This window comes from Silurus meridionalis, chromosome 14 (genome assembly GCF_014805685.1).
Source record: "Silurus meridionalis isolate SWU-2019-XX chromosome 14, ASM1480568v1, whole genome shotgun sequence".
NCBI classification, from domain to species: domain Eukaryota; kingdom Metazoa; phylum Chordata; class Actinopteri; order Siluriformes; family Siluridae; genus Silurus; species Silurus meridionalis.
In genome coordinates, this window is record NC_060897.1 from 18,595,697 (window position 1) to 18,710,873 (window position 115,177).

A 115,177-nucleotide genomic window follows, 5' to 3' on the forward strand; every position below is an offset into this window, starting at 1 on the left:
CAACAATTCATTTGCTCAATATGCATTATATCTAGTTATAGCTTGGTCAGTCAATACTTGGTTCTGATTGGCTGGAGTTCAGTTTGAGTTTAATCGGCGTTCGAATGAATGCGCTGCATTACAAACCACTGCAACCATAATAACACAGTTACATACACTATAAAAACTGAGAATGTCCTAATGACCTTCTTTAGCTACATAGATGATATTGCTTGTCTATTCATGTCACGTCAATGCTAACATTTTAATCCCAGCTGGAAACGCTCTCAGAGCTGTGCTGCTACAACTCATCAACATCTTATGACCAATCAGATTTGCATGTATGAGTCATGTCAGTGTTCATTTTCATATTAGTGCGGAAGATAAATTTGCATTTTAAAGATCAATTCAGGCAAAGAGTCATAATCTGGTCCAATTGGACCTTTTGGTTATTAGCCACTGGTTTGACTGGGCAGTGATGTATATTGATTGATCATTCATCTGTCATTTAATTGTTGGATATTGGGCAGTAATAGGCTAATAACATTATTAATAATAATAATCAGTTATCGCTTTTCTGTGTTATTTTGTTCAGCTAGTTAGTCATTACTCTGTGGTGATCTGTGGTATTGATAGTTGGTCACTAGATTGCGATTAGGTAGTGTTGCTTTGAGTTCATTAGGCGGTGCATATTAGTGATTGGCCATTAAGCAGTGATGAATGGTGACTAGTCATTGTGGGAATCAATAATTTGTTCATTAAGTGATGCTGTTTTGTGATTGGCCACTAACCTGTGCTGATCAGAAATTGGGCCACATTGATCTGTAGTTGTTCATTAGACTGGGGTGAGTTGTGATTAGTCATTAAACCATCTTGACTGGTCAATTGGGAGTGATGATTTGAGGGATTCAGTGTTTTGTTAGTCCTTAATATGTGGTTGATTAGTATTTAGGTATTTGTCTGCACTCAACCAGGATCGATCATACGTCATTAAATTGTGGCCAGTCAACATTCATTCATCGGTTGCCACCTGTGGTAAATAGACATCATACAATAAAAATGTTACTGCCGTAAAATTGAATTATGGATCTACCTTTTTAATGGACCGTTTGGCATCCCATATGGACTCTCCCACTCTTTCTCACAGAGTGCTACTTAAGCCTTCATATGCAAAAATACTGTGAACTCATGCATGAAGAATCAGGCTCTGGAGAAGAGCAAAGCATTTCAGAAAACTACCAAGATTTCCCTCATAAGCAGGGAACAAATAAACTGTGGGAAATGAACAGCATTGAATTAGCATATACATTACATTTACAGTAAGGAATTAACACTCATCACTTTAACACCAAAAACTGCAGTGTCAAATAGCTAATAAGACTGCAGACAAATGAAATACCACCTAGGTTTTTCATTTGTGGGAAGCTGTAAACATTATTTCAATAGTGGCAGCTCTTCATTGTTTTGGGGCTGTTTTCTGCCAGAGGACCTGGAGGTTTTCTTAGGATATGTGGTCTTTATCAAATACACCAGATATTAAATGAACACCAGACATTTGAAAAAAGAAAGTCCTCCACAGTCTCCTTACTTGAACCACATAGAAAATCTGTGGGGTTACGTGAAGAGAAGAATCCACCAGCATGGACATAAAAATTTAAAAGAATCTGGAAAGATTCTGTATGAAGGAATGGAATCAGATCCCTTGCCATGTTTTCTCCGACCTCATCAGGCGTTCACGGAGAATACTCAGAGTTGTTATCTTAGCAAAGGAAGGTAGCACAAAGTATTGACTAAAAATATGACATTAATTGTAACACCCATATATTTAACATATATATTATTCTGTATTTTGTTTGCAATTGATATGCATGAGAGCAAAGTGTGTATTTTTTATTTTATTTTATTTGTAAATTTTTTGGAACAAAAGAGCCAAAGGTTAAACAATAAAAACAATTTCTTACAACCTTCTTTGCTCATATTTACCAAGGGTGCCAATATTAAATGAAGGAACTGTATGTCTCTATATTTTGACTTACCTAAACAAAAACACGGTTATTGGTGCAAGCTTTTTCAAAACTAGACAGTCAGTATATTATATGATTTGTATTAACCTCCTACAGTGTTGAATTACCACCTACACTGTTTATACACCAAAACCGTAGGTGATAATTTTACGCTGTAGGTATCCAGTACCTCAACACATCTGCACTGTTATTCATTCTAATGTATGGTATTTATTGTGCAGAAATATAAACTTCAATACTTGCTATCATGTCGATATTAGAAAGCTAGGCCTACATTCATCATGCGACTGCTGATTTCCCATGCAGCGGAGTCAAATTCGACATGTAGAGAAATTCCTGAAGGATGGCGAACTCAGCATGTCAGCATCTAACACATCAATACATAGCGACACATGGTGAGTCAAAAAGCTGTTCTCTCTGATCCACTGATTACCATCACATTAAGGACTCGCACACTGTGCTTGATAGAAATGAACTGCGACTCCGTTTCCATCACTTGAACCTACGCCTGGTGCTCTTTCAAGAACATTGTCCATTGTAAGGTTGATCGCATTGCTAAAACACTAAAATAACCACATCTGCGTTGATGTGACTCTGATAGTGGTGTGTTTATATAACTTTAATTTTCAAGGTGCTGTAGTGTTTTCCTATTATCTATAATGCACTCTCAGGGCATGTCCACTGAGAGATGAGTCAGGTTATTACAAAAACAACATGTAAATGGGTCTGATTATCATATCTGATTAGCTAGAAGATTTTTAAATACAATTATTTGTGTAGCAATGTATACATTTTTTTTATGCATACATTTTGTGGGTAAGTTTTTTCTTTTTTTTATCGATAAATTATTATATTTTATATCAATATCTTTACTAATTGAAATATTGATTTTAGGTCATAATTGTTAAAAGTCCTATTTAATTATAGCATCACTGTTCATTTTATATATATATATATATATATATATATATATATATATATATATATATATATATATATATATATATATATATATATATATATATATATATATATATATATATATATATATATAGCTAGCTAGCACACACCGTTACATTTCATGTTTAAACTTATATTGTGAGCACATACTTATTTACATTTATGGCAGCAGGACAATGCGTAAAATCTTATATTTAACACGAAAAGGGAAAAAAATAAAGATTTTTTAGAACTGAAAAACTGGACACAGGATCACCAATGCAACTATGCCACAGTCACTGCGATCATATTTCTCACCATTAAGATGTCTGATATGAACATTATCTAAAGCTTTGAGAATCTGCATGATTTTATGCATTATTGGCAGGTTGGACAATTGCGTGCATGCACCAGTGTACATGTTTCTAATAAAGTGATCAGTAAACCTATGAGGACATTAGGTTATTAACTGTTTCCTGTTTGAAGACATTATTTTCCACAGTCATCAGGTGCTAATGAACAGATATTATTATGACAAAAGACAAGACAAACAACACTGTATAGTGTAGTATAGACACGCAAGATGAATAGGTATATGTTTAGCAATAAACTCACTTTACACCAGCTAAGCGACTGCTTTCCTAAAGAGAGTAGGGGAGAGGGAGAGAGAGAGAGAGAGAGAGAGAGATAAACAGAGTGAAGGGAAGAGAGCAAGACAGCATTCCTGCTTAGGAGTTTATGCCTTGAAGCTGTAATTAAAGTTTAATCGAACCCAAATTTGACCCCATTTGCTGCTTACCTTTTAGACCTCAAGCACAAAGACAAACCACTGTAATAGACGTTTCAAGAGGTGACTCGGTTTGTATAACAAATCCCTCCTTGTTTCATGGCACCAAGGGATTTACAAATTTATTGTGATAGCGGGGTAAAACACTACATGTTGACTTTTAAAAAATGTGATAGCTCTTGCACAACAATATGCCGACAGCCAGATTCTTTCCACTTTGGTTTTAGATTCAAGAACACTTTCTTCATGCTTGTCCAGACATCATTGGAAATAATCTGTCCAGTTAGAAGCTTTATGAGATTTTTGTTGAATAAATGTCACATAAGGTACACATGTTCCATCTCCAACTCGTATGTGGAGGAGACAGGTATTGATTTAATGCAAAGGGTCTTATGCTGTTGCAGCTCATTGGGTCCATGTTACGTAGCTTATTACATGGGGAGAGTAAAGTTGTGCGTAAGAGAAATGTTTAAAGAACAATTTTAAATCACATTTTGAATGTAAGCAAAAAAAAAAAAAAAAAAACCAACAAGCACAATTTCCACTCACGCTTGAAGCAGAGACTTGTCAGGCTCATGTCTTAGATACGTTTCCTACTCATATTAAAACATAAAAAGCCAGTAAGAGGAAATATTTTCAAAATCAAGCATGAAATTATGGAGAACAAAAAAAACCCCCTTAAAAATAGATAAATAAATCAAATAAATATATATTATACACAAATAAATATTAATTTTTGTATTGGTAAACAAATTCAGTGCATTTCATTTTGATCTATTAAAAAAATATTTCCAAATTGCGTTTTAGCCTAAAATTTCAGAATGATAAGGCTTTCTGCCAATGACCATAGGGCAGTACCAGTCCCCTGAAATTGTCAGTGATTGATCATTTTCTTCTCTCGGGTGGTGGCAGTAATGGGAGTGTTGTGAGAAGTTAACGTGGAGTAAATCCACCCATTTATCTCCAGTAAGCGCTTTATCATGGCCAGCAATGCGGCAGATTCAGAGACAGTGGTAACCTGGTAACCTATGGGTTTAAGAAAAAAGAGACGAAGGAAGATGGGGGAATGTTTCTTTTCTTTTTATTGGGTTCTCAAACATGAAAAATTATAGACCTTTATTAGACACTATCCAGATTATTTGCAAATGATGCAACAACACTTCAAAACTAATCTTAAAGTGTTTTGCTGTATTGGGTAGTTAACTAGCTGCACTCTTCTCTGGGACTTGCTAGCATGAATACTAGCACAGTCACTTCTATCAAACGTGTGTTAGTATATTTAATATTCAGTTGTAATTAATTTTGATGAACTTGACAGTGACATTATGTATGACAAAATTTTTCCCATAGCATTTTCTCCATACATTCTCAGTCTTTTAAAGCACGACCTACAATAAGCCACTTTGCAATTCCGACACGTTTATCTGAACTGGGAAATAAATGAGCACCTAAAAAAAAAAAAGTCACACCTCAGGCCTGGGCTGGGTGAAGAACAGATTGTTCTTCCTCACCATTTTTCTCTTAAACAATTACAGTCCTAGGTTACTATTCATCATGGAATGATCATTTCAGGAAGATTTTCAGTACATGTCTTAAACCTGTAAATTTATACCTTGGGTATCGTATAATTTATGTGGTGTGAAAGATCTTGAGTGGCCTGCTGTAGAGCTTTGAGCTCAACCCTATTAAATACCTTTAAAATGAATTGGAAGCCTGACTGTATCCCAGGCCTCCTCACCATACCTACATCAGTACCTGACTTTTCAACTTCACAGAAGAGTAGAGGTTATTATAACAGCAAATGAGAAGTAAATGTGGAATGGGATGTTCAAAAAGCACATACAATACTAGTGCTTTTAACAATAAACATTAGACACAAGATGGAATAAGATTGTTCTTTATAAGTGTAAGTTTGTCCCTAATACAGCTGAAATTAGAATGGGAAAGTTAATTTATTTCAGGAATTCAACTAAAATTGTGAAACTCGTGTATTAAATAAATTCAATGCACACAGACTGAAGTAGTTTAAGTCTATTACTGGTTCTATTATTTGTCATGATTTTGGCTCACATTTAACAAAAACCCACCAATTTACTATCTCAAAAAATTTGAATACTTCATAAGACCAATAAAAATTTGTTGGCCTTCTGGAAAGTATGTTCATTTACTGTATATGTATTCAATACTTGGTGAGGGCTTCTTTTGCTTTAATTAGTTCCTTAATTTGGCGTGGCATGGAGCTGATCAGTGGCACTGCTGAGGTGGTATGAAAGCCCAGGTTTCTTTGACAGTGACCTTCAGCTCATCCGCATTTCTGCATCTCATCTGCATGTTCGAGTTAACATGCTCCTGAGGTTCCAGTGACCACTGTTCCTGCCCCTCCTGATTCTGCGGATCTTTCCGCTTTGTCCAGGCCTGCCTCTGGATAGTGTCCTCTTCGATTGGAGGCCACTCTTTGCAGCACCGGAACAGTTTCATTCTCATGAGTCTCATCAATGCCTTGGGTGGTTCCATGAAATTCCGGAGTAAGAACAGGAGCTTTGAGGATGTTAATAGTTAATGTCAACAGTCTGCTACATTGACTCAGGGCTACAGTTTGCTTCTGATCACCATCACTGCACCCCCACAACATTGTTTATCTGTAATAAATGGACATTAGGTGCAACCCAGATAAGGATTGGTTCCCTCTTGAGTCTGGTTCCTCTCAAGGTTTCTTCCTTATGCCATCTCGGGGAGTTTTTCCTTGCCACAGTTGCCACCGGCTCGCTCATCAGGGACAAACGTACACTTATAAAGAACATCCTATTCATTCTTTCTGACGACATTGTGTGTAAAGCTGCTTTTTTCACTGCAATGTTCACTGTTAAAAGCGCTATACAAATAAAAATAAATTGAATTACATTTTTGGTCTCTTGTTTCTCATTTTCCTCTCGACAATACCCTATAGATTCACTATGGGGTTGAGGTCTGGTGAGATTGCTGGCCAGTCAAGCACACCAGCACCATGGTCATTTAATCAACTTTTGGTGCTTTTGGCATTGTGAGCAGGTGCCAAATCCTGCTGGAAAATTAAATCAGCATCTTGAGGTGAGCAGAAGGAAGCATGAAGTGCTCTAAAATTTCTTGGTAAACGGGTGCAGTAACTTTGGTTTTCAAAAACTTCAAGACTTCAAGCAACTTAGGCTATGTGTAGCCTAGTGAACCAAACTGAGAGACCATTTTGAAGGCTCAGGAAACCTTTGCAGGTGTTTTGAGTTGATTAGCTGTTTGGCATGTCACCATATTCAAATTTCTTTTTTGTTAAATGTGAGCCAAAATCATTTCAATTAAAAGAACCAAAGACTTAAACTACTTCAGTCTGTGTGCATTGAATTTATTTAGCGCACAAGTTTCACAATTTGAGTTGAATTACTGAAATAAATGAACTTTTCCACGACATTTTAATTTATTGAAATGCACACGACTTTTGTTCTTATACTGCATAAGACACATATTTACATTAAAACTTAAATGGAAAAATTTCACTGTACTGGGTTTGCTCTCTATGCAGGCAATAAAATGTTTCTTCCTCTACTTTTGATGGTTGATTTTTACATTTTGCTTCGCCAAAGAGAGGAATTTCAACTCACCACCCATGATTTCCAAACAAATGTCATGTGTGCGACTAGTGCTACCCTACACCCCCTTAAGACACACCCCTTCTACAAATGACTTAAGCTATAACAGCCTTCAAGAACAATTTTTTTAGACCTACACACAAAGCCCCTACTAAAATACAATTTTTTTTTTTTTTTTTAAAGGTCAATCTGAAAAGAGCAATGAGCCAGACCGGGTCCTAATCAGTACAATTATACCCATTAGAAAAGTGTCAGAATCTTCTTTCTTCGCTGCTACACAGAGAAGCTTAGAAGCTATAGTCTCATTAATGCGTTCCATGATAAAAATAATAGAGCAGTAGAGCGGAACAAAGAGCTGTGGCCTGAAAAGAATGCGTGTCATGAATGTATCACATTAGCTCAGGCCACTGCATGTACAGTATATAATAATAAGGAGCAGATCACTCTCACATAATATTAGTCACCGGTCAACTTCGTTATACTGAAGCACATTCAAGTCACTAGGGTTTTTCCCTATTAGCATTCCTTTAGGTGGAACTGTAAAGGAACCTCAGTGGTTAGATGCCTTGGCTCTTTGATAATGCCTTGTTCCATTCTGTATATTCTGTATCCTCTCTAGGAAATTGCTGTCTTGGGTACTGTTGTAAATAAAATGCAATATCTATAAATATACAGTGGTGTGAAAAAGTGTTCCAGATTTCTTATTTTTTTTGCATGTTTGTCACACTTTGTTTCAGATCTTAAATATTAGTAAAAGATAACACAAGTGAACACAACATGCAGTTTTTAAATGAAGGTTTTTATTATTGAAGGAAAACAAAATTCAAAACTACATGGCCCTGTGTGAAAAAGTGTTTGCTCCTAAACCTAATATCTGGTTGGGCCACCCTTAGCAGCACTTGCTGGTGTGTTTTGGATCATTGTCCTGCTGCAGAACCCAAGTTCGCTTTAGCTTGAGGTCACGAACAGATGGCCGGACATTCTCCTTCGGGATTTTTTGGTAAACAGCAGAATTCATGGTTTTATTTATCACAGCAAGTCTTTCCAAGTCCTGAAGCAGCAAAACAGCCCCAGACCATCACACTACCACCACCATATTTGACTTTTGGTATGATGTTCTTTTTCTATGTTACTTTTACGCCAGATGTAATAAACACACACCTTCCAAAAAGTGAAACTTTTGTCTTGTCAGTAAACAGAGTATTTTCCCAAAATTCTTTTGGATCATCAAGATGTTTCCTGGCAAAACTGAGACGAGCCTTTATGTTCTTTTTGCTCAGCAGTTTTCGTCTTGAAACTCTGCCATGCAGACCATTTTTGCCCAGTCTCTTTCTTATGGTGGAGTCATGAACACTGACCTTAACTGAGACAAGTGAGGCCTGCAGTTCTTTGGATGTTGTTGTGGGGTTTTTGTGACCTCTTGGAGGAGTCGTCCCTGTGCTCTTGGGGTAATTTTGGACGGCCGGCCACTCCTGGGAAGGGTCTCCACTGTTCCATGTTTTTGCCATTTGTGAATAATGGCTCTCACTGTGGTTTGCTGAAGTCCCAAAGCTTTAGAATGGCTTTATAACCTTTTCCAGACTGATAGATCTCAATTACTCTCTTTCTCAATGGTTTCTGAATTTCTTTGGATCTCAGCATGATGTCTAGCTTTTGAGAATCTTTTGTTCTACTTCGCTTTATCAGGCGGGTTTAATAGGCGTGTTTTATAGATCCTATCCTATCCTATTTAATAGATTTCTTGATTGTGAACAGGTGTGGCAGTAATCAGGCCTGGGTGTGGCCAGAGAAATGAAACTCAGGTGTGATAAACCACAGTTTTAACAGGGGGGCAAATACTTTTTTCGGACTGGGCCATGTAGTTTTGAATTGTGTTTTCCCTCAACAATAAAAACCTTCGTTTAAATACTGCGTGTTGTGTTATCTTTTACTAATATTTAATTTAGTTTGATTATTTAAAACATGAAAGTGAGACAATCATGCAAAAAAATACAAAATCAGGAAGGGGGCAAACACTTTCACACCACTGTATATATACATACACACACATACACACTGCCCTCTACTAATATTCGGCATGCTTTTAAAATTCAATATTAAAAATTAAAATTTGAGCAAAGAAGGTTATTGCTAAATCCTTTTCATCTTTTGTGCCAAAAAATTCACTTTGCTTTTATAGACATTAAACAATTGCAAACACCATATTTTTTTTTTAATCTTTGATAAATATACAGCATGTGTGGCTCAGTTACTGACAGCCTTATGATTTCAGAAGAGTAAAATATATTTCAAGTATATCCCCGTTGATATTTTACATTGTTTAGTACACCTAGGGGTTCATCCATGAATAACTCTATGCACTTCCTCCCAATTGATACAGTATGCCTTCAGTCCTACTTGTTATTTTTAACAGTGATGTGCTCAGCTAAGCAGAAAAGAAACAAAAACGGGAATCGTTCTGAGTGTGAGTAAAAGTACAGACAGCACAGACAATTGGTGAAATTTGATGTAAGTGATTTGCCCTTAATAAGGGAAAGGAAGCTATGACCAAATATGGAACAGGCAGTACCAATCGACAGAGACTGTGGGTGTTAGCAAGAACAGAAAACAATGACCATAAATGGAAGGTGGAAGTGTTGCAAGAGTGCAGGGGATGGTTAAGCATTCAAGACTGTGATTTAGAGATGAAGTATTATGGTATGACAGCCTGCGGATTAATAAAGAGAGAAAACGACAATACAAATTGTAGACTGACAAGCAAGAAGCAGAAGACTAATAAGATTATATTGAAAATATTGAGCTTATTTTGACTGAGAGATTTTTGTATTGTTTCAATTTTAGTCTCATTTATGCTTACAGAGCTTCCTGACAGCTTATAAACGAATACTTTTTTAACATTAGTAGCATATAATATTAGACACAGCAGACACCATATAAAATTAAACATCGTATGAGTTTATTAGAGGGACATCGCATGTTGGACGTTTTGGTGACAAGGTGAGGGAGGCGAGATTGAGATGGTTTGGACATGTGCAGAGGAGGGACATGAATTATATTGGGAGAAGAATGCTGAGGATGGAACCACCAGGTAGGAGGAAAAGAGGAAGACCAAGGAGGAGGTTTATGGATGTGGTGAGGGAAGACATGCAGGTACTTGGTGTGAAAGAAGCAGATGTAGAGGACAAAGTGGTATGGAGACGGATGATCCGCTGTGGCGACCCCTAATGGGAGCAGCCGAAAGAAGAAGAAGAAGACACATTTAAATTTCACCCCCTAATATCTGTAGTGCGACACAACCATTAAATAAACCAGATTAACAGAATTCACAGGGCTTTACTATATCCTGTATTCTTATACCTTTTATCAATGTCTGTATATTTAATATCGCCCTTCTAGGAGCATTAGACAAGAATATCAAGCCAATTCCACTACTTGAAAGCTAGGTTACCTATAGCACGATTAAACACTCAATTTTCAGCTTGTAATGATTTTGCGAAAGCACTCAAGTACCTTCACGGTCCTGTTTTTCTTTCTAATGAGCTCTCACGAGCTTTTCAGCTGCCACATCTGACAGCTTCATACAGATTGCATCTATAAAACGCTCCAGGAGCAAAGTCGCTACTTCTGCGCGCATCTTTACTAGTAATAAATTACTGCACTATCGAAAAAAGCTTAGAATCATGGTAAAGCATCGTCACTGTGTATTCTGCTATTACTGCTTTTTTTTCCCTCGCTGTAATCGTGTCTGGCGACGCCAAGAGATTAGCATTCGTCAATATGTGCCAATAATTCCGGAAGGGGATGTGTATAATGATTTAATGTTCTTAATATTGGTGCACGTATCCCATTTGTGTCTGTCAGGATGCTGTGTGTTCCTTCTATCCGGTTTTCATTCTGCATTACGCTAGTGTTCGGTAATATCCTCTTTTCGGCTCTTGCTTTTGGGATGGTCACCTATATGCATATTAATCCTCTTTCTGTATACCAAGAACTCAGCATGCACACACATACAGCTAATGGCGAACATTGATCTGATCTCAGCATGCACATACCCGGTGCTAAAGGACAACACTGTTCCGTGTTTATTATACATGCATTTCTGTCTGAAATGTAATGCCACATAAGCAATTACAGGGCAAACACTACCGCTCACTCAGCCTCATCAACCACCATAAAACAGACAGACAGACAGAGAGAGCGATAGAGAGATAGATAGATATTGAAGATATACAATAAATATGATATAAAATAAGATAAATATATAAGAGAATATATATAAGCCATTAAATCAAAGCAAAATAAAGAAGGGAAATAAAGAAGCAGTGAGATAAATAAATGCATAAGCAGGAGGAGGACATTGCACCGATGGGCTTATCTTCACCCACAGTCTTATTAGCATAGAAATTACTTTCCACACCAAGACAGGTAAAACTGCAGTATGCGAGAGAGAGGAAGAGAGAGAGAGAGAGAGAGAGAGAGAGAGAGGAAGAGAGAAGGGGGGAGGGGGTAGAGAGATGGACAGACAGACAGTTGGAGAGATGGATCAGTAAACAGGAAGAGATAAATCAACATACAAACTGAGATGCCTCTCCCAGTCTTCGCGTGTTTTCAGACCATCTAGTACGCATTGATATTCATAAGCAGACCGCTTTTTTTCATTGATATCCATTAATTGGCTCAGGTATGCTCAGAAAATATGGCTGCTGCTACTCAGTTGAATCAGTGTTCGTTCACCTGAGAGAAGTTTATATTTAAAGAAAATGCAGACTTCCCAGTCTTCAGCAATTCTGACAAACCGGTGTGAGGACACTGAGGTGGAGGTGACAAAAGACTATCTGGCATTTTTGCCACATTTTTGAATCACATTTTCCTACATACAAACTAGTGCATCTATCAGGAGTAACACTTTAGGCTACTGTAGATGTTTGCATTGGTGCATGCAACTGAACTAATACATTCCCGTCTAGACAATGTTTGTTTCTTCCCTGTAGCGAATTGCAAATCTAAAGCACAAGCACAATAACCTAAACACACAATAACTGGAAAGCCGAACAAGATAAAGCACGAGGGATAACTTGGGAAGGCAAGCAAAAGCAATGAAACGTGAGGCTTTTCACAACTGCTAATATAACCTTTAAATGTGAATCAGGAGGCAAAATCACAAACACGTGACATGGTGTGGGAAATGTAGTCCCGTACCATAAACCTGGCACCAGAGCAATGGGTGGGTTAATCTGGCAACGAGAAAACAAGACGATGTCCAAACTGTTCACAGCTTATTAATAGGAAAATGTTTTCACACAGAAGCTGAAATGTTTTTTTGCAACATAAGCAAAACTGACATTGGAAAATTTGTATATTTGTTGACATTCCAAACTAGCATGCTAGTACTGGTGTTGTAATTGTTGGTGAATAGGTTAATGTCGGGATTGATAATATGAGGTGTAGAGTATTTTCTAAAAAATTTTTGATGGAGCAGTTCTTTATCGAAAACTTACCCAACAGACATAACTATGACCAGTGACAAGTAAAGTAAATAACACGGATTATCTCTTCACCATGGCACCTGTTAGTGGGTGGGATATTTCAGGCAGCAGGTCAACATTTAGTCCCCAATGTTGATGTGTTAGAAGCAGGAAAAATGGGCAAGCATAAGGATTTGCACACGTTCGACAAGGGCCAAATTATGATGTCTAGCTGACTGGGTCAGAGCATCTCCAAAACTGTAGCTCTTGTTTGGTGTTCCCAGTCTGCAGTGGTCAGTTTCTATCAAAAGTTATCCATCAACCTTATGGTCAGGTTTCCACATACCTTTGTCCGTATAGTGTATCTTGATTACAAGGACTTTTTCACACCCGGAGGATCACCAAAAAAACCCTACAATTATTAAAGCAGCATTTTATGCTAGAATGCAGATGGTCAGATATTCAGAGGTGGATAGAAATGCTCAAATTAAGACCATTAAACACTAATAAAGGCATTTTTACAATCAGGCCTAAATGAAACAGAAGTGCAGAAATGATCAGGTTTCCGACTGCCGTCAGCCATAATAGGGTCATTAATACGAAAGAGGAAAACACTTCGTATTTACCTCAGTAATTATTGCTGAAGCCTGAGGAAAGGGATTGTGTTATTAACTAGCTTAATCATTACTGAGAGCTGAAGGTGAAGCGCAAACCTCCATTCTCTCGGACATGATATTTTTTAGTTCGTGTTCATAGATATTTACTTTGCAAGACAAAGACTTAACCACCACTTTTACATGCCTACTTCATTCCCAGTGGTTTTTTTTGTTGTTGTTGTTTTTTTTAAGTTGAACTATCAGTTTTTGCTGTTTTCCTGATACATGATGAACAGGAGAGGATGTACAGGAGAGTTGAATGGTGCAATGTGTTCCACACCCACAGCAGCTGTAATTAACTGTTCCAGCATTTCAAAGATAATAACCACCCCGGTGATGCTTAATTATCAGGCACAGAAGAACCGGGAATTATTTTTGTCCATCTTTACTTTCAACAGCTACATCATGTTCTAAAAAACATAAAAACACAGGCAAGTGGCAAGTTATTTTTTTTTCTTTTCCCCCATCAGTTGTTCAAGACTACTTTCATAAAACCTTCACACTCTCACTCGCTCTTTTAAGTAAGATTTTTGGCAGGTCAAACTCGAGAAAGGATATAGTTTCAAGATTTACATTTGCCAGGATTTTCATGATATGTGAGAAAAAGAACAAAGTGTGATAAGACAGACTCTTTGTGCTGAGTGAGGCATGATCTCAATCAAGAACAGATATTCACATCTGGATTTCTTTTATTGTGTGCTAATACTTACCACTTCACATTGAGCTGATGTAAGGGAACTGCATTTGCTTATTCATTTTTTTTTTTGTGATCCTCCAATTTGATTAACAGCCAGATGGGGTGTGTCAAAGAACAAAACACTGTCAGACAGTCTACAAGCCGTCAATGCTAGGCATAGGGAAGAGTAAAAAAACAAACCAAAAAAAACCCCCACATTGAACAAAAGGCTTTTTACTGTCAGGTGAGCAAAAGACAAGAACTGAACAAACACTTTATGGTTTATAACTAATCCAAAGCCTATTTATATAGTGGCATGTGCATGTATGTAATTGTACACAGGTGTTTTCAATCAGTATCTTAGAAACTGAGAGTGCTACAGTGTGTGGGAATTGCAGTTTGTGGCAGCCATGTGTAAAGGACATTATGTGGATGAAAAATGGAGTTGTTGCCTTGCTGTGACCTGACAGTGGTTAACCGAGACACAAAAACAAGACAGAGCGAACTTTTATATACATACTTACGCTATCACATTTAATGGGTTCTCTTATGCATTGAGATGTTCCACTACTCCGTCTCTCATTTTGTTTTCCCATCCTGCATTTTGCTTGCAATATGGCAAACCTCTCTCTAGTTAACCTGAAGCTCCTGGGAGCTGTTAAATGGCTCTGCTATTTCACACCAGGCTTTTCCCTGGGTGATGCTTTCCTCTGGAATCATCCTACGACTAGCATTTCTTTCCAAAAAAATCCCCTGCAGAAACATTTTTCGTAATTTCTATTCCCATAACCAAACTGTTTCTCATATGAATGTCTGTTACATTTTTTTTTCATTCAATAGATTCCAAATAAATGTCCTACTGAATAAATATATCTGTACTATATCCTCAACTAACTATTATATCTTCAACTACATTTTAGTATATGCTTATTATATATTTTTTATTATATTGTATTGTTCTATATATTGTGTTTGTTGTGCACTGTTGGTAACCAAGACCTTAAAAAAATACAAATTACACATATGTAATATATACACACCTGAGCATAATGTGCTTTTTGAAGATTGCATTCCACATTTAGTGTCCATTTGCTGTTCAAATAAGCTCCACTCTTCTGGGAAGATGTTCCACAAGACTTTTTCCACAAAGACACAAAGTGTGCTTGTGCTACTTTGGTCAGAAAGGTGCTGTCAGTAATGTCAGGTTAGGTGAGGTGAGGAGGCCTGGGGTGCAGTCAGTATTCCAATTCGTTCCAAAGCTGCTCAATAGGGCTAAGGTCAGTGCTCTATTGCAAGCCACTCATGATCACCCACTCTATCCATGTAAAGCATATCTTTATTGATCTAGCTTTAAGCACATGAGCATTGTCATGCTGGGAAAGGTTTAGTTCCCCTTATTTCATGTTGCCCATCAAATTGTGCATACACTTGAACATGAAAACCAAACCTGTTGGAAACCCAACCCTTGAAAACTTTTGGAATGAATGTGAACACTGACTGCACCTCAGGCCTCCTCAACTCACCTACATCAGTACCTGACTTGACTAACACCCTTGTAGCTGAATGAGCACAAATGTCCACAAGCACACTCCAAAATGTTGTGGAACATATATAAAAAGAGCAAATTAGGAATAAATGTGGAATGCACTGCTCAAAAAGTGGATACCATACTTATGACCAGGTGTTCACAAACCTTTGTCAATATACTGTATCTGTGGTTTATCCTGACCTGTTTATGGTTTTGGATTGTAAATACAATTTATTCTAAAACTCTTGGATGTTGTAGATCAGTAGCCAAGACCTGAAGGATTTGTGTTCATGTCCTAGAACTGCCAAGCAGCCACTGTTGGGCCCTTGAGCAAGATCCTTAACCCTCAACTGCTTAGTTGTGTAAATGGGATAATTGTCTTTCTCTAAAAAAAAGTCCAATAGGGCACCTACCAAATGTAATCTTGTACATTGTTAACCACTTGGGGTGGTGTGAAACACCTGGAAGTCTTTGTCATGCGGTTTCCTGGCTGTTATCTGGAGGTTCATGAAACCACATTTACTCAAGTAAACGACTTACATTCTAACTGACTTTTAGAGTTGTATATGTTTCACTTTAATTGTTTGACAAACAGCATGATTAAATGCAGGATCTGTCAAAAGAAAGATGCCTTTATGTAACATGAATCCAGCTGTTCAGCTGGATAAACACTCAATTTTAAATACAGCAGTCCCACTGATAGTATGCCATGGAATATTATATGATGCAGCATCAGCACGGATGCAAAACAAGCCATAATTAAAATGAACAAATGTCTGAGAAAATAGCTATTGACAAAGAAGGTGCAGTTACAAAGAAATGCTTAATAGCCATAGCCTCATTTTGTAGCAGGATATCTCAATGGTACAATCCAAAATACTGTACATTCTTGGCAACCTGCTGTGTAACTCTGGATGAGAAAGTTTGTAGTTGATAGTAACTGAGATACAATGCATCACTAAGGAGCATTCTGACCAAATCTGGGCCAACTTCTGCCAAAACTTTAGGTCCACCAATGGGTCAAATTTACTCAGAATTTGCAAGAATGTTAAGATATTTTTTTTTTACTTCTCTTCCTTAGAGGTTGTGTCCAATCAACACAAAATCTTCCAAGTAAACCTCACAAAAATTATGAAAAATCTTTTTGTGAATCCCTCGAAATCTTGTTTATTAGACTTGACTCATCATTGTTACCATGTATTCCATTTGTTTGTCCACATCTTTCCTCTTAGAGTCAATTCCAACAGTGTGCATAGTTAAAACATACACATGGCTCTGTCTTCCTGTGACACATCTGTGAATGTGTGCCTCATCGTGTCTGGTGAACAAATATCTACAGCTAAAACTGTTTCTGGTAACACGCACATCAGTTTAACTTAGATAAGCTGTTTATAAGATGTTTGAGGCAGATTAAAATGAAACATCCAACAACAGAACAGGTGTTCAAGAAAACCAATGAGATGACCACAATCAGTAAAAAAACGCTTAATTGGTAACAGTGTTGTGTTCATCGGTGTATTCATTGCATTTATTCATTTGTTCAATAACTCTGAGATTGTTACTATCTATGATACACCTCCATACACACCCATACACACATTCATCTTATGGGGAAACCCCCCAAGTCTTCAGAAGGTCTGCGTCTGAATGATAATTCTTAAATACAGAACGAATGCAAACAAATGTACATAATTCAATGCATATTCTCAAATGCAAAAGATCCAAAATGGAGACACAATTGGAAATTATGATAACAATATACAGAAATGTACATTATATATAGAAACTAATTGCTACAGGATGAGAATTCTTTTTAGCGTTGATACACATTTTATTCCAGACTCTAATTATAAGATTGCTAAAATGCTATATTTTTACCTACATTTGATCATTTTAAATATATATATATATATATATATATATATATATATATATATATATATATATATGTATTAATTTTTTTTACACAGGCAGTGTACTCAGCTGTCAGAGAATCAATGAAAACTACAGATATCATGCAAAAGTACAAATTTAAATAATCTTATTTAGGTATTCACTCTTTTGTATGTCGCTGAACACACCCTGTGCACTGCGTAGTGCACTACATTGGAAGCCTTGTAACTATCGTATACAGTGAAGCATAGTAATAAACCATAGAATATTTAGGGTATATGGGGGAAATCCCACAATGCACTGCAAGATGGGAGCCAGACTGATGTAAGCTACCCAATAGTCAGAAAGCATTTTGTTAGCTTTTTCCGCTTTTTTTTTTATAACTCTTTTAGATATCTTCTCTTTCTGGCAAAGATTCTTCTCTGGAAAAGTCCATCAGTCTTTTGGGGTCCTTGTTTTAATTCATTTTACTTTCTCAATCACGTGCTGCTTTTATCTTGACAGCTTTTACCTTTTCATCTCGTCGTTGTCTTTCTTGTTTAAATGATTTGAAATAAATTGACGATTCAAACTCAATACACATTGAATATATTGATTTCCGGATGTCTTCAGGTCCGTACTGTGTGAATAAATTGTGATCCAGGGGAGATAATGATATTTCTTGCATAATGAGTATCGAGATGGTGAATTAAACATCAACCCAACGTGCCACGATCAAACAGAGCAAAAATGCAGAGGGAGAAGAAATAATGAGCCATGGATGAATAATTGAGCACGGTGCTGTTGTTGTTTTTTGTTTTTTTTTAATTGCCCGTTTGGCAATTTGTCGGTTATGCTTTTTTCTTAATTTACTGCACTTCCTGTTTAACAGCAATATGACATTCAGTGTAAGGCATAGAGAAAACAGTGCCTTTTCAGATGGTTAAAAGATTCTTCCAGATTTACAGGAAGTAACGGTGCAGAAATGTAATGCCAGGTCATGGTTTCTAGAAAGCATGAAACCTTCTAGGTTATTTTGTAAATGATGACAAAAAAAAAAAAATAAATTCTGAGTATGCTCTGATTTTTACGTTACATCATCCAACATTGACTCATTTTATTTTGTAGGCTATTAATACAGGCATGTATAACCTGCCCATACATAGGTATAAACAGTTAGATTAGTTTTCATGGAGATTTATTTTCATTTGCATAATTTATTCAATACATATCAAGTGTAATGCAAATGAAATGAATGAATAGCAGTTGCTTTTTAAGTCAGTGTGTTAAATAACCAGACACATTGGCAGATTTTACATTTCCTAAACTAAATTCTATCTGAACCACAGATAGAATCCTGGCATTTTAAAGTCAGGTTGCCTCCAAATGAAATACATTTTAAATAAATGTACATTTTTTTATATATATATATATATATAGCATAATCTATTCAGCTAGCAATCACTGGAACTCATTTCCCATTGTGAATGTATAATTCACCACAATATATATACTATACTTAAATGTAGATAATTAACTAAACTTTATTTTCGCTTTTGGGGACAACCACACAATAAAATGCTTGAATTTTAACCATGGTCAAAAAAGGATTCAGATTTAATGCCAAGTTTGCCTCCATGCATAACTGTTATTAGAGAAAGAGCTTATTTCTGACATATACTTTACAGCCCATTGAAACTCTCTGTTCTTTGCATATCCCAGCTTGTTAAGAAGCTGGGGTCAGAGGGCAAGTTCAGCTATGACACAGTGCCCCTGGAGCAGAAAGGGTTAAGGGCATAAAGATGATAGCATGGCATTTTGAGCTCTTGACCTTCTGATCAGTAACCTGGAGCCTTAACTATTCAGTCAATACTGCCAGTATTATCTTGCCAAGGAGAGAAGCCTAACATTTTTGAATGTTTTTGGTAAAATATGTTCATCATAACTAAAAGTCTAAAAAGCATATTTATTTTTATTTTATATATATATTTTTTATTTCAGAATTCGGCTGTAGAGATTTCAGATTGTTTTTTTTTTCCAGGCTGCCCCATAGAGTTGCCACTTTTAAATATTTGATATTTTTTGATGAGTCAACTATAGTCATAATTGCACTTTTGAAATATTCAATGTGTTCAATGTGAGGTCAAGTTAAATATAAAATTTTACATAACAGTTTATCATTTAAAGATTGTGGGTGTGGTGATGGTGGGACTACATTAGAGTTGGTGCAAAAAAAGGGATTGATGGTGGGATGTATAGCAGATAATAAGGACTGAGAAATGGCACATTTTTGCATGTGAAAAATATAGACTGATAATATCTGGTTCAGGGAAAGAATTTGACCTTCGTTACAGCGGGTCTGGTTTTAAAATAAGAGCCAGTGTTGCCACTATTAGCTTTATCCATTAATTTGCATCACACTGCTTACAGTGTTGCTTTAAATGTAGATTAAATATTAGCAAGCTCTCAGAAACCTGAGTTTTTGTGAGTTGTGATACAAAAATGGAGAACTGTATTGCTAGAAAATCTTCCAGGGCAGCTTCTGGGATGCAAACATTGCTAAATAGTGAACACTACAGGTGGGATAAACCCTTTGTCTAAGGTCATTTCTAAAATAGTTTTCATCAGTACGACGGAGCGACATATTCTGGATTTGTGTAGGAAAATCCAAGAAACTCATCTTGATCCAGATTCATGATGAAGAGTTTATCAGTCGGTGTGAGCTCCGTTGGCATCTTCGTGAACTCGCGATCAAAGTTGCATGTATCTCGGCTGTTTTTCTGCAAAACAAAAATAAAAGTAAGGCCTGCTATTAATATGTACATTTGACATTTTCTGTAGTCCCATGATGCCTTTCACAAGAAACGTAGGAAACAAAGTCTGGCAAAGTACAAGTAAGCAACAAGCCAAACTCTATGTAACGTTATACAATTTCTAAGACAAGGTGATGTTGTCCTACAACTCTCATTTTCCATTTATGAAGGAGGCTAAAAGAATTGCTAAAGGTTAAATGGTTTTGTCTTGAGCAACTAATGAATAAACAGAAAAGCAATGAGGCACATCTGTACTTTTACAGCAGTAAAGCTGGGCATTGTCTGATAATGTATAATGTATGTCCAACCCATCAACTGTTAACGGATGCTACAGAGACTAGGGATCTAGTATATATAATGTATATATATATATACATTAACACATTAAAATATGCATTAAAATGTATTATAAATACATAAATCAAGTCCTTTGAATTTTACTTTTTTAACTTGGCTGATGATTTTGTGTTTCCCCTTTACAGCGAGGAAACCCCCCCCAAAACTTCTTAATTTCTTCACATTTTTAACTATGCCAGCATACCAGTACTTCTTAATAATTTTTGACTAAATAACCCAAATGAAAATGTCGACAAAATCAACAGTACAGATAAATTCCATTAATTACTACCAATATCTGTTTCCTCTGTTATCTTCATTGCATCGCCTTACATTTAAATTATTCATCAAATCATCTGGCCCATCATCTGGTTTCCTTTTTCCCCATACTAGATGTGTTTGTTTTTCAATTCAGTAAAATCTGACTGATCCTTTAAGAGTCCCTCTCCTGTTCTTCATTTACAAAAAGGAACCAAATTGGGTTTTTATTATTTTTTTAAGATAATTCTTCTCATAGTCTGCACCTGCCGTGAATCATTAGTCTTTAATCTTCTGCCAAAATCTTCCTGCTGTTTGGATGAAAGCATGGACTGTTTTTAAATTCCAGTGTATTTTATTTTATATAAAAAAAAAAAGACGTTTTAAGGCGTTCCCTTCTGTTACTCATAGAATACTATTTTAAAATTTAGCACTCTTCTCCGAACTGTCAAAGTCTAGCCCTTTAGATATAAATATTAATAGAAATTCAACTTTTTCCTTATCTGTTTAGAGAAAGGACAGAGAAGCAAAGGCATACAAAATATATAATTGAGCACAAAAGTAAGTACACCCGCCTTTAACTCTATGTTCTTATTTATCAAGACTTAATTTACAATTGTTTGGTACCCAATAATGTCTGTATATATCTATATATCTATATATATATCTATATCTATATATCTATATATATATATCTATATCTATATATATATATATATATATATATATATATATATATATATATATATATATATATATATAAATCTTAGGGTAAGAAATAAAAAATATTGGTGAAAAAAGTTCACCCCTCACACTTCGACAGAATTAGCAGAATACCACAAGATTAATTAATCAATAAGCCTATAATTCTAAAATCTGAATTTTTGGCTGTTTGGTGTTTTGGAGCACTCCACTGTGTATGTGTATTATGCCAAAACAAAAGAACAACAGCCATGACTCTCCGAAAAGCAAATGTTGCTGCACTTCAATTTGAGAAGGGTTAAAAGGCCATCTCCAAATTAAAATAAATTCACGTTTACAGTGCAAAAGACTATTTACGAATATACAAATACAAATTATTTATCTGCTGTGGAATGAGCATCCTAGCAAATTCGGTCTAAGGTCAGGTCATTTAATGGAAGTATAATGAATATAATGAAGTATAAGTAAAAACTGAAAGGCTACATCATGTGAGCCAAAGGCCTCTGTCAGCACATTCAATGTTTTTGTTCAAGAAACCATTATCAGAAAAAGCTTGGCTTATAGATAGATAAGCGGCTAACAATAAGCACTTCTCTTGACTTTGGTCTTCAAAATTACATCTGAGCACACCACAAATGTTTTGGAACAATATTCTTTGGACTAATGAGGTCAGTATAAAGATGTTGGTTACCAAGCACAATACTGTATTTGGCAAAAACCAAAAACAGAGTATCACCATAAAGACCTCATATTAACTGTCAAGCCTGGTGTTGAAGGGGCTTGAAATTTGGACTTGTTTCGTAGCCATAGGATGTGGGAAACTTGTAGAGAGTAAAACATTAATTCCACTTTAAACCAGGATATTTTGGGTCTAGGTCTTCTGTCCAGCAGCTTAAGCTGGTCTGAAAAAGGTTCATGTAACAGGACAATGATTTCAAGCACAATAGAAATTTGACACCTGAATGACTAATAAAAAGAGATGTGTTAAAATGGCTAAGATTTTTCTTTATTTTTGGTATTGTTGCAAAAGTTGGTTTGACAGGTTACTGGTTTCTAGAGTATGCAACATTGAATACAATCTCTAATGATGTTGGTGCCACTTGAGATCATTTCATTGTTTGTAAAAGTGAATAAAGACCACCCAATTGTTTTTAAGGCTTTGATACAAACACTGAAGTACAGCAACTGTGGCAATACATATTTTATTGTAGTGCTTGTAGAAGTATTCAGTTGCCACGAATTTCAGATGTGTAAATTTCGGTCTATAGATTGTTTTTATATTATGACTAATTGCATAATGAGTTTACTGCCGCTGTCATCTGTTCTAAATAGTTTTATAATTCTAATCATTTTGATATGTGTGCGTGTTCTTGTGCTGATGGTTTTGGAGGCAGCTGTGGGATTTTGTAAAAGGAGAGACATGAGGCATGTCTAATGACACTTTCACACCTACCTTGTTTGGTGTGGACTAAATTTCTTTTTTATTCTGGTCCATTTTGATAGATACAAACACTTGGTACTTCGACTTGGATCTTTGACATTCATTTTTTTTTTTTATCTACTAGGAGAAGTTAGTTACCTATTATGCTTGGGTTGCATAGTTTATTATATGAACTGCTAGACGTAGAGTTTTGCTCCCCGAGTGAATCTTACACATTCTTACCAGGGACTCATATGCAAGTGCATATGCATTCATTGATTTACACGATACACAGTGGAAAGATGTTGACTTGCTTGTATTTGAGTAATCCCTCTATCTATGGGATATTTTGAATCTCCACTCTCTAACATGGGTTGAATGCTAACCCCCCAAAAATTTGCCTGCTGCTGCTTCTTCAAAAACTTGCCAAGGTTGATGTAGAAGAACTCGAGTGGCCTGCACAGAGCTTTGACCTCAACTCCATTGAACACCTTTGGGATAACCTGGAATGCTGACTGTGTCCCAGGCCTCTTTGCCTGACATCAACGCCCTGCATTTTCTAATGCTCTTGTGACTGAATGGGCAAATTCAGGACCTTTTGCACAGCTGCTTTTTCATAACAAGCAGGGCAAAGGTTCAACAACACCAAACATATTTACAGCTGTTTCCATGGTAACAGTGCTCATACCAGAATCTCAAATGACTTTTTAGTTCATTAAACTTATACTTTCTTGGAAAAACAAATTTGGTTTCTTTTATTCAAAGAAATTTGGGGCTTCAAAATGGATGGTGTTGGACTCAACATGGATTCTGAAAAAAAGAAACCTTTAGGATTCTGGTCCATGATGCTATGCATTCATGTAACTGCTGCTGCCTCGGGTTATTGGAAAAGTACTCTGAGCTCATTATGTTCACTGCACCATTTTGAGCTGACATGGTAAATTAATAGTCATATAATGAGCAAAGATATGGCTACCAAAGGATGCCCATGATCATCAACAAAACTTGAATAGACTGTGGTGTTCAAATGCTTCACTGGTATATGGAGGTTCGATATGTGCCTAAAAACATTCACCACATCAATAGACCACCAACAGCAGACTAAACTATTGAAATGATGCAGCTACGTCTACAGATTCATGCTGTTGTTGATAAACTCTTTGTCATAAATGTTATTGAGGTTAATTGGACCAAATAAGGTTTTTGTCCTCTTTAATGGTAAAAACTTTGTGCCTCTTTGTTTACTAAGTGTCCTGTTTTCAGCTAACAGACTTAAAACTCAATGTGGTCATCTGCTCTTGTAGTTCATCTGCCTCAGGGTTTGATATGTTAAATGTTTTAGGATGCCTTTCTGCTCACCACAGGTATAAAAAGTGGTTATTTGATTGATTACTGTAGCCTTGCTGTCATTTTTAACTAGACTGGCCATACTATGAGTGCAAAACAGCCACTCAACTGCACATTTATTTAAAATGACATATACATAATTATATATTTGTAAAATTTGATTTAAATTCCAAGAGAAATACGAATGGAATAAAAAATGAAGGCAACACAATTGAAATATTTAAACATTTACACAACCCGCTCTATCTCGAATTTGTGTTGTCATTAATCAAGGCAAGGAATTCTAACAGAAACTGCGATGCACTGTATGCTCTGTACTCCTCTGCATGACACGTGTGTGTGCACAGCTGAGAAGTAAAAGATCGAGGGAACGGCGTCAACACCTTGCAATATCTTCATGCTTCAAATTTACAAATACTTGCCATTTTTATTTGCTCTCCCAGTGGGTTGTTTTGACATGAGCAATGCTAAGGGGTTCAAGTGAATCTTTAATTTGTGCCTCCACTGAGGCGACAAGGTTTTGAGGATAAAGCCGAATTAGGAGCTGAAGAGCTGCAAATCTGTTCTCTGCTGATAAGCAGGAAAATTCAAAATGAATGAATTAATGAATCAGGAATGCTACGGCCAGCGCGCACACACACTCAATGCCAGTAAATAAGTTTAAAAAAGAGAACTGAATGAACGTTCACTACCAAATTAGCACTCCATTGCGTAACACTGTGAGCTGTGAAGGATTAGCAGAAATATTTACAATCAACAGCTGTAACACCCTCATATGCATTATGTGCATTATCAATTAATCTTCAGTTCCGGTCAAAGTTTCTAACCACACCACACTGTACACAATCTCATTTTTTAAGTGAAAATCTACCAGAGGAATGGGTTAAGGTTAGGAAAACTTTGTGGATTTAGAAATGTTGGAACCGAATTTCAGACAGGGTGTTGTACTTAATATTAACACTGTCTGTGAATCTGTGAACAGGTTTACCTCCCAAATGTACCTGCTTTGAATAGCAGTTAATACGTTTCACAAACTGTTATTCTGTAGCATTTTGTCTGATTCGCAGTAACAATATTCATTCAGCTGTAATATAAGGTTAAAGAAAAAGGCTAGGTATACCAGTGTAGCAAACACTGCACACTGTCTTAGCTGCATGCTAATGTGCACTGAAATTCAAGTGCAATACAAAGGCATTAGCATTTAGGTATTAAAATAACAATAATAGAAAACCTAACTAATAATACCAATAACACACAATATAGAGCACAAACACTGAAAAAGCTCATATTGTATGCTAATCTGTGCTAATCTGCATTCACTACAATTGAACTAAAAAAATGTTTTTGAAACACTGTCTACAACGTCAACAGCATTAGAGTCATTACAACACAGTCTCGCGGCATTTCGTGAGATAGTCACAAATTTTAATCTATTGATTCGTTTTCATAGACACGTTTCCCTGTTTTTTTGTGTCACTCTACACGACTGCCTCAGTCTGACATAGCAATGGAAGCAGAGGATCATGGGTAATGTTGACAGAAATTCCAAAGGTCATCTTTTTTCCTCATTTTTATCAGAGAATAAGGCAGAAAATAAATAGGGGTTATACTGTAATAACTCTGCGTGTCTCTAATTAACGCAGTCTCCTTTAAAAAAAACATTACAGCATCTTTGGTATCCAGAGGCAGAAAGAAAATTTTGGAGGAGGCACCAAAAAATACTTTCTATTGAAATACATTACATACAAGGTCGTCCTCAGTGACACTAAAAAAGAGGGAAATTTGTGTCTATGAACACGAATCACTAAATTACGTGAGACTGGGCAGGTGATTAGCGACATTGTACAAAGCTGTAAATTAGCTTTTTATAAGCCGAGAGAATAAATAAATAAAAATGTAGAACAGGTTGGTTTTATGGTGCTTTTGAGTTTGCCCCAGTCTGTTTGAACACTTACAGATTAATCATAAATGTTATAGCTACACTACTAGCTAGCAAGCTGCTGGATATTATATGATTACTTAGCATTTACTTGTACTTTGTCTTAACATTTTCTTTTTGCAAAAATTAACCTTATTTTGCTTACCTAGACTTAAAGGTTGGGATTGGTAAGAAAGCAAACCCTAAATAAAGAAAGACCCTTGTAAATACTGCAATGTAGCTAGCTGTTTGCTAACAAGTTATTTGCTGTTAATCTGTAAAAATTATGGCAATTTTTTTTTTATATTAGATTCTGTCAGTCTTGAAAAAACAGAGAAAAAAAATACTTTTACTAATAAAAATAAAATAAAATAAATAAAGGGATATATATATACAAACCTCATAGAAATTGTAATGTTTTAATAGAAGCTCTGATGGTCCCTGTGGGACTTTACTGGTAATTTGTTGCCTTCTATTGGTGGTGGGTCACATGTAGATTCATAAAAAGGGGTTGAAAATGTCCAGACTGACCAGCACCGGAGAGTGCCAGTGTTTTTTAATGCTTTAATTATAATAACTAACAAATATGATGTAAAATCCCTTCTGAACCCCCCCTGAATTTGTAATGTTTTAGCAGATATATTGGGAATTGTATTGCCTTTTAATGGAAACTCTAATGGTCCCTGTGGGTCTCTTCCTGTAATTTGTTGCCTTTTATTGGTGGCATGTAATATAGATAAGGACCATTCGTAAACCTTATGAAACTTGCAGGTCACAAGCAGGTCACAGTTTTTGTGGATTATGGTTTATGTACACAAACCTAATACACTGGAAACCATTTAGTAATGGTTTTGACGGTTAAAATTATAGTTTGTAATGGTGTTTGTATTGGAATCCATTAGACTTTCTTTGATGATTTGGCTTTTTTGTTGTTCAGCAGGGATATGTATATGTCAGGGGTTAACTTAAACATCATTTATATTTTATTTAACATTAATAAACTCAAACCATTCTCAAGGGTACACCATCCAGGAGATTCACTTAGTGTTGGATAAAACAGCTCGTCATTCCAGATTCACACGTTGATTGGCTAATCTACCATTTCTAACTGTCCCAATATTATTCTTTTTACAAACCTAGCATAGCCCTGCACACACTACATACAATTTAAGCAGATATACAGAATGGGGAGCACTTTAGTGGCCACATATCTTTCTTTTTAATGCTTACTGGATAAATAAACTGCCATGATAAGAGCACCTAAGGGTGTAAACTTGCTTTAAACTTGTGTATATTCAACAAATTTGCCTATCTATTCATTTACTAACCTTAGCTCATGGCCATAGAAGTTACCACACAAATGATAAGACACAGTCAACTTTTAAAGCTGCTGTTCTAGATAGTACCTGTGGTATAGTCAGTAAAAATCAATAGAGAATGAAGAATTGCCTTCGACCCGAATTTAGTTTGACCCGAATGTCTGGTTATTGAAGACATAAACAGTTCTTGCTAAGCAGACTGAAACAGTCAGGTCCTGTGCAGAGGAGTGAATGCAGTTAAGCTATTAGTCACCTGTGGGGAGGAGGTAGCCTTTGGTGAATGTGTTAACCATCTCTTAAAGACAAAAAAAAAAAGTCTTGTGGAGACCTGACAGCTAGTGGACTCGAGCCAGAAAAAAATCACAATGGCATAGGTCATATAACATCTAGGGAAAATTGTTTATGGTTACAATCGCATGGCAATTTTTGCCTTTTATTTTCAAACCCACCCTAAATAGGAAACCATTATTCAGTTATGTGACCATAGTGATAATTTTTATATTAGTAATTAAAAAGATAAAACCAATGTATGACCAAAAATGTATAGACACTCATATTATACCATCACACCCATATACTCTTGTTAAACATCTCACTTATTGTTTTTCAGTATGTCTGTGTCTGTGTCTGTGTGTGTGTGTGTGTGTGTGTGTGTGTGTGTGTGTGTGTGTTAATTCAGGGCTCTGTGTAGGACAATTGAGTTTAAGAAGACAAGCTGGCAGTCTCTTCAAGGAGCTCAATAGAAAGGAGGAAGGAGGAGAAATTGTAAGAAAACAGCAAACAAAGACTATTTATATATAATTTTGTGCTTCCATTGTTATGGCAACAATTTAAAAAAGAATCATATACAGGTGTGATGGTCAGCTGCCCATAACCTTTGGCAATATAGTGTCATTTGACTGATGATAGTTTCCTGGGGGAAAAAAAACATTTTGTGAAAATGTGTTGTTATAACAACAGCACCAAGTGTGCTGTTTTGATTAGATGCATCTATGAGCAAAAAAGCAATAAAACGAAAATAGGGCAAAAGCTCAGTGTGAAAGCTGGTAAATAATAACCAGTCCTTTCATTTTATTTTCCAGAAATCACCAGATCACAGCTCGGCATTTTTGATTTTGCTCTTCTTTTGGCTCACACTTCCAAAGCAGGTAAAATTGTTAGAGTAACTTTCATCTAAGTAAATTCGGCAAAGCAAAATTATACATTTTACTGAAATAGTTAATTTATCCATGCTCTTGTGTCCTTTCAAACCATTTAGGTCTGTAATGTGAATGTAGGCAAAATGCATATGTATTATTCTTCAGCATGCCTTTTCATTTGTAATTTTTTAATGAGAGCATAGGTTGCCTGTTTTTTTCAGCTTCTTTGTGTAGAAAGCAGGAATACTAATCACCTACTCATCACTGTAGAGCTCATATATTACTATATATATGATATACTCAAGATGCAGAATGCATGCTTTTTATGGAGGTTATGTATTCAAACAAGAATAACAATTCAGACATGCAAAAAAAAAAAAAAAGAAAAATGTCTGTGGCATCACACTAATGGATCACATTCACAGATGATGTAAAAGACATGCAGTGAGCTAATTGGTCAGTTTCCATCCAAATGTTCCCAAATGGAAACCTTCTGCCCTCCCTTCCTCCCTTGTTTCCCTCTTTCCTTTATTTGAAATTGTTGTATTTGTTTTAATGACTGTTTTTGTTCTTTCTTTTCTTCCCTACTCTCTTTTGTTTCAGCCACCCAGCCTTCTTTTGTTTTATTTGCATTTTCTTCTGTCTTTCTATCTTTCTTTCCTTTTCCTTCCTCACTCCTTCTCTTCTTTTCTTCTTTCACATTCAGGCTTTATTCCCTTGCTGCCTTATAAACAGTTGGATGGAAGCACACAGTGTTGTGTGGCTGCAGGAAGTCACTCATGCGTCCTGGAGGAAGTGGAGAACTCCTGGCGAAGTGGATAGCTGAGGAAAAACTAGAGCTTTCCTGGAAGAAGTAGAGATCTCCTGTTTCATGGTTTGTGTCTGCTATGTACACATATTTTAGTACATAAGATCCAGATTATTAAATTACCTAGTTATTACAGCAAAAATTCTACATGCATCTTAATGTATACTCGTACAGTTGCAGCCAGTCGGCCTGCAGGGAGAGTTTTGCATGCATATGATTATCTAATAGTTATTCTCTATGTTTGTAAGCACTTCAGCCAAGTGGCCAGTAGGGAGCAGGGCGTGTACCAGCACAAGCAAGAAATGATTGGCTAAAATGGCAGGATCAAGTGTGGGGGGAGGGGTCTTTTGAGTTCATCTAATAGCTCATATTAATTAGCTGTGAGCTTCTGCGCTAGGAAAATCATAGTTTATGAAGGAGAAGCCCTCGAACTCGTCCTGGTCGAGGTTCATGATGACTTCCTGGTCAGGCGGAGTGAGCACCGGAGGGTGACGTGTGAAAAAGCGATCGAAATTCTCCGCCTCTCGGCCACACTGCAAAAAGGAAGAACACAAAAAGAAAAAAACGAGTGATGGATGGAGGGATAAAGGAAGTGGGGAGGGGAGAGGAGAACAGAAACATGGAGGACAAATAAAACTGTGACCGGTGGACACTGTTTTCAACAATGGAGAGGTGAAAACGTATGAAAGAGGCATGTGCCGAACTTTGGTAGCATGAAATTGCTGCCATATTCAACGCAAATATCAAGTTTTATTTCAGGAGAGACAGCGTAGATAGGCAGTTTTTTGGAAGCAAATAATCAATTGTGTAGAGTAATATATGTTTTTAAATGCCAATCACCTGTAACTCATTCCAAATAAACAATGTACAGCTTGTTTATTAGTTTTACTAAGGCCGCTTGCATGCCAATTTAGACAAACTCATGAGCAATCGTATTATATGAATGTAGAATGTTTTCCCCAATAAAGGAACCATATTTAATTTGTAAAATCTTGTTACGAATAAATTATTTCATATCTGGTTTGATGAATGAGGCATAATATATAACTAGGCAGTAAAATATGTCCACCCACTTTATTTTCTTTATGTTTCTTTAATGTTACATTTTATTCATTTATTTATTTTTATAATTTTCCTATTGGTCTCACTAATTTCTGCCTTTTGACCCTTTTCATTATCCACATTTATGATCGACTCTTCACTTTAAAGTTCTCAAACCTTTGTATCTATCATCGTAATGCCAGAAATATAGCACAATAGCAACATTTCCCACCTTGCCAGCACTGTAAACAATACATTTTTATTTTATTTATTCAGCATTACTGATTAATATTTTATTCAGAGACTAATATAATTCCTTTTGGCTTTTCTATACAGAGAAAACGAATGGTATCTTAGGCCACTCTTGTGTGTGTACAATATAGCTCTGCAACCCACTTTCTACTTTCATTTGTACATTTAGACACTATTTAAGAGCAGTTGTGAGTATTTGAGAGATGTATTGTTGTGTCTTTAGGTTTGTATACAAGGTCACTTACTTCATATGGCATTGGATTTTGGTACAGTTTGATCATACATTTACAGCCAATAAACACTTGTATAAAAGAAAGCCTCTTTCTTGAACAGTACATTGAATGATCACATATACTCATTGCACTTTTTATCAGGAACGCCTATATATATCCAAGTGATGTCTCATACACCATAATTGAGAAAAATCATCATCTTAGTGACTGATCATAGAATTGGTATGGAAACATTAAAAAAAATTTACTAGCCTCAAACTGGAGGTGATGATGACACCTAAACCCATCTGCAAAAAGATGGACAAGGCCCAGAATGGCAAGTTTTAAGATTTTAATGGCCCCAAAAAACAAATAATTTGTCAGAAAATAACCAAGAATTAAAAAAGTCATTCTCGAGACTCTCCAGTGCCACCAATTGCTTGTTTACCTTTGCTAAAATGACTGCTTGGGAGGAAAAATTGTGATCATGAATAAAATTCTTGATTTAAAATAAACACAGGAAAAAAACTAAATATTATTTGGATATCTGAAGCACCTGATGCAGCCTATCAAAGGCCTGGTAACAAGCTCATAAATGGGGGCAGGACTGATAGAATGGTTTCATTCCTTCTAATTTCCTAACCAAGGATTTGTTATTAAAACTATTAAAAGCTTAATATGTTGCCATTTTGGCCTATTTTATTTGCCCAGGAGTATATGAACTGGGAAAGAAAAAATCACCACTCTACTCATCAGTACTGATTAGCTGCCCTGATGAGGAATTCTGTAGCAGCAGTGATTGAGTTTAAAGCAACCATACAAAATCATGATCTCTCAAAAGCATTCGATAAACAGAGTGCCTCATCTCCTGCTGCGTTGGAGTTACACGGTTTCACAGACTCGTAGACGATCAATTGCACATTAAGGCTAAGAAGTGTTGCTAACATCCTTAAACTAATGCAAGGCCTTAATAAGGAGATTCCTAAGGCCATGCTGTTGTCATTCTCCAGCTGATTAGAGAAGTCATGTACCCAGGGCATAGAATACTTTGATCTAACCTCTGCCTTTGTCCCAGATTTGTTTGTGTGCAAAAGTGGGAGTTGTGTCTGAACATAGAAGTGGCGAAGTACAGCTTTAACAACTCAAACAGTGACATGAATATGTGGCTATTGTGGCATGAGGATTTGATATCGGCACATGCCTGACATGAACACAACATAAACACACACCGACATGTGAGAGTGCTTCCCATGAGAATGGCTTACTCCCGTCTCTGGTTCCCATCTGGGGAACTGTTCACTTTATGCAGATCTGTCAGTGTCTATCTTTCTAATATTTTACTGTCTGTTTTCTGTTTATTTGTCATTCTTTTGATTGTCTTTCTGTTGAATGATTTCTATTGCATTCATATCTACATAACTATATATTCTTCTTACACCTTGCACCTATCTGTCTGTCTTGGCTTTCAGTCTGTTGATATTTCAGTCTTATATCATCAGCAAACAACCCAGAAAGCTACACATACTAATTACACTACTATTACTCTAATCACCGTCACATACTGTTTGTCATTATCTTTATACTACAACAACGTTGTATAGTAGATGCAAAGAGAAAAAACAAACAAACTGTGTAATAAGCATTATTAGATCAGAACCAGCCATGGCTATGATTTTTACCTCAGGTTGCTAACTGGCTATTTGATTAGCTAGCAAGCCACAGCAGCACAAACATATCCCTCTGTGTCAAATAATTGTGCTTGTTCTTCTTTGTTATCAGTCTGTTCACCTTTTCCTCTGCCTTTCTTTGACTGCTGTAATTAGCCAGAGTTATGTTGATCACTCTTTTAGCTGGACTACTGACACACTGCTTCACCCAACATAAAAGCAGAACCACCGCCATTCACAGCTCTACACACACACACACACACACACACACACACACACACACACACACACACACAGCTATCTCGCTCTAACAGCCTGTCAGAGAAAAGAAAAGAAAAAAAAAGAAAAAAGAAAAAGAGAAGCTGGATTTTTTCCCCCTTCAAATCTCTAACATACCGCCTGCACACAGGGACAAAAGAGCTAGAAGCAGGAAAAAAAAGTAGAAAAAGTGAGGAAAACACCCATAATTAGTCCTGACTTTTACAAGTAAATCAGTAAATTTTGAGAGAATTCCGTGTGCTGAAAGAAGTAACAGCTAGCGGACAGGCTAATCAGACATGACATGTGATAGAAAGAAAGACAGAAGAAGATAGAGAGATGTAAAGACAGGAAAGTGACAGAAAGCGATAAATAAATAAATAAATAAATTTGTGTGTGTGTGTGTGTGTGTGGACTTGCCAAATGATAGGTAGCATCTATATTTATTTCCATATCACATAGTTTTACTTCACAAGAATACAAAAATTTATGAAAGCCATCTGTTGCTCTGCACAGCAGCGGATCAGTTTCAGACGATGAGTTTATTCTTGGAAATGACAACCTCTATACCATGACAATTGCCTGTACACATCAGACTTTTTTTCCAAGCCAGCCAGAGATGAGCTGAAAATAAGTTGAAAATGCTAACGTCTCCACATCTCAGTGACAAAGTGCTTAATGACGAGCTGGTGGATATGTTTCAAGTTTGATAGTACTAGGAAAGAAAGCATGTAGTTACTGTATGGCCATCTGTTTGGCTAGCTTCTCCAAAATGAAATACTGGGCTAAAAGATGATCCCATGAAACTCAAAGCTACAACTGAAGCCCTTAGCGTATTCTTTGGGGCTAGTTAATTATTTGAATAGATACTGTATCTCATCTTCTGCCTTCTGCGTTCTTGTGCTTATAATATGGTCGAGCCTTTGTGTTTCTCGCCGATCTCCTTAAGTAGTAAAACCCATATATAAGGAGTTTACTTATTAATAACTGCAGATATGTGAATAATTGTATAAGTGTATACAGTATGCATGTACAAGTATTTGTATTGTGTGTGTGTGTTGGACTTACAGCTTTAGGTTTGAATGGTGGTTGAACCTCTTTGTTCTCAAGCTTCTCCCAATCCATGTAGCGGAAAAAGCCATGCTCTCGGATGTCTCTCTCCCCCTCAGGGCCACATCCTAGACGTTTTCCAGGGTGCTTCGTCATTAGCTGTGTATACACGCACACAAAAATACATAAAAAGAGACCACACATATATGCACACACACTATAAAAAAGAATTAATTGCTTACATAGTGTTGGCAATCTCAGCCAACAGCTTGTAGTTGGTTAATATTTAGCAAACCATATGTGTAACTAGCACCAGCTTAAAGGCTTAAAAAATTAAAAATAAAAATATAGTGATAGAACATATTGAGGTTTGAGATGACCCAGCAAAATAAAAATTAAAGTCTGTTTTCTTAGAGTATACTGTATATCAGTCATTAATATGGGCTTTTTTTTTAAGTAGTTTTGATCCAGCAAACTAACTCCCTAGCATGTTAGCTGCCAGATTCCTAGCTTAAATTAATTTCATTTTATTTCAGTTATAACGAAGGAGGATTTTTAAGATTCCATATGATTACAGTGCCCTACAAAGGGTCCCAGGGTCCAATAAACAATTTAGAACACAGAAAGGCAAACATGGGTTACATACTCCTTTACAGATGGCCACTGCCTCCTTAGACATTGATTTGGGATACGACACATGATGTTCCATGATGGACTGGAACAGTTCGTCCTCATCTTCTCCGTCAAATGGGGGCTGGGAATCAAGGCGAGAAAGGCAAAGATGGCAACAATAATAATAATACATACTACTAGTACCTAATCTAATAATAAGAAAAGTATAGTTAAGTGAAAGGTGAAGGAGTGTGTGTTGATTGTACCTGTCCAGCTAGCATTTCATACAGCAGCACCCCAAAGGCCCACCAGTCCACTGACTTCCCATATGGCTGATACGCAATGATCTAACACGCACATGGTAAGAAAACAACATACAGTACGTTACTAATTAAAATTTTGCGGTGCATTAAGAGGACTGCACTGAGCTGAAAATGTACACTTCATTCTTCACACACTCATTAATTCAACTGAAGCTGATAGGAGTATATTATAGTATAATATAAAAGGAATGCAGATAAAAAAAATACATGATTTGCAGATTTAGACCATCTAGCATGAGGAGACAGAGATGCGCTCGTACAGTCCATACAGAGAGATAGCAACAAAATACTTTCTGGAAAGTGTGAAGAATTTTTTTATCACACCCTTGCAAGCGGTACAAGCCTGAGCGTAGCACGAACGCACCTTTTATTAAACATTTTTCCTCAGACCACTTAGACTGTATATTTCTAGAAATGTGTAGCACTCCTAGATTCCTAGGTCGAATCAATTCATACCTAATTTGTTTTAGTTTCAGCTAACCGAGGCCCCTATCTTGCACCAATTTAGCCTTATTTGTTCCAGTTTTTAAGCAGGTAGGAATTACAGTTTTAGCTTGAAATCTTTTGCTCTGAAGACTGCGAATTCTAATACTAGAACCACCAAGTCACCATTGTACAGCCCTTGAACTGCTCAGTTGTATGAATAAGATCATTTTAAGTCGCTTTAAATAAGGTCAAAAATGTTTTAGCTTTAGCTAATTGGGGCATGTAGCCTGAGTGTTAATGTTGTACTTTTGTGTAGGTTTGCTTAGAAGATAGCTACCATGTGTCCTGTAGCACCATGAGCTTTTAATTTGCCATTTAAAAAACATGTCTTAAGTGAACTACAATTATTTAGTAGTACTAAAATCAATTTTTTCAGAAATTTTTTTATCAAACAATGCTGGGGTTTTTTTTTTCCTACTGATAGAAAGCACAAAATAATGCGGGCATGCTCAGATGCACAAAACACTAAAAATTTTCTTGGGTGTCTTTTGAAACCGCTGTGATTTCAATTCGAAAATTCATGTGTTTTATGCATGTTACGTTACGCATTCCTCATCACAACAGTATAAAAGCTGCAACATAAATGATTTAGGTTATCATTACAAAGCGGCAATAAATATGGCTGACACATGAGCATAATTAGCTTGGAGAATAGACGCGCGTAACGTAATAGTCTTAGTTTATGGCACTCACATAAAATCCCAATGTGACTCAGGGAGAAATTGAGTTGAACACCAAAGCTCTTAGTGGAACTATTTGAGATAAGATAATTGTTTTTGTTAAAACGAACATGACCAGTGCTTTATGCTGTTTGTAAATGTTTGTAGCAATCAATACTGGTATAAAGTCTTTCAAAATGTTATTATTGTTGCAGAACTGCACAGACTAGTCCACTAGAATTGTAAACCGATGTATAAAGTAAAGTAAAAAACGAAAGAAAAAAAAAGCACTGCAGTGATTAAAGTTCATTGATTACTAAAAGAAAAAGACTAAAAGCTGCACCCCCTACCATACACTATACATTCACTGTCTCATGTCACATTCTATGCATATTTTACCCATACCTTGTGTTTCATTGATGCAGTTGTACATATTTTGTAAATGATTAATAAAAAAAAAAAAAAACAAGACGCATGCCCTTGTGCCTATAGAGTGAGCAGAATGTGATGTGTCACTCCCGAAAATTCCTTCACGAGCCTTATGCAGGAAGCCTGGTGTGAATCTTGTGTTACTCCTACCCCAGCTGTGAATGCTTCAAAAGGCCTATATAAGTGTTTGGATATAATGCTTTAGGTGCTCACCCCTCCCCATCTACACCTACACTGTTAAAGAAACTGTTTTGCAGCTTTCAAAATAGATGATGATGGCGTTGATGATAACTGTGCGTAGGCATTATGAGCATTTTCTTGAGCAGCAAATTCAGGAGCAAGACACAAATTAGCATTCTGTGTTGATGGCTGATGACTCTATTGTAAGGAAAGCTTTGGATATGATCTGATGAAGATCTGGTGTGTGTGTGCGCTAAATATAAATGTGAAGTCTTTGAAAATATAGTGGCTCATTATGTTGGTGTTCATTCAAGCACCAATGAGCCTATACTTTGAGTTTACATATTTAAAAAAAAGAAGTAGAAACAGGCATTTCTATTGTGGAGGACTACAGATTAGAATAAGATTAATCAATCCATTTGCAGCAGCACTTTGGTTTAAACCTCAATAAAACTCAAAAAAAAAAAAAACTGCTCCCTTGGTGCCATTGGTCCCTTGGTATGTGGACAACGCAGAATTGTACTATATGGGAAAATGTTTGAGGTTACCTCACCATTAGATTTGTGCTTTTTATAAATATTAGATTCCATTAATAGACACTGTTTGCTATTAAAATAACTTCCACTTTTCTGGGAGGATGTTCCACTAGATTTTAGTGTGCTTGTGGAGATTTGTGCTCATTCACTATAGGGGGTTAGTGAAGTCAGGTACTGATGTAGGGTGAGAATGTCTGAGGTGCATTCAGCATTCCATTTAATGCCAGAAATGTTCAGTAGGGTTGAGGTCAGACTTGTATAGCAGGCCACATAAGATCTTCTGCTTTTTGCACAGGGGCATCATCAAGCTGGAACAGGTTTGGGTCTCGTAATTCAAGTGAGGATTTAATGCTAGCGCATCCAAAAACATCCTATACAATTGTGTGCCTCCAATTTTGTATATAATATAAAATCCATTTTCACCAATGACATGCAATAAAGCACCTCAGCATGTAGTATCTCCTCTACCCCATTATGGATTTCAGACCAATGTTTGTTATCTCCACCTAGAGCGGTTCCCTGGTACAGCTTCAGATCCTGGCCATTAGGCGCTAAATGTTTATGCAAATAAATCTATGACTGCCGTTTCCTACACTCACACACACACGCACACACACGCACACACCTCAGGAGCAATATAGTCCGGGGTACCACAGAACGTTTTGGTGGTCCCTCCCTCGAACATGTTCTCCTTACACATCCCAAAATCAGCAATCTTTATGTGACCTTCGGCATCCAGCATTACATTATCTAGCTTCAAATCCCTACAGAGGAAACAGAGAGGAGACATTATTCAGCACCTGTTTAAATTCATTAATTCTTCCTCAGTATCAATAGACAATATATTATATATTTATATTTTGGCATATACATCCTGTATGTCTGGACTTCTTGTTTATGCTGCACACTTAAATGAATCAGTGTTTCTGTAAATAAAAATATATATATATTAAAAAAGGTGTACCTACTTACCTGTATATTATGCCTTTAAGGTGCAAGAAGAACAGGCCTATGGCAATCTCCGCAGAGTAAAACCTACACACATACACAAACACACACTTGACTATATAGTACCTGAGGGACAGAAATGTCTCCAGTCGAACATTTCTTTGCACTAAACAGGTATCACAAATCAAACTGTGATGCATCAAATCAGTGCATGTAAATAACCTCTTTCAAACCAACTACCTGCATGTCTTCCCTCACCACATCCATAAACCTCCTCCTTGTTCTTCCTCTTTTCCTCCGTCCTTGTGTTCCATCCTCAGCATTCTCCTACCGATATATCAATGTCCCTCCTCTGCACATGTCCAAACCATCTCAACCTCACCTCCCTCACCTTGTCTCCAAAACGTCCTACATGCGCTGTCCCTTTAATAAACTCATTTCTAATCCTGTCCATCCTCGTCACTCCAAACGAAAACCTCAACATCTTCAGCTCAGCTACTTCCAGCTCCACTTCCTGTCTTTTAATCAATGAAACTGCCTCTAAACCACACAACATAGCAGGTCTAACCACAGTCCTATAAACTTTCCCTTTCACTCTTGCAGATACCCTTCTATCACAAATCACTCCTGCCACTCTTCTCCACCCACTCCACCCTGCCTGCACTCTTTTCTTCACTTCTCTAACGCACTCTCCATTACTTTGCACTGTTGACCCCAGTTACCTAAACTTCTTCATCTTCACCACCTCTTCTCTCTGCAACCGCACCACTCCACTGCCCTCCCTCTCATTCACACACTCTGTCTTACTCTTGCTGACTCATCCCCCTTCTCCTCTCCTCCCAGCACATATCTGCACCTCTCTAGGCTCTTCTCAACCTGCTATCTACTCTCACCAAAAATCACAATATCATCCGCAAACATCATAGTCAAAAGAGACTCCTGTCTGACCTCGTCCGTCAACCTGTCCATCACGACTGTAAACAGGAAAGGGCTCAGGGCCGATCCTTGATGCAGTCCAACCTCCACCTTGAACCAGTCTGTCGTTCCTACTGCACACTTCACTGCTGTCACACTGTCCTCATACATGCCCGGCACCACCCTCACATCCTTCTTTGACACACCTGACTTCCTCATACAATACCACAACTCCTCTCTCGGCACCCTGTCATACGCTTTCTCTAAATCCACAAATCCACAAACACACAATGCAACTCCTTCTGACCATCTCTATACTTCTCCATCAAAATTTTTATAGCAAATAATGCATCTGTGGTGCTCTGCCTCAGCATGAAATTATACTGCTACTCACAGATGGTCACCTCTTCTCTCTGCCTGGCTTCCACTACTCTTTCCCATAACGTCATGGTGTGACTGATCAACTTAATTCCCCTGTAGTTACTGCAGGTCTGCACATCTCCCATATTCTTAAAGATCGGTACCAGCACACTCCTTTTCCATTCCTCAGGCATCCTCTTATCTTTCAAAATCTTGTTAAACAATCTTGTTAAAAAACTCCACTGCCATCTCTCCTAAACATCTCCATGCTTCTACCGGTATGTCATCTGGTCCAACTGACTTTCCACTCTTCATCCTCTTTATTGCTGCTCTCACTTTCTCCTTACTAATTCTATCCACTTCCTGCTTCACCATCACCACATCATCTAACCTTCTCTCTCTCTCATTTTCCTCATTCATCAGCTGCTCAAAATACTCCCAAAATCTTCTCAACACACTCTCCTCACAAGTCAACACATTTCCATTTCCCTCCTTTATTGCTCTAACTTGCGGCACATCCTTCCCATTTCGGTCCCTCTGCCTGGCCAATCGGTATAAATCCTTTTCTCCTTTCTTAGTGTCCAACTTCTGATACAGCTCCTGATATGCCTTTTTCTTGGCTTTTTACCTGCTGCCGCATCTCCTTGTACTCCTGCCTACTTTTCACATCACTCTGTTCTTCAATTCACTTCTGTTCACTTCAATTCTGTTTTGCCAACCTCTTTCTCCTTTCTTCCTCATTCCACCACCACATCTCTTTAACTTCTTTTCTACTTACAGATGTCACACCAAGTACCTTCCTAGCAGTCTCCCTTATCACTTCTGCAATAGTTGCCCAATTATCCAGTACCTCTTCACCACCAGCCGTCTCTGTAGACGTCTTCCTCCTCTACTTCTCCTCCTGCGGTCAACAGTAGCCCAATTTCCACCGGTACCCTGTTGGCTAACAATACCTGTGGCGGTCGTTGGTAACCCGAGCCTCGAACGACCTGGTATGAGAGTCTGATTTGTGATCCGCATATTTGATTTAGCACATGTTCGACGCTGGATGCCCTTCCTAACACAACCTTAGGTTCTAGATTCTACAGACTGGTAGCTAATCGATAAAAATGCGATCTATCTCCACAAGGTATGACATTTCTTAGGAGACCCACCAGACTGTAAGCAAATAGTACCTTGAAATTCCAAGTATTTTAGGTTCCCCCTGTACATGACACCAAAGAATATAATATATACTGTATAATTAATAAACACTTTCTGTGGCTATATCTCAAATCAACTGGGTAATAAATTCCATAAAGTCTAGTATGTTATAATTTATGTACTAAGTATACTATATTTATCCCTTATTTACTAGCCTCCAATCTTCTGGGATGATGTTCCACTAGATTTTGGAGAGTGATTGTGGAGAATCATTAAGCCACAAGCGATTTAGTAAAGTCAGGTACTGATGTAGGTGAGGAGGCCTGCAGCCCAGTCAGTGAGTGTCAGCGCTTAATATCTTCCAATCCAACCCATCTAAATAATATCTTCATAGATATTCATAGAGAACATTTAATACTACCACATTCAATGACGTCCTGTACAATTATGTGTCTCCAACCTTTTGCAGTTTGGAGAAGAACGGACATATGGGTGTAAAAGTCAGGTGTCCCAATACTTTTGGTCATATATCTCTGTGATTTAAAGTGCAAATTATAAATAACAAAAACAAAGAACACAAACCACAAAGAAACGTTAACGAGTGTGTAGACAATGACTACTGGGAAAAACTAGGGAAAGACAAAGGAAAGACCAAGAGTGCAGTGCAAAATGAGGCGGTATGTGCTAACTAATTAGGATTGTGGATTCAGGTGCAGGAATCGTGTGACATGGTGCAATGGATTATGGGAAACATAGACCGGTGTCTTTTAGGAAATAATCCCGACATTCTTTTAAGCCATTTTCACTAGTCACTTTGGGTATTAATTTAAATACTAATGAACTCTAACTGACAACCTTTTTGTCTAAACTTTCTTCTTCATGTATTTCCACTCTTTATCTACATAAATCTCTAAGAGAAAGAAAAGAACAAAGCTTTTTTTTTAGCAAACAAGGAATACAATGTGTAGAATCAACTCCGCGGAGTGAAAGAAAAGAAAAATGAGAGAAAGCAAGGAAGAGAGGAAGACAGTTGAAAGAAGATTAAAGGTCAGTGCAGTAACCTTGCGTATCGACATAGCCTTCATTTTCTCTCTTTCTCTCTCACCTTTCCACTCTCGTTTTCATTCCACTCGCTGTGTTTTTCCGTTCCGGAAGTAATTTATGGTTCAAATCGAAAATAAACAAGGAGAGTGAAGGATAAATGGCTTGGACTAGAGGTATGTGAGAGAGAAAATGGACTTTTCTTTACCTACACTTGTCCTCATTCACACTCAATCAAGCAGCAGGCAACAGTGAGAAAGAGAAAGAGAGAGAGAGAGAGAGAGAGAGAGAGAGAGAGAGAGAGAGAGAGAAAACGGGAGGCAAAAAGAGCGATTACTGACTAAAGAAGAGAAACAGAGAATGTTAAAGATCAACAGTGTCCAACAGTGGGTCAACCTGTGCAAAGTGTCTTACAGCAAGAAGTGTTTAGAAGCTACAACCAGTCATTCATTCGAGCAACACACTTTTTTTTGGCTTCGTCTCAAACCACATACTGAGGAATTGGTTGTTTAGTTTTAAAATGTAAAATTGTATTGTTTAAGTCCATGTTAATTTCTATAGCGTTTGCTGGCATGACTGTGGCCAGGACAAACTCCCTTAGATGAATGAGGAAGAAACCTTAAGAGGAACCAGACTCAAAAGGGGAACCCATACTCATTTGGGTGATATCAAGGATGTGATTATAAATCTCAAAACAATACAAAACACTGGAGAGTGAGAACTTCCATAAATACCATTGTGTGTGATTATGAGTAAAGTATAAAAAAAAGTATAGTATTGTCACTATTTGCTTGCTTTTGTCACTTCATTTTATTTTGATTTGTAAAGTCAATCAGTCAAAAAAGTATTAGCATACCTCTGACTTCATTTCCCAGCAAGCACCACAGCTTTGAAACATGGCCATCATGGACGCACTACACCACATCGCTCCAAGTCACCTAGTTACTAATTGCCCACACCTGTTTCTATTAACATGTATACCCACAACTGTACTGCAAATACTTTAATCATTAAATACTTGTTTGTATTGTCAATTTGGTTGCTATTTCCCATAATGACCAGTGTTAAGCTCTTGATATCTGGTTTGTTGATCGTCTGACCATTGTTTTTGTTAAAATCTGCATGAAATCAGTATCAGTCCAAATTCAGCAAACAAAATGATTTATTTAACTTCTGATGCAATTATTAGGGAGGACTAAGTAGAATGAATGGAGAAACAAACAAACAACAAAACAAAAAAAAGATTTGGTGATGTAAGTTGGGAAGAAAAGTCCAAAAGTCATGACAATATTTATTCAGGGAATATACATATGTAGTGATGGATTATACCACTTCACCCTCCCTGGTTGGTAGCCTCCACTTGACAGGGAAGAGATGCCTGAAGAATGGGAATACACTAACACAAACAAGCTTTAATGCTTACACGTTGTGTTTTTTAGCTATTCAAGATCATTGTAAGACAAAATTTATTATCTCGGACTTAAAGTTATAATGTGATGAATTGAATGACAAATTGACTTTGTTTGGTTTGCGACAGATGCCAGAAATGTATTTTATTTGAGAACTTTCACATCTTTTTTTTCTCTGTAATTTCGCAAAGCGTCTGTGTTGGGGCCTTTGCGTGGCTAAATGTGTTGATCTTTTTTATACAACAGTTTGAATTCACAAAGTTAACGCTTTATTTATTTATAAATGAATGATTTAAAAAAAACAAAAAAAAACATGAGGGATTCTCTGCACACCCGTCACACCCTAATCCAAAATATGATGTACTAAATAATAGTCTAGTATATTAGTACGTGCCGTAGTTTGTTACTCATCTCCTTAGAAATTCTCTTCACATGTTTAGATAGAAACCTACCGAGAGAGATCTGTGTGTGCGTGTGTGTCCGTGTGTGTGTCCTCATTAACTGAAGGTCGTTCGGCAGTGCTAGTAAGAGCAGCACTGTAGGGGTCTGAATATATCTATTCTCTCCCCCTCTTTTTGTCCTTTGCTCAGATCTGTCTCTGCCCAACTTCAAAAGCCAGATAGAGAGAAACAGGGAAAATGTCCGAAAGACTACGATGAGGAGGAGCATGAAAGAGCGTGCTCTGCAACAGAGGCAAGTGAACAACAGTCATCGAGAGAATAAGGAAGAGGAAAATGGAACATACATAGGAAAAGAGACTTCGAGAATGTAAGAATTCCGAAGATGGCTGCATTCAGAGATGGGTTAAACAGGAATAGTGAGGTGTTAATAATAAAATATCAGTATTCACCCTGTGCAACAACCAGGTCTGAAGTTTCATCAAAACTTTTCTTTCCGATTCTATCTTTTTCATACCTAAATCCTAAAGTAATCAGAAAATATTTCGGGTCATCCTCTAAATTTCACTACGAAATCCAAGTTTGACGATAAATGTAAATTTGTAAAGTAGGAAATATTGTTAGAAAACCCATTGACACATGAAAGAAAGCAGTTTTGAATTTGATTCTTGCTGAAATAAGGAACATCGGTAGGAAACTCCATGAGAGTTACAAACCAGGTAAAAGTGAGAAATAAGTGTGGTATTGATATAATAGCAGACCACTGAGACTAATAAATGTGCTTGGGAACATCAATGAACCTTAAAATGGCCTGCTGGACAACCACTAAGCACAAACACAAAAAAACCTCCTTTAACAGACAGTAAATACTCAGATAACTCAAAACAAGTTTTAACATAGTTACAGATCCATGTCATAACCCCTTTTTTTTTTTAAACCAGTTCCTGGATAAATCCAGGATCTCAGCCATGAAAGCTAAATGATGTACACAAATATGTGTTTGTTATGCACGACTCTGCATATTAGTGCATGTTGTTAATGCTCTGCCTATGGAAAGGGTAAGAAGTAGCTTACTGGTAGATATTTCTAAGAAAAATTAATATAATATTTAGAACCAAAAATACTACTACTAATAATGATAATATTAAGAAGAACAAGAAATGTGGGATGATGAAGCTAAAAGTGACAGTGTTGTGCAAGTACTCACACTGCATGTGGCTCTTTGAACTTTCCGACCTGCTGGATTTGGTACATCAGATCTCCTCCGTTAATGTATTCCATTACAAAGTACAGCCGATCCTATAAACAATAGAAACGCAATAGAATCAAAAAAGTAACTTTTTTAATACTTTCAGAAGAAATTTACAAGGTAATCCAGGGTTATGAAAGTGATTTAATTTTTTTGCCAGCAAGCCTGAGGCACAGAAAAGCTCTCTTGGACAGGGCTAGGAGAAAGAAACGCTGGAAAGCAGCTGAAGCTCAGCAAGGGAACACATTCACCTCTGGCTGGCACAAAAAAACTGGAAGTAAATGCGATTCGGGAAGTGTGACGCATTCTTGAGAGAAGGAGATAGTAGCTGTAATCCTTTATAAACACAGGCTGTGGTCTTTGAACAAGAGAGAGGGAGGTTGTGATCCTTTAGAGAGTCTGCAATACTTCATAGAGATGGAGAAGAGGAGAGATGTCAATCGGTGAGATAGTGACTATGCTCCTTGTAAAAGATGGGGTGGGCTTCAAACTTTTGAAGGAAAGGGTTGCAATTCTTGAGAGAGTGAGAGAGAGAGAGAGAGAGAGAGAGAGAGAGAGAGAAAGTGAAGAGCCACATCCATCAGAAATGAAAGGAAAAGTCCTAGATAGAGGCCTTGAGCCCTGAGTAAAATGCTTAGGTTTGCAATCCTTGATTGAGATCAGTGTTGAGATCGATGAGATCTTTACCTTCCACTGCACTTGTGTGTTATGCATAACAAATCTTAATGATCAAGTCAGAAATGCAAGGACAACAACAGTGCTGGAATGAGGCTAGTTGATGTCCACAAATTGTTGATTTTAGAATGGAGTAATGCATGCAACAGTCTGAGGGAGCAGTTGAGCCTCTTTCTCTGCCGTGAGAGTGGCCAGCTAATGAGGTTCAGAAGATGGCTTTGTGATGTTACACATGTAGCTAGATAACATAAAAATGTAGGTTGGTAGATTGTTTACAATAAATAAAATCAACATGTATGCAAGTGTGTGTGTTTGTGTGTGTGTGTGTGTGTGTGTGTGTGTGTGTGTGTTTGTGTGAGTGTGTGTGAGAGAGATACAGTGCGATTGACTGGGTCCTATTAAGAGCCCTGCCATGTGCACTGTATTCCTAGCTTTGGATATCTGACTAGGATAAAACAGCAACTGAAAATAATATAATGTTCGTTTCACTTTCACTCTCTCACTCTCTTTTTCTCCCTGTCTTTGTGTGTTTCAATGTGTGTGTGTGAGTTTGTCTGCTCAGCATGCTGTCAGACTCACTGCTGCTCTACTGCACCCAAAGATTTGTCTGACATGCTGGCCTCACTTTCTTATTTACAGAGTGTGTGTTTGTGTGTGTTTGTGTTGGCGTTCTATGTTAGGTGAAAAACATGCTGTGACATGTATGCATTTAATTATGTAGGTCTGTATGTGTTCTTGTATACTCATCTCCTAATCCACACAATCTCAATAAGATCTAAAATAATTTTAAGTAAGTAAGTGTGTGTGTGTGTGTGTGTGTGTGTGTGTATAATATACCATGGTCTGGAAGCAGGAATGTAATTGGGTGAGAAAAGGAGGTTTTCCAGAAAGTGCCAGCACCCTCTTCTCCACCATGGTACACTCCACATCATCATCCTGAATCACCACGTCTTTCTTCAGAATCTTTATAGCAAATAACTCATCTGTTCCCTTCATATCAGCAAGCATAACCTGGAACAGAGAGAGCAAAAAAATGGGAGCATGGTACATGTCACAAAAAAACACTTGCTATAACCGTTGCATAAGAAAATCATTTGCTATAAAAGACAGCACCCGATCTTTTTACACCATACAACAAATAACCTATAGTATTCTAGCTAATGGGCTAATTAGTGTTCATGATTTGGTGACATGCATACATTTGCATATAAAGAGAGAAAACAAAATATTAAACAGGTACATTTTCACCTCTCCAATAATGATGTGAATACAAGACAGAAAGAAATAGAAACAGATCAGACAGTGGGTAAACAAACAGGTCGAAAGCATGAATTTCCTGTCAGTATCATTGATAATGTCTTCAAATGTCTTTGTGGAAGTGATGTGTCCCCCTCCCTGGTCAGTATCTGTTTTGTGCTAGGGGACAGTCAGGTGGCAGATGGGACCATAGACCAAATTGTGAACAAATTATTACATGTGGAATCATGGCCAGAATCCGCTATCAGCAACTCTGTTTGCATAGTCTGTCAAGTGTTTCAGTGGCAGCAGTGAACCAAAATTAAGCTGTTGATTTATAAACATTTTCCAATGGTTTTCCAATGATTTTAGACCTTATCCATGAAGCATACTGGACAATATGTTGTGTTTTGGCAAGTAGATCAACTTTAGCTTTGATATTGGTAGCTAGTAGCATAGCAAGTTAGCACAAAGGTGCTTTATTCTTGTCCTCTTGGGCATTACAGTACAGTGAAATTCTTTCTTCATATAATTCAGTGATGTTAGGAAGCTGGGCTCAAAGCGCAGGGTCAGCCACGATACAGTGCCCAGGGTGGCAGCTTGGCAATACCGAAGCTTGAACCCCCGACTGTCTAAACAGTTACCCAGGGCCTTAACCACTGAGTTACCACTTCGAAAAGAACTACTTCACTGTGCAAATTTCCCTGGCACATAACTGATTAATGCTCCACTTACCACTAAATCACGCATGCGTTTGTTATATGGACCAAAATATGATAAACATTCAACCCTTTCTAAAACAAGTTCAGCATTCCCAGTTTCACAAAACTGCTGCCACCAACATCCAAGCCCCATGCAGAAAGTCTAAGTGGCCACTAAAAATGTCATGACCATAACCACCTCATAGTTCATGCCCATGAATTAAACATCACATGCAAGAATCAAAATATTATACTATAAAACATAATACTTTTTTCTCTTTCTGGCATTTAGTTATTCCTATTGCACAAGCAAGATCAGGAACTTTATCTGACATCTGTTTATGGAACTGTCCACACAGCAACCAAATGTGGAGGTGGTAGCTAAGTGGTTAAGGAATTGGACTCTGGAGTGGAAGGTCACAAGCATCACCAAATCCCAGCACCACCGAGCTGCCACTACTGGGCCCTTGAGCAAGACCCTTATCGCTTAAGTGCTCAGTTGTAAGTCGCTCTGGATAAGGGCGTCTGCTAAATGCCATAAATGTAAATCCAAATGTTTGGATAAAGCAGTGAACTTGGCACTGCAAGAGCTCTAAAGCTTGCACCACTTCTAAAGGTTATTCGAAGGGTGTTCAGAATGTGCGCGTCATTCTGTGGTAAAAAGATGTAAAAAAATAAATAAATACCGATAATGATTGCGGTAAAACACCACAGGGTGTGCAGTTATAATCCTCTTCCCACTACTTCATACATGCTTATGTCATATGTACCAAAAGATCCTAAGCATTCAGCCCCAATCTAAGGGGCCACATTCGTTTTACTAGTGGAGCCGCTGCCACCAACATCCCAGCCAGATGTAGAAATTCTGGACGCTAGAGATTTCGTGAACACATCGATAATAGAGATAACTCTGTCTCCAAAAAGGCTTCTACAACAACATGAGGTTAAAAAACAATCTGTGAGGAAGTCAAATGACTTTCGGCAAAATCTCAGGTTTATGTTCATAAAACAATTGTTTTTTTATTCATTAATCTCTTAAACAGAGCAAACAGAATGGAAGCTGTTCAATCAGTTTTAATCAGACCCTGGCATATTCCCCACCAATGCAGTCAATTAGAGCAGGTTAAAACCTAAATTTAGGCTGTGAGCAACATTTAATTAAAGGTGACTAAAATAGCTACTAAAATAGCCCACAAGGTACAATGTGAACCAGAGTTGTCACACAGTTTTGGGACATTTGGAAAGATAAATATTTTTTTTTTTATATATATATCTTGAAAGTAATGCATCCAGCTTATATGATTGATTTACTAACTCGCTCGGTTTGCCCTACAGATAGCAAGATAGCAAGAGAGACACCTGGTGGGAGTTGACAGAAAAAGTTAAATATCCTTTGGACAGTACACTCAGAAAACACTTAACTGTTGACTATGAAAAATACACTATATGAACAAAACCATAAGATTAGTATGTGCTTTTTTTGAACATCCAATTCCAAATGTAGTCCCCATTTGCTGTTATAATAAACTCCATTTCTCTGGGATGATGTTCCACTACATGTTGGAGTGTGCTTTTGGAGATGTGTGTTCATTCAGTTACAAGGGTGTTAGTGAAGTCAGGTACTGATGTAGGTGAGTTGAGGAGACCTGGGGTGCAATCAGCGTTCACATTCATCCAAAAGGTTTTAAGGCCAGAGCTTTATAGCAGGCTACTCAAGTCAGTTGTTCCAATACTTTTGCCCATATAGTCTATCTTTCAGGTTCATCAACCAAACCTTTAATTGAGGTAAATATATTTTAAGAAAAACAAATGTGCTGAGTGCATGAATATGGTTTCAGCTGATATGTTGAGTGCACTCTGTTCCAATTGATCATTTCTGACATTTTCATCTTGTTTGTATTTGCGTGACGAAGAAAGGAAGACAAGCAGGAATAGACAGAGCCAGTCAGTATAGATGGGAGAGAGAGAGACAGAAATTTAATACATGATATAATGGAGAGAAAGAGAAAAGAGACAGACAGGATGGACGAGAGAAGAGCATAATGAAGTAGAGAAAAACAGGGTGGAATAGAGAAAGACAGAATGGCAGCAGTGAGGCGATTCAGAAACATTTTCTCTGTAATTGAGAAATTTGGAAAAACATCTGTTAGACACACACACATACACACACACACACACACACACACACACACACACACACACACACACACACACGCGCACGCAATCCTCTGCCTCCCAGCAGCACTCAATATGCTTGTTCCCATGGCAACTGCCAGGTTTGAAATGGAGGACCCCACACCCCACACATACCATTTCCCTTTATCTATATACATACATATATAAATATATATGTATATATATATATATATATATATATATATATATATATAATAAATATATATAAAATCTGTTGCTTTTATTCATCTTTGTTCAACACTACATTTGCTAAACCATTAGTAACATTAGGACATATAATGGCAGACTTCCAAATGCTTATAGATATGGATGTACAGCAACAGAAGGCTGACAAAAAGAAAGAAACAATAAGAGTGTAGAACTAAAAAGAGGTAGAGAAGATGACGCAGGTAGAGACTTAAGGAGAGAGGGAAAAGGCAGAAAGAGAAAGAAAAAGAAGAGAATGAGGGAAAGAGAGACAGCTAGAAAGAAGGCAAAGACAGAAAGACAAGAGAGAGATTCTGAGATGGAAAAAAAGGGCGAGGTGACCAATTGGTGTAGGGGCGGGTAGAAAGAAAGAATAAAAGAAAAAAATTAAAGGACCAGACAGATAGTGAAGGGGAGGCACAGGATCAGACAGAGTGACAGACAAACGGGCAGTTAAAGGTCAAGAGATGGGAGTAATGACCTTGCCAAAGCTCCCTTTTCCAAGCACCATGAGGAAGTTGAAGTCAGAAAGCTTCATCCGGTCTTTATTTCCATTATTGTCCAACTTGGATACAGACGAGTCTGTCTTTTTAGCAACAGAAGCTATTTTAGCTCTCTGTAAAGCAAACAGAAAGACAGAGACACAAAAAATTACTTCCTGCAGAATCAGTTCAATCTATTTTGTCATTTATTTTGGAATTAAGGCTTCATCTCAGATGCTAGATGTAGAATAGAAGACGTTCTAGCAGAATTTGCTAAAATTGCAACAATTGCTAGTGGTTATGTTTTAGTGTACATTCTGTGGTGTGTGTGAGAAACAAATAATATTTACCCATAATGCAATACAAGATTGGCAAAATGCAACACACACACGAATATGTGGTAAAATAAGTTATAATCTGTAGAAAGTCAGATACCATATTTATATTTTGCTATGACTGTGTGAAAACAAACAGAATGCTTACACTAGCGTTTTGATTACTTCCTACTGAAATAAAGGATTAATTCAACTTATTAATTCCATGTCTCACTCAAATCTAACCTTTAACTCCACTAAACCTTTTTAAGGTTTAAAAGCTCTTTTGTGGGATAAACAAGTGTCCCAATCCTATCACAATCCTATTCTTGGGGACATTTGGTTCCACAAACAGAAAAACTTGCCCACAGACACATACACAAATGTGTGATCTCACACTCGCTTTAAGTGAGCATTTAGGCGTTTAGTTGTTTTCAACAATCTCAGCATGAACATTTCAGAATGACAGATGGATCTCTGTGTGTGTGTGTGTGTGTGTATGTGAGGAAAAACATCACTGCTTGTTCACCAGTTCTCTCTGTGCATTCACCCTCCACTTGTGTTGGTTACAATCATGTCTGGGAGAAAGTCATTTAAGATGTTTCTATGTACATTCGAGAGTTCCATCAGGGTGTAGACATACCCTCACATACCCTTCATATCCTTTCTGTGATCTCTTAGCCATCTAAGCGATTGTGGCGGACTCAAAACAGTGATCCAGGGCAACATCGGAGTGACACCAATAACCCAATTCCATGAATGAGATTACACTCTGGCACCTCTTTTTCTCAGTCAATGATTCTGTAGATGAGTTTCCTCTAGTGTGTAAAGTGGCGCTGGCTCTGGCCTCAACAGCTGACAGCCAGCCAAGTTCATCCACTTGCTTAATTCTGAGCCTCAGAAGGCAGAGGGTAGCCAAGCTGTACAAGTCCCTTCACAACTCTTCTGTGCCACTAGGAAACCTTGCCGCAAAAAAAAGCAGCCAGCAGAGAAAAGACAGTGGCGTGGAACTGTAGATGGGCTATTTAATGAAAAAGCCTTCTGGACCTTCTGAAACACTTGAGAATAATGAGCCCCAGTCCATGCACAATGGCTATCTCAGTCAAACTTGCTCTACTCATTTGTTATGACATGAACAATAATACCATACATTTTGTGACCTAACAGGAAGGGTGCCAATTCATTTTTGTGTAACAGTGTGATACCTAGCCCTTCTGCTCCGGGGCAATGACCCTTCAAGGCTTGGCAAATGGAAGAACTGAGTGGGCCTCTCTAGATAAAAAAGCTGTCATCCTTCATTTTTCAGCCTTACATTAACAAAATGATTTTGAAAACCAGTCACGGCTAAAAGTCAGGGCTAAGTGAACTCTTGAAGCCCACCTAGACAATTTACAATGTCATATTATCAGAGTGATGGGAAATTGTAAAGGGGTGATACGATGGAGAATACAGCCTCTACTAAATTTTACTAGCAGAATCTTTATTTTTAAAAAGAGTACCCCCTAAACAGCAAAATGTGGCAGTAGAACAAGGCAATTGACATTAATTAGCACTACACATGCTTCTAAATGCACATCATAACTTTATTCACTCCATTGAATGGAATGTTCGAAACACTCCAGTTCCCAACCTCTATTTCCTTGCAAGACTTTCCAGATCATATGCAAGTCCTGGTGCATACTGTATGCTAATATGTATAAAACACACATGCAAACACACACACACCAAACAAACACTCAAGCACTGATGTCTTACCTCAAGTTTTTGTCTCAGCTCCTCATTTCCTTCATCTCCCTCAGGTGGGACAGGCACATTAAAGTACTCACCCTCCTCCTGACTCAGCAGCTTAAACCTGTGTGTGTGTGTGTGTGTGTGTGTGTGTGTGTGTAAGTGTAAGGAAAAAAACAGAGAAAACACCATAGATTATCAATAGTGAAGGATTGTCTCTCTGATACTCTAACTTGGCTATGTCTGTGTGTTAAAGCAGTTTAACCATTATTGTGGTGCTTGGGGCTAAAAGTGGTCTCGGGTCCCACTGGACTACATGAAATCCATAAAATCAGTAAAAGACAAAACTGTGTTACCTGCTGCCTCAATGAACAAAGGTCACAGAGGTATACAATTTGCAGAACCAATAACCAGATGTATAGTCTTTAATACTGCAAACCTTTAAATGCAGGTCTATGCCTGGATAAAGCATAGGTTCTATTCATTTATCAAACACACAGGGCTAAACGATGTTATTGAACAAACCACTGCAATATTCCACTATATCCAACGGCAAAAATAAATGGCTTTCAACATTTTATTAGTCCATCTTTTATCATTCTTGAATAAAAAGTCTGTAATAATGTCCCCCTTATTCAGAATCAAAGCGGCCATTATTAGTAAATAGCAGGTCACACTGTGGTGTATAGGGTCCTTACACAGTGTCAACACTGTTATCATGTGGTATTATCAGTGATGGACAGTTACAAAGTAAATGTAATTCGTCACTGTGCTTAAGTAGCTTTGTCATGTATCTGTATTTTACTGAAGTATTTCTGTTTTGGGAGACTTTTACTTTAACTACATTTCAAAATCACTTGCCACATCACTCGTGGCCTTATTTGTGCGATTTTCTTTTTTAAAATAGTTGAACAGAAGGTTTTGTGCTCATGATAATTTGAATAAATATCAATCAGTGTTTAACTCATTAATATTATTTTATTAACAGATTGATGTGCTAAGAGTCTTTTCACATAAACTGAGTTGATAAAGCAAAACTTCTTGTGACAAAAATGATAATAGAATTATTATATCCATAATAAATCATAGTCCTTTGGATACTTAAGTACGATTTAAGGCAAATAAACTTGTACTTTTACTCAAGTGAAAGTTAAAAGGGAGCACTTTTACTTTAATTGGAGTAATATTTTATCTAGTGTATCTCTACTTTTACTCAAGTACATGGTTTGTGTACTTGGTTCACCACTGGCTATCATTCTGGCTCGGGCAGTTCCTCAACCTCAGCTACATCGTTCAGTTCATAACTGGTGCATGCAAGAATTTTTTTTTTAAATCCACCCTACACAGATATGATTATTTCTTTTACTTGCTTGTAATATGACACAATTAGTCCTTTATGCTAAATATATAACTTTAACCAGCCAGTTACTAAAAATTAATGAATGAAAAATGCTGTACATGGTCTTTGTCATGCAAGAAAGTAAAAATCTCTAGCTCACCTAATTGTTTTGTTTTACTGGGTCCCAATCCCAATGCACACCTCAAGGACTACGCACTACATCAGGAGAAATGTTTTTTTTTTATTTATTTACCTGCTTTATATCTTGTAGATCCAAGTCAAAAACATATGACATAATTGTTCACCATCAGGACTGATCTTTTAAAGAAATCTGGCCAATCAATAGTTACAATTCGGATATTATGTAATAGATACAAGTCACTGGGACGTGTTGTGTTTGGGTTTGGGAAATGAACGATAAGAAAACATCACTTCACTTGTGTGTTTGTTTGTGTGTTTGCCTGTGTGTGTGATGGTGCTAATTGGTGTTTGTACGAGCTAATCTCCATGTAGGGTCAATAACAGTCAACACACGGTGCAGGGGGATTTCTAATGCTTACTTAGTATGTCTGTTCCACTATTTCTGTCACCCCCTCTCTCTTTTTCACCATATCCCTCTCTCTTCATTTCTCTCTGGATTTCTTGGTTTCCCTTTATAGCTGTGTCCAACACTTTGTGCATGTCTGCATTCGAATGGGATTTAGGAGGAATGCATCATATTTTAATACTTACTAGCACTACATGCTACCTCTAGCTTAAACCTTAGTAATGCTAAGGGGAAAAACCCAATGAAACAATTAACTAGCGGACATTATCAACCTTTAGGTAAAAATGATGGCCTTCTTCATTTAGTTTGAAGTTTGATTTGAATCATTATCAAATACATTTTATGTGCAATAGCTGTCCAGTAGTACAAAACATAAATCTTTCCAGAAAGGAAGCCATAAACATAGTTTATTTTGCCTTATTACTGCATGTGACCATTTTCTAGACACTTTCAACACAAATTTCCACCTCAAATAACATAGCACAGCATTGCAAGTGTAAAAAGCTTTACTAGTAGTATTTTCACGTCACTACTAATAAGAGTATAACAAATTACAAAGCAGCTATCCAAACTTGGAGTTCTTCAAATCATAAATCTCCAAATCATAATTCTGGCAAATAAATATTTAATAGGACAACCTGTGTCTATGATTTTTATAGGCATGAGGCAGAAATATGACCTGAATATGAGGCTGATCCTTTGCAGGGCACCATGCGCACACACATTCACACTTTAGAGGAGAATTTAGCGCATTTTACTGGCATGTTAATCCCAAAGGACACCATGGACACACACACACGTTTGTGTATGTCTAAAGACCTCTTTAAGCCCAAAGACCTTATATATAAAACACATACACACAGACACACAGATGTGTGTTATGTATAAGGTCTCTGGGCTTTAAACGATCTTTATAACTCTCAGAGACTCTCAGAGAAGGAGTCACACTCAAAGAAAAACACTGAAGGGAGTTAACACAAAATAATAAGCAGAGAAATGGTTTCCTTTCTGATAAAAGAGCAACAAAAGGTCACAAAGACAAAGAGAACTACTACAGGAGTGTGCGTGTGTGTGTGTGTGTGTGTGTGTGTGTGTGTGTGTGTGAGTGAGAGAGAGAGAAAGAGAGAGAGAGAGAGAGAGAGAGAGCGAGAGAGAGAAAACTGGGCAGTTTACAGACTCTTGAAACCCCTTAGAGGAGACACTGCCATTTACTTCCTCTTTATTAAATCAGTCTTCAGCTCTGGCTGAAGAGGAGTGAGAGAAAGAAAGAGAAAGAGAGAGAGAGAGAGAGAGAGAGAGAGAGAGAGAGAGAGATGGAAAGACAACACAGCAGAAGAGATAAAGAGGGTGGAAGAGGAAAGGTAAGGAGGAAATGAAGCCCTTCAGATAAAGAGAAGCTGAGCGAGCAGGAAATTTGTGTAGGTGTAGTTAAGTGTCTGCATCATTATTTCTGTGCTCATGTGGGACACACACCACACACACACACCTTCTGAAAAATTACCAACAATATAACAAAGCAATGGCTTCAATTCTGATCTGTGATCTTTTATGAAAAATACATTTACAACAGATGAACTGTCTACAAAGGTCACACTTTCCCAATGGCTGACAGGTGGAGAGTCCACACCTCCTTCTCTGGGACTCTGTGTGTGTGTGTGTGTGTGTGTGTGTGTGTGTGTGTGTGTGTGTGTGTGTGTCTCACCAGCCATCCACACTTTGTTTCTGGAGTTCCGAGATGCCGAACGAGAGGGAGCCCATGAAGTCATTCCTACTGGTCAAATCCCAGTCCCACATCTCCACTGATAACCTGCGGTCCTTATCGGATTCCTTCAGATTACTATCAGATAGTGTGTGTGAGAGAGAAAGAGAGAAATGACAGAGAGATTCAGGGCTGTAGTCTGCCATCCCGAAACACATAATACCACAAACAGCTATCTCAGGTATTGTGTAAGGAAAATACCTCTAATACATTCAGTGATCACTTTATTAGGAACACCTGTAATTTATTGTGGGATTGTATATACAGTACTCTCTAGAATGCAGTGTAAAACAACAACAACAAAAAAACCTTCAAGTGCCAACCTAAAAGTATTGCTTTGCCTTTGCTCGCTGTAGCCGTAGATTACTTTTCTTTTGAAAATTTTTTTGTTAACCATCCTTGCAAAAGTGGTTACCTGAGATATCTTAGACCATCAGCTCAAACTTGGCCGGCCATTCTCAACTGACCGCTCGCATCCACAAAACCTGCTGCTCACTGGATGATTTTTAACATCATTTTATGTTCAGTTATGTATGAAAACTTAAACACGTCAGTTATTTCATAAATATAGCAAGCATATATTGTATAGCAGTAAAATATTCTTTACAGTTTTCTACATAGCAGGATACAGTATTATGACATAGAGTATTTTTTAGTTTGCCAAAATAAATTATTACAATTATTTGATATAGAAATTACATATATTCTAAATATATATATAAAATTCAATCATGTAAAATTATTTTATTTTATGTAACCATCTTAAAAGAGATACACTAAATTACTTCATGGAAAAAACTACACAATATGGCCGAAGGTTTGTGGACACCTGAGCATAAAATTAGTATGTAATTTTTTTAGCATCCTAGTCCACATTGAGTCTCCATTTGCTTTTATAATAACCTTCACTCTCCTGTAAAGATGTTCGACTAGATTTTGTAGCGTTTGTAAAGTCAGGGACTGATGTAGGTGAGGTGAGGAGGCCAATCAGGAGGTCAGTGTTCCAGTTCATCCCAAAGGCATTCAATAGGGTTGAGGTCAGAGCTCTACAGCAGGCCATTCAAGATCTTCCACTCCAATCCATGTAAAGCATGTCTTCATGCAGGTGGCTTTGTGCACAGGGGCATTGTCATGCTGGAACAGGTTTGGGTCTCCTTCTTTAAGTGAAGTCAAAATGTCATGCTACTGCATCCAGAGACATTGTATACTATTGTGTGCTTCCAATGCTGTGCTAACAGTTTAAGGAAAAGTCACATATTATAGGAGTCAGGTGTCCAAATACTTTTATCCATATAGTGCACAAACAGTATTTATATTGCATCAGTATTAAAATGTAATATTGAGAAAATGTTATATGTAGCTGGTAAATAATGGGGATAACAGTGACCAAAAAAAATAATACAGATTTTATATTTTAAAATAGCATTATTAAATATTATTCCTGCTGATGTGTTACACACTTTTCTTCGAGTGTCTTTTATTTAATGAGTCAATTTGATTTTAAGTGCAAATACACTTACACAAGAGCATTAACTTTATCATTGACATTTGTCTTACAGTCAAATATGATCCATTAACATTTTTGTGTAAAAAGCAGATTGTAAAACAAACTTACTCTGCAATAATTTATATATTTTTTACATGGTCCATTTCAACATCAAATTTTTTTTTTTTTACAATTATTTATAAAGTAAAAATTTCTCACAATGTGAAGGTCTCGTTCCATGTTGGATTCAGGCAGCACTTTATAGTCTTGGTCTTCTGTTTGCTCTCGCTTTTCGGATCAGGAATGAGTTTCAGCTTCACGTACGGGTCAGAAAGGCCATTCGGATCCATCGGAACCAAGTTTCTTCCTTCCTTGACTAAAAAACAAACAAACAAACAAACAAACGTGTACAAAACAGTTTCAGAACCAGACTCATAAATCACCAACAAAAAGAAATTTGTCCCAAACGTGAGTTTATGATCAAATAAGCTGGAAGAAATAAGTAATTATTAATGAATCATGAATGTGGTTCTGGAAAGTTCTGTAAAAAGTCTGTGAAAAAAGGAGTCATTTTTGGATCTAGCAGAAGAACTTATGTAAGACAGAGAACAGGAGAGATGTTAGAAGACTGCCTCACACACCACAGTCAAACCTGGAAGTAAAGCTTAATAATATCTGGTTGTTTTGAGGCAGGGAAGGTTGAAGACTTATCCCGGGTAAAAGGAATACTGAACCAACATGGCTAACATTCCATACGGTACTTCAACAACATTCCGTTTGGACTGCAAACAGTCAGATGGAAGGTTATCTCTCATGGAATGACCTGCCCAGTCAGCGCACCTAAATCCTATTGAACTGCTATGGGATGAAGTGGATCACAAGGTCAGAAATATCCAACTAGTGAAGAACACCTTTGGCAAGTTTTTCATGGCAAAATGTTTCAGTTGAACGTATGGTGAAATGAACTGTCTGGAAGCCAAGAGTGTGTAAAGGTGTTATTTATGCTAATGGGGGATTTTTCAATTAAAATCAAATGAAACATCTGTGCATTTAAATATTTGTTTGGTCACAGTAAATCTTCATATCACTACCTTACATAGTTTGTTGCAATGTGTCTCTCAAAAATATACCATAGTGTTAAGGTGTTAACACACCTAACACACATTAAGAACTGGAAGTATCAAAAGTTAAAGTACTGGACTATGATAACTACATTACCCTCAAACGATTAGAAAAAAGAGAAAACTGTGAACATCATAATCCTTCAAGAGAGCTCTGCCAGTAGCGCAGGTTCAGACAGTATACACGTGTGTAAGCTATTTCTTTCCACTTAAAGTAATTGAGCGTACTTAAAATAAGAAAAAAAAAACATACTTTGGATTATCTCGGTGTGCCATTACACTGATGTATGACTGCACCGTTGGATCGATAACATTTTAATGGAATGTCATTATTCATACTGATGTGGCATATCATTAATGGTTAAACTATTTGTTGTGGAAAAAAATTTCACTTGGCTAAAAAAATAAATAAAAAAATAAAAAGGGCCTTAAGTATATTTGCCACCAAATGGGAGACAATAGAACAAGATGGCATGGTCTCACCTTTCAAATAAACTGCTAGTTAGCAAATAGTACACCGCTAATATCAACACACAGTCATTAACTATAGAGTTATTGATTTTTTTTTACATCAAAATCACATCTATAATTCACTATTATTATTTGTATTATCATTAATATTACTAATCACAAATAATAGAAAATTATACAAGATCATCAAGTCTCCATACCATCTAATAAAGTCTAAGGTAGTACTGCTCACACACAGATACACAGGACATGCTAAGGGAATGGTGGAGGAATTTTATTATCGATCGTATAAATATTTCCAAATAAATTAAAGTTCCATTGAGGATGACCTCGAGAGTCGACCGTTACACTCATTAATCCTGGGAGAAAAAAAAAAGAGAGCAGCCTGAGGCGAGGTAGGCTGTTCTCTTCATTTCGAGAATGTGTGTGCGTGCGTGAGATTGCACAGACCTTAATTTTCCAGCTGATGAGTGTTACGCCCAGTGCGCTTAGTAAGAACACACACACACACACACACACACACACACACACACACAAGGGAGCATGTAGATTGGATACATAACTGTATTTATGTAACACTATCAACCACAGAACATTTCCTCATATCAGGTTCGCTTAAGAGTCATTTAAAAAACGTTTAATCCACCCTACATTTCCATAATTCACAAGATTTACCCTTTTGTTAGACCAGAGTTTCTGATTATCTTCTTTTTACCTGCAAATTCCTTGTAATGTACATTATTACAGTATTCACTGAGAAAAACATGAGGTAAAGGATATTTTTTTTCTACAGTCACTACGTCTTTACTGTCCACATTAATAATGATGCTGTGACTATGTGATAGCTATCTCCATTGCTAATTTCAGCCGCGGATTAGCTTCCCCTGTTAGGTGCCCGTTTTGCCCAGTTGCCTAGCAACAGCATTCTCTGAACTTCGGTCACTTTGTCACTGCGTGTCGCTTCCCGTGTCAAAAGCAACGATGAAATTAGTTCAACGTGTCAACCTTTCTCCGTGTCAAAAAGACAATGGACTGAAAATGATTTCGCTCCAAAATGACAAAACAATGTGAAGCTTTTAATGGTCTTCAGGAGATTCATCACAAAATGAAAACGCTCGAGGTGTCCCACCATTTTGCTCGTCTACTTTTGCTCAAATGAACCGCATTAAGGAAAATCAAGTATCAGAGAAATTTCATCATTATGATGCTTTTAAATAAAAAAAAAATTCAACATGTCTGGGTTCAGAAAAATGTTCACCTACTTATACTAAACATACAGGACATACACAAGCATGTCTGCCATCAGACGAGCTTTTTGAACATCTTATTCCACATTGAGTGCCCATTTGCTGTTATAGTTACTTTCAGTCCTCTAGGAAGGTGTTACAGTAGATTTTGGATTGTGTCTGTGATTAAATTAATCTGTACTTCTGTCTATATCTGTCATATATATATATATATATATATATATATATATATATATATATATATATATATATATATATATATATACATTTTTTTTTTTCCCCTCTCAAGTGTATAGATCCCACTAGAAAAAAATAAATTTTATTTTTATATTCTATATTCATGTTCGACAGTCGTCATAGCATTTCTGTATGAATTTGTATAAAATTTAAATGCTACAGCATCCAAAGCCGTCCTATCCAAGTGTGTCTGTGAGTTTGTGGCAACATTGGAATGGCTGGAATCCCGAAGCCTTTATCCGTGCAGTGTATGTCAGAGGCTGCTGGAAGGATTCACCTAATAAGAATTTCATTGTATGGGTGTAACAGATCGTTTCCTGTACATGCGAAAACAAAACAACTGAATCTTAAATCAGCTGTTTGAAACACATCAGTGAGTTTACCCACAAGGCTTAAACATTTCCAGAAATCGAACAGAATCGACTCTTCGTTAAATTCAAACTGAACAATAATTTGTTGTTAAGCCCATAAACAGCTTCATATTTTGCCTTTTCTGCCCAAGAGTTCACATCATATTCATGGCTAGGCCATTAAACAAAAATAACAATGAGAAGTGACATGGATTTTAGAAAGAAAGTTGTTAAGACAGCACAGACTTGACACACTGTCTAACAGATCACCCTCACTCTACAGCAGAACATCTCTCACTGTCATGGTGCTGGAAAAAATAAAAATAAATAAAAAATAACTTGTGCTGGCTTTCCCACTTAAAATCATATTTAAAATGGCAAATTTTCTTTGCATTGGCTGTCTGTAGCTCCTTTCACAAGCAATGATGGAAAAAAAAACGTTAACGCAATGTTGTTTTTACTCTATTCAGATCCTGGTCAGTCTAAATACTTAATTGTGATTGGCTGCGTTCAAACGCACAGGTAGTCCTGGTCAGTTTAATCCCTGATTCCATCACAGAGACGTCTCCATAGTACCACAATTTAGAGCAAGCAGAATTCTGAGGTCTGTATGTATATAATATACTATTCGAAAAAAAGTACTGGGACAGCTGACTTTTTTTGGACAAACTTGAAGGCGCAATTGTGTAGGATGTTTTTGGATGCAGTAGAATAAAATTTCCATTCATTTGAGACTCAATTCTGTCCCGACCTGACAATGCCCCTGTGTACAAAGCCCCCCATGAATATATGCTTAATATGGGTTACATTCTGTACTGTATTTTTTAACAATCTTTTTCCACACAACTTATCTTCATGCTCTATATGGACAATCCTTGCACAACCCACTGTACTGGTTGACATTACTGTTTTTCCCTGTCTCAGGTCTTCTTCTTTTTTTTTTGCACTGAATGTGCACTTTGTGTTGTTAGTTTAGAGTTGTGTGTACTTCTGTGTTTGTGTTTCTATATGCTGTAGCACCTTAGTCCTGGGAAAATGTTTCGTTTTCACTGTGTACTGCATTGTATATGGTTGAAATAACAATAAAGCCTACTTGAACTTGAGTAGAAGATATTGAGTGGCCTGCTATAAAGCTCTAACCTCAACCCTATTGAGCACTTTTGAGATGAATTGGAATGTTGACTGTACCCCAGTCCTCCTCGCTCTACATCAGTACCTGACTTCACTATGGAATAATAAAAAATGTATAGGCTAAATTTTATTAAATTTATTTCTGTCAAGCTGCTTTTTCCACAATGACCACTGTTAAAATATACTAATAAAAAAATTTGCTAAATTATTTGATGTTTGAGTATTTCAGAATCGTTTAGCTGAACATTTTCTACTCTCCTTGGTTTCACTGCTGTATTTTGACTTATCCCTACCCCACCCATCAATGACAGCATGTTTGAGTGACAGAGACAGAAAATGACAACCAGTATCCACCAGTGTCCCTTTTTGATCACTATTCCTGTTTTATTTTTTATTATTGGTATTATCAAAGTCATATTTTGGATGTTTTTGGACATCCTTTTACGTTACATAAGCATCATCATGACAGTAAATGTCCACTTAACCATGGGAGACTAGCACAGAGGCCAAGAGGCATTGTAAAAAAAAATATTAGACAACACCACCACCTGCTGGACAAAAAAACCGCACCGTCCGCATCACGACTTTAATTCTTACCATCTGTCTCTCAGTTGCACATTAATTTTCGTTTTCTTTCTTGCTCCATCTCTATATGTCTCACCATCTGTTGCTGACCACTTGGCCATATGTAGTTAGTTATGGTATTACTAATTCTGCCATGCACTGCCAGAAATTTTTACCAACAAACTCAAAGAATTACCATGTCTTGAGGCCAGAAAAATACTATGTGGCTACTTTGTGTGTGTGTGTGTGTGTGTATATATATATATATATATATATATATATATATATATATATATATATATATATATATATATATATATATATATATATATATATATATATTACACACACACACACACACATGCACACACACAAGTATAATACCTGTGGCTCACAAAGATGCAGTATTAACCAGGCAGAGAAAATGTAAACAAAATAATGCAGAATAACAAATTGTTTGGCCTAAATTTCTATTAATACAAAGAAATATCATTTTAAAGTGACACAATGAATGCTGAAGGAAATGCTGAACACAGCACGTTTGAAACTGCTACTAAAAGCAGCTGCGCATCTTTCACGCATGACACAAAACACCATGTCATGTGTTAAATGGGGGTGTTGTTTTAACCTAGAAATCTGCAGAGTGTCATTTTCAGATTACTCTCTGTAGTAAGAGCAAAAAAAATTAGATGCTTAACAGAGAAATTTAGGAAAATAGCCTACATCATCTCATATTCTTGTCCAAAAATCATTGAATCCACCCAACTATAATGTTTAGAACAGATTAAACTTTTACCAAAATAATCCAAACAGCAGACATACAAACAATATTGATCCACACTCATCACTTTACTATAAATGCCTGGGTCAATTAGTCATGTGAGAGCGACAGAATGCAAAAAAATCCCTAAGTAGCTGCAGCATGCTGATTCAGCCAAATGGGTGTAAAACACAAAAAACATCAGATGCCTTGTTGATGGGTTCAGCCATAACTTATTTAGAAAGACAGCCTCTCTATTCTTCTCTCTCTCTCTCTCTCTCTCTCTCTCTCAACATTAGAAGGAATAAAAAAAAATAAAACTTGCTGAGAAATTCTGAAGCTGCGAAACCCTGCACTTTCACAGTGTTGTTACTGGAGACTGTAAGATTCATAACTTTCAAGACAAACTGTTAAATACGAACCACTTTATGAAAAACTTCACCATATTAACTAATGACACATTTTCAATACAAAACTTTTAGCAAACAAATCTCTAAGCATAAGCATATTAATGTATTCGCCTTGCAGCCAGCAATACACTCACAGCACCTGATATAGAATATTAATAAACATCTTCAGACCAATCAGAATGGACAATTAAAAAGAGGTATAATATTAAACAATATATACAGCCGCAATGTTACCACTGCCCAGTTGGACAAATCCAGCATCTTTTCCCTTTTTGACTGATGTGACTTCATATTTTAACCTCAAAAATTGTGCAGCTACACTCTGGAAGTAGAACTGTGCAGACTGTAGTGCAATTAGTGCAGGAGCGCCCCCTAAAGCATTTTACTGAATGTACTATTTTTAAAGGTGACCACTAGGGGATGACAAGCGCCAAGAAATGCTGCAGTAAACGAATCGACATGTACTGCATTTGCTGCTGTTTTGATTTGAAAAAACGAAATAGACCTTGTTACTATATCTGGCCAAGCCTACACTCTGAATACTGATAATAATGTTTGCAATTTGATGCTTAAAAACATTAGAAGGTCAAAAGACCTGTTGCAGCATCACAATACCACTGTGTGCAAAGCCAGCTCCATGAAAATATGTTTTACATGGGTTGGAGTGGAGGATCTTTAGTGACCTGCTACAGAGCTCTGACATCAAGCTTATTGAACCTACATCAGTATCGTATCTGTGTCTGCTTTTACTTAACGGTATGTAATGACTTCACTACATTTTAAAGCGTAATATAATTTTGTACTGCACTACATTCCAGAAAAACATGCTGCTCCTCACTACTTTGAAATGAATACATAAATTGTGTTAAATAAAAACCTGTCACAAGACCGCAAAGCGTAACCCCCCACGGTTCTGGTAAGACTTCGAGCGGAGTAAGGGTTCTCTCACTGCGTGTTAGGAAGTTCTCAAAAAAAGTATATTCTACTCAAGTTAAAAAAAAAAGTAAAAGGACTTTGTAAAAGTAAAAGGATGTGTATATGCGCAAGTAGTAGAATAGTCCACTTTGTCCGGTATCACTTGTCAACATAATGCAACTTTAACTGACCTGTGATATCGGTAACGTTTAGTTCTACTCATTTAAATATTAAAGTGTGTAAGCAAGATATTTCAGTGGTGAATTTGGTGAAGCTTGTCAAAGTACGGTTCGCTGACTCAGTTCCTCTTTCTGCACTAAATTTAAACTGCTGAGTTCATTATGTGTATTGTGGCCACTGAGGAGAAAAAACACCTGTTTCATACACCTGTGGATGCAGGCAAAACTGTGCTTTTTATACAGTATATAATATGCACATACACACACATGGATGTATGTATGTTTGTGCATGTGACCTTGCATAAGCTTATCAAAATGCCCAGAGAAATGTGCAAATATTTATAACAAAATCAAAAATGTCACCTCCTGGATTGAAGTGAGAAAAGAGGTAAGAGCTCCTCTGGATAATTACTGAAGTGGTTAATATTTTCCAGGTCCAACAAATTATTTAACCTAAACTGATGCAGTCTTGCATAACCAAGTGGGAAGATTCTGTGGTCATGGAAAAGATGCTCCTCTGTTACAGAAAGGTTCAATTATTGGCCTGCATCAAGAAAACAACTAAGAGAGTGCTGAAAATACTAAACTGCTGAACTAGAAATACTGTCTATCAAATTATATAACCAGGAAGGATAATGGTGAACCATCATCTTCCAGGAAGAAATATAGTCCGAAATAAATCGTGAATGATCGAAGACGACAAACGTTTGATGAAATCTTATAAAAACAGCCGTAAAAATTATAGCTATGTTTAATAGTGAAAGCAAGAGCATTTTCACATGCACAAAGTGATCAGAACTCTGGGACTGGGATGAAACAGGGGGCCTTAAAAAAAGCCTTAAGGTGAAGCGTTAAAAAAAAAACATTGTTCACAAAGACCAACTGGAAAAAAGGCATAACAATCATGGGACATCATTTTTAAACATCTTTTGAATGTGCTGGAGAAGACTTTATGCAGCAATCTGACATTCATACACGTGTGTGTGTGTGTGTGTGTGTGTGTGTGTGTGTGTGTGTGTGTGTGTGTATATATATATATATATATAAAAATAATGTTAGCGTTTTAGGGTGGGTGTACAAGACTCACTGCAGACGGTGAGGACGTTGTTCTTGATGTTAGCAGTTATCTCGAGGCGTCCTCTGCGTTCAGTGTGATCGGTTCCACACAGGCTTGGCACATTGGCAACACAACGCTTATGAATATTCATCATACAATCTGCAGAAAGATACAGAGAAAGACAGAGAAGTTTCTCGATGTGATTTTAATGAAATGTAGCAATAAACTGGCATTTCTGCTGCACGCGGTCATTAGCAGAAGGCAAACTTTAGCTACCATAAGCTAAAATGAGCTACATAACTATCTAATATCCTGCATCCTACGGTTATATCACAACAATAAACCTATAGACCTATTGCTAACTCATTAATTAAAAGTAAAAGTGATTTGAGTGAGAGAGACAATATTCTGGTATACATTTCTCCTGATCCTGATATTCTGTTAGATTATTAATGAGAGATAAATAAGAAGGGAAACTGGAAAGGAAACAAATTTAAAAAGGAAACCACACTCTACTGTGTAGCACAAGATGTTAATGATGCTATGCAATAATACTGATAATTATTAATGAGAGATGAAGACGCTGATGACTCTGGTGTCGTTGATCCTTATGACCATGAAATTGTGCTGGCAGTGATAGTGAAGATATTAAATATGAGTGTTAATGTTCAGAAATGGGGTAAAGGAATTTAAAGGGTGGTCATGAAGGGTGCTGATGGCATGATAACGATCACGATTTTTCTGATGATGTTGAGGTCAATCATTCATGTTTCGGATTACGGTGATTATTATTGGTGGATCATATAACGATGGTCATGCCATTAATCTGATCATCATGACGAGGGCCATAAAGATAATGGCTATGTCATGTTCTGCAAAATTGTAATTGTGGATGTCATAATAGTGATGTCATGCTTCTTATTGCTGTGATGATGATGAATAATATTGCTCTGCTCATGTAATGATTCTCATAACTGTGCTGATGATGATTCTGATAATGGTTTGGTGATGATTCTTATTATTGTATGGTGACAATGCAAACATATTTATAGCAATAATTGCTGTGGCTCTATAATTCTAATGGTTCATGATGTGGATAATTGAGATAACAAGTGGCTATTTCCAAGGTTCACATCCAAGATCTTCATCAATATTAGATCAGAAAATATATCAAATCCAATCAAAACTAATTTTTGCAATGTACACTCTTAATGAATGCAATGGTGTAGTTAATGAAGCTAACTGTACCGGAAAAAGCGGAAAATTTGCGACCTATCCAATGGCTATAAAAGTCTACACACCACTGTGAAAATGGCAGGATTTTGTCATATGTGAATGGAAATAAAAAAATAATTCAATAAATAAATGATCTCAGAATGTATGAAAGAGTTTTAGAAAAATTCTTGCTCAGTAACCTTTTTGCAGAAGTATGCACACACTTTTATAATTAGGGATGTGACTGTTCTCTAAACATACCAGTCCTGTTCAAAAGTAATAATTATATAGTTCTCATTAATGAAATGACTCTGGTTAACTGCCAAATAAAGGTCAGCTATTCCCCAGAATTTTCTTCAAATCTTCTTGGTTTCACATAACTGCTAAAGTCCTGTTTGCAAAAGAACTTCCAGAAGCATAAGATGTACCAAAGTGACATCACCAAGGAACATGAGGTCCCTCTAAAGATGATAAAAGAACAAGACCAAAGCATACCAGGAAGGTTGCCAAGAGACCTACAGAAAGGTGCTGCAAGGATTTCTGACATGTACTGCCTTCTCTCAACATACGATAACATATTTATAATGGTCTCTCATATGCTTCTGGGTTACAGGGTATACAAATAAATCACCCTGAACTATGTGACTAATTTAATTCCAGTTAGATGAGACCATAGGTACATTAATCCCCCGAAAAAGAAACAAAAAACCGCAATAGACGGAAAAATGACGCCAACATTTGCAAGAATATAGCGAGATGAATTTTGTGTAAATCCGTAGAAATACAGTACACTGCTTCACACATAGTGAGTACATGTGCTGTACAGTATACAGTTCTTTAGCAGTGTAGCCTATGCGTAGTTTCTCTGCTTGTTTATTGGTTGAGATATATATATATATATATATATATATATATATATATATATATATATATATATATATATATATATATATATATATATATAAGAAAACCCTAAGCATATTGCCCTGGTTCAATATGGTTGTGGTGAGCCAATGTGGGGAAGTGGTAGCTCAGTGGTAAAGACATTAGACTCCTGACCCGAAGAGGTTGAGTTCAAATCCCAGCACATGGTGCATGAGGTTGCTCTTGCTGGCTAAAACTGCTTATCTTTAGATAGATCTGAGCTCGTTATCAAGGTGTAGCAAATGAAGATAGAAAGATATTTTAATATGATTTATCTTAATGAACAAAAACCTGCTATTTCACCAGAAGATTGTATACTTTTTATATCCATTATGAGTCTATATACACAAACACACACAAAAAAGTGTGCGCACACATACACGCACACCCTTTATTTCCTGAGGTACTGAAACACTCCTCCACAGTTCAAGCAGAAGAGAGCTGGAGGACGAGTGCTAGCTGGAGTGTAAACAGTGTAGAGGGCCCAGAAAAGTACACACACACACACACACACACACACACACACACACACACACACACACACACACACACACACACACACACACAGTGGAATAAGGGGAAAACTAACCAAGATTAATGATAGCTTTTCAAGTCTGCAGTTATAAAAATTTTACTTTCCACTATTTTCTGTTTTCTATCTTTTCTATCTGCTTGTCTCTACTTTGCCAGCGTAACTATTTATCCATCCATCCATCCATCCATCCATCCATCCATCCATCCAATCTTTTTCCAGTCTATGTTTTTAAAAGAATGTCATTATCTGTATCTGTTGAAATATTGAAAAAGATTTTCATCCATAAAACATAACAACCAGTGGCAATTTTGTGGACTCCGATATAAGGAGACCGTAATTGCAATCATAACAGTTCATCGGATTTACAGATTTTGTGTTCTAGAAGGATCTGTCAAAACCTGGACAAACTCTAATATATTCACAGATATTTAATGGCTGTACTGCACATTTCTTTCATACTAATATACACTATATGGACAAAAGTATTTTTTTCCACCGCAAATGGTTAGTGGACATTTATATAAGAAAGCACTAAAGATTGAATTGTACAAAGTTACAAACTAGTGACAGCTTTCTACATGTAGAACTGGTAAATATTCTTGAGTGTGGTAGTTTTGAAAGAAATAAAGATGCAAGGAGGTTTGTGCTGTAGGAGCTATAGTGTTTAAAATGTAGTGTAAAAGTAATTCTACACGCTTTTACACCTTTAGGGTATTTAAAAGGGGCAGGATGGGAATTTTAGGCATACTTATTGTAGGTTCTAGATAGGAGAGTGAGGATTAAATGAGAGATAAATAAATGAGGAGGTTTGTGGATGTGGTGAGGGAAGACATGCAGGTAGTTGGGTTGAAAGAGGCAGATGTAGAAGACAGTGGGGTATGGAGAAGGATGATCCACTGTGGCGACCCCCAACGGGAGCAGCCGAAAGAAGAAGAAGAAGCAGAAGAAGAAGAAGACAACCTAAAGCTTTTCCATAGTTTTGTTGATAATGTATATGTTGTTAATGTATACTGTTGTACGTTTAACATTTTTTGGCATATGGCACACCATCTTATTCAGAGCAAGTTACAGTAATCTTGTTTTTATAATTGAGAAGTTAAGGGTTGCTCAAGGGCCCAGCAGTGGCAGCTTTGAGGCCCAGCAGTGGCAGCTTTAAACTCATGACCTTCTTATAAAAAGTCCCAAATCTTAACCACCATCTTTCCCCATGTGTAGCTGAGTGTGTGTAGGTGTGTGTATTACAATCTAAAATGTAATTTGTTTGCTTGAGGTAAAGTTATAACAGTTAAGCTGAAGCAAAGCTTTTAGGATAGTTAAAAAAATAATAATAAAAGCCTAGCAGTTTGGGATTTGAGAGTAATGCAAACTTAGCTGGAAGTCATTTAGAGATGGGGCAGGATGAGTCTCACTGACTACCATCACAAGTGACACACCAAAAAAAATAAAATAAATAATAATTAATTAATTAATTAATTAATTAATTAAAAATTAAATTAAATTAAATTAAAAAAAAAAAACACACAGCTTTGCTCTTTGAGACCCAAACAAATGCGTTACTCACGGTCACATCTCATGCCCTGGTGGATCAGCCCATACAGCAGGGAGCCACAATGATCGCAGAAGGTCGGACTTGAGTACGTATGCACCTTAAACTTGTGTTTGCTCCGTGGGTCCTGAAGAAAAAGAGACAGAGACACAGAGAAACAGAGAACCAATCGACCATTAAACACTGATCAATACTCGTTCATTCGTTTAGTCATTAATCTTCAGTAATCACTCTTTGTCGTTCCGGGGCGTGATTGATCCTGAATCTCATGGGTTTCACAATCATTCACTCATTTATTCACACCTAGGGGATGAACTAAACTTTACTTTAAATGTTTCCCTAGAGAAACCCCAGAGAAACATGTTATTTACTGTAACACACACTGCACACAGGCACAGAGAGTGATGTTCTCTTTATTTGTCTCTCTCTTACACTGACACACACACACACACACACACACACACACACACACAAAAGCACTGCAAAATAATCCATTTGCATTCAGGAGCTCAGATAAAGAGTTCTCGTTCTGCGTTAGTGTCAGTGAATCATAATTAATTGTGCTGTTTACCATAATAGCAGATTGTGAATCATTAGCAGGATGTCCATAAGGCTGTATATCAACTGTATACTATAAGTGATACGCACGGTAAAGACAATCACCACATTTTAAGAGATGTTTATCGCTGCAATTAGGGGGATCGTTTTCTTATCTGGTCTAATCCTCACTGGAAGTGTGAAGAGTCCGTGATAACAATATTGTGCATGTTAATCATTGTATAATAGATTATGTTGTGTGTCAAATAAAATAAATGCTCTGGTACGTTGTCTCCACCACACCAGAATGAATATTCCTCCATTCAGCAGAGAGATCATGACAATGACATATTTCTCTTTCTCTCTCTCTCTCTCTCTCTCTCTCTCTCTCTCTCTCTCTCTCTCTCTCACACACACACACACACACACACACACACACACACACAAGCAGCACAGAATTGCAGACACAATTACAAGTGTATGAAGGAGGTCAAAAGAGTGCGTTTATGCAGCACACAGTAGAAAGGGTGATGACGAGAGAGAGGAAAAGAGAGAGAGTGGGAGGATGAGGAAAAAGGAAGAAAGGAAATGAAAGAAGATAGACAAAGAGAGATATGCACTAAGCAAAATGACCAAGACAGACAAAGTGAAGAGATAACTGGAAATGGAAAAATGAACATACAGGAACAGGAAGATTGGCGGGGGAAAAACAGGGTCGCATGGAACCCTGCTATGAACACAGATTGATATAAATCCTCTACCAGTCAAACGCATTGCCTTAAGTGCTCATAGAAAGGGTTTTCTTCATGTTTCTTTGTCCTCTGAAGAATATTTAAGACATTGATGCACAAGAAGTCAGTCATAACCAGAATAGTTGTATTTTTAAACACTTAATTTCATGGTTAATGAGGGCGCGCCACTACCGAATGTGCACTTGTTAGATAGTTCTCCTAATGGATTATCACTTGTTCAAGGAAACATTTTCACTAAACATTTTATAATACACTAATTAATATTAGTTATTAAGGTGCAAAAAAAGGGCAGAGAGAGAGAGCGAGAGAGGCAGAGAGAGAGAGAGCGAGAGAGGCAGAGAGAGAGAGAGCGAGAGAGAGAGGCAAGACACTTCCCTGTGTAGTGCTCTGCGTTATTCAATGTCCTGCAATGCAATGTAATGAAGTCCAATAGGGGTAAAGTCACTCCATATGTCCCACCCCCATTTAAAATAGTCAGTAGCATTTCGCATCACCCGCACAAGGTCATACTGCATACAGTGAGCTCCATGACTACGCAGGGAAACAGAACACTGTTGAATTGAACGGAAAATCTGTGCATCAAGTATTTTCGAGAAAAAAAAAATGTACATTTTGTATATTTTCTATTAGAATGTTGTCACTGTTTTGGAGAACAGTAGCTCATAGATATCCTTCGCATACATCCTCACATATTTATATAAAAGGCGCAAAACTTTAATTTGATTCCATGGGACTTTAACGGAGAAAGGGTGTGTTGTCGTGAGTGTTATGCATCACAGACATTCAGTGGTCATGAGTTCCATTCCCAAAACCAACCTGCCACTGTTGGGCCTCTGAGCAAGTCCCATAACCACTTATGCAACCGCTCAGATTTATGAATAAAATCACTGTCATAATGTCATACAGTCAGTCATACTGAATAAAGGTGTAAACCTAAAATGTTGCAACCATTTAGAGAAAACAACAACAACAACAACATAAAGAGACCAAACCAAAAGCACATGGTCCTTTTTACCTGATCACACGCTAATGTAATGACATGTAATATAAATACGTGCTTGTATAAACACACACTATGATAGAAATACATTGGATGGACAAAAGTTTGTGGACACCTGACCATAAGACTGGTATGTGCTTTCTGTACATCCCATTCTACATTCAGTCCTCATTTGCTGTTATAATAACCTCCACTCTTCTCTGCGATGTTCCGCTAGATTTTGGAGTGTGCTTGTGGAGATTTGTGCTCATTCAGCCACAGGAGCATTAGTAAAGTCAGGTACTGATGTAGGTGAGGTGAGAAAGCCTGGAGTGCAGTGAGCATTTCAATTCCTCCCAAAAGTGTTGAGGTCAGAGCTCTATAGCAGGCCAGTAGTGATCTTCCACACACTTCCAACCCATGTAAACTCATAGAGCTGCTTTGTGCACAGAGGCATTGTCAAGCTGTAACAGTTTTCAGAGTACCTTCAACTTTCTGCGTACTTTGTGCATGTAATAATCCTCAAAGTTAATATATATATATATATATATATATATATATATATATATATATATATATATATATATATTTTTTTTTTTTTTTTTCTATAAACATGATTAATGCATCAAGCTTGTTAATATAAACGAATATAAAATCAGAACAAATGAATGAAATCAAAGGCTAATATAAAATTCTCACACCAACAACCAGGAATATTACCACAAGTTAGTGAACACACTACTTATCTGAGTGTACCAACATATAAGAAACAAACAAATAAAAAACAAATTATATAATAATATATAATTAATACATCATTGCTGATAAAAACATACCTAAACCGTTCTATTTTCTAAGATCATTCACAATGATGTAGCCAATTTGGTCTATTTTGCTAGCCTGCTAATATGTAAACCAAATGACAGTTTGTAAATATACTAATATCAAACCTCACTGATTAATACTTTGCCAAAATTCCCCTCTTTAATTGTAAATAAAATTGAAAAAATAATAATAATGATGTGAAGGAAAACAGAAATGAAGCAGGCTAATAGGATCTACAGTGTACCCGTGGGATCGTGGACACCAGGCCTGGCACACAGGGAAGCTGTGGTCTTTACTTAGCTGACGTTGAAGATTCAAAGTGTTATACAAAATTCAAAGAGGATGTGTTTTTAGTACACACAACAAAGCACTTGTATACAGTAAGTCACTCGGGATAAGGGTGTCTGCTGAACACTGTCCATTTCAATGAAAATAAATTTCGACTTGACATTGTATAAGAATGCAGCAAATTCATGCAAAGGATCTGATCTGAGCCCAAGGTTTATATTAGTTAGTCTACTTATGCATACATTTACACACACTCTGAGTTTATAAACTTGCATATAATAGACGTCAGTATAAATGCTGTATTCCAAATCTCTTTAAACACTTCCCCTTGGGCACTGGTTTACTCTTGGGATCCTTTTATAATTTTACGTTGCTTTGTGTGTTGAATCAATATGTGTTTTGGTGTGAGTGTGTGTGTGTGTGTGTGTGTGTGAGAAAGAGAGCCGATTCACTGCATGTAAGAACCGCCTACACAAACACACACATACAGTACACACACACACACACACACACACACACACACACACACACACACACAATAGAATAGCAGGATGGAAAATCCTCCAACCCTGTGGCCTCCAAGGTGTTACCATGGTGATAGGTAAAGCCCATGGCTAGCAAAATGCCAACAACTTCAGGTAAAATAAAGCAAGAAAGAATGATAGACAGAGAGAGAGAGAGAGAGAGAGAGAGAGAGAGAGAGAGAGAGAGAGAGAGAGAGAGACAGCTAAATGCCTGTCATCCAACCTTCTTTATCTCCCTCTCTTTCTCCTTTTCTTCTTTGTTTTTCAGGTCTCATTGTCACCTGCTAATCATTCTGTGCTTAGGTAAACCAGAGAATTGTGGATAACAAGCGTTCACTGCATCAGGCACACTGCTCACTTCAAACCAGTCAGAGGCTTTGCCTCAAATCAACACATGGCTGTACTGTCTTACTATTTTATCCCAGTAGTGTGTGATTTGGGATGGAGCCATGAAGAAACTGGAACATGTACACACACACACACACACACACACACACACACACACACACACCACTCCTCCATCAGTCAATCAGCATTTGGCGAACGTGTGACTATTTATAGCTTCCACCCACTTACAGTGTGCAGTGATTGAACACAAATTTACGGCAGGTTTTGAAAGAGTTAAACTCTTCATAGACAGGGAACATGCAAAGGAAAACTTTAGCTTAATTAACCGATTTAACAAATGCTACATATTACAAATGTTACATATAAATACATATGGGTGACAAATTAAAGGGGAAAAAAAAATAAACTTCACCCCCTACCACCTATCCACAGATACTTTCTTGCTCCGAAAATTTACTGACAAGGCTAAATAACCGCTAATGAGTGTGTACGTGTATATTGAACAGTTGATCTACAGGTGCATCTCAATAAATTTGAATGTCGTGGAAAATGTATTTATTTCAGTAATTCAACGCGAATTGTGAAACTCGTGTATTAAATGGGCACAGACTGAAGTAGTTTAAATCTTTGGTTCTATTAATTGTGATGATTTTGGCTCACATTTAACAAAAACCCACCAAATCTCAAAATATTAGAATATGGTGACATGCCAAACAGCTAATCAACTCAAAACACCTGCAAAGGTTTCCTGAGCCTTTAAAATGGTCTCTCAGTTTGGTTCACTAGACTACACAATCATGGGGAACACTGCTGATCAGACAGTTGTCCAGAAGACAATCATTGACACCCTTCACAAGGAGGGGAAGCCACAAACATTCATTGACAAAAAAGCTGGCTGTTCAGAGTGCTGTATCCAAGCATGTCAACAGAAAGTTGAGTGGAAGGAAAAAGATGCACAACCAACCGAGAAAAAAGATGCACAACCAACCGAGAGAACCGCAGCCTTAAGAGACTCGTCAAGCAAAATCTATTCAAGAATTTGGGTGAACTTCACAAGGAATGGACAGAGGCTGCGGACAAGGTATAAAGAGCCACCACACACAGACGTGTCAAGGAATATGGCTACAATTGTCGTATTCCTCTTGTTAAGCCACTCCTGAACCACAGACAACGTCAGAGGCATCTTACCTGGGCTAAAGAGAAGAAGAACTAGACTGTTGCCAAGTGGTCCAGAGTCCTCTTTTCAGATGAGAGCTTGTTTTGTATTTCATTTGGAAACCAAGGTCCTAGATTCTGAAGGTAGGGTGGAGAAGCTCATAGCCCAAGTTGCTTGAAGTCCAGTGTTAAGGTTCCACAGTCTTTGATGATTTGGGGTGCAATTTCATCTGCTGGTTTTGGTCCACTGTGTTTTTTTGAAAACCAAAGTCACTGCACCTGTTTACCAAGAAATTTTAGAGCACTTCATGCTTCCTTCTGCTGACCAGCTTTTTAAAGATGCTGAATTCATTTTCCAGCAGGATTTGGCATCTGCTCACACTGCCAAAATCACCAAAAGTTGGTTAAATGACCATGGTGTTGGTGTGCTTGACTGGCCAGCAATCTCACCAGACCTGAACCCCATGATCAATCTATAGGGTATTGTCAAGAGGAAAATGAGAAACAAGAGACAAAATACAGATGAGCTGAAAGCCACTGTCAAAGAAACCTGGGCTTTCATACCACCTCAGCAGTGCCACAGACTGATCACCTCCATGCCACGCCAAATTGAGGCAGTAGTTAAAGCAAAAGAAGCCCCTACTAAGTATTAAATACACATACAGTAAATTAACATACTTTCCTGAAGGCCAACAATTCACTAAATTTATTTTTTATTTTTTTATTGGTCTTATGATGTATTCACATTTTTTTTTATATTAATCTCTACATTAATTGTTAATTTTGTTCCAAAATCATCACAGGTAATAGAATCAAAAACTTAAACTTCAGTCTGTGTGCACTGAGTTTATTTAATATACAATGTGAGTTTTCCATGCCATTCTAATTTATTGAGATGCACCTGTATATAACCATTGTTATATTACATACTCATGTGACATCTCACTTTATTAGGAACACCTGCTCATTCATGTGGTAATAATTGGTCATTGTCCTCAGACACGTGGACCATGGCATCATTGTTGGTGCCCGATTTGATTGGTACCAGGTTTGAGTATTGCTGATCTTTTTGGATTTTCACACACAAACAGCAAGGGTAGTAGTAAATCTGCAGTAAATCTGCAGCCTAAAACACATAGTTCTTAAAAGAGCTTGAATAGAGAATGACCAGACTGCACTAAGCTGGCAGCAAGGTGGTATTTAAGGTCACATAATCACACTTTACATCCACGGTTTGCAGAAGAGCAGCAATGAAAAGTAACAGTGAGAACAATCTTAGTGAAACTGGACAGCTGAAGATGATAAAAAAAAAAAACTAAAAATACAAAAAAAGGAATATGGTAAAGCTTTCTATTTTCCTCTGTCAGTAACATAGCAAAAGAAAAGAGCTTTGCATGAGGTATAAGATATCTTTGTCTGAGCTTAAACCATAAATATCTGATGTCTAAGGTACATAGGCAAAAATATTGGGACACCTGACTTTTCCAAATATATATGCTATATGTGGTTCTTGCCCAAACTGTTACCACAGAGCTGTAAGTATGAAATTGTAAAAAGATGTCTCTGTATACAGCAGCATTGCTTCTCACTTGAACAAGGAGACTCAAACCTGTACCAGCATGTCAATGCACCTGTACACAAAGCCCGCTCCATAAAGATATGGGTTGGAGTGGAAGATCTTGACTGGCCTGCTATAGGGCTCTGACCTCAATCCTACTCAAAACCTTTGAGATGAATTGGAACACAGACTGCACCCTATGTCTAGTCAACTCACCTACATCAGTGTCTGACTTTAGGAACACCCTTGTGGTTGAATGAGCAAAAACCTTAACAAGCACACTTCAAAGTGCCTAGTGGAACATCTTCCCAGAAGAGAGGAGATTATTATAACAAGACAATGTGGACTATATGTGGAACGGGATGTTCAAAAAGCACAACCTTTGTCTATATAATGTATCTAAAGTTAAAAAGATGATCATAGCTGATATAAAACACAACAAACTTTGTCGTTTATACTACTACAGTTTTTTTAAAACATCATTGTGACTAATAACTGTGACTTTCGGGCGGCTGCACATTGTAGGCGCTAAATTCATCCTTTTTCCACTGACAACCCCTTTCAAATTGCATATGCTTCACCAACACAAACCTAGAAAGTACATAAATGAGTCATTTCGGTGTTGAATCCTTTGGAATCCACGCTAATGCCTAGTCGTTTTCTACGATTGCGCTCCATTTTCCGATTCCTGATAAATGATTGTTCTCAATCTCCATGTCTCTTCGCTAGTGGCCTACAAAACACCCACTAAGTCCTTAGAGGCACCGTCCTGAATGCAGCGCTCACTCAGTAATGAATCTGCCGCCCTCTGACACTGTCATTTTCGCGAGAGCGCACATGTGTGTTTGAGTGAGTCTATGTGCTTACAGGTATAAATAGTCAGACGCAGGAGAGCGGCGAATCAGAGAGGCTCGCTTATGGGTTCAATTATAGAAGTGGGCTAATTAGGTCGCCTTTATCTTGGGACTGATGTATTCTCATTAAATCCAAATTCACCATGGGCTTTACACGGGAGAGCGACTACCACAGCGTTCACCTTTTATTTTTTTTGTATGTGGGCGTGTGTTATTCTAGAAAGGAGATCCAAGTCTCTCTGTCTGGCTCTATTAACATCTCTTTCTATCTTCGCTCTCTCTCTCTCTCTCTTTCTCTTTTAATTTGTTTCCTTCTTTCTCTCACACGCTCACACATTCTGATTTATCTCCCTTCCTTTCTCTGTTTCTCTTGTTCTCCTTGGTGTAAAATATAATGAAAATGACTGTTTGGGCTTTTATTCCCATTTCTTCCTTTCAAAAAGGAGGTGACTCATTTCTAGCATGGTGGGGGGCATGGTCAAGCACATTTCTGCATGTGTGTAGGTGTGTGTCTGTGTGTGCGCGAGTGTATGTGTCCAAAGCAGGAAACATACACGAGATGAAAAGAATCCATTCATTCACGTAATGATCAATCACATATATTACTGTTGCTATTTCCGAAACCTGTCCAGCACTACTCGCTCTTTTTTCGGAACGTTCTCCAATTCGCAACAAGCGAGGCGCCCTGCCGAGAGCCGAGCCGAGGGTGCTCAAGCAGGAGAGTAGGGCACTAGTGAAGGAGGGAGGGCACACTTAAAGAGAGCTCCAGCAGCTTCAAGAAGGCTAACAGCATATTTAAAGAAGCGAGTGCTGTCGAGAGGCCTCTAGTCATTTAAAGAGCACTAGTATTGGTTATTAGAGTGGGTTAAAAAAATAAAAATAGCTGCCCAAGATGTTTTCGCATGCTTCTCTCGAGTCCTTTTAAAAACAATGTATTTCAGAGCTACAGTGCATAAGATAGAAAATAAAAGTAATAATAGAAAAATAAATGAAAAAACACTGCACTTTTGCATCAGGGAAGAAAAAAAAATACATTATCAATGTGGTGCAATGTGGAAATCCTGCATCACTACCTACTAAGTTCCAGTCAGAGCTCTTGAGACAGATTCGTTGGGATGTTTTTATAAACCATACGAATAAAAGATGCTTCTAGCATTGGTGAAAGAGAGCGAGAGACAGAGAGACATCAATAATCTGAACAATGAGAAAATGGCAAGCTGGATATGTTTCATTCAATTCGATTCAGTCGATTTTCACTGACACAATAACGAGCACTTTCTGCTCTCTTATCCCAAAGCCAGCAGTAGAACGCTAGCCTGATGAGGCATCAAACGATCAACAGGATGTGCAGTGGAAGGTTATCTTGCAGCAGTTCTGGTACACCTAACACTATAGGACTAAAAAGTTGTGTACTTTTGCACACTGGATCAAAGAGGCTTTTTTACTGGTCATTTTTGTGCCAAAATAATGTGTATCATATCATGATTGCTATAGCTTCTCAACAATAACTTTTCTTCTTTCTTTTCCTTGGTGAGAGTTGCTGGTGATTTTATAGGTCGATATTGATATCACGAGTGACAAGATTGATATAAACTAAATGTCAGCCGTATTTCATTAAACTTGCTGACAAAATATACACAGATTAACCACCTTTTAATCCACTTGCATTATGATGTATAAATTACTATTATATCAGCAGTTTCTACAAAGGTGAACTGGTTGACATGGAACCAATCAAAGCCAAACATAGAACCAGATCTATCTATATATCCATATACAGTATATTCTCTTATGTTAATGTTTACATACATAATGCATATTTACTTCCAGCTAATCTTTAGGTACTGACCACATACTTGCATACCACATTGCAAACCTACGACATGACTCAGAAAGAGCCAAAAGTGTATCTCTGTGACCAGTTCGAACAGGAAACACACTGATCACAGCAAAACATCCATAACATCCTACTGCACTGTCCACTTCACCGATAGCGAGAGAAGAACCACGGTCTTGAGACAGATATACAGCTTGGGAAACAGAGACACAGCCAGGCAAGAGGGAAAGATAAATAAAGCATACTCACATCCGACGCCGGGCCTTTATCTGCTCCAGGACAGGAGAAGGTGACAAACTCATGGCAGCGCTTATGCACCACAAAACAGCAAACTGGAAGAGAGGGAAAAAAAAACCCACAAAAAGTTGATGTTAGGTTCAGGAGAACTGAATTCTTAAACAATAGCATCGGATAGGGTAGTCCAGCATGGTATGATTGAATTAATTTCAATTCTCAAGAATTACACTGACTATTGGGTCTGGGTAATAAATCTGTATGTGGGAAAAAAAATCTTATTGATTAGTTCTAAGGCCTAGATTTTAGATTTTGTCTGCCTATTTTTCATTACATTTCCTCCTGGGAAATCAGTCCATCCATTCATCCATTCAAATCAATAACTGTACCGCTTTTGGACGTGAGTTGTGCTTCAATACTTCAAATCAAGACAAGTCTCGATTGGTTTGGATGCTAATCAATCCTATTGCCCTGCCTTATGCAGAAAACAATCTAATAAAATTCTCTTTTATCCACGTAGTATTCTTTGAACTCTAGACTTCTGGTAATTTCTGAAGAATGGGTGGAACTCTTTAGGCTGCAAATATTGAAAAAAATATTTTAAACTTGTCTAGCACATTGTGTACACATTTGCACCATTCTTATTTGGCCCAGGGTACCAGACTAGCCAGAACCATCTCTCAAAATAGGACATATAATATTCCATGAATATTCAAAGAACCCCAAGGTAATGTCTAAAGATCTACAGCCCTCTTTAGCACTGGCTGATGTCACTGCTCATGATTCCACCATCAGTGAGACACAATCACTCTACCAGAAGGAAATGGACTTTTCTCAAGACATTAACCCAGCCAGAAAACATGCGCTCAAGGTTTTGCAAACATTTTACTGAACTATGACATTTTTATATCCATTTCACAGGAATTGTACATGGTGTCAGATTTTACACAATCCAAAATCAACATAAGTTGGAGCAAAATTATTACCCTGACAGTAAAACGAAGTCTAAACATGGTTGAAGTGTAGCGCTATTTACATGGTATGGAGTAGTATACTACTAATAATAATTATTTAACAAATTACTGTACATAATTTAACAAAACCGAACCATTTACAGTACTGTACAGTGTAAACTATGCAATATAAATGTATGTGGCTACAGGCATGTGGCCTGGTCGAGTGGTGGGCGGAGCATACGTTGCTACATTTGCCTGACACACGAACGTAAAATATTTGATACAATTTTGTTGTATCGCTATCGTTATTGTAAGATCGAAAAATCGCAAGTTGACCCATCATAACTCTTGGAATGGTAACTACAAGATATATACACACACACACAGGATAGTCTAATGCTTTCCAAATCAAAATACATACACAAAGTTCATGACCTTTCTATTACCATTGCTGCTTCTGCGAACTTTCCCCCCTACAGAAACATAAGAGCGAGACAGCGTTCTCCATCAACACCTTTCCTGAAACTGACACTTTCCTTGATCAGATAGCACACACTTGTTTAGATGCAGTTGAATGGACAGGTGATTAGGTGAGTGCCAGCTGCTGAGCCCGAGCATTTTCTCAACGTTTTTTTGCCGGCGGCTGTGTGAGTGCAGTGTACAGTACTGAATAGACAACACAAATGGCCCTAGGGCTCACATGCTCTTTTTGTTCAAAATCCTGTGGTATAACTGTGCATGCTATTAACAGGCATTCACATGCACATCCGTGTGATGATAAAAAATAATAATAATAATTATAATGCTGAATTTTCTCTGTCACAAACTGTTTTCCAGACCTGCTTACGTTACAATTTGGTATAGCATCTAATAAAATTACCAATATATTGCAGTCCTACCATCAAGACCTCATGAAATGTAGCTGCAACCACATGTAGGTGATACACACACTATTGACATGTTTGTGAGTGTGGGCACATGTAAATTCATCACTGGACATGTTTAAACTAGACCCCAGGTCAAATCTAATAGATGTCCACAGCTTAAATGAATCTGTATTACATGAAATAAATGGTGTGACCTGTCATGGTGTGACCTGATACCCAAGCAAACTACAACTGATAATTAGCTAACCTGTTTGTGTGTGCAGTAGTTGGAATGCTATCTGGTTGGCAAAGTACAACATTGCTCCTCTATTCAAGTATCCCTTTTGATCAAAAGAACAATTCATGGCCAAACGTTTTTTTGGACATGTGACCATCACATCCAAATGTGGTAAATCCGTTTTATAAGCTTATTGTACCAGCAAAAGGTGACTAAATTCAGAACGAAATGTTCAAAATGCACATATGGGGTATAATTATAGGTCCATAAGCATTTGTAAACATGATGGTATATTTATATGAGCTTTTTAACCTTGCTGGTCTGAGTCGATTGGACCTTATTTATCAAAACGATACAAGCAAATAATTTCATACTGTTGGCAAGAGAATTTACAATCAGCATATACTGTAGGCATGTATGTATTAGTAGGAGGATTAGTATAAAGTAGGAGAATTAGGCTGTCAAAAATTCTTTAAACTTAAAAAATAATGAGGATCACAGATTTTGACAGCAATCAAATGACAAAAACTTGATTTGATCATTTTGCCATTTTTGTGCTCAATGTCAGCGTTGTTAAAATGGAGTATTAGAGGCATCGCTAAGCAAAATGTATGACATTTTGTACCAATGTAAATTACATTCAGTAATAGCATAAAAAAATTGCTTAGGAAATTGACTATTGTTATTGGTTTCAGTATGACAGCCATGTACTGTAAAACCTTACATCACGATGCACACCACTATTTGAAATACACAAAATACATTGTCAGCTTTGACTGATTTCTTTTTAAAGTATTACTATATGCTTGGCTCGCACATTTCCCTTTTACTTTTGCCTGTTCTTTCTCCTGTGTATGCTTTTGTAATGGTTCTAGCTTGGTCTCTAATTCTGTTCTGTGCCTAGCATACTAAAAGGAATCTGCTATCTACCCTCTTTCCCATGCATGAGCTCAAGCAAATCATACTATTATGATCAGTCTATTTAGCCAGACTGCTACTTTAACCTGCATTAGCCATGCCAGAGAAATCAAAACCTTGAAAAAGGAAGGAAGGGCATGGGGCACAGTTATATCTTACGCTCTGCGTTGGATCTCCGTGCTGAAGAAAAGAGCAAACTCTACAGCACCATATGGACACACAGTCGAGTGTGTTGGTGCCACACAATTCGACACCTACACATCCTATCTGTCTCTTCTTGTATTTCTCTCACTGTCTGGGTACTTCCCAATCTCGGTAATGGAGAAACAATCCTCCACCAGTCCTTGCAAGGTTCGTAACTAAAAAGTGTTTTTCTCTTTTATTCTCTGTGTGTGTTTTTCAAGGTGTGGGCTTAATGTGTGTGTATGTGTGTTTTTGTGTGGGGGTGGTAACAGGTGTGCTGAGTGCATGTTAAAGGTTACAGCACAATTCCAACTAACAGGAGAAAAACACACACCAGAAGGTCCTTTTTTTCTTCGACAGTTTTGAGCATGACCTCATATTTCCTATTTTTTTTTATAATGATAAAATAGGCAACTCCTGATAACGATTACAATCTGCACTGAGAGAGATGATAGAAAATGGACAGAGCAACAATAAGAAATGTATAGAGTGTGGCGATTTTGATTGGGAAGGGGGCGATTCAGTGTAACTCTGCCAAAGCAAAAGGACAGACAGCAAATGCTGGAGAAATTAAGAGAAAGACAGATATAGAAATGATGCTGGAGGAAGGTTGTGGGGGATGGGACCGAGCAGCGAGTGCCAGGTTTAATTGGCGTTAAGCATGCTCTGTGTGTGCGTGTGGACTGTATCAACCTCCCCTGCAATGGCATGCTTTTTATTATTTAATGGCGTCTTTAATTATTAAAGGGCTGTTCGGTCTCCTGTAGAGGTGACAAGAGCTAGACAAGGCACCCTCTCACCTTTCACCCCTCGCCACATCAGTTACATATAATGCCCCAACCTCTCTCAGTCCCCTTCAATTACATCATCACCAACCACCATTAACCAAATAGCTGGACATTAAACGCTAACGGAACAAATTGAAAATGTAATTGATTGCATAAAGGACATATGACGGTACACTAGAAAGGGATAGAACAATAAGTACATTGCTAAGGGCAATGAATGGGTTTATAAATAAATTTACACCTAGAACAAATGAGTGAGCAAGACTAACTCAGGTCTGGCAACTTTGCCAAGTATTGACTGTAATAAAGAAAAGACTTAATAGGCTATAATAAGAAAAAAAAAAAGAAGTGAAAAGAAACGTTCTTCTATCATAAAATTTCCGCTACTGGTACATAAACTTTAACGCACAATGCAACTAGAAATAGCAGCGCTCAATGCAGTGAGACAAAAAAACAGGTAATACGTTGACCAATTGTAGACAAAAGCTGTCCTTTTAAGTATACCATTTTTTAGTTTGTATTACTCAGTCTAGAAGCTTATATGTAGAACTTAGAACAAAAGTGATTCTTGGCAAGCCGTTTGTGACCGGTATTGTTTGTCCACCATCGCTTGCTATTTTACTGCTTACATTGATTGATAATATCTTCTTCTGACCAGAATAAATTTACCGTTCATTGAATAGCAACACTAGCTAGCTCACTAATTATCAACAAAAAAGCTTTAGAAATGGTGTACCATTAGTTCATTTTAACTACAGAATAATTTCTGGTCATCTTATAGCACAAATCTATATACGCATACCCGAAAGGCTAAAAATACTGTTATTGGAATGCTAATACACGGCGTTCTAAGAGTGAGTTTATTCAGCATCATTAACCTACTGACAATTAGCAAAGCATCATTTAGATTTACTGTTCAAATTAAAATGCTAGTGCTGTCCGGTGCAAATGATCTCTTCGAAGTAATGCTAAAGGCTTAAAAGCCAAACCCACACCACAGAAGTTATTACTACAAAAGACACACCCACCATTGTTGGCCAAATGATCTCCCGTCAGCCAGAGCAAACTGTTGTTGGGAATTTCTGACGAATTCTTGTTCAAACTTCATTCCTGGAAAATGCATGTTCACTTAGACAAGACTAACACTGCTTATACACAGTGAGGGGAAATAAGTTTTGTTTATTATACACCATACTTCTAATGCCTACTTCCACTTCAAATGTACAGATAATGTGTTTCAGAAGACTTTTAAGATTCCCAACACTGTACAATTCGACCCCCATTACACACACAGCCATGCTAATATCCCCAACATATATTTACATGCTAATGAAGTGGCGTTAAATATTTATGAGTGCGCAGAGGCCATGCTCAGGCCCCAATTCGGCACAATTCAATTACAGTAAGTGTAATGGCTGCTGCGTTTCTGACTTACTTTGTAGTGCAGTGTAGCCTCGGTGCATGCAGAGAAATACAAGAGCACACCTACGCATTTAAACCCCAAACACACATATACACTTAAGTGCACACACCCACAAAGACGCCCACACATGCATATCTGTGCTGGAGAACTGCCGAAGCTTCACTGATCAGCACTGATTACAGCAGCGGCTCAATTCAATTCGACTCAATCTAGTACATTTCTGTTCAGCTTGCAAAGTACAATACTTCCGCACATGAGATGCTTATGTTTTTTTCCGCCCCCAAGAGCCAAGGACAAGAATTTAGAACGCTTGGTCAAATATAAAAACTCTTTTTCGAATCGGAGTGTGATCCCAAAAGCTAGTCTTTGGAATTCAATTTAATGTGTATAGCACTTTAACAACAGACATTGTCCCAAAGCAGCTTTAAAGATTTAAATTAGTCAATATATGTTTATCCTTAATGAGCAATGGTGGCAAGAAAAACAGATACCTTATATGAGGAAGAGACCTTGAGAGGAACCCATTCTCATCTGGGTGCCACCGAATGTCCAATCATTATAGTTTCATCATCATGAGGTTATTAACTATTCACTGATGGACACTTGAGTACAAAACGGTTCGTAGCAATAGTAGCCCAAAGCATTGTAGCAGACTATTTATTTCCATCACAGTCCAAATCCATCTTTATGGCTCTTGATTTTAACCCCATCACAGGAGCCTCATGTATCCAATGGCCTAGTATTCACTTGCTGATTTGGCTGTAAATGTAGCACATGTATACGCTTTTCGCTCTTAGAAATGATTCTTAACCTATGAGCAGTTACAGGACTCAAGTGAAGAATTTTACCACCATAAACCAACTTCAGTATATTTGATGAGTAATTGTACTTGTTTTTGATTATTTAGTGCTTGGTTTAGTATTTAGTTCAGTAAACCTCTGATTGTGAGTTTATGTATGTTTAAAACAGTTCAGACTATTATGAGACATGCAATTTTGTATTCAGCGATAAGAACATATTTTACCACTTGTCTGGAGATACAGAGGTCTTCCACTAGGGTCGTCATGTTCCAAACGTAGTCACTGGCATTGAGCTACCACTTCGTACCCCTATGTATAAATAAATGACCTGACTGAACACTGCCATTGATAGACGATTACTTGCTAATTCGGGTGGGACGAATTATCACAGACCTATCTTGCTGTCTCAGATGAGTCTAAACAGCCACCTTGAACAAAAAAAAGGAGACACAGCCGAGTGTCCCATGTGAGATTTCAGAGTCCTTGGAAAAACCTTGATCTACAAAAGACCCCCTCATACACACACACACACACACACACACACACACACACGTTTAAAGCCAGATTGATAGGCGTTATGTGTAATATAATTATCCCAGGCCCTCGTTAAAAGGAGGCCAATGTTATGGTAGAGTATAATGTCAGTGTCTGAATCTCTTTCTGAACACTCGGGAACAATGAGGACAGGTGTAGATTAGAGACCCTTACGCACTTACACACACAAATTCGTATGAGTGATACCACATTGCCTGCATGACTGCTTTCAAATTTTGAAGAAATTGTTGAACTTAATATAATATCATTATATATATCATTATTATTATCATAATATCATATTTATTTATACTTGTCCATTATGTAACGCTCTAATAACAAGCACATTAGGCCAACAAGAGTTGTGCTGCTAGAATGCAGCATTCTGAGTTTATAAACTGGAAATCATTCGAGGGCTGGTTTTAAATTTGGTGACTTAAGTCCAGTGGTGTAAAGTATTTGAGTAAACAAATTCGTTAGTGAACTTAAACAATTGTTTTGACTATTTCAAGTTTTACTGAATATCAAAGATATAAGCAACTTTTACTTTCTACTCAACTACATTTATGATTCAATATACATGTACTTTTGACTACAATATATTTTAAACTACATTTATGATTCAATATACATGTACTTTTGACTACAATATATTTTAATTGACAATGACACATCAGTCAGTCAGAATATTTTGTTTGACTTTACTCTATAACATTTACTTTGTGACATTATACTATATTTTTATTTGTTAATTGAAGGTCTTTTTTTTTTAACTGATTTGTTCAAACTTTGTTTCATTCTGGCCTATTAAAAAGTCTGTTGTGTGGATTTTGGTTAATGCAATTCGATTTGTGTTTTAAGAAATAAAACCTCAGAAATGAACAGATTTTTGGCTTTTTACCAATGTGTTGAGGACTAGTGCATCTTCGAGCCTACATTCAATATGTGCCACACTCTTGAGTACAGTTCAAATCAGATACTCTTAGGACTTTTATTCGTCATATTAAAATCTTTTGACTTAAGTTGCAATGGAGTACGTTTTGCAGAAAGGTTACTTACTATCTATACTTTTACTCAAGTATGATTTCCAGGTACTCTTTACATCTCCGCTTAAGTCAATATTTATGCAGCAAAAGTCCTGATATTTAGTTTGTTTATGGATCGCCTGTATACAGACCCATGCCTTCATAGTCTAGTGCTTAAAATGAAATTTTATCATATGTTAGCATCTTGAATATAGTCAAATGACCAAAGTGTAGTCAAGTATAAGATTCTACAGAATTATCAAACCTAGACCCTGCTTGTTCCATTTGCTTTCATCTACAAATAAGCACCATGAACTGCCAATAGAACATGATACATTTTAAAAAAGTTATTAGATCAAAAATATTCAATATACAAGTTGTCATTTCCAGCGGCCCGAGCACTGCCAAGCTGTTGAAGAGCTGAACCTGTTCAGTGACCCCAGCTTCCTAACAATTTTATGCCAGGAAAAAAGGTCTGCTATGACAAATCTGGGCTTCTTTCACTTTAACGAATGAAACGATTAATCGTTCACAAGTCTATGCACATATTTACAATATTGACCTCCAATGCCAAGCCACAGATTTCATGGTCTATTTATAACCCATGTCACATATGTATCCCTTAGATAGCCTTATATACATAGTAGTTGTATCAATCTATCACACTTCTATCAGGCATCCAATCATGCATGCTTACAGTAACTCGGATACCTCAAGTGATTTCTGACAATGGGGAATTAAATTGTACATCTAGTGGGAGCAGTGGGAGCGGCAGCGACCGTTCTACTAGTCATCGCAAAGTCTGAATCCGTTGGCAGACTGAGTGCTGCCTGCTTGTCAGGATTTTCAGACTCAAGCGACTAGTGGCATCATTATCATTTAACTTTGGATGGATGTACACACTGAGCACCTCAATCACAAGGAATCGTACAGCGAGAGGATGGTATTTTGTGATGCAATTCTCACCGTCATGCCGAAAGTGCCGTGTGAGTGGTACTGACAAGACGAGGCTGGGTTTCTCTCAAGATTTCATCCTTGAGAGTTTTTCCTTAAAAAAGGTCGCCTTGGGATGGCATATTTATGATCCAAACATACATCTATCGATAGATGGATTTCCGAAAAACTGTGTAATACTTGTATCAGCTGTTTAAGGTGCCACCCAAATAAAAATAACATTTTCTTTCCTTTGTGAGCCTGGTTTAATCCTAGAGTTCCAGCGTAATGACCGAGCATTATTTGGACTCATGAGAGAATGAGTAATTAATTAACCTAATCATGTGTTTCCATTACATTGTGTTAAAGCAATGAACGCTTTGGAACAGTGACATGTGACAGTGCACCAATGTATATATAGATCAGACATTTTGCTCTAAAATCTATCTAGACACCCGGTGCAATAGACCATGAGACAGACCTCTATGAAATTGGTGCACAGTCCAGGAAGGGTAAATGAACGATGTCATTCTGTGCTGTCGATGTGAATCAAGCTAAGCTGAGGTGATTGTGTGGTCGGGATGTTGTGTATTTGCATCCTTACATAAGCGAGACACTCACAGTAACCATGATCTGTTTTGCATCCAGTTCACTCAGGAGCAGCCTACAGCTTGCACTCACATACACCATGAAGCAGAATTATAGAGTATTGCGTGTGTGTGTGTGTGTGTGTGTGTGTGTGTGTGTGTGTGTGTGCGTGCGTGTGCGTGAGTCTTTTGATCCAACATAGCATTTATAAGTGACACAGAGAGAAAGAAATAGTGACAGAGAGACAGGAAGAGACTGGATAAAAAAAGGAGACCTGTTGTCCTCCTGTCACAAATCCCTACAGTGTAGGGTGCATTTCTTAGAACAATGCGCACCGTTTGTGTTTTTATTCTGACGTGTTTTTGTTTCGGCTTCATTTCTGTCTTCACCCCTGTCTTTCTGTTGGCTTATGTCCTGAAGCTCACCTCAATCTCACCTGTTTTCAGTTCAGATCCTGAATACTTTGTCTATTTATGTTCTCCTTTCGCCTCTGACTCGTTACAAACTGTTACTTGCCGATTGCATTCGTAATTGCAGTATCCCAATGCATGGAGTTTAAGTTCAAGTTACTCAATCAAACATTAATTCAATAATGAGACATGATGTTTAGCCTTTTAGACTTAAGATGTAGAGTTTTCCATGAAACTGTTGTTTATATAACAAGTTCTATATTGGCTTATCAGCAGTAGCAAAACTGGAAAGCTTCTTAATGTAATGCTGTCTTAGCTTATATTAACAATAGATATTATCTCATGCCATGATGCTAGACAGGTTTTCAGTCAAACTAGCTGATTGTGAACAGTATTACATTGCAGTTGTAATTGATGTGCATCTTTGTGTGATTTTGGGTTTATTTTGAGGTCCATCATGTTTCTTCCTCTGGCATTTACATTTACATTCGCGGCATTCAGCAGACGGCCTTATCCAGAGCGGCGTACAAAAGTGCTTTGAGTCATTAGCAATGAATAAATCTACACTGGTACGCAAGATTACAAACTTAATATAAATATTGAAAAAAAGAAACATGATGGCCGAGCGACACAGAGGGCATGTCATTGGTCTGTTAGCGAATTTGTTCACCTGTTCTTTATTAGCTCCTGGTTAGATTGTCTATTTATGTCATGCTGGGTCAGTGTTCCACGTGAAGTTTTAGCATGTATTTTATGTGTTTAAGTCTTCACCATGATGTCTAAGTGCTTTATGTTCTAGTTCCGTGACTGAGAGAACCCTAAGCACCGTGACTGAGAGAACCCTAAGCACCGTGACTGAGAGACCACTGAACAGTGTGACCCAGGATACACAGATAAATAAGAAAACGTTGAGCACCGTGGCCGAGAGAACACTGAGCACCATGATGAGACAACACCGAGCACTGTGGCTGAAACCACTAACTACTCCGACTAAGCCATGAGCATGGTGAATGAGAACCCATCAATGTTACACATAGAAACACAGAGTGAGATGTGTGTAACGTGTGAGATGCAATGTTGAGAGTCATTTGTTCTCCGAGCGTGAGAAAGAGAATGGAAAAATGAGTGCTGTTTGATTTTGCCCTTTAATGCCGATGGTAATGGTCGTTATGCAAGTAAGGAGAGGCTGCCTACGCAGTGCGAATAAATATAGCAGAATACGCACTGAGCAGAGAGAGGGGTCAGAGAGTCAGCAGCAACACACAGCTGTTCTGAATTCACACCCATGCACGCATGTACACTCACACATACACTCATACACTGTGCTTCTGCACTGCCTACAGCTAAGCACACTTCAGGTGTCCTACGCTTGTACACTGTACACTAACGTGAACTTTTTATATTTCGTCAGCGAACCGCGCAAGACGTTAAACGGAAACGGAATATTCTATTTATGTAATCAATGATCTGATAACTAAACTATCCATTTGTCTAAAGGGTGTCAGTTTTGAGAAGCCAGAGGCCATGGCATCTTTAGCGTTGCTGACGGGCACAGAGACCACGGGTGAGTCTCAATCGGCTCCCTAGCTCAGTGAGTCAGTATATCGTGTAAACGGAAACGAGCACTGCTAAGGACCTTGGCCAAACACACATCGAGATACTGATGACTCAATTTCCGGCGACATGACTACATACTCGCAATACAAAACATGCATACAAATCCACTGGCATTTAGCAACAACGGGTGGAATGAGCCTTCCAATTTCCTCATTAGTTACTGAAATAAACCAAAACATACCAACATATGTCAGAGATTCTTTTGCCAAATAATATGTTTCCGTCAAAATACACTTGATAAAATAACCTAATAAAATATGCTAATATGACAAATCTAAAAAAGGAAACACGTTCTTAGGTTCTGACCATTTTCTACAATATGTTTTGGGACACCTGACTTTTCAAGCCATACATGGTTCTTCTCCAAACTTCCAACACATAATTAGAAGCACACACTTGTATAGGATGTCTTTGGATGCTGTAGCATAAACCTTTCCCTTTACTCAACGTTAGAGACCCAAACCTGTTACAGAAAAACTATGACCCTGTGCACAAAGTCAGCTACGTGAAGATATGCTTTACATGCTTTGGAGTGGAATATACAATTGAGCACTGACCTGAACCCTATTAAACAACTTTGAGATGAATTGGAACGCTGACTGCACCCCTGGCCTCCTCATGTCACCTACATTAGTACCTGATTTTACTAAAGTCCTATTGGCTGAATCTCCAAAAAATCTACTGGAACGTCTTAGTAGAAGAGTGGAGGTTGTTATTACAGCAAATTATACTAAATGTGGAATGGGATGATGTTTAATGTTGGGGAACATCTACGAGACAAATGAGTTCCTGTTATTAATTACGTTATACAGCTATACACAGTGATGTGTGTAAGACGCTGGGGACTCCTTCTGTAAATATGAAATTTTTAATATCCATGTGTTTTATTCTCTTTGATAAGTAATAACACTATTATAAATCTGTTGAATATGTACCATGTACAATAACCCAGCCATTAGGGTTGCACAAGTGTACCCTTAGTGCCGGTCCCAAGCTCGGATAAATGGGGAGGGTTGTGTTAGGAAGAGAATCCAGCCTAAAACATGTTTCAAATCAGATATGTGGAAAAAGAACCAGAACTTCAGGTTACCAACGACCGCGACAGGTATTGTTAGCCAACATGGTACTGGTGGAAATTGGGCTACTGTTGGAGAAGAGGGAGAGGTGGAAGACAGAGTAGTATGGAGACGAATGATCCGCTGTGGCGACCCCTAATGGGAGCAGCCGAAAAAAGAAGAAGAAGGTTCAATTCAATTCATTTTTATTTGTATTGCGCTTTTAACAATGAACATTGTCTCGAAGCAGCTTTACACAGATAATGTGGTAATAAAAAATGAATATGTTCTTTATAAGTAAGTTTGTCCCTGGTATCATGTATAATAGATGGTCCACAATCCAAGTCCCCTGGACAGTTACTATAGAAACTGTAAAATATTACAAAAAGGGTATTTATCAAGCCCATCCTTTGAATTATACTCGGCACTACTGTCAAAGCTGCTGTTACAGAAAATTAATCAAAATCAAGAATTCGACTTTCAAATTTGTATTTGTTTGTTTCTTTTTTGTTTGTACACGTCATGTATGTATGCACAGTATATGCGCATTATTCATCTCTTCCTCTTGTCCCTGTCTCTTAGTTTTTCTCTCTCTTTCTTTCGTTTGCTGTCTTTCATCTCTCTGTCTGTCTGCAGCTGTCTCTTTATATGCACTGTATAAATTATGTACGGTGAATGTCAGAGTTGCAGCCTGTATGGAAACTACCAGAAACACTGATGCCGCAGGTGAAATTCTGTTGTGTATATGTGCGTGTGTATGTGTAGCAGCTCGACAGTAGGGAGAGGATGAGACTTTTTCTCTCCACGACCCTTGGCCATACCTGGCCACCCACACACATACATATACACAGACACACACAAGTACGTATACACTCTCACACACACACACACACACACACACAGGTATGCACAAACACATAGTACAGGACTCGGAGAGGTGTGAAAGAGAAGAGAAATGAAAAAGTGAGAGAAAGAGAAAATGGAACTGCGAACAAGACTAAAAGACAGAAATAGAAAATAAATATGGCAAATAAAATAAGTGCAAACTCAAGGGAAAGAGAGAAAAGGGGGGGAGAGAGAGAGGGGAGAGAGAGAGAGAGAGAGAGAGAGACTCTTTATCAGTCTACAGATGCACTCTTTCAGTCTGTCTGTCTCTCTCTCCCTGCCTTTCCTTCTGTTATTTTTGTTCGCTAATATATGCTTTGTGTTGATTTAAACATTGAAAAAATCTGTTTTAATCACAGAATATCAACAAAATCACTTGCAATACAATCTTTAACTAATATCTTTAATTAAGTCACATGAAAAATAAAATAATCTATAAATAACCCATCTACTGTCTTTATTAAGAGTCTGAGATTTTCTCTTTTTTTGTGTGTGTGTGTGTGTGTGTGTGTGTGTGTGTGTGTGTGTGTGTGTGTGTGTATCCTGAGGGTAGCAGCCAAATTCAGAACAGTGATCACCATGCACACTGAAACAGAGAGAGTGCAGAGAGAGAGAGAGAGAGACAGAGAGACAGAGAGAGAGAGAGAGAGAGAGAGAGAGAGAGAGAGAGAGAGAGAGAGAGAGAGAAAGGTGACAGAAAGACAGAAGTAAACAGAGATATATACAGAGAGACAAAATGACTGACAGACAGTGATAGAAATACAGTAAGAGAGAGAGAAAGAGAGAGAGAGTGAGAGAGTGTAGGGGAGAGGGAAAAGGAGACTGTCATGATGAATGTGTGGGTGTGTTGAGACAGAGAAAGCAAGATTAATAGAAATCGAGAGCGACAGATAGACAGACTGGGAGTGAGAGCAAGAATGAAAGTGCCCATCACTCCATCTATCTTGTTGCCTAGCAACGGAAGCAGCCAGGTGTGCTGCGAGTTAAACACCGTCCACACCTTCACTAACAAACCACACCTTCATCAACACACCTACACCAACAAACCCACTCAATCAACACCCCTACAACTACACCAACAAACCCACACCGTCATCAACACACCTGCAGCGCCAGCAATAAACCCACACCCTCAACACACCTACATCTTCAGCAATAAATCCACACCTTCAACACACCTACACCTTCAGCAACAAACCCACACTTTCAACAAACCTACACCCACAAACCCACTCAATCAACACACCTACAACTACACCAACAAACCCACACCGTCATCAACACACCTGCAGCACCAGCAATAAACCCACACCTTCAACACACCTACACCCTAAGCAATAAACACCTTTAACACACCTACACCAACAAACCCACTCCATCAACACACCAACATTCTCAGTAATAAACCCAAACCTTCAACACAACTACACCTTCAGCAACAAACCCACACCTTCTTCAACATACCTCGTCAACAAGCGCACACCTTAAACAAATCTATACAGTCACCAACAAACACACACCTGCAGTGTCAGCAACAAATCCACACCTTAATGAACACACCAACAGTGTCAGCACAAACCCACACCTTCAACACATCTATACAGTCACCAACAAACCCACACCTTCATCAGCACACCTAAACCAACAAACCCACACCTTCAGCAACAAACCCAAACCTTCAACACATCTATACAGTCACCAGAAATCCCACACCTTCAACACACCTACACCATCACCAACAATCCCACATGTTCATGAACAAACACATACCTTCATCAACATACCTACACCAACACAGTCACTAGCAAACCCACTCCTTCACCAACACACTTGTCACCAACAAAACCACACGTTCATAAACACACCTACAGTTTTACCAATTAATGCCACACCTTTAAGACACTTACACAGTTACCAACAAATCCACACATTCAACACACCTACACCATAATCTACTACACCTTTACTAATACACCCAGGCCTTCAACAACACAACTACAATATACCTTCACTAATACACCCCAACACAACTACACTATACCTTCACTAATACACCCTACCTTCAACAACACAAATACACTAAGCCTTCACTAATGCACCCAGACCTTCAAAACAACTACACTAAGCCTTCACTAATACACCCAGACCTTCAAAACAACTACAATAAACCTTCACTAATACACCCAGACCATTAAAACAACTACACTATACCTTCAATAATACAACCAGACCTTCAAAACAACTACACTACACTTTACTAATACACCCAGACCTTCAACACAACAACCGAACTATACCTTCACAACAACTACAATAAACCTTCACTAATACACCCAGACCTTCAAAGCAACTACACTATACCTTCACCAATACAACCAGACCTTCACAACAACTACAATAAACCTTCACTAATACACCCAGACCTTCAAAGCAACTACACTATACCTTCACCAATACAACCAGACCTTCACAACAACTACAATAAACCTTCACTAATACACCCAGACCTTCAAAGCAACTACACTATACCTTCACCAATACACCCAGACCTTCAAGACAACTACACTATACCTTCACTAATATACCCAGACCTTCAACAACACAACTACACTAAACCTTCACTAATACACCAGACCTTCAATACGACAACTGAACTATACCTTCACCAATACACCCAGACCTTAAAAACAACTACAATAAACCTTCACTAATACACCACAACTACACTATACCTTCACTAATATAACTGAGTTTAAATGAATGAAGGCTGAAGAAAAAAAGTAAAGGAAACGAAAAACTTAACATGATCATTATAATGACAGCTACAGCCAGGATACATATGCCAATATATTGAAACATTACTGCCATATACACTGGAATGGAATAAATATCTGAGCCCACTGAAAAAAAAAAGCAAGTGTATTTTTAGTCATCAGGATATGAGAGTTTATAGCTTTTTTCTGTTCTTTTTTAATACCAGAAGCCAAATCCCACAAATAAGGCATACATGAGATTTTTTAGAAAGTGTATGGATCAGTTACTGCCATGAGCTATTACATAAAGATGGTTAAAAAAGTTTAGAAAGTGGTGGGGGCATTTTCCCAGTGGTCCCAGCATTAGTTACTGTCCTGAATGTGCAGTTATTTTATGGACTCACATGGAAGCTGTAGCTGTTTATTGTATTTCTATTACTTTTTAAGGCTGTTTTCATGTTAAGATCTTGAGCGTACGATACTCATGTTCTTTTAAACTGAATCTCTCTCTCTCGCTCTCTCTCTATCTTTTGCTAGACATGCTCCTGAGGTACCAGTGATGCTGTCCCTTTACCTGCCTGGGTCATCATGATGATCTAGCTCTGGATGAAGATTTCCTCATTTGGAGACCACTTATTGTTGTTGATGAAGGTTCAACTTTACCAGCCTCAAGATCCATAATGTTACTGTGGAGGGTAAAACTCAAGAACCATGAAAGTGGATTTGGACTGTAATTAATATAAACAGTCTGCTACAATTGCTTACGGCTACAATTGCCATGAGCAGTTTTACACTCAAGTCTCCATCCATGAAAAGTTGATAACCTCAACAATGATGGAACTACAATGAATGGACATTCTTTAAGAAGGATGAGAATGGGTTCCCTTTTGAGTCTGGTTTCTTTCAATGTTTGTTCCTCAAATCATCTCAAGGAGTTTTTCTTTGCCACAGACACCATTGCCTGGCTCATTTGGAATAAATGTATTTATATATAGCTGCTTTGGGAGGAAGTCATTGGTAAAATGACGATACAAATAAAACTGACCTGAAAGGAAACCTTGTGCAAATGACCCCAGTGCTTTTGGTATCCACAGTCTTAATTGTGTGGTCACAGATTTCTGTCAATGTATACTTTTATGAGTATTCTTTTCTGAGCATCAGACCATTTATTCTCCCCATATTTTCTTTAAAACTAGATCGATATCATTTTCTAGAAAATTACTTCGTTTCATAACTTGATATTTTGGCTGAAAGAGCACACACAAGAGGAAAAGACGGGGAAAAAAAGCTATTACGAAAAGGAATTTTTCAGTTCATCCTTCAGTCCATATGCCTGTTTGTGAATCTCGTGTAAAAATTATTTTGAACATAATAATACAGTACATTATTTAAATGTAGATTATACAGGGAATCTGCTTACTTTCTTAAGCCATTGCACAGTCAATAAGCTTTATTACAAACAATTGTTAATCAAAGTGTAAATGTGGAGCAGGTGCTGAGCTCACATGACATGGTGCAGAGGTTTGTGGGCAACGCAGCCTGGAGTCTCTCTAGCATGAAGTACACAAGAAAATCGTAGACCAATTATAGATTGCTTGTGAGTCATTTTGGTACTGTTTTGGAATGCTATAATAGACTAAGTGTGAAAACCACACTAATATAATATTAGGTAATAATATTACCTCAGTTCCATAATCATTCAAAATTAATATTCCAGCCTACCACAGATAACCATGTGAATTTATATGACCTATGTATAAAGCAGTGTAGGTTACTGTGTGGGCGGTTTCAACAAATAGATCCGTATGTATGATGTCAGTAAGGAGCAACTTGGCAGCTATTTTTTTAAGAATAATGAAATCTTATATATTATAGTTTATTTATCTACTTTTAGTCACTGATTTGGTTTTTAGTGAATGCTTAAGCATTTGTACACCAATGCATATTTTTTTATTATTTTTTTTTATTAAGCCTGATTGTTTGCTGCGTTTCTCCATTTCCATTCTCTTTTTATAGCATTTGTCTACTACAACAGTAACTTATATAAACGCGATTCTAACTTCTAACTTTACGAACATTTACAGATATGTTTAAAGTAAAAAAAAAAACGGAGGAGAGTCACCGCTAGCTAATCGTCGACCGTAACGAGTCTACATGATCCGCACTGGCCTCGGGAAATTGAATTTTTTTAAGTGCATTTTTAAATTAATTTTACAAATTCTTTATTACTTAATACAAAATACTGTATACAGTATTTAGATTATTTCTATGCTCTTACATCATTAGGAGATATGAGTAGTCAATAACGAACACAGTAACAACTTACGAACAATGTCATGGTACGAACGGTTGAAAGAGAGAGAACGTAACGCGTTTGTAAGGTTGGGAAGCGTCTGTATACCGTTTAATTATTAAAGATGCCTATATCTTTACAACTGAACAAAATGTCTGTATATCTTTCATCATAAATTTCAAAACAAATGTTGTATTATATTTTATATTGATTATTTTAAGCACGGTTGTGCAATTATCATTAAAAACAATATAAAAGTTTATTTACACAAATTGTACTCACATGCTATGTTTTTGTGGGGGTATTTTTTTTTTTACAGAAAGAATTCAACAATTCACTCATTTTGAACCAACGGGAGATTACTGTACCTTGAATTTTATTTTTTTCATAGTTATATTAAGCAAAACATCTAATAAAAAATGCAAACAAATTTGTTTTTTATCTGTAATTTCTGAAAAATTATCGTCAGATTGATTGATGATCAAAATAATCGTTAGTTGCAGCCCTAGTCTGAATTGTTCTCGCTTCAGATGGAAACCTGGTCCGGTGTCAATCTGGTCCACGTTGCACGGAGACGCGCGAGATGCTGACAGCTGTCCTATTTTATTAAAGTGAACTAGCTGAGTGAAGGAAAATCCCCAAGGGAGAACTCAGACTGACTGCGTCCCAATTCTCCTGCCCTCCTAAACTTCTTTTAATCCTCCGGCCTCATGTCGCGCCATGCATCAAACGCCACAGATCAAACGGAGTGCACTCGATCGGCCACAGGTTTTTAAGGTCACAATTAAATCTAAAGTGTTCACTTGAATCAGTGTTTTGTAAAAAGCATACATACATATACACACACACACACACACACACACACACACACACACACACACACACACACACACACCAAACCGTGACTTAAAAACAGAGGTACATACCGAACCATGAATTTTGTGTACCATTACACCCCTTATAAAAACACACACACACACACACACACACACAGCCTATGACTGGATGATTATTGCAGTGATTATGTAATATTATGCAGATTATTTCCACTGGCACCACTTCCTTTCACCCTGATGATGCAGTGCGTCGCTTCTAATTTCTTAAACAACCATGCCATAATATAAATCCCATGGTCATAGAAAACTAAAGCAAATGATGCTGTAAATTAAACTAAAAACTTGAAAGTGCTGAAACCACTGTAATTGGCTTAATGACTGACCAGTGCATTATTAAAACCTCGAAAGATAAAGCAATGCAAATAAACATTAAATTTTTTTTTCAAATGCTTCAAACACTTGGTTCGATATCAGAATATTCGATCATTCGACATCAGAACTCCCAACTACATGTAATAGTGAAGGCAAGAGCATTTGCACAAGCAGGATGCAACGGTAACAGACAGAATTGGGACTAAACAGCAGTGGGGCCATAAGAAAGTCACTTGATAAAGAGTCTAATTCAGATACAAAACAACTTCAGTTTGACTGTGGAAAAATGGAAATATCACATAGACTGATGAGTCCAGATTTACCCTATGCCAACGCAATGGGTGAATCAGCATAAGAAGCAACGCACCCATAATGCATATCCCTAGTAATCATGATTTGGGGTCGTTTCTACTGGTAAGGACACAGATCAGCAACATTATGTTGCAATCAAAATTTAATTTGCTGAATACTTAAACGTACTGAATGATTATCCCCAGCAATGCCTTGTTACTGATGACACATATTCTAGGAAGACAATTCCAAGATTCCTCAGGCATTTAAAATTGTGAAAAAGTAATCATTTACATGCATGAACTGGCATCTTGACATTAAGTCAAGTCAAGTCAAGTTTATTTCTGTAGCACTTTTCACAACAGACACTGTCTCATAGCAGCTTTACAGAAATCAACAGTCAAGGTGAATGGTGTGCATTTATCCTTGATGAGCAGCTGTGGGGACTGGGGCAAGGAAAAACTCCCTTAGATGTCATGAGGAAGAAACCTTGAGAGGAACCAGAATCAAAAGGGGAACCAATCCTCATTTGGGTAAAATCAAGAGTGTGATTATAGTCATTAAACAATACAGAACACTGGAGAGTGAGAACTAACATGAGCACTGGAGTGTAAGATAAGTAATGTTTTTTCTACAGTCTTATACATTTATTATGGTTATAAAACTAGGAGCTACTGGGCAACTCATAAATAAGCTCAACATTTGCTATCATCACAGATTCAACACCAGCTTCTCCATGCCAGAGTCTTTAAACACTTCAGGTGGTCCAATGTCAAAACTCCACACATGATGTGGGATCCAATTGGCACTGGTACGTCTCTGGGTGGTACGGGATGTTTGCTAGTTCGAGCAGACATTAGCCTGTTGAAAGTCTTGGGATGTGGTAGAGACCACTGTACAGAGTGGTTAGACTGGCCCATAACCAATAGAAAATCCTGGACAAAAATGACTGCAACTTTGTGTTGTTGTATCCCATCCACTTTAGGTGTTCGGAAATGCCTTTCTAATTCTCTGGATGTAAACAGTGGTTATTGTAGTTATTGCAGACTTTCACGTCACTATATATATATATATATATATATATATATATATATATATATATATATATATAAATATATATATATACATACACATACATTAACAAATTTGGAAGGCAAATGAATAGAAGAGAAATCCAAATCAAATCGATATTTGGTGCAACCACCATTTGCGGGAAAAACATCAATTCTTCTAGGAACACTTGCACACAGTTTTTGAATGAAGTCAGCGTGTTGGTTGTTCCAAACATCTTGAGAACTAACCACAGATCTTCTGTGGATGTAGGCTGCCTCAAATCCTTCCATCTCTTCATGTAATCCCACACAGACAGACTGGATGATGTTAAACTCGGTGTCCCGGAGGAAGACAAACAATCACTTTCAGTACTTATTGTTCTTCTTTTACACTGAAGATAGTTCTTGATAAAGTTGGCTGTATGTTTGGGGTCTTTGTGCTTTTTCAGAATACATTCGGGGACAATTAGACACCTCCCTGATGGTAGTGCATGATGGATAAGTAGTTGCCTGTATTTTTTAGCACTAAGGACACCATTAATCCTCACCAAACGTTATTTGTAAAAATGCAGCCCAATACTTGAAAGGAACCTCCACAATGCTTTACTGCTGCCTACAGACACTCATTACTGTATTGCTGTCCAGCCCTTTGGCAAATAATTACAAATTTTGACTCATCAGTAGAGAGGACCTGCTGTTATTTTTCTGCACCCCAGTTCTTATGTTTTCATGCATAGTTCAGTTGCTTAGCCTTGTTTCCCTGTTAAAGATTTGGCATTTTTGGCTGCAGTTCTTTTATGAAGACCACTTCTGTCTAGACTTCCTCGGACAGTAAATGGGTGTACCTGGGTCTGACTGGTTTCTGCCAATTCTTTGCTGATGGCACTGCAGAACATCTTCCTATGTCACAGGGAAGTAAGCATTATGCGTCTTTTATCCGCTGTATTAAAGTTTACTTGACCCAACACTGCATCTGTCCGTTTGTTTGTGCTTCTTCAAAATAGCTTGAACAGCATATCTTGAAACCTCCGCCTGCAAATCTTTGCCTGAGAGAAACCTTGCTGATGCTCAGTCTTACCATGCTTTATGACCTTTTACATAATACGGTCTTCCACAAAATCACCTTAGTAACAGAGCATGGCTTAGCCAGTTTTAGCCTCCTGCTACCTACTTTTGAAATTGAAATTGATTAGCACCTGCTTGGTATAATTGATTTAGCAGACAAAACCTCAAGAATTGATGTTGGTTTAAAGCCAAGGGTGATCACACCAAATATTGATATTTAGTTTTTTTCTTTCATTTATAAATACTTTGCATTTAGTAAATTTATAAAAATACATACATACATATATAAATAAATAAATATAACACAGGCAAAATTAACACCTTCGAAGCACCACACATTTATTCACAATGTCCTTTTCTTACTCAGATGAAAAAGATTTGCCTACATAATTTTTGATCACTAAAAATTTGATTTACTGATGTGACAAATCTTAAATCAAGCACCAAAATCCGCCATGACGCACACATCCGGCAATTTAAACCGTCCATGTGGAAACATAGCAAAAGCTCCATTTGGTGTCCTGATAATTTAAAACACCATAATTACTTTAAAACATTTACAAGAATATTTTGTCTTCATGCTCTATGTTGAGTTTGGTTTCACTCATAATAAATATACATTTGCATAAAGCGTCCATATATGTCCATGCCCATGACAAGCATATTAAAAACTTAAGTATTAATCGAAGGTACATTTAGGACAGATAAAAATATGCGATTAAGTTGTGATGAATCACAAGTTAACTCATGACAGTCCTAATATATGGAGATTGGGTAATAAGGAGATAAGGATGGAGACGAGTCTGCTTACAGACAGGAGGTTAAAGAGCTGACTCTCTGGTGCAACCACCACAACCTGGATCTCAACACGCTCAAAACAGTGGAAATGATCGTGGACTTTAGGAGAAATCCCCCAGCACTCCCCCCACTCACCATCTAAACAGCACTGTAACAAGTCATTCAAGTTTCTGGGTACCACCATTTCTCAAGACCTGAAGTGGGACAATAACATTGACTTCATTGCTAAAAAGGCCCAGCAGAGGTTGTACTTCCTTCGCCAAATGAGGGATTCAACCTGCCACAGGAGCTGCTGAAACTATTCTACTCAGCCTTCAGTGAGTCCACCCTGTGTACATCCATAACTGTCTGGTTTGGCTCAGCTATCAAATCAGACATCAAGAGGCTAAAGTGGATGATCAGGACTGCTGAGAGGATTATAGCTGCCCCACTGCCCAATCTCCAGGATCTTTACTCATCCAGAGTTGAGAAAAAGGCTAAGAAAATCACTTTGGACCCCACACACCCAGCCCACTCTCTTCAAACTGTTGCCTTCTGGTCAGTGCATGCATATATATATATATATATATATATATATATATATATATATATATATATATATATATATATATATATATATATATATATATAATTATTATTTAATTGTCTGGTTTACTATTCTCTTACATTATGTCTGTACTTCTCCTGCACTGGAAGCTCCTGACGCAAACTTTCCAATACTTGGAAATAAAGCAATTTCTGATTCTGATAGATATCCATGTACACACATATAAGTATTTAGTACTAGATTAGATGTTGTCTTCGACAATAACGGCAGCGTAAATTATAAAGAATATAGTAATGAAGGGAAGGAGAGACATTTAGACAAACATTTAGAAATAATTATGGAGAATTGGCGTAATAAATTGTAAGTCCCTGGGCATCGTGTTTAAAAACTGGATCTCGTTGGACACAGTGAGCTTATTGAGCCCATGAACCCACTGTGTCATCAACTACTCAAGTGCTTTCCACTGATACTCTTGTTTTGAAAGTCATTCATTATACTTGGTTTATGTTTGAGAGCCATTGCAAAGTACAGGAAACTTACTTAAAATATATTTTATTTTACATTTGTTTAAGAATCTATGCCGAACACATTTCATCTAATGAAAATTCATCATCAGAAACAATTATTTTTAGCATCACTCTATTTTTGGTCCAAATTTAAACTAGGTCTTTATGACCTGAAAAAGTACACAGGCTCATCGCGTGCACACACAGTTACTGAAATACACATATTGACCATGTGTATAGGAAACATGACTAAACAAATATTGAACTTTGCCTGTGTTTAAATAAGATACAAAAAAAAATTAGCCAAAAGAAGAGAATCCATGTGTGTCTAAGCACACAGATGCTATAGGTATTATGTTGTAGTGTAGTAGTGCGGTGTAGTGTCATAGAGTGGAGTCTATCATGTATATTGTTTCGCTGTTGTTAATATTAAGTGTTAGTAATAAGTTTTTGTTCTTTTTATGTTATGGTCATGAAAAATGTATACGTTCATATACTTGCCTTGTGCTTTTTAAACATTTGCTAGTTGAATTAGCAAGTGCATCGCTACATTTGCTTTATAGTACTGTAAGATGTATAATGAAGTTTACTGCTGCAATAAATACTCCATGTTTGTATATATAATTAAAATGTTTGATCAGGTTACTGATGTATTAAAATATGATTTGCTGAAAGCAGCATTAATAACCACACAATACTATTCATTTCAACTCATTTAATTTCACTCTCAACAATAGCCAATTATTCAGCATTTAGCAGAGTGGAGGTACGCCAGGCAGCTGGTCAAAACGACATAACGTGACGTGTTCTTAGAGCATCCGCTGGATAACTGGCACAGGTCTTTACTGACATTTTTAACCTGTCACTAGCACAAACCACAGTTCCTACATGCCTGAAGACTACAACCATTATACCAGTGCCTCAGCTGCAGGATGACTAAATAATGTTCGCCCAGTTGCACTCACCCATATTGTTATGGAGTGCTTTGAGAAACTGGTTCTGAATCACCTCACTGTAGGCCTACCACCTACACTGGACCCACACCAGTTTGCCTATCACCCAAAAAGGTCGACAGAGGGTGCAGTTTCCACGGCTCTTCATTCAACACCCACAACACCTCCACTTGCACCTCCTGCACCTCCACTTGCAGATGGATTCTGGACTTTCTCACCAACAGACCTCAGTCTGTTAGGGTGGGCAAACAGGTGTCCTCAACCCTCATTCTAAGTACCGGCATCCCACAGGGCTGTTTTCTAACCAGTGAACAGTCACAAACTGTTTAACCACCCTCCATCAAGAAGGAGATACAGGAACATATGCACCAGAGCCAGCAGGTTCAGGGCTAGCTTTTTCCATCCACCATCACCCTACTGAACTCTACACTACACCGTTAGATCACTGTATAAACACTGTATATAACTTCTGTACAATTGTGCAATCAATGTACATATTGCATATTGTAATTTTTATACCCTTATTCTCTACACATATTGTGCCTTACATACATCTGCAGTACACTTTTATTTTATGTGTATCTATATATTCACACCTCACATACTGTACATCCTGCCTAATATTTCACATTTATGTATACAGTGCAACCTCGATACTACAGGGGTTTCTTTCTATGACCCCTCGCGAGTAATATAAAAAAAAAAAATCGCAAGGTTTTGGATCTTACCTTTTGATGCTTCCTTTTTCAAGGGGAATTGTACATGTACTGTAAACTCAAATTGTGAATTACTTGTAATAAATGTTTTACTTACTGCTTTAAATGAATAATACAATAATAAAATAGTTTTTCAAACATTTTTATGTAATTTATTAGTACAAACTCTGTTTTGAAATGTTAATCTGAACTTTCGAGCCACTCACGGCTTCTCGCGAACGATCAGATTTCGCGAGTTACACTTAGTCCGGTTCCAAATGAAAAGTTGCGAACTATCGAGGTTGCGAGTGTCAAGTATCGTGGTTCCACTGTATATATATATATATAAAAAGTGTACTTGTTTATTTAGCTTTTTGCTATTTTTTTTCCTCTATGCCATAGTCTTATAACCTTTTAAATGTTGTTCCCTTAACTATTTACTTTTCAACATTATCTACACATCTCTACACTGCTATAGATTTTATATTTATTCATTGTACATATGTTTACACCAGTGGTGGGCCGTCAGGGCCAAGCAAAGCCTTCTCTGTTGGCCTAAACACTATCAGAAGCACTGACCTACATTTACAACCTAAATTCTAATATTTGTTCCATGAAATTGTATTATTTTATTCCCAACAGTCTATTTTCTTCTTTTCATAGCGTTTCTCTTGGCTGCACTGCTTCCAGTATGTGTATGTGGATGTTAGATTTTTAGTCCAATCAGATTCCAGCCTCTATGTGCTACCATGTCAATCTAATCTGCCCAGGGCCTTCAAAGTCTGTACTGCAGGCCTTTTTACAATAGTCTCTAATATAAATTAGTCTGTTTCTTTAACCAATCAGATTTCATATTCACCTCACAGGGCAGCTAGCTGGTCCAGAAAAATGTAAGCATTTTTACATCCTCTGATTGGTTGGTCAGAGGGAAACTGTTACGGCCAAGTTCAAGTTCATGTGGCAAAACACATCTGTAGCGCACTGCACATATTAATACATCCGAGTTGGACTTTTTTATGTCTATTAATGTCTATTAATGCTAAAGTGCATTTCATTGCTGTGTGCCTGTACTATGCAATGACAAAGATCTATCTATCTATCTAGACACCTTTTGGTTGCTTTTCTTCTTCACTAGCCCTCTTGTACTGATTTTTAAGACTTTGAGGCTCTTGACGCAGTTGATATATCTTCATGTCTCTACGCTTTCTAGTATAGATGGATTTGATGCTTCCACTCTGGACATAGCCAAATCTTTCGGCTGCATAGCTAACAATGACAGCAGTCATGGCCTCAAACCGACTGTCCACTCCCCCCTTAGCTGTAGCTTTAAATATCTCACTCACATCGGTGTCAAACTGCAACCACAAGGTTTGACTCTTAGCTGAAGGCCACTTGATCCGCTTCTTCAGGATTATTCTACAGGGATTGGGGAATTCTACTGCATGAAGGGACTGGGCTCTGTAGGGTAAAACCTGGCCGGGCTCCTTTGCGTCTCACATGAATCAAGATCTGTGCACTGCAGTACATTAAGCTAAAACAATTCTCACAGTTACAGGCCTAAATGGGTACTCATACTATGAGCCTCAGATTCAAATTTTAACCTCCTACGACCTGGGTGTCCACATACGTGGACATTGTGCACAATGGTGTCTTTATTGTTTTCTGTAGATACAGACAGAGTGTCCACATAAGTGACATCATTTTTTTCAAGAAGAGCTTCATGTTCAAAGAAAATATATGGTTATTATAATTATTGGTTCTTCCTTACCCCAAATAACTGGAAGAAATCTAAAATGCAAGCCAAACCAAAGCTCAGGTCTTAGGAGGTTAAAGCCAGCTTCTGCACCGCTGACGCACAGCACGAGGACTCAACTTCTTTGATTGACCCTTGCAAGGCCTGTTCCGAGTGAAACCCGTCTTGGAAAACCTGTGTATTACCCTGGTCACTGTACTGTAACTCAGTTTCAGGGTGTTACTGATCTTTTTATAGCCTCGGCCGTCTTTGTGGAGAGCAACAATTCTAATTTTCAAATCCTCAGAGAGTCTTTGCCATGAGGTGTGTTTAACATGAACATGATGAACAGGATGTGTGGCTTTGCATGGTTACACAACTTACAGCTGTTATCACTTAGGATGTACTCACTTTTGTTGGCAGCTATTTTGACAATAATTGCTGTATGTTGAGTTATTGAGGACAGTAAATCTATAAATCTATACAAGCTGCACATTGACTACTCTAAAATATATCCAAGTTTAATTTCTATGGTATTGGCCCTTGAGTTTTCCTTTATTTTTACTGGCTGTAGCCAGAGAATTACAAGTTGACCTTTAACACAGCACTGAAGCCACATGCGTTAACTTATTGAAAAGTGACAACATTTCCATTTCTGTTCACATTTTCATTTCTGTCATTTCACATGCTGGGTGCCATCATGTCTTATACTGTGAGCAGATTTTCCATATACTAACCTCCTAACTAAAGCCCTTAAAAAAATTCTCTTTAGTAAAGTGCACAAAAATGTCTGTATTTTTGTCAAGTAGTATTAGATTGTAAAGCATTTACCACATGGCCATTTATTGTAAATTGGCCACTTATGCACTTCTGGTTAGATGCTAACTGCATTTTATTGGCTCTGTACATGTACTTTGCACAAAGACAATAAAGTTGAATCTTATCGGATCTAATTTCATTTTTCTTTACCATCCATCTGAATCATAAGCATATATTGGGTGGCTTCTATCATAATCCCTGGCATCCAAAATTCATTCTATTAATTTGAACTATGTAGCTGGACTTGAAGGTTTGGCAAAGAGACCCTAAATCATTATGATGAAACTAATCAGTTTGCTGTTTAAGATCATTTGAATATTACCCCCAAGGTTCCTATGGATGATTAGAAAGCCTTGTCTAATGTAACTTTTCCACAGATTCATCTGCATGCATACATTAAACTTATCCTAAAGCTTTTTTTAGTACTTATCGCAATCTGCATTCTTTTTAAAAAAGATCATATTATAGTCTTCTTCTCTGACCCACTTGCTCTGCACTCACCAATGTCTTGCTATAAAACTAATGGAAATGTTATCTAAACAACATAATCCCACTACATGGCTAATGAGCTACAAATTCATTTATTATTTTTATATTTAATTAAGTGACTTCTTGCTTCCAAAGGGTAGCCTGAGAGATGGTAGATACATGTTTATTGGAATATAGGAGGCAGTTACAAAAATAAAATAAAAAAAACAAAAAACAAATAACAGATCATGTATGTTAATCTAAATTTATAATACAAGAAGCCTGGCTAGTAAAGACTCGTTCCTTACCCTGACACTGAAATCCTTGTTTTCCAAAACCCCTGAAACAAAGAGAAACAGCACATATGAAAACCGTTCTTTCGTTCACATTTCAGAAAAAAATAAACATGAAAACCTGAAATGTTTTTTTTTCCACTGCACACCAAATTACTTTATTTCATTTGACCTTTAAACATTTTAAATATGATATACCCCCTTTTTTCCGTATATTACATTTACTTTTAATACAGTATATTAAAAAGATTTTACATAAATATTTTATATTACGTAAAAAAAAAATCATTAATAATTAATACACATGCACACAGGCCACATGTATGTCACATGCACTTATGCTTCTTACACCTACTATTTTTTTTTTTACTTTAGATATAGTGCACACTCAAAATGTTAGCCCTTATTAAATGAATACTCCAAACGCAAGCCTATATTGAATGAAACAACCTTCATGCACTTATGTAATTGAAATGATTCATGCCCAGATTTCAATCAGACATTTAATTCAATATATGCTCCTAACTTCTATTTATACTCATCGATGGAGCACCCTCATCAAATTCTATATAGGCACATACTCAATGTACTAGAAGTACTTTTTATTCATACTTCAGACGTAGTACATAGTCATGCAGTAAGTGTGCACTAATTCTCATTTAATGTCTTGCACATTTAAGGTTACATAATTATGTTTAGTTTTCCCCCAAAGGTGCTGAATGAATGTAGACTCATTATATATATATATATATATATATATATATATATATATATATATATATACAGAGTCAAATTATTTATAATGATTATGATGATGATGATTATTATTATTATTATTATTATTATTATTATTATTATTACTATTAGCATACGTGCATACAGGACAAAGGGAAAGAGAACAATACACAAACACAAACAAGAAAACCCTTTAACAAAAAGGAAAATTTAAAGGAAATTTTAGGATAAAAACCTTCAAATCCATGCAAAGTGGTGAGAAATATGTTCTCGTGAATAAAATATTTGCATTGCAAAAACAGAACAGAATGGACACTGGATTTACTGATTAATAAATTAATTGATTATATGATTCATTAAGTTGCTGACTTGTCAGTGCCCTTTCACCCAGTGTATTTCCTCCTCGCGCCCGGTTTTTTTTTTCTCGACATCCACCGCGAACACTGACCAAATCAAACTACTACTGAGTTTTCTAGCGCTCGGCTTTTTTGCGCGTTTTTCCTTACCAGATAAAGTCGGTACAGTGGCTGCAGAAGGTGGGCTGCTTGAAGAAACGCGGGATGAACTTGTGGTCCTTGACCTCGTGCACGTTTTTTTGGCGGAGCGCGCCCTGGCGCGCGAACCCGCGGATGCGCGCGCCCTTCTCCTCGCCGTCGCTGCCACTGCCGCTCGGAGCGCCGTCCGCCATGAGCACCGCCGAACCGTAAACCGAGTGGAAAAACTACCGCGAACACACTACCGACTCCGAGAGGCAGAGAGAGCGCGCAAACCAGGTCCTGAGCCGACACTGAGTGACGCGGCTAACGGGAGTGTGAGAGCGCAGGGGGTGTGAGACACAGCTTCAGGTTCCGCTCCACACAAACCGCTTTCTCACCCAAACTGCCAGTACACTTTTGCGCCGAAACTCCTCCTTCCCTCATCACTCAATTAGTCTCACTCTTTCTTTCTCACTTTCTCCCTCCCCATTTCCTTCAATCAATCTATCCCTCCGCATCCCTCTCTCCTTCTCTTTTACCTGACAAACTCGTGATCTTTGACACTCATTCTTTCTTTCTTTTTAATGACTCACTTGACCAGTCTATCTATCTATCTATCTATCTATCTATCTATCTATCTATCTATCTATCTATCTATCTATCTATCTATCTATCTATCTATCTATCTTTATACCCTCCTTTACACAGACACAAACCACATGTTTTTTGGAGGCTTTATTGCACATTATTTTCCCCCCTAACCAATTGATTATGTAATATCTCAGTCTGCTACATTGTACATAATACATTCATTTGAATCTCTCTCTTTCTCTCTCTCTTTCTTTCTTTTTCTCTCTCTCTCTCTCACACACACACTCACGCACGCACGCACAAAGGGAAAATTAATTCATTGTCTCAAATGTTATATAAAGAAAGAGTATAAAAGATATGACAGCATTGAAACGGTCTCTCTCTCTCTCTCTCTCTCTCTCTCTCTCTCTCCCTTTTTCTCTCTAGCTCTCAAAACATACAGGAACTGAGTAAGTCCTGAATATGACTCACTCCCCTCTATCCTCCACTTTCTCCTCCAGGTCAAAACTAACCAACATGTCACAATTAATGGATCGAATGTTGTTTTGTTTTTTTATCTGCACACACCGCCATCTCCAGGCCACTCTGAATACTGTAAATATCCTTGGACATTGTGAAACACCTGGATCATGTGGCAGAAGATGCAGAGTGGAAATACCAGGAAAGATCCAGGAAATACCACCATCGTGTAGAAACCTCTGACTTATTACCAAGATGGCACGTGGTCCAAATTATACACGAAGCTGGCAATTATTGAGGTTCATAAAAAGGAACACTATTCATGGCTGGTGTCATGTTTTACCTCTAACCACCATGTGGAGCACCTGGATGATGTATGAGGATCATGACTCAGTTTAGGACTTGAGAGATGACACAACTAAGGCCCAGGTAGCAGCAGCACAGACGGTCCTGAAGTGGCACACAGTAGGAGTGGGATGCCCAGCAAGGCTATAGGCAATACATGAAATACACCACACAGTGAGCCATTCTGTATTTACACAATAGGACCTCTGTCTTTTTGCTGGATCTGGTACATTGTCTGACATTCCAAGATCCAAACATTTCTTTATCCAGTTCTTAGATCGGCAGACGATATACCAGGTCCAGCAACTTCGGTGGATGCCATTAACAGAAGACCATCCAACCTGTTCCTGTCTTACTGTGCACAAAGCGAGATCCGTGAAGAACAAGGTTGGTGTGAAAAAGTCAGGATTTTGATCACAATCTCACAAAGACAACTGGAAGTAGGTGTCCACATACAAATATACTTGGACACCTGACTTTTTCCAGCCTTTTGTGGTTCTTTCTCAATCTGTTACCACAAAATGGGAGGCACGCAATTGTATAAGATGTCTTTGGATGTTGAGCATTAAATTTCGAACAAAAAACTGTTCCTACATAACAATACACCAGTGCACAAAGCCAGCTTTATGAAGATATGACCTCCTCATCTCACCTACATCAGTACATGAGTTTACTAAAGCCCTTGTGGATAAATGAGCACAAATCTCCACACAATCTATCCAAACATCTTCTTAAAAGAGTGGATGTTATTCTAACAGCTATTTAGGACTAAATGTGGAATGGAATGTACAAAAAAATTTAAGGTTCAGTGTCCACAAACCTCTGTCAATATAGTGTACTTTTGCCCATTTATCATGTCTCCCAATCTAGCTATTTGCCTTCTTCATCCACATGAGCAGATGTTCAACAGATTAGTGCAGTGTTTTGAATATTGTTTACATTGACTCTCAACACTGACACAAAATGAGTACCAATGTAAGGCCAGATACAAACGAAGACTTCACTGCGTTTTGAAAATAAGGGGAAATTAGCAGGTACAATGTGCTTTGTGTTTGCATTGCATCATCATATGAAACTTGATCCAGGAAGAATTTGCTTGGCAAATAATCAAAGCACCATAGATGAGGTGAATTGTGTTTTGTGTTGTTTCTTTTGATAATCTTCGATTATTTCATGTTAGATTTTGTTATTTCTGAGGACCAAATGTTCATATTTTCCTTTACGGTTGGGTAAAATAATTTGTATATCAGTGGAAGAATTCAACACAGACAGCAGTACCAGTGGGTGGAGGATGGCAAACTGCTGTACAGTATTTAGTTTAAACATTGTTTTCTATGCTCTGTGTGTATTCAGCACGGTGTTGGTGGTCAGCAGACTTTTTTCTTCTAGTTTCACATGCTAGTGTTTACAGAATAACGCATCCATGTGGCTAAGCAGCTTGTGGGCGCATTCACAAGTCAGCAAGCTGTTTTATAAAGTGTGAAGCGAAAGAGACTTACAGAGACACAGCAGGTCTAAGAGTCAGAGACAAAGAAAGACCAAAAACAGAAGTAAAAAGATCTGCGGTGAGAGATGTAAGGAAAAGAAAGAGTAAGCTATACAACAGGCAGAAGGAGAAAGATAGAGTTGGGTAGGAAAAAATAAAATGCTTCCTCTACAGATTCTACATTAGAGGTCGACCGATTCATCGGGTTTTGCCGATTAATCTGCAACGATAGTTGCACCGATTGCTAAAACTACTGACTATCCGCAAAAATCCATACCGATAGTTTTTCCGGGTTGCATTCAGTGCAGTGCATACAGTGTATCTGGAAAGTATTCACAGATATTTTAAGTATTTTGTAGTATTTTCCACATATTGTTATGTTACAGCCTTATTCCAAAATGGATTACAGTTATTATTTTCTTCAAAATTCTTCAAAACAATACCCTGTGACAATGTTAAAGAAGTTTGTTTGAAATCTTTGCAAATGTATTAAAAAAATTTATGAAAAAAACACGTACATAAGTATTCACAGCCTTTGCCATGACACTCAAAATTGAGCTCAGGTACATCCTGTTTCCATTGCTCATCCTTGAGATGTTTCTACAGCTCACACACACCTGTCTATATAAGGTCCCACAGTTAACAGTGCATGTCAGGACAAAGGCATCTTTTAACAGGACAACGGCCTTAAGCACACAGCCAAGATAACAAAGAAGTGGCTACTTGAACCCGGTTGAACATCTCTGGAGAAACCTGAAGAAAAATGGAAGAAACTGCCCAAAAATAGATGTGCCAAGCTTGTAGCATCATACTTAAAAAGGCTTGAAGCTGTAATAGGTGCCAAAGGATCTTCAACAAAGTATTGTTCAAAGGATGCGAATACATATGTAAATGTGAACATTTTTGTTTTTTTATTTTGTAATAAATTTCAATTTATTACAGACTTTGAAGATTTAAAGATTAAAGATTTTAAACAGACTTCTTTCACGTTGTCATTGCGGGGTATTGTTCGTAGAATTTTAAAGAAAATAATATATTCAATCCATTTTGGTATAAGGCTGTAACAAACAAGTAAACAAGTACAGCACTAGATACTTTCCCGATGCACTGTACAGTACGAGAATGGTTTCCAGGGGCGATTCACTGGTGCCATGTGCTGTTCATTTAAAGTGTCTTTTATTCATTTCAGCTTTAAATGTTTTTTTGTTTTTGTTACTTTTTGTTTCAGTTCAAATGCATGCCTTATTTTCCTCAAGATTTATTTATTCAGCACATTTTCATGATTCAGCACTTTTTTTGTAATTATGTTCAGTACTATTTTACATTGTGTTTTTAAAAAATGTTTTTTATCCAGTATCCGTTTTATAAACTATCGGTTGATTAATAGATTCTCGGCAAGTACGATCCAACCTAGTTATTTGTAAAATCCACTATCTATCCACCTCTATCCTGCACCGTTATGGATTTGTAATTTGTAAATATTCCAACATGATGATGCAAAATAATAAAAATTATTATGATGTGACCGTTTTTTAATTTCCAGGCCTAAAAACAGACACATTTACACAAGCCATGTGAATATATGTACTTTTAACCATGGTGAATCATCCCGTTGATCCACCGCCCCCTGCTGGACAACATTAGGCAGCAGGCTTTACACTCAGCCCATTGACACATTCACACAGTTTGTGCAGTAGGTTGCCTTCCTAATACTAGCTTTCAGTTTGCCATGACCAGACCTATTAGGCTACAGCATGAGTACCACTATCGTACAATACTCTGCACTTTACATTGTGGTTCTATGCTATGCTGATGTTTCAGGAGAGCAGTTTCAGCTGTGTGTGTGAAAGTTATCGATATTCTGAAAGACAGATGTTGTTGACTTCATGTAGTTATACTCAGTTAAAACAGTTTGCAGACTGACTAAATGGATTAATATAACCTAATGTGTTTAGTTGGAGCATCTCTCTCTTGACTGGATGTATTGCATGTCCGGAGATGCTTTTCTGTTCACCACGGTTGGTTATAACCTGGTTATTTGAGCTACCATAACCATTGCACATATGGTTTTATCCATTGTCCATTTTAGTAAACTTTAGAAACTGTTGCTTCTGAAAATCTCAAGGCATCAGGCTGTCTGGCACCAGGTCACTCACCATTCTGACATTTTATGTAAACATTACCTAAAGCTCTTGACCTGTGTGTGCATACTTTCTTTGAACAACTTCCCCAGGATTGGCTGATTAAACAGGTGTTTTGAATAATAAGGATGGTGATTGGGTATAGGCAGGTGTACCCTGTCAAGGGAAAAGTACAGGACTACTTATGTACAAATAACTGACAGTTTCTATTTCTTGGAATGGCTGGTAATTACAGGGTTTCTGTCAGAATGTTGGACCTGTCATGTTCACTGATGTCCT

General features: G+C 37.5%; 1 protein-coding gene across 3 annotated transcripts; it reads right to left on the reverse strand.

Annotated features, from left to right (window-relative positions):
* Nucleotides 1–17,632: 17,632 nt before the first annotated feature.
* On the reverse strand, nucleotides 17,633–110,400 carry prkcbb (protein kinase C, beta b). Of its 3 annotated transcripts, none has more exons than XM_046866019.1 (17): nucleotides 109,907–110,400; nucleotides 108,681–108,712; nucleotides 79,989–80,071; nucleotides 70,098–70,209; nucleotides 65,893–66,021; nucleotides 57,640–57,796; nucleotides 55,878–56,012; nucleotides 52,317–52,413; nucleotides 50,247–50,381; nucleotides 46,284–46,457; nucleotides 44,730–44,821; nucleotides 38,281–38,343; nucleotides 37,934–38,072; nucleotides 34,962–35,042; nucleotides 34,730–34,837; nucleotides 34,102–34,242; nucleotides 17,633–20,323 (listed from the first exon to the last, which is right to left on the reverse strand). In XM_046866019.1, the coding sequence occupies exons 1-17, from the start codon at nucleotides 110,086–110,088 to the stop codon at nucleotides 20,168–20,170; spliced, it is 2,016 nt and encodes a 671-aa protein (XP_046721975.1). In that variant the 5' UTR covers nucleotides 110,089–110,400; the 3' UTR covers nucleotides 17,633–20,167. The 3 variants fall into 3 exon arrangements, with proteins under 3 accessions (XP_046721975.1, XP_046721974.1, XP_046721976.1); XM_046866018.1 differs by lacking the exon at nucleotides 17,633–20,323 and adding an exon at nucleotides 28,688–30,136 and having other exon boundaries at nucleotides 109,907–110,396; XM_046866020.1 differs by lacking the exon at nucleotides 17,633–20,323 and adding an exon at nucleotides 33,461–33,657 and having other exon boundaries at nucleotides 109,907–110,398.
* Nucleotides 110,401–115,177: the final 4,777 nt, after the last annotated feature.

What these genes read in the sequence shown, in the direction of transcription:
- prkcbb (XM_046866018.1), bottom strand. Translation starts at nt 110,088, where the DNA reads ATGGCGGACGGCGCTCCGAGCGGCAGTGGCAGCGACGGCGAGGAGAAG. An exon ending in CACTGTACCGACTTTATCTG is followed by an intron (nt 108,713 to 109,906) that starts GTAAGGAAAAAC and finishes TCTTTGTTTCAG; the next exon opens with GGGTTTTGGAAAACAAGGAT. An exon ending in ACAAGGATTTCAGTGTCAGG is followed by an intron (nt 80,072 to 108,680) that starts GTAAGGAACGAG and finishes CCTCTCTTCCAG; the next exon opens with TTTGCTGTTTTGTGGTGCAT.